General features: G+C 54.8%; 5 protein-coding genes across 10 annotated transcripts; 2 read left to right on the top strand and 3 right to left on the bottom strand.

The window, feature by feature from the left end:
• Positions 1 to 14,328: 14,328 nt before the first annotated feature.
• On the bottom strand, positions 14,329 to 19,021 carry LSM7 (LSM7 homolog, U6 small nuclear RNA and mRNA degradation associated; the record flags this gene model as incomplete). Its single annotated transcript, XM_082623692.1, has 4 exons — positions 14,329 to 14,577; positions 16,033 to 16,104; positions 18,646 to 18,736; positions 18,857 to 19,021. 4 exons carry the CDS (start codon positions 19,019 to 19,021, stop codon positions 14,435 to 14,437), a joined length of 471 nt encoding a protein of 156 aa, XP_082479818.1. The 3' UTR covers positions 14,329 to 14,434.
• Positions 18,970 to 34,599, top strand: SPPL2B (signal peptide peptidase like 2B). Of its 4 annotated transcripts, none has more exons than XM_082623691.1 (15): positions 18,970 to 19,082; positions 24,222 to 24,341; positions 25,100 to 25,282; positions 25,767 to 25,856; positions 26,451 to 26,590; positions 27,120 to 27,262; positions 27,469 to 27,565; positions 28,371 to 28,487; positions 30,211 to 30,292; positions 31,008 to 31,082; positions 31,156 to 31,218; positions 31,304 to 31,403; positions 31,764 to 31,841; positions 33,271 to 33,431; positions 34,208 to 34,599. In XM_082623691.1, exons 1-15 carry the CDS (start codon positions 19,020 to 19,022, stop codon positions 34,463 to 34,465), a joined length of 1,770 nt encoding a protein of 589 aa, XP_082479817.1. In that variant the 5' UTR covers positions 18,970 to 19,019; the 3' UTR covers positions 34,466 to 34,599. The 4 variants fall into 4 exon arrangements, with proteins under 4 accessions (XP_082479817.1, XP_082479814.1, XP_082479816.1 ...); XM_082623688.1 differs by having other exon boundaries at positions 27,120 to 27,295; positions 34,211 to 34,599; XM_082623690.1 differs by having other exon boundaries at positions 27,120 to 27,295.
• Positions 34,600 to 64,925: 30,326 nt separating this feature from the next.
• On the top strand, positions 64,926 to 97,688 carry TMPRSS9 (transmembrane serine protease 9; the record flags this gene model as incomplete). Its single annotated transcript, XM_082620776.1, has 18 exons — positions 64,926 to 65,067; positions 67,878 to 68,005; positions 71,569 to 71,636; positions 71,749 to 71,924; positions 72,715 to 72,756; positions 74,606 to 74,719; positions 76,238 to 76,409; positions 81,795 to 82,069; positions 83,735 to 83,871; positions 84,868 to 85,186; positions 86,506 to 86,677; positions 87,123 to 87,394; positions 87,986 to 88,122; positions 90,678 to 91,071; positions 93,139 to 93,310; positions 93,985 to 94,250; positions 94,387 to 94,523; positions 95,000 to 97,688. 18 exons carry the CDS (start codon positions 64,926 to 64,928, stop codon positions 95,159 to 95,161), a joined length of 3,285 nt encoding a protein of 1,094 aa, XP_082476902.1. The 3' UTR covers positions 95,162 to 97,688.
• A 16,176-nt stretch (positions 97,689 to 113,864) lies between these two features.
• On the bottom strand, positions 113,865 to 115,059 carry TIMM13 (translocase of inner mitochondrial membrane 13). Its single transcript, XM_082621988.1, has 3 exons — positions 114,862 to 115,059; positions 114,710 to 114,778; positions 113,865 to 114,533 (listed from the first exon to the last, which is right to left on the bottom strand). The coding sequence occupies exons 1-3, from the start codon at positions 114,979 to 114,981 to the stop codon at positions 114,435 to 114,437; spliced, it is 288 nt and encodes a 95-aa protein (XP_082478114.1). The 5' UTR covers positions 114,982 to 115,059; the 3' UTR covers positions 113,865 to 114,434.
• Positions 115,060 to 115,506: 447 nt separating this feature from the next.
• On the bottom strand, positions 115,507 to 135,567 carry LMNB2 (lamin B2). Of its 3 annotated transcripts, XM_082623016.1 has the most exons (12): positions 135,271 to 135,567; positions 126,585 to 126,721; positions 122,124 to 122,280; positions 121,916 to 122,041; positions 120,959 to 121,129; positions 120,739 to 120,864; positions 120,393 to 120,613; positions 120,028 to 120,298; positions 119,842 to 119,949; positions 119,192 to 119,311; positions 118,898 to 119,011; positions 115,507 to 118,286 (listed from the first exon to the last, which is right to left on the bottom strand). In XM_082623016.1, exons 1-12 carry the CDS (start codon positions 135,550 to 135,552, stop codon positions 118,245 to 118,247), a joined length of 1,875 nt encoding a protein of 624 aa, XP_082479142.1. In that variant the 5' UTR covers positions 135,553 to 135,567; the 3' UTR covers positions 115,507 to 118,244. The 3 variants fall into 3 exon arrangements, with proteins under 3 accessions (XP_082479142.1, XP_082479141.1, XP_082479143.1); XM_082623015.1 differs by having other exon boundaries at positions 119,842 to 120,298; XM_082623017.1 differs by lacking the exon at positions 118,898 to 119,011.
• Positions 135,568 to 139,298: the final 3,731 nt, after the last annotated feature.

Below are 139,298 nucleotides of genomic sequence, written 5' to 3'. Positions count from 1 at the left end.
GCCCCACAGTGTCCCGACGTCACCCGTCCCCTGGCAGCTCCTCATTCACACCCCCAGCCGATCCATCACCAGGTGCTGTCAGCTCCACCTCCAAATATATCCCAGATCCACCTTGCTCTGCATCTCTGCCACCGCCAGGCTACCACCAACCCACTCCAAACCCTCCTCCTGTCAGCATGGGCTCCAGCTCACCCCCCCACCATTCAACAGACACCCTGCCTTCTTCAGGACTCAGTGTCCCTACCTTCAGAATGCACTGGGGTTGTGTGAGGTCCCTCAGCATTGCTGACTTCTGGGGCTGGATCATTCTCTGTGGGAGGCCATCCTGGGCACTGTGGGCTGTGGAGCAGCATCCCTGACCCCCACCCCATCGACGCCAGGAGCTCCCCCGTCGTGACAACCACAGACGTTCCCAGACATCGTCCACGTCCCCTGGAGGGGGGGGATCGCCCGGTGAGACACACTGTCGTACAGGATGCTGGGCGCAGAGCAGGCATCCAGTGGCTGCCCCAGGAGGGGACAGGCTGATTTATCAGCCTGTGTTATAGATGGGGAAGCAGAGGCCCAGAGAAGGGAAGTGACTTGCCCAGGGCCACACAGCAGGTGAGAAGCAGATGTAAGACTTGAATCCAGGACTCCACACCCTGTCTTCCCAGGGTTCTCCCAGGGTCGGGGAGATGGGTGGGAGCCCATCCTCGTGGGACCCTGACTTCCGCCAGCTCTGCAGACCCAGGAGCCTGCCCTGTGCCAGCCGGGCAGAACTGTGAGGCCCCGGGGCTGCCCTTGGCAGAGGGAGGCTCCCTGCCCCCATGCCATGGTCAGCGAGCACGCGGCTTGTGGCCACGGGTGGAGGAGGCCCTGGGGGCCAGCCTGGCCCTTCCTGGGCTGCGGGGACTGAGTCCCCATGTGACTGTTGATGTGGGAAAAACCCCTTGCCACGTGGACTGAGTGCTGTTCACGCCGAGCGCGGTGCAGACGAGACCCCCTGAACACCCAGGGCCACCCCCCCTCATTTTCCACACTGGGGAGCCAGAGCCTCGGGGCTGGTGGCCGAGAACCTTCCCATCTCTTCTCCCCAGCAAGGGGCAAATCCCACCGGGGCAGGGCTGCCCTGGCCACACTCCAGGACTCCCTCTGTCTCTCTGAACCCCAGTGGGCCAAGCGTGGGTGCTGGGGGCTCAGCAGCACCGGGTCCTTCCTCGGGGCATTTTTTTCCCATTTCAAGTGTCCAGTGTTTTTTTTTTTAGTACTTTCGCATATATGTGCAGCCATCACCTCTAATTCCAGAACATTCCATCACCTGCAGAAGAAGCCCTGTCCGCATGAGCACTCACCCCCTACCCCCTGCTCCAGCCTCTGAAAACCTACTCTCTGTGTCTGTGGATCTGCCTGTTCTGGATGTTTCCCATCCATGGAATCACACACTGTGTGGCCTTCGGCATCTAGCTTCTCTCACTGAGCATCGTGTCGAGTGGGCAAACAGGCAAGACATGCAAACACATCCGTGAAGCAGATCGTTTGGGAAAAGTGGGGGTCTGTTATCTGGTCTGATGCTTTGTCCAGCATGGCCGGGAAGGCCTGTCTGAGCTGAGTCATGAACGGCGGGCAGGAGTGAGCATGTGGAAGGCTGGGAAATGGTGTTCCGGGAAGGGATCCGCCGGGGCAAAGGCCCTGGGGTGGGAATAGGCTGGTGCTCGGAGGACAGAAAGGGGGGCTGCGGCTGGAGGCTCAGGGTGCGTCTGAGTTTGGATCTGGGGGGTCGGGGTTGGCAAGGGTGGAACCACGCAGGGCTCTGAACCCACAGTGAGGTGCTGGGACTTGATTCTGAGAGTGCAGGGGAGTCATGGGGGGATTTGGGGCAGGAGCAGGACGTATCTGAGCTGGAGTCTGAAGATGCGTCTGGCTGTGTGTGTTCTGGCCCTGTCACCCCACATCATCGGAGGCTGGAAACTTGTGTCTCCTGCCTGAACAGCACTGTCCCAAGGGCGGGGACCACGTTAGTCCTCTTTCTACCCACCATCACCAACATGCACAGAGCTGGGTGCTCAGAGGGCCCAAGAATATCCAACGAATGAAGCAGAGAATCAGCGAAATCCCGCGCCAGGACGAGCTCTTCGGGGTCCCCGTCGGAGCCCGCCCCCGACCGCCTTGGAAGAGACTTTTAAGGCCCTCAGCCTCAGCTTTCTCTTCTGCAAAAGGGACTCATGTGACTAACAGCCGCCTCCCGGGGCTGACGGAGTGGCAGGTGAGAAGTCAGAGAGAAGATACTTTATAACCTGGGCGCCTTCAGAAAAGTCTCCACTGGGTGCCGGCTGGGGTCGGGCGCCCCGAGTCCTAGGCCTTGTTCTGCTCTCGGCCAAGTCCTCACCTCATCTGTTCATTCATTTATTCATTCATTCAACAAGCACTGAATGGGCACCTTCTGTGTGCCAGGCACTGCTCTTTGAGGGAAGCAGCTTTGAGCAATATGGACGGAATCCCTGCCACTCATCCACGGGTGATACAGAAGGAGTAAAATAGAGGCCACGTGTGGACAGGGCTACGGAGAGAAAGAATGGGGAAGGTGGGGGTCTGTGGTCAGCAGAACAACGCCCCCATCCAAAGCTGCCTGAGCGCGACCTGATCCCTGGAACCTGCGAGTGTTACTTTATGTGGCAAAGGGGGATGAAATTAAGGATGCTGAACAGTTCACCCTGAGATGGGGATGACCCTGGATTCCCCGGGGAGCCCACTGTCATCCCCGGGTCCTTATAAGAGGGAGGCGGGAGGGTCAGAGGCAGAGAGAGACGGGAGATGCTGCGCTGCTGGCTGTGAGGATGCAGGACGGGGCGTGAGCCAGGGATGCGGCGCCTCTAGAAGCTGGAAAAGGCGGGAACCGCTGCTCCCCTGGAGCCTCCGGAAGGACCAGCGCTGCCCACGCCTGGATTCAGCCCCGTGAGACCCCAGTCGGACTCCTGACCCCAGGACTGTCAGAGAATCAATGTGTGTGGTTTCAGCACTAGGTTTGTAGTGGTTTGTGGCAGTAACCTCAGAAGACTCACTCAGGGTCTTTGTAGATTTGAAGAGGAGGTGGGTGGAGGCCTCCCCAGAGCTGTGCGCTTGCTCTGCGGGCTGGAAGGTGGAGGGGGCCGAGCTCCCCGCAGGGTCTGCCATCAGCCTCATCTGCAGTGCAGGGACCTACCCCGGGGGAGGAGCCTGAAATCTGTCCGTCCAGGCAGGACCTGGGAAATGGAGACCCCTCCTCCCCTTCGCCCCAAGCTGTCCTTTACCCAAATTTACCAGGAAGTTCTTAAGCCGACGGGGCTGGGGTTGCCGGGGCCCCTCCCCTGGAGCAGAGGCAGCCCAGCCCCAGGGGTCCTGGCCAGGTAGCTAGCTCCCTCCTTCCCTCCTGGCCAGGGCCCCTCCCCCTCCCATCCCTTCTATCTTGAGCCAGCTTTTGCCCCCGACAGGCCACCTGGGACTCATCCTCCCGACCCCTCTCAGGCTGGGGGATGCTGAACACTCCCTTGAGCAAGGCTGAGCCAGGCCCCTCCTGCAGGCAGCAGCTGAACCCACCAGGAGGGCGGGGGCCGGGGGGGGGATAGATGGTTGCAGCCAGCCCCTCTGTCCCCGGGGCCACAACTGGGGCCAGAGGGAGCAAGGGCAGTGCGGCTGGCAGGTCCTCAAAGCGTTCCCTATTCAAGCGGCTAGACCTACTTGGGAGGTGGGGCCCAGCCACAAGCAGCGCCCGGCCCTCTGAGGCCTGCTTTTGGGGACGCGCTGCCGACCCCCTCAGGACTGGTGCATCCTTCGTCCTAGATCCGGGCCCTCCAGGGACTTTGATCCATGACAATTCATTAAGTTCTAATTAGCCTCCAGCTGCCGTTAGTCCCTGTTAAACCTTCGGGGGGCTGGGGGCCTCCCGACCCACTTTCCTTGCCAGCCTGTGCAGGGGGGCTGTAGACCGCCCTCTGCAGGTGAGGCCTCTAGATCTGGAACCACGTTTCGAATGCCCACTGTATAGCACGGCCGCTCAGCCAGTAGCCCAGCCGAGCCCCGAGGGGGGAGAATAACGAAACCCACTTGGAGAAAAGGAGACTGAGGGTCAGAGTGGTCCCCAGCTCGCCTGGCAGCACTCAGCTTGAGAGTCAACATTTGAACCTGGGTTTGATGCCAGCTCCCTTCCACTGAATCCCAGAGCCCTTCTGGAGGGTGGATGGACGGCCCTCTTAAGAGGCCCAGGATTGACATGGGGTGGTGGGTGGCTCGCCCGGGCCCACCCAGGACAAGCTTTGCTTGGAGAGTTCTCCAAGAGGCTCCCTACCTGGTGACTAGGTGGTGACTCAGGGGAGCCCCAGAATGACAGCATTGTGGGAAGAGAAATCAAGTTGATGCCTAAGATCTGCTTTGTAATTCCCACTCAGCAAGGCACCTTCGGATCCCAGGCATCATGCGGGGGTGGCTAGGAGCAGCCACCTCCATTCTACAGATGAGCACACTGAGGCCGAGCAGGTGCAAGGCAGAGCTGCTGGGGTACCAGTGAGGATGATCATGGCTGCCCCACGGTCACAGAGCATCTGTCTCATGGCAGCCCCATGCTGGGGGTGCAATGCACCTCCATTTATTACATCCCATGTTGATGTCCATCTCAAAACTGGAGCTTAGAGAGGGGCTGTCCTTTGCCGGAAGTCACCAGCTGGGACGGGGAACAGAGAAGCAGGCTGAGGACAGCTGACTTTAGCCCTACTGAGCCCTCGTCCCATGGTTGGGCATCCCCTTCCCATCTCCCCACACCATCCAGGTAGAGCGGAGGAGCTGCATCTGCGGGGTAAGCCTATGGGGTGGGCCCACGGGGTCTTCCAGCTCAGATTCTGTCTCAGATGGCTGCCACTCCAGCTCAGTGGGGAATGGAGCAAGGCAGTATGCCCGCAGCCCGACGGACCCAGACCTCTCCCTGCTTGTCTGCACCTGGTTTCCACCAGTCTCATCCACAGAGACCCTGTGTCCTCCACCTCTGGGCACTCACACGCCATAGCCTTCCCAGCCTCCACACCTCCTCCAGGGAGCCCTCCTGGGTTGCTCCAGGTTTCAGAGCCCTGCTGTCCCTGAAAGTTCCCCCATCGAGCCCCAGATGGTCCCTCTGCTGCTGCCATACTGCAGCAGACACCCCCTTCCCATGCCCCCACCAGCAACCATCTCTGTACAAACATGGATTCACCAGGCACTGCTTGTTAAAAATGCAGGTTCTGGGGCACAAACCCCAGAAGTTCTGATTCCTCAGAGCTGGGGGGCCGGGGGGCCTGTGTTGTCAGTGCCTGGGGCGCATGTTGAAAAAACCAGTCATAAGACGGTCTCAAAAATAAGGACCGGGTCCTTTCCTGCACCCAGATCAAGCAAGGCATAAGGTACTGTCCCCCCCCCCAACTTGTTGAATGGGGCTCAGTGGCCTCCCAGGCTTGGCCCCAGAGGCCCTGGGGGCACCCATGCCCAACCTCACGGGATGGAGAGAAGCTCCCCCGACCCCATCCTTGCTGCTGCTTGGACACAGGCCCTCATTGCAGGGGGCTCGGCTCTGTGCTCCCAAATCCCTCCCACCGGGCTGAGCTGTCCCCAGCCCCAGGGATGCAGCAGGTCCTGGTGTGGACCCCAAACGCTTCCTTCTCCTTCCTGGCAGCTCAGCACCCCCTAGGCTGGACCAGACCCCGCTGGAGGGGAGGGCAGGAAGGCTTGGGGCTGACGCTACCATCCTGACCGTCGTCCACCCCCAGACCCAGCCAGTCCCCCTTCCTTCCCCTCATGGAAGGGGGTGCATCCCCCCAGGCATACCCACTGCCCCAGAGAGAAGCCCACCTGCCTCCCTGCTCCTCGGCGCCCCAGGGGAGGAACAGGGGGACCCCAGCATGGGGAGTGGCCCCCCAAAGTTTCCAGGGGAGCGCTGGGGGCCTGGCGGGGAGCAATGAGCCCGGGAGGGGCGCTCAGTGAGAGTGGTCCCCGGGCGAGGGTGGGGGCTCGGAGGGGCGGGCTGCGGAGCGCAGGCGCAGCGGGGTCTCGGGGTCCGGCGCGGCCACTCACCTGGGCGGCTCCGCCGCGGACAGGGCGCGGGCTGCGGCGCGGGGGCCGCCCGGAGCCGACAAGAGCAGCCGCCACCTCCCGGGTGCACCGTGCGCGCCGCCGCCGGCGCGTGCCCGCCGTCGTCCTCCACGGCGCGCGGTGCGGGGGCGCGTGGGACTGCGCTCGGACGTGCGCGCGGCCCGTCGGCTGGGGTGCGCGGTGACCCGACCGCAGGCAGGTGTGCGGGGCTGCGGGGCGCGAGGACACGTGCGCGCAGGTGCCGGGACTTGGCGCCAGGGCGGCGGGCGGGGGAAGGGCAGGGCGTCCAGGACCCGGGAGCGCCTGCGGCTCGGTGCGCACCCGAGACGGTGGCGCGAGTGAAGGCCACCCCTGTGGCCATGGCTTTGGTGGGCCTGCAGAGGCTGCGGTGCAGGGAACGCAGGGCTCCCCATCTGTGACCCTCTGGGATCTGGCCTCTCCTCGCTGACCCCACTCCAGGCCTCCGACCCCTGGCACCTGGATACCTGCCCCAGCCTCTTCCGATCCGGCCAGCGCTTCAGGCCCATTCCTCACGTGGGCCCCAGAGGATGCTTAACCACTGGCCTCTAGAAACAACTACGGTTCCCTGTTGCCCTCAGATTCATGTCTAAACTCGGTGTGTGTTTCTGGATCTTCCCTACCCATGCCTTCCTCCCGCCGGCTGCCTCACTCCTTCCCAGTGAGGCCCCCTTGCCCCTTTTCAAACATGCCAGGCTCCTGCCAGTCTCAGGGCCTTGGCCTTCGCTGTTCCCTCTGCCTGGAATGCCTTCCCCTGCATCCTTTGTTGGCCAGTTTGTAATCGCTTATTTATGCTGCAGCTCAATGCTGTGCTCAATGGATGTTTGTGGAAAGAATGACCCTTTTACTTTTACTGTGGTGGTGTGGGGAGCCGTGGGCACCCCCAAGCTTGGCAACCTCAAGTTAGGAGGGAGGCCTGCCTCATCTGATGAAAGGCGTCTTGTTGGAGCAGATGTCCTAGAATCACTAAAAGTTGGGGTGAAGTGTCCCTACCCTGACTCCCAGGTTGGGATATTGTGCAAGCCAGGGCAGAAATGGAATCAAGAGTGGAGTGTCCTGTCCCCCCAGGACAGAGCCTGCCCAGCATCGGCCCTGTTTAGGGAGCTCACACTGTGGAGTCCAGTGTGGGAGGCAGGACATTACTGCAGTGTGGGAGGTGCAGGGGCAGAGGATGGGGTGGGGGCACCCTCCCCCCCCCACCGTCATGCTAATACAGGATTAATTAGCGAGATTACTGAGCACTTACTATATGCTGGGCTCCATCCTAAACACCACGGGCCCTCTTGTGCTTGCTGCAGGGTCATGGTTACAGGCGGACACTTATTATTCCCATTTTACAGATAAGCAAGTCGAGGCTCAGAGATACCATTTGTCCAAGAGAGGGGCTCAAGGTGGGCCTGGCTGCCCAGGGGGCTAGGCGTGTAACCTCGCATGATCCCACCCCCACCAGCCTTCCCTGCCCGCTGCGCCCTCCCAGCCGCCTCCATGGTGGTCTGGCATCAGCTCAGCCACCTGTGATTCGAGCAGGCTCCGTTCCCAGACTGTCGTGTTGGCCCGAGGCCCGGAAACCGCATCCCAGGAGGCCGTAGTCCAGGTCCCCATGGGACAAGGGGGCAGATCCCTTTCCTGGCCAGCAGAGTTCCAGGAGGAGGATGTGGGCTCCCCTCCCTCGTGGTTCCCCATCCCCACGGACAGCCCAGAGCCCGCATAGAGGAGTCACTGCTGCAGAGGCTGTGTGACCTCAGGGCAGTTGCTTCCCAGCTCTGAGCTTCTGTCTCCCTCTGTAAAATGAGGCTCTGATACCTGCCACCCAGGGCTCTAGGACAGCAAGCACGTTCCTACTGTGTGCCAGCAGGTCTGTGTACCAGGTCAAGTGCTGGGCCGGAGGGAGGAGACGTGGCAGGTGGGAGAGGGCTCGCCATGGGCCTGGGGGAGCAGACTTGTGACATTATCACAAAAGGGGGTGGTGGAAAACTCAGCAGATGATACCCGGTACCCAACCTAGGCTGGGGGTCAGAGACACTTTTCCAAGGAGAGGGTGCTTGAGATGAGTCCTGCAGGGAGAAGGGGGTAACCAATGCGGTGGTCAGGGTTCGAACCTACTTCCTGCCTGTGGAACTGTGGGAGACTCCCCTGCAGCCTCAGTTTCCACATCTGTAAAAGGGGGACCCAAACAGTACCGTCTTCTAGGGCTGCAGAGACCCCACTCAATGATGGAGGGGGACATCATTGTCCTCAGTGTCCACAGGGGGACACCAGGGTGCTCAGTGGCTCTGCCCAGCTTGCATTCATTGCTCCGGAAGGAAGCCTGGCTGAAGGGCAGGATGAGGTCTCAGACACTGCCTGCCTCAGGACCTTTGAACAGCTGTCCCCTCTGCCTGCAGCGCCTGCCCCCAGCCATCAGCCTGGCTCACCCCTTCCTGATTCATGGCTCCACCCTTTGCCTCCTTCTGTCCCCTCTCTGCCTCCTAGGCACTCTCTCCAGTTAAGACACTGTGTAATTTACTGATTTAGCCTGTTTATCGTGGGCCCTGCCTTCTTCTCGGCCGCAGCTCCAGCAGACACAGTAGGCGTCCAGTAAGTACTGGTTGAATGAACCAATAGTCCAGTGACATTAAGGGCTGTAGGTTTTGCCCCCAGAGGTGGAGGTTCTGGGGGTCTGAGTAGGGAAGCATCTACCGCTGCCTGAAACCACTGTCTTGTCTTCTCTCTGTCCATGGTCAGCATCAACCTGCTGTCTGTGCCAAGGGGGAGCCCAGGAGCACATAGTAGGTCCTCAGCAACCGGCTAGAATGTACACCTTGTCATTGCTGTTCTGTTGCATTTAGCAAGGGGAGAGAGGTGGGCTCAGCAGCTGGGCGGCCTCTCCCGGCCCAGCATCCCCAGTGGGATGCTGCCGTGGGGGCCGAGGGGGACGTGGGAAGGGGATGCGGCCAGGGGTTCCAGCCTCCCAGGTGGTGGGGCAGCAGAACCTGGTCGCCAAGGTTACGACCACCTGTGATGGGGATGTTGCCGTGGAGACAGACCCCTGGGAGGAGAGGGTGGCTGCAGATGGGGGAGCTGTGGCAGGGGCAGGGGGCCTGGAGGTGGCTGCCAGCCCAGGGTACTTCCCTAACCCCCGTGTGTCCCTCTGGGTGGGAGTGTCGCGGGGCCATGGCTCTCCCCGTCCTGCGTCCTCGTGCCTGGGAAAGCCAGCAGGAACCCTTAGGCGGCAGTAATTATTTCTAAAATTAAAAGCTCTTCTCTCCTTCCTTCTCTGGCGAGATGTGCAGGCCTGGCTGTCGGGGCCAGGGGAGGGAGGGGTCACAGGGCCTGGGAGCCTCAGGTGTGGCTTCGGACAAGTGGCTTTCCTTCTGTAACGGGAGAAGAGTCCTGGATTTCTGGCAGGCCAGAGAGCAGAGGGATTGAGGCCTTGGGCTCCAGGCCCCTGGGGCTATGCCGGGTCCCCTCAGGGTGACCTTGACTAATGACCTAACCTCTCTGAGCCCCAGGAACCTCATCTGTAATGTGGGCATCATAGCAACCAGTCCCTCGAGGTTGTTGGGAGGATGACACAGGCCTGTATGATTCACAAGTCTGTCTGCCCGATCCACGGTAAACAGCCTTGAGTGGTTGGTTAGCTGAGGTTATTTACTGAGTCAGCATTTTCCTGGGCTGTGCATGGGGATGCTGGTCCCCAAATGCGGCTCCCGCCACAAAAAGGGACCCAAAGCCAGACTGCAAGGCAAACATCACAGGACAAGCTCTGAGGGCCCCAGAGGGTGGGAGAGGCCTGCCGGCAGAGGGCCCAGTGTGGGCAAAGCCCGCAGGGCTGCCCAGATGTGGTGTTGGGGCCTCTGCAGCCATTCTGTGTGGTCAGGTGGGGGCCTCGAACTGACACTAGCCTCTTGTGCAAGGCAGGCCCTAGTCGGCAACTCGCAGGGTCCCAAGTAAGTGTAGGTCCCTGGTACGATTGTAAGAAGCAGCACCCTCAGGGCCTCCCTATGTGCACCCCATGGAGCTTACCAAAACCCCGCTCTCTTTTGGTTAAATTGACAAATTGACCAATCTGGCCTCAGCCCGGGGATCCCACAGTGCTCCACCCTTGGGGCAGGTGCCATTTTGATCCAGCTGAGGGGTGCTGGGGCCTGAATCACAGCAAGTATTTTCAGCAGGTAATTGTAATTCAGCAAGTAAACCTTGCAGCAGCAAGCAGCTTCAGATTTTGCAAATAGGGCCCATCTTAGTTCTTCTTTCCCAACACTTACCATTGATTTTGTTTTCCTGTCCTATGTCACTGTTCAGGCTCTCAAGTACAATGCCCAAGGTGACCGTGGGTGTCCTTGCCTTGCTCCTGGTCTTAGGGGGAAAGCATGCGTTTTTTCACCATTGACGGTGACGTTAGCTGTCAGTTTTTTCACAGATGGCCTTTATCAGGTTGAGGAAATTCCCTTCTATTTCTAGTTGCCACGATTTTAACCTGAATGGGTGTCGAATTTTGTCAGATGCCTCTTCTGCAGCTACGACATGGTCATGGGTTTTTTTCTCTTTATTTTGTCAATGTGGTGAATCACATAGATGGATTTTCCAGTGTTAAACCAACCTTGCATTCCTGGCCATGACCACTTGGTTGTCACAATGTGCAATCCTTTGGATCCAATCTGGTGATGTTTTGTGAGGGGTCCTTGCATCTGTATTCGTGAGGGATATTGGTCTGTGGTTTTCTTTTTCTGCAACGTTTTTGACAGATTTTGCTTACACTGCCCTCATATAACAGGTGGGGAATATTCCTTCCTCCTCTGATGTCCGAGGTTGGATTTGTATTATTTGTCCCTTAAAAGCTTCGGGATAGGTTCTGAAGTAGAGTTGTCAGTACTTGCTGATGGATGGGATGCATGAGGGGGGAGGGTCAAGGGTGACCCCAAGGTTTGGGGCCTGGGCAAGCGGGGGACTTGTGGGGATGGATCCTGGGATGAGGAAAGCTGGGGAGGTGGCAGGCGGAAGGGGGAGCATCAGCTTGGGGCACATTAATTTGGGGTTCCTCTAAGACACGCAGTGGGTGTGGATCTGGTGCTTTGGGGGAGACAGAGGGGGCGCAGAGGTGGGGAAAAGGAACTCAGAAATTAGTGACAGGGTGGGGCCCAAAGGCATATCCGCCTGGATCCCAGGCTCCTGGTCAGCCCCCTCAGCCAGGGATGTTGTTTTCTCTCTGGGCTCTTCATTCCTGGGTGAGTCCTGACCCCTGCAGGCTCCAGTCAGCATGGCTTGGGGAAGGGACGGGGTGGGTCAAGGAGCTGACCTGGGCCCTGAACACAGGCAGAGAGCATGAAAAGACATGCGCTTTTCACCAGGGGACATTTATTGCACATATTACACATCAGAGCCAAGAAGCTCCCGGTCTGATGGAATGGATGGGGCCGGGCAGGGGAGGGGGGCAGGCACTATTCCTGCAGACAGTGAGGGCTGCAGGTGGGCTTGGAGCTGGGGAGGAAGCGAGAAGCAGGAGGGTCAGACCCCCGGGGCGTCGCAATCCAACAGCCCCAGGGATCCAAGACCCCTCCCCCTCCCCCCCACCCCATTTGCAAAGTCAACAAAAGATTCTTCCTTTTACATCCATGTCCACGTCTGAGTCCAGGCGGAACTGGATTCCTCTCCTGCCTCACTGGCCAGCCATGGGGGGCTGCAGGGCTCTGCGGCATCACTGGTGCTCCAGGGTGGAGATGAGGGCTCCCCAGGTCTGTGGGTGGCAGGACCGGACCTGGTCGTGAGAACGGGGGAAGCTATTCCCTCCCAGCTCCTGGGGCCAGGTGGGCAGGCGGTTCCTTCCCGTTTGCTTCCCACCCACCTAGCTTTGGGTCTCAGTTTCTCACCCACGAGACAGCCTTCAGAGCACAGGAGGGATGTGGGTGCAGCCCACCCCCTGGGTTAGGATCCCGGCTGTGGGACCCAGTACACATTGCTCAGCCTCTCTGAGCCTTAGCTTCCTCATCTGTGAATGGGGATAAGGAAAGGGTTTGGGGTGGGGGGCTGAGTGAACCAGAAGGTGTACACATGGCCGCCTCTGTACACAAGCCTTTGTTCCAAGAGAACAAAGGTAGGAGCCGCAGGGCTTCTTGGCAAACTAAGCTCTGAATGCCACAACGTCACTCCTGCCGTATTCTTACCATTAAACCAAGTCCCCAGATTCCAAGGGGTGGAGAAACAGACTCCCCCTCCTGTGAGGGAAGCTGCAGGGAATTAGTGGCTGCACAAAGAGATCTACCTACCTCTCTGTGAAAAGTTGCTTTGTATTGATATTTGGCTGGAGGAACCCGAGTTTCTCCAGCAGATCCCCCAGTGATGGGCAGCTAGGTTATTTACGGTCTTTTACAAATGAGGTCATAGTGACTCTCTAGGGTGGATACGGTTCAGTGGAACAAGCTCATCTTATCCCCCTTTCTGGGGAGTTCTGCCTGAGCCCCCAGGAGGTCAGGGTCTCCCTCTCTTGGGCCCCCGGAGCATCTTGTTCTCAGCCTCAGACTTGAACACAAAGATCTGTGCTCTTAACCAACTCCCCATCCAACAGCAGCCCAGTGCCCGGCCACAGAGTGGCTACTGGATGACTTTTCCTGAGCTTAAGAGAGAAGGAATGGGACCTCAGAGAGGTTGGGACACTTACTCTCAGCCACACAGCAAGTGGTGGAAGGAGATTGGGGCCCCAGACTTTGTGGTCACAGAGAACTTTTGCGCTCATTGGCTGGGAGGTGAGGGGTGGGTGGAGAGTGGTCTGAAGCCTTTGAGGGCTGTTATGATGGAGCAGAGAGGCTCCCGAGACAAGCCTTGCTTTCTGTGCAACCTAAGCTGGGAGCTGGAAAGCCAGGTGTCCTTGTCCTTCTGTCCTGGCCCCTGGCTGCCCCGGGGCTCTAACGAGGTCTGATTAGCCTCCAGGCCTCACTGCTCCCTCACCCCACCTCACCCTACCCCGGGGTCCGGACCCCTGGGCCTTCTGACCCCGAGATCTGGGTCTCAGCCTTTGTGTCTCAGCATCAGATAGGGCAGGCTGGGTGTGTGGAGAGAACAGAGGCGCCGGTGCCCAGGTTCTCGGTCCCTCCACCGTGTGTCCCCCCTGCCGGAGTCGCGGTCCCCCGGCTGTTGAATGGGCACGGGAATTGCCCCCAAGAGCAGGACGCATCGGGTTGGATGTTGGCAGTTTGGGTGCGCCCAAGTTCTCTGTCACAGCCTTCCCTGGGGCTGTGACCCCAGCTAGCCCAGGGTCACAGCCTTCCCTGGGGCTGTGACCCCAGCTAGCCCAGGCCCCCCCGCTGCCCAGCTGCTGGGGCTGAGGCCTCTGATGAGGGAGCGGGATGAGGCAGGGCCGCCAGCTGGCAGGGAAGTGGGGCGGGAGGGATGAGCGCAGGGCTTGGCTATGCGGCCCCACGACTAATCCCCGGCAGCAGGGCCACAGCAGAGCTCAGATCCCCGTGATAAGCCAGCTGCTTTCAGTTTATCTGGTGGCAATGATGGACAGGTAGCGTGGGGGCCATCCAGCCGGGTCCCCTTGTGCGGTGGGTTCCTGTGTGTCGCCAGCTGTTGGCAGAGGGGCCCTGGTCTACAGTTCCCACCAGGACAACTCCCACTCACTCCCGGCCCCACTCGTCCTCACATGCACAGCGCTCCTGAGTGACAAATAGCAGACACGAGCCTGCTCTTAGCAGAGAGTGCCGCAGAGGTAGGGTCCTAATGAGGACACTGGGTTTAGGAAATGGGGCCAGGAGAAAGCCCTGCTTCCTGAGGATGGGCATGGGGACATTCATGACCATGGCCCCTGGAGTCGCCAGCTGAGGGGCAGGGGTGGGCGCTTCCTGAGTTGAGGCGGGAAGCAGGTTGGGCTAGGAGGTCGTGGGACCGGGCGGACAGCAAGGCTCCATCCAGTTTGTTCTTTGTGAGGTCACGGCTGTGCGGGGATGTGACAAAGAAGGACATGGCTTTGGGGGAACCACTCGGGCCGGCGTACAGAGGCACTGAAGTGACAGGGCCTGCCGCTGAGAAGGCTGGCTGGGGGGTCTGCATGCGCTGTGGCCCCAGGGGGGGCTCTGCAAAGGCTCCGGCCTCCACGTCCCGTGCCCTCACCTGGAGTGTGCACGCTCAGTCACCTCCGAGCCCCCCAGCCCTGGGCCTGGACCCCAGACGGCGCACAAACTCTGCTGGATGGACCGCATCCCTGGGGCCCAGGTCTTGTCAGAACACCAAGGCTGAAAGCCAGAGTCCAGGGCTCCTGGACACTTGAGGTTTGCAATTTTATAAAGAAAACAAAAACATAAGCTATACAAAAAGGAAAGTTCCGTTCCTATGGGTGGCCCGAGTCCTGGAGGAGGGGCGGCCCCGGCCGCTAGGCGTCTTGCTGCTGGATGAAGGGGTTGGGGATGGCCTCCATGCCGTCCTGCGGGCAGATGAGCACCACGGAGGTGCCCCTGCACACCACCAGGCCCAGCTGCCGGGTGTCCTCCGTGAGCTTGTACTGGTCATCAGGGTCTGCGGAAGAAGAGGGGCGGCAGTGAGGCGGCGTGGGCTCAGAGGCCCAGGGGGGTGGGGAGGACAGGCCAAGGGCCCCACTCCCAAGCCAGCTGGCAGCCTCTCCCCGAGACGGACCACGAGGCTCAGGAAGAGCTCTGGAAACAGCCGCGTGCAGCCTGTCCTCCTTCTACAATGAGGACACAGCCTGGGGGACAGCGGAGACCGAGTTCTCAGATGGGCGGCAGAGAAAAACCCCATCTGCAGAATCTTGAAGCCCTGTGGGGCCACCATTCACCCCCGTGCCAACGGGCTGTTCACAGTGGGGCGAGGGGCCCAGGGAAGTGACGGCACGCCGAGGAAAGCTCTCCTGAGGTCACGGCGGCGAGGCCTCCATTACTGTTACTGCACGATGGCGGGCTGGGGAGGCCCGACTTGGGGTGCGGCTCCCCACTCCCAGACCCCGCAGGATGACAGCTGTCCAAGCCTGCCCCTCCCCTCCCGGAACCGTGTGCATGCGTCAGGGCGTCTGTCCCAGGGCTGTTCTGGGGGTGAGAACAGGGCGCAGACTCAGCCAAGGAGTGAGCCAGGGCCCAGGTGGGAGCGGCCTCTGACGCAGGAACAGCAGCCATGCCTCCAGGGCTGCTCCGCCCGGGCCCCGTCTAAGCGCAAGGCACACCCCAGCTCCCTTGGTTTTCCCTACAGCCCCACGAGGTGAGGCTGTCCTTTTCCAGAAAGTCATCTGCCCAAGGAGGCCAGGCCAGGATCCCAGCGGGGGAGACTCTGGGCAGACTCAGTGGGAAGAGGGAAGACGAGGGCAGAACAAGAGGCCCCATGGGGTCGCTCCCCAACAAAGAGGGCCTCTCCCTGGGGGCCCTTTGACACTTCTGTGCAGCTCCATTAACTCTTCACCAGACTAACGTGTGTCTCAACATCAACAGTCCCCAGAAAAGACACCCCTTCTCTCCTAGGCCTTGCGGTCCCCTTCATGCTACGGTCAGGCTGAGCTGAAGAACTTCCTGGCTGATGGGCAAGGGTTGGCCTGACCACCATGCAAAGGGCCTGGGGACCTGGGGGAACAAGGAATAAGGGAGAGGGGGCCCTCTGTCAGCAGCCGGGGGTTAACACACAGGGACAGCAGGAGATAAGGGGGCAGGACGAGCCGCAGGGCAGCCGGCTTTCTCACGGCGGGCGCAGCATCTTTCCAGCCCCTCTGGGCACGCCTCAGCCCCAGCGGGTGCTCAGTGCTGGTGAGGAGTGGATCCGGAAAATACTCCACTTCCACTTCATACCAAGTCCTGAGACGATGGTCTACTGAGCCTCGCCAGGACAGCGGGAGATCCAACACATGTGTCAGCCACGTGATCCACAAGGCACCACGTTCACACAGCCGTTGGGTGGCAGCGGAGCAGCTTTGGAACAAACAGTAAGGAGGGCCCAGCGAGGACGCCTCCGAGCCCCATGGGCTGCACTCACCTCTCATGTACTCGATGGTGCCATCCAGCACGAGATTGAGCAGCGGGTCAAACCCTTTCAGGATTCCACTGGCTTGTCGGAACCACCGAGAAGAGAAGAGAGACAGACAGGCATTAAGATCAACAGTCATCCTGGGCAGATGCGAGCTGTGCCCGGGTGTCAGCACGTGAGATTAGGGTGCCCCCGCCGGTGAGGGGTCTCCCCAGCCGGATGCAGGTGTGGGAGCAGCCTCTCCAGGGACAGGACAGATGGGAGACCATGGGGGAAGCAAGGGAAGGGCTCCCAGACAGGGAGCAGTGACAGCGGACCCCAAAACCATCGCCACCACGATACAGTCAGCAAAATCCGCCTGCGCCTGTTTTGTAAACAGTTTAACTGGCACCTGGCCATGCTCATTTGTGAAATGTCGCCTGTGGCTGCTTTCCTGCTGCAATGGCAGAGTGGAGTAGCCGCGACAAGAGACCGTCTGGCCGGCACAGCTGCAAATATTTCCTGTGTGGTGTCCTAAAGAACAGGTCCACCAGCCCTGCCTGAGGGCGACGCCCTGGCCCTCTTCCTCTCCTGCTCACCCTCCCCTGCAGAACAAAGACTATGAAGGCACCCACCTAACGGGGTTACGGAGAGTGACAAATCCAGTAACACATCCAGGCACTTGGCCCCAGCCGGGCAGCGAGCCTGCACCCGCAGGTCTGCCCTCCTCACCAGGACGGGGGTGCAGCAGGCGGGCAGGATGCTCAGAGCCAGCGTTCCCCCCCCCCAACAGTGTGGGACGGGACCCACGATGGGACGTCAGTCTGCACTCAGGCTGCGACAGACACACTGCTTCATGGATCTCATTAACGTCCATGAGTCGGTGGACTTTCAGTGCATCTAAAGAGAGGCTATGCCGGGCAGGCCTGACCTGATAGGTGAGCCGTTAAAGGGATGGGCCCTTTCTGAAAAAAGAAATTTCAAAAATGAGATTTTCCTGTTGGTCTTGAAGACGTGAAGTGCAGTGCTGTGGACAGAGTCTGCGGCAGGGGCGGTGAGCAGCCTCTAGGAGCCCAGGGGGTCCCTGGCCAACTCTTGGCAGAAAATGGGGACCCCAGGCTTGGAAGAGGACCCTGGGCCTGAGATGACAGGCTCTCAGACACACTCCTTTACTGCAACCTTGTCAGAGACCTGAGCCTGAGGCACCCAGAGTCTGGAACCACAGGCGCTGTGAGATAAAAACGTATGTTGTTTAAGCGTAGAAAACGAACACTAGCGCCTTGAGAAGCAAGAGCCCCATCTCTTCATACATCCCAGAGCCAACACGGTGCCAAGTGTTTGTTAAGATTCCGATCCTCGGGGGCTTCCCTGGTGGCGCAGTGGTTGAGAGTCCGCCTGCCAATGCAGGGGACATGGGTTTGAGCCCTGGTCTGGGAAGATGCCACATGCCACGGAGCAACTAAGCCTGTGTGGCACAGCTACTGAGCCTGTGCTCAAGAGCCCACGAGCCATAACTACTGAGCCCTCGTGCCACAACTACTGAAGCCAGCGCGCCTAGAGCCCGTGCTCCACAACGAGAAGCCACCGCGATGAGAAGCCCATGCACCGCAACGAAGAGCAGCCCCTGCAGCTAGAGAAAGCCCGTGCGCAGCAACGAAGACCCAATGCCGCCAAAAAATAAACAAATAAATAAATAAATTTAATTAAAAAAAAAGAAAAACACGTTACCTGCTTTAAACTTTAATCTCAGTGCCACTACTGAAGTAGGTGGAGTTAATAACCTCTGACAAGTGAGGAGACTGAGGCTCAAAGAGGGTAGCAACTTGCCCAAAGTCCCACAACCAGTGAGCTGGGGCTGTGCCATGAGCAGCGGTCCCCGCATAACCCTGCAGCATCATTCCTGCCGTCTTCGCATCAGACTCTAACAGCAAATTCAGAGTTAAAGCCTCACAATAACAACATAAAGCCGCAAACTGTGACAGGTGCTACCAGGAACTTATAACAACAGGGGCCTGAACTGGGGTGGAGGCGTGGGGGTCAGGGAAAGCTTCCCAGAGCAGTCGAGAGCTCCCTGCAGTACTCAGGTATAAAACGTTCATCCCGTTACCCTGGAACAACCGTGAACAAGGAGACGAGATTTGTTTTAAACAAACCCTTAAGGCAGCTTGGTGGAAACTGACCATAGGGCCGTGGTTCGCAACTGGGGCAATTCTGCCGCCCAGGGGACACTAGGCCATGTCTGGGACGTCACGACTAGGCGGCTCCTGGCACCGAGTGGGTGGGAGCAGGACGGCCCCCAACGGAGAAAAATGCGGCCCCAACGTGAGCAGCGCCGAGCCTGAGAAACCCTCAGGTGCAGGACGACCCGTGAGGAGCTGGGACAGCCGCCTGAGTGAGGCAGGACCCACAGGAAGCAGAGCCGTGAATCCCAGCCACTGTAGCTTCCGGTGAGGTTGGGGACCCTTTGCGTGCCTCAGTTTCCCCACCTGCAAAAGGGGCATAACCATTCCTACCTGCCGGCGCCGTCAGGCCAGCACGAGTTGTCCAAGCCTAGCGCTTAAAGCGCAGCCCAGGCATCCGTTATCGGTACCGCCGCCCGTTACTCCTCGTGGACCGTGGAGGGGGCGGGAGGAGGGGCCTCACCTTCTCGGCCTCCCTGGAACTTCACTCGGATCGTCTTGTCGATGTACTTGGACAGGTCCAAGATGCTCTCCTTCTTTTTCTTCTCTTTGTCCTGCAGGGGAAACAGAGCTCTGTGAGGCGGGGAGCGCGGCCGGACTCCGCCCCGCCAGCCCCGCCAGCCCATCCAACCCCGACAGCGGCGCCAACCCCGCCAGCCGCGCCGCGCGCTCACCGCCATCTTGCCCGGCCGCGTCGCTGTGCGCAGGAGCCGCCGCCGCGCCCGTTGTACCCTGCCCCGCGCGCATGCGCTGCGGGCGCAAGGCGCCTGTGCGGCGCGGTGCGCCGGGGCGTTGCTGGGAAACATCTGGCGACGCCTGAGGCTGGGACCGGGCGACATGGCGGCGGCGGCGGCGGCGCTGGCGCGGCTCGCGGCGGCCTTCCTCCTCCTCGCGGCCCAGGTGAGGGCGGCGCTGACCCCGCCGGCCTCGCCGGCCGCGGTGCCCCGGCCCCTCGCCCCCCACCCCGGCCCCGCGCAGGATCCCGCCCGGCCCGGCCTGGGGCCAGTTTAGGGGATCCGCGCCCCGCGCGCGGGCGGCCCGCTGGCCCGGGGCTCGGTCGTGACCTTGCCCGGCCCGTCTCCCTTCCCCGCCTGGAAGTCCTTCTCAGCCACAGCGTCACCCGCTCCCGCCTCGGCCCCTGCTGGTCTGTCTCGGGGTCTCCCACCGCCGCCGGGGACGCCCCTCTCTGGCTCCGTGGCCTTGGCCGGGGGGCTACCCCTCTCTGAGCCTCAGTTTCCCCTTGAGTGCCATACTACTCCCTTTCCCCGTGGTTGTGGTAAACTGTCGAGCGCGGCACCCAGTGTCTGGTAGTGTCGGGAAGCGGCCAGGAGCCCAACCCTGGAGTGGGGTCGAATCGCCGCCCCATCTTTTGCTCCCGTGACCTTGGCAAGGGAGTTTCCCGCTTTGAGCGTCCGTTACTCGTCTGCAAAAGGAAGATAAGTATACAGTGCAGAGTCAGCAAAACGATGTAGGGGAACACGAGCGCGCAGCATGCTACTTGTTTGTCACTAAACCTTCAGGGTCTCCAGTGCTAGCGGCTGGGGGGGGGGCGACCAGGAAATGGCTGATGTACGTTGTCATAAGCGCATCTTTTATTTCCAAATCCTCCCTCTCCCCGCCAGGTTCCACAGGTCAGGAAATACCCGCCCCTCAACAGCCCTACAAACTGGGCCGTTAACCTTGACCCTTCTGCTCCAGTGCCCCCACCTCTGCTCCAGGCGGTTGGCGTTCTCCCGTGGCTACTTTTGTCCAGTTCATTCTCAACACTGCAGGAGTGATCCCTTTCAAAGTGTGTCTTGTGGGCTTCCCTGGTGGCGCAGTTGTTGAGAGTCCGCCTGCCAATGCAGGGGACACGGGTTCGTGCCCTGGTCCGGGAGGATCCCACATGCCGTGGAGCGGCTGGGCCCGTGAGCCATGGCCGCTGAGCCTGTGCGTCCGGAGCCTGTGCTCCACAACAGGAGAGGCCACAAGAGTGAGAGGCCTGCGTACCGCAAAAAAAAAAAAAAAAAAAAAAAAAAAAAAAGTGTGTCTTCTGTCCAGATGCGAGCCTTCTGGTGGCTTCCTGGCACATTTAGGAGGCCTTTGTGATCTGGCTGTCAGGAAGCTTCGCGTTCTCTCCAGCTCTAGTGTCTTGAAGGCACTCTGCTCGCTGGTCTCTGTTTCCCTGAATTCCCCGGTTATGCTTCTGGTCTCAGCTTAGCTGTCCCTCCCTCCCAGAAGCTCTCTGGGACGCCCCCTCCCCAGCTGCTTTGCCAGCCCCCTGTACTTCCCCCAGCCCTGTTCACTCATCTTCCCCAGCAGTCTGAGCATTTGGAGGCAGGGACTTTAACTCTCCAGATATTTCAAATGAGGGCCAAGCAATGGGACGCAGTTGTTCTAGGAATGCTTTTCAGAAGCAGAGGTGCCTGAGGGGCGATCTGAAGGATGAGTGGGCGTTTGCTAGGTCAAGAAGGTAGAGAAGGTTGTTGCAGGTGATGGGAGCAGGGCCGGAGGTGTGAGAGCTGATGATTTTTTTTTAAATAATAGATTTATTTATTTTAATTCTTATTGGGGTATAGTTGATTTACAATGTTGTGTTAGTTTCAGGCGTACAGCAAAGTGAATCTGTTATACATACATATATTCATTCTTTTTTAGATTCTTTTCCCATATAGGTCATTACAGAGTATTCAGAAGAATTCCCTGAGTATACAGTAGGTCCTTATTACTTATCTATTTTATATATAGTAGTGTGTATGTGTCAATCCCAGTCTTTCAATTTATCCCTCCCCCTTACCCCTCGAGAGCTGATGATTTACTTGGAGATGGTTAGGGTCCACTACAGCTGGCGTGTAGGATAATCCAATGGTTACACCTGAGGAAGGTGTCATCCCAGTGGAGGCCCTTCAGGTGCCCTTGCAGGGAAGGCCATGGAGGGAGCAGCAGTGGGAGTGGCTCCAGGCGTTGGGGGTAAAGGGCAGGCTGAACGTGTGGCTTCTCCGAGCTGGAGTCCAGGGGAGCAGACTGGGCTGGTCGGAGCTGGGTGCTGGGACATTTGGACTTTATTCCCAGCTGGCTGAGGATTTGGAACTTTACCCTGAGCGTGGGGAGCCAAGTAGAGTGTAGAAGCGAGCGGGAGAGCACCTGGGCCAGCCCTTCCCAGGACAGAACCCTGCGTGTGGTTCTTCATGGCGCCCTGGTAAGGCCAGCTCTCCACGGGGCGGGAGGCTGATTGCTCACAGCTCGAAACTCATTCCCTACCATTCTGTGACCCTGCCCAGTTGCTGTAAGTTGTGCACATAACAGCCCATGTGGGGCCTGTTACTCGGCAGATCTGAACACAGTGGCGTTCTCCCTGCCTGCCCCCTCCTCCTGCCCCTTCACCCCTCCCACTTTCCTCCACCTAAGCTTCCCAGGTCCTAATTAGCCCCTTCTAGAATTCACCAAGTCTTAGGAAGACTGCTCCCCGTCTGGACCCCTTAGCTTCTTTCAGAGTCCCCTGACATGGATGCTTTCACCGTCATCTTGAAGCATAGTTTCCCTAGGAGTTCCTGAGCTCGATATGATTGTGGCGCATCGGGAGATGGCCTGTCCTCGGTAGCCCCAGCTGTTTCTCATCCTCCAAACTGGGATGGGCCGTGCTGGAAAGTGGGGGGACACTCACAGCCCTGGGCCCTTTGGAGGAACTCCTCCTAGCCCTTTAACTCCCCGGGGAGGAGACAGTGTTCACGGCGAGACTGTGTTCTCGGGTGTTTGATACAAGCCCAGGCTTATTTCTTAACAGAAAGCCAGTTGTGCACGTGGTGAGGGGAGAGCTGTGAAGTGCGCCCTTGTGCTTCTCGGCGACTTTTTAAAAACAAATGCTTCTAGTCGTTCCCATTTTATACAACCGACAGTTTTCACCAGCAACTCGGATCCCATAGACCAGGGGTCAGCAAACATTTTCCAAAGGGCCAGACAGTATTTGTGGCTTTTCAGGCCACATGGCCTCTGTTGTAACTCCCCGGCTCTGCAGAGAGCAGCATAGGCCCTACCCTACGTTCAGCAACCAGGCAGACATGTTATGATAAAACTTTACTGACAAACACAGAAGGTGGGCCGGATTCGGCCTGGGGGTTGAGGGATCACAGAACCCCTGCAGTGGCCCAAGGTGGGGGCAGGGCAGGGCTGACCTGGGGTGGGGGCCCAGGGCTGGGCACTGTACTTGGGGGCAGCCTGGTGGGGAGAACCCGGAAGAGGGGGCTCCATGTCCTACCTCTGGTTGAGGGAACGAGGTTGGCCAGGCAGGGGCGGGTGGGGAGGATACCACGCTTCCCTCCCTTGAGCGCTGGTGGCAGTGCCCATGTGCCCTGCAAACACAGCCTCACTGAGCATACCCAGCAGCCCATTTGGCTGTCGGCACCTCACTCCAGGCGACAAACCAAAGCGCTGGGCAGGGGCAGTGGGGGCCCCGGTTTCTCTCCACGCCGCCAGCAGATGTGGGCCTGTGGGGAGAAGCTCCCGGAGCGGCTGGGCCCCGTTACGCATTCACAGAGGGCCTGGCCTTCTGAGCTGGTTTGTGCCCCAGGCCTGCTGTCGGGGCCAAGGCCCCTCGGGACCCCAGCTGAGTCGGAGCACCACCGCCTGTAACTTGAGAAGGCCAGATGGGGGTGGGGGTCTGTCCCTGCACAGACAGGCTACTGCCTGTTGTCACCAAGGGGTGCAGTCTCTGTCTCGGCCTCCGGGCGGTACAGAGGGACAGCCCTGGGAGCCGGAGTGTGCAGAGTTGGGGTCCACTTGGACCCCTCCAGCTCCAAGAAGCCAAGGGGCTGGGGTGGGCCCAGGCCCCTGTGGGCATGGCATGGCCAGGCTCCCTGCTCAAGGCCCTCTCTGGGACCCCTCCTCCCTCGCAGGTCCCACAGCCCCGGGGAGCAGCCCAGACCTGGGCCAGACAGCATGAGACCCGCTGGGGCTGAGGTCCTCGCGGGGGCTCCGTAGCTGAGCCCGGCCTATAGGAGGAAGCAGCCCCGTCAGGGACGCAGCGGTCCAGGCGGGAGAGGGACGAGCAGGCAGGGGGGACACTCATGTGCGGTACTGGTTTCTCATGTAGATAAAGCCGCTCCCAGGCCCTGGCCACCCCGCTGCCCTCAGCGGAGGGGCTGGAGTTCCAAGGACTCTGGGCCTGCCCCTCTACCCCACTCTGAATTCACACTGGGAGCAAAGGCCCCGATGGCCCGTGTGCCCAGCCCGCCCTGTCCTCCGCAGTCAGCCAGCTGCCCTCGACCTTGCTCCATGTCAGAGCGGGCGGGGTCCATGTGGACTCTGTGGGACCCTCCACGAGCAACCTGCTGCCTGGCGGGCCTGGGCAGGAGGAACTGGAGGCCTTGTCGCCCTCCTGGGAGTAGTGGGCCAGGAAGCCGGGCACTTCTGCTGCCCGTGCCCATCGGGAGCGCTGCTCTACTTGCTCGGGACGTGCTGGGGAGGAGGTTCTGTCAGCTGCCTGGGCCCTGCTGGGGTCGTGGTGACGCCATCTGTCATGAAGACCCCCTACCCAGAGCAGCCCTGCCTCTCGCACTGTCCACGTCTTGCCGCGCGTCCGAGCAGGGAAGGCCAAGGTTCTGACCCAGGGGTTCCCACCGGCCTGTGGCCCAGCAGGTGCTGGTCACGTGACCTGGCCTCCACCGCCCCCTTTCTGCCCTGAGCCTGCTGGCCTCGCTGGGTGGGGGCCTGTCGGCTGTTTTCCCGGGAGCCCGTCGGGGAGCCTGGAACCTGCTGGGGCACCGCTGACTCTCCCCGTCCCCTTCTTGCCTTATGGCAGTGGCGTGGGGCTCTTGTTCTCGCTGTAGTCCCAGGAGGACTCCCCCGCTCCTGCCACTGGAGCCACAGGGAGGGGACCTGACATGGCCACTGTCAGTGCCCAGGTCTCCCTGAGGAGGCTCAGCCCTGCCCTCCTCATCGTGTCCCCCCTCTAAGATGTGACAGTTGTACCCCACCTGTGCTGTCGGAGCGAGGGACCATCCAAGCCAGGTCGTGCTGTGGGCCGGCCTCATGTCGGCTCTCTGACCGATGCCCCCTGTCCAGGTGGCCTGTGAGTACGGCATGGTGCACGTGGTGTCCGAGACTGGGGGCCCCAAAGGCAAAGACTACTGCATCCTCTACAACCCGCAGTGGGCCCACCTGCCGCTCGACCTCAGCAAAGCAGTGAGTACTGGCCAGCGCGGGCGCCCCCTCCCGACGCAGGGTCTTGTCTGTCTTGCTTGCCGCCCTCCCTCCACTCCTCCCCTGGGTCTCCCGAGGGCCTCTGGAGGACGGGTCTTGCGGAGAGCCATTGAGGACGGAGGAAGGGCCTCTGCTGGGAAACGGAGGTGGGATGTGTCCCCAGAGGAGCTCCCCAAACTCTCGGGGCCCGGGTTTCCTCGGTCATGAATAAAAGATGTCAGGGCGCTGCCGAGGGCCAGCCCCTGGCGGGGACGCCGGCCAGGCTCCCCCCACCACCCGTCCGTGCTGGGCTGGGGCGGCTGGTGAGAGGAGTGACGGGAGGGGCCGTGCCCGGCCCCATCTTTGGGGTAGCCCGGACGGTCTGCTCCCTGCTCTGGCCTCACTCCTCCCAGAGGGACTCAGGGTGCCCAGTGCCTGGCTTGGCGGGTGGAACGAAGGCCAGCACTCCCGCCCGCGCTTTGTGCTGTTTGTGACGGGCTCGAGAGAGGCGGGGAGGGTTCCTGAGCACACGCCGCCCTGTACCCCTCCCGTCTGCCTTGTGCTCAGGGTGGGTGTGCGCACACGCTTGTGCACGTGCGTGTGTGTGCGCGCGTGTGTGCGGGGCTGAGACCCTGTGGGCTTGAGGTGAGGCTGCGTAGGGGTGGTGGTCGCTGCAGTGGCCTCCGCCGACCTGTCTCCCCGAGGACGCTGTGTGCCCCGGCTCCCCTGGAGCGGCTCACGTGAAGGCCACCCTCCTGCAGTCTCTTCTGCAGGTGCGGGACTGGACGACCTCCGTGCTCTGCTCTCCAGCCGACCTGCCTGCCAAAGGCTTCAGTAACCAGATCCCCCTGGTGGCGCGGGGGAACTGCACCTTCTACGAGAAAGTGCGGCTGGCCCAGGGCAGCGGGGCGCGTGGGCTGCTCATCATCAGCAAGGAGACGCTGGTGCGGCCGCCAGGCCCCTCCTGGGCAGCTGGGGGCCCTGGGGGGCAGGGTCGGGCCAGGGTAGACGAAGAGTCTGGTTTCCTACCTGTGGCCTTGGAGGGGCCCTGTCCCAGGGTGGTGCTGGGGTCCGACAAGGCCTGGGGTGGAGCTCTGGGCCTGCCACCTGAGGAGCGGGTGGCATGGGCCGCGTGCCACCCTCTCCCTCAGGCCCTTCAGGGCTGACCGGTGTCACCCAAGCCCAGGGTTGAGAGGGGAGGGGAGCTTGCCCTCCCCCAGAGGGAGGGGCCGAGCCCGCAGGCCTGCCCTCAAGGCGGTGTGGCCCTCCCACCTGGCCCCCGAGGACCCCGACATACACGCAGGACTCCTCCGCCCCCTCGGGGAGAGCTGGCACTGCGGGCCGCACCGTCAGGAGCGCTTGGCGGCCTGCCCCGCCCTGGGTGGGCCTTGCTAAGCCGTCCAGCCGCCCTCTCCCCGCCTCCCCCAGGTCCCCCCAGGAGGCAACAAGACGCAGTACGACGAGATCGGCATACCTGTGGCCCTGCTCAGCTACAAAGACATGCTGGACATTTTCGAGGTAGGCTCGTCCCCAATCCTGTCTGCAGCTGGGCCCAGGGCCTGAGGACACGGTGTGCCCGCAGTGCTGTGAACGTCAGGAATGGAGACCCCAGCCCTCCCCTATGCCAGAGACCCTGAGCGTCCCCCCCTGCTCGGGCCTGCCCGGCCCCTCGCCCGGCCCGGCCCTGTCTGACCAGAGACCGGTGCGTCGTTGATTTGGGGAGCTGGGTCTGGAGCAGGCGAGCTGCAGCACACAGTGACACGGGGATGGCCAGGTTCCCCCCTGCAGGCTTCGCGTCTCCCCCAAGGGACCCACCGTCCGTCTCTGGGCCGCTTCCCAGGCCACGTCCCCCCTCGTTCACTCATGCGTGTCTGGGGGCAGGGTCTGTGTTCCTGCACGCGCGCGGCCATGTCGCCCTGCCCTGTGTGAATCTCGTCCCGGCAGAGCCCCCCTCTCTGGGGTCAGGAGTAGCGGGTGAGGGCGTGGGGTGAGGCAGGATCTCCCGGCCCCTGGCTCCTCGAGCGGGCCAGCCTCGGCCCTCTGGGTGGTGAGGGCACGGGTGGGCACGGGTGGGCCCCCCCGACCTTAGCTCTCTTGTGTTCCCTGAGGCAGACGTTCGGCCGGGTGGTACGGGCGGCGCTGTTCGCCCCCAAGGAGCCCATGCTGGACTACAACATGGTCATCATCTTCCTCATGGCTGTGGGCACCGTTGCCCTCGGAGGCTACTGGGCCGGGAGCCGGGACGTGAGGAAGTGAGTGGCCTGCGCGTGTGCATGCGTCCCGGATGGGCAGCCCTAATGCTGGGCAAGTAACCACGAGAGTCCGCACGCCCAGAGAGCCTTCTGGAAAACAGCTGCTATAAACACCCGGGAGACCTGTTGAAAGCCCCGAGGGCCCTGCTCCCCATGATTCTGTCCTGCCCTCAGGGTTCCCGGCCCGGGCCCAGCCCGGCAGGGACATCCACGGGAGAGCTCGCCCCAGCTGCCCAGGGAAGGGCGGTGGTGGGGTTGGTGCAGGGCCAGGGTCCAGGGTGGCCCCCATGCGGACACCACAGCTTGGCCCTGGGGACCGGAGCCCCACCTCAGCAGGACTGGCTCCGTCGGGGGGGACCCCAAGTACACATGGTGGGCAGGGACGGGGGACTGGCCGACGGGGCAGGTGATGGTGGTCACCTCTGGGCAAGCTGTCCCTCAGCCTGTCCTTCCCCATCTCTGTGGTCCTTGGCTCCCGGGAGCGGTGCCGGCCGGTAGGGTGTCCCCCAGACCGTTCTCGTCTTTCAAGGAGGTACATGAAACACAAGCGGGATGACGGGCCCGAGAAGCACGAGGACGAGGCCGTGGACGTGACGCCCGTCATGATCTGCGTGTTTGTGGTCATGTGCTGCTCCACGCTGGTGCTGCTTTACCACTTCTACGACCAGCTCGGTGGGTCCCCGTCGCCGGCTCTCAGGGCGTCGGGTGAGGGGGGAGTCCAGGGGCCGTGTGGTGGGCGGTGGCTGGAGGCCCTTGTTGCTGGCTCACCAGGAGGGGCCTGGGGCTACCCCTTCCTTCCCATGGGGCGGTCACCCTGCCAGGGAGTGAGGCACAGAGCCCTCCTTCAGGCTCCCCTTACCGCCCGCCCCGCCCTGCAGTCTACGTCATCATTGGCATCTTCTGCCTGGCCTCCTCCACGGGCCTGTACAGCTGCCTGTCACCGCTCCTCCAGAGGCTGCCGTTCTGCAGATGCAGGTGAGCCCCCGGGCGACCCCCACCTGCTCACGGGGGTCTCCCTCTGCTGCCATGTGGCCTGTCCGCCCCCACCTCCCGTTACCCGGCCCCCGGAGGCTCCACAGCTTTGCTGAGCCCTCGGTCAGTCTGGCACGGTGCAGGCGTTACAGCAGGCGCCCACTCCGTGCTGGCTGGGGGCTCACGGCCCCACCTCCAGCCCCTGGGTGGGCCTCCCTCCCCCGGCCTCCCGTCCTGGGTCAGGGCCCATGGGACCCCTCGGGGTACACCGCTGGGGGCAGCAGGCGGGCAGTGCTGCTGATCCAGGCTCCGAAGGTTCCCTGCGGTCAGGGGTCTGGTCTGGTTCTTGTGGGGCAGGTGGGAAACAGAAGGGTTTAGATGAGGTCCGATGGGGGTCAGGAAGCTTGGTTCAGGGGGGTTGGGGGAGGGCCTGGAGCAGGGCGGGCTGTGCGAGAGGGGTCACAGCACCCGACAGAGGGCTCCTGCGGGTGGGGTCGGCTTAGCGACTGGCTGAGGTCTGCTTCCCCCACGGCCCTGCCCCTGCCCGCTCTGCCCTGCCCTGCCCTTGGGAGCCTCCCTTCTAGAAATAAAAGGTGAGGGATGGTGAGTTTAACAGATAAGGTAAAGGAGAGGAAGGGGCAGGGCCAGGGGTGGCCCTTGGGAGCAGAGCCCGGCGGACAGCAGGAGGACAGACGGGGAGGCCGCGGGCTTTTGGGCAGGAGTTGAGCTGACCCTCCGGGTGCTGGGCAGAGGCGGGGCTGTGAGGGTCAGAGGCCGCTGACCTCCCCACCCGCCTGCCCGCCCTCAGGGTCCCCGACAACAGCCTGCCCTACTTCCACAAGCGCCCTCAGGTCCGCACGCTGCTCCTGGCGCTGCTGTGCGTGGCCGTCAGTGTGGTGTGGGGTGTCTTCCGGAACGAGGACCAGTGAGTGCAGCCCTGGAGGCCCTGCTGGGGGTGGGTGCAGCTGTCCTCGGGTGCTCTGACCTTCCTGCGACTCCCCGAGCCCTCCGCTCGGGGCGCCTGGAGCCGGGCCAGCTCCCGGTTATGAAAGGCTCTCCTGTCAGTGCTCTGGACGCAGTGGCTGCACGCCGTCCAGGCCTGGCCCTGGCTGCCCTGTGGCTTGTCCGGTGCCCCGGGATCTGCGATCGCAATCTGGGCGTGAGATGCCGCCGGCACTGCTGCCCGGGCGCCGAGCCGTGTGCTCCGGGGCAGCCTGGACGTGGCCTGGCGCCGCTCGGCCGCCGCTCCGTTGTGGTGCCCGCCTGCCTGCTTAGCTAGCTCTGCTTCTCCCAACACCCACCCCCCGGGGGGCCTCCCCCGCAAGGCAGCGTGCCACCGCCTGCCGTCACTGACACCATCTGGCACTTTCTCTGAGCTTCTCCCGGGGCAGTTAAACGCTCTTGGCTGTGCTGCTGTTTGGAGCTACAACAGATTTAACTGGCAGAAGGAAAGCGTGAAAATATTTTGAGTCCTTTGTACACAAAGAGAATAAGGACGCTCACGGTTAAATCCAAGCCAGAAGGCTCGCTCCTTCGCATAAAAGTAGAACAGGCCACGGTTTCTGCCATGTCTGGGCGCCCACGTGGCCTCGGTGAACCTTCCCTGCTCTCACCAGCACCCTGGCCCAGAGAGGTTCTCATCCTGCGCTCAGATGAAGCTCTGATGAGTCTTGAGGGGCAGGGAGGATGGGGCCGGCTGTGGGGCCGTTTCCCAGCTGGGAGCCTCATCACATGCGGCTTCATCACACAGCTTTGACTTCCCAATTCGGAAGTGGCCCCAGCAAGGGTGGCGCCCTGCTTCCCAGGACTCCAGATGATGTCCTCAGGGCCCCAAGCCCCTATTTCCCCAGAGACTGTGTGGCATTTGGCTGGGTGGGTACAAGTTTTGCTTTTCTGAATTGCTTAAAAGATTTTTTTTTATTTTTTGAGGTACGCGGGCCTCTCACTGTTGTGGCCTCTCCCGTTGCAGAGCACAGGCTCCAGACACGCAGGCTCAGTGGCCATGGCTCACAGGCCCAGCCGCTCCGCGGCATGTGGGATCTTCCCGGACAGGGGCATGAACCCGCGTCCCCTGCATCGGCAGGCAGACTCTCAACCACTGTGCCACCAGGGAAGCCCTTAAAAGATATTTTTGAGGGACTTCCCTGGTGGTCCAGTGGTTAGGACTCCACGCTCTCACTGCTGAGGGCCCGGGTTCCATTTCTAGTAGGGGAGCTCGGATCCCACAAGCCCCGCGGCACGGCCAGAAAAAAAAAAAATTTTTTTTTTTTTTTTTAAGAAATTTGAATCCGCTGGATGCATGGCCCCCCCTCGCCCTGCACCCCCTGCCCCGGGCTGTGATCTGGGTGGGAGAGCCGCTGCTGCAGAGGGACAGACGCCCTGACACGTGCCCGCCTTTCTCTGGCTGTGGCGTCAGGGTTGGGGGGTCGGTTTACCTCCTGCTCCTACTGGCCGTTGCTGCCCCTCCTGTCCCCCCATGGGCCTCAGGACATTGGCCGCTGCCTTTGTCTGCATAAGGGTCTCTGCGGTTCGTCTGGGCGCTGGGCAGCTTGGACTTGGCGGCTGAGGCTTCCAGGGCTGGGGTGGGGCCCGGCAGGCGGAGGTTCTTGGTGGACACCCCGCCTGAGGGTGGCTGCGCTGCCTTCCAGGTGGGCTTGGATCCTTCAGGATGCGCTGGGCATTGCCTTCTGCCTCTACACCTTGAAAACCATCCGCCTCCCCACGTTCAAGGTGAGGGCCCCTCGTGGTGGCAGGGGCGCTCTGCGGACGAGGGGACGGGGTCTCTTGGGGTCAGCCCCGTGCCCGCCAGCCACGCAGCCCTGCCCAGGGCCTTCCACTCTGAGCCTGGCCCTGTGTGGGCTGTGTGGTCTTGGCTCATCCGTCCCTCTGGCCACCCTCTTGGGGACAGGGCTTAAGGATCAGTGCAGAGTTGTCTCCCGGCATGGCGGCAGCGTCTGTGACCGCTGGCCGAGGGGACACCCGGGCGGGCGCGCGCAGCAGGGCTGCCTCCTTGCTGGTGAGGTGAACAGAGGAGGGAAAACCAGATGAAACCAAGGGGGCAGAAGCACAGTGCTCGGGACCCTGGGCCAAGGCCCGACCCTAGCAGGAGGAACCTAGAAACACACAGGCAAACGTGAAGCCGGGCGTCACCTGCCCAGACCTGCAGCTGGCCGGTCGCAGCTGTGTCTCTCTTCAGCGTCCCATCAGAAAGTCGCCCTCCCTGAGCCTCCGGCCTGACATTACCTCCAGGGCACTGAAGGTCAGGCTGCCTGTGCTGAGCTGAGACTTTCTCCTAAAGTCTTTGTCCCCACAGGGAGACTCTGAGCCGGGAGAGGCAGGGACACGCCCTGGAGGGTCTGTGCATCTGGGACCCCGGGCGGGGCGGGGTGGAGGGCAGGGCCGGTGGAGGTCCCCGAGCACAGCCCCCAGGACGCCCCGTTCCCAGGCCTGCACGCTGCTGCTGCTGGTGCTGTTCATCTATGACGTCTTCTTCGTGTTCATCACGCCCTTCCTGACCAAGGTGGGCTCTGGGTTCCGCCCCCCCCCCGCCCTGGCCCCCACGTTCCCGTCTGACGCAGTCCGCCTTCTCTTAGAGTGGGAACAGCATCATGGTGGAGGTGGCAACCGGGCCGTCGGACTCGGCCACACACGAGAAGGTACGTGGTGCCCGCGGCCGAGGTGCTGAGCGGGCGGAGCGAGCGCGCGCTGGCGGGTCCTGGACACGCTGTCCTTTCCCCCCAGCTGCCCATGGTGCTCAAGGTGCCCAGACTCAACGCCTCGCCGCTGGCCCTGTGTGACCGGCCCTTCTCCCTCCTGGGCTTCGGGGACATCCTGGTCCCAGGTACTGGGGCCGGGCTTGGGTGGCCCGGGTGCCCTTGGGGGTGTCAGGCCACAGGGGCTGGTGGGCAGAGGCAGAGCTGAGCCAGTGGGGCCTGGGGGGCAGGGAGGCGGTCCCCCGGAGGTGCTGTCCCAGCCGCATTGCCCCCAGGGTCCCCCTCTGGGCCCCTCCCCACACCAGGCAGCCTCTGAGCTGGGGTTTGCGCTCGCCGGAGGTCTGGTTACCTGCCAGGAGTCGAGGGTGGTGCCGGGCCAGCTCCCTCCTGAGCCGGGAGGAACGCACGGTGCCCGGTCCCTCCGGGGAAACCCCCGGTGCCTGGCTGGGGCTGCGGCCCGGCCTCTGCCCACGGCCTCTCCCCCGCAGGGCTGCTCGTGGCCTACTGCCACCGCTTCGACATCCAGGTGCAGTCCTCCAGGGTCTACTTCGTGGCCTGCACCATCGGTAAGCCCGCTGCCCCGGGGGCTCGGCCATGCCCCGTCCTCCGCCGCGGGGTGGTAGGGGACAGGCCTGCGCCCACGTCACAGGCCTCCTTGTCACTTTCCACGGTGGTCGTTGTTTCTCTTTTCTTTGGTCTTCTTTGTCTTCATCTTTTTTCCTTTGTCTTCTGTTTGTTTCCTTTGTTACTAAAGCCATTTACACCAAAGGGATGTTTTCTCATTTTCTGTTGAGTCCAATCATTTCTAAAAATGTCCAAACCAGTTCTCTTGTCCTGCTGGGTCAGCTCTTCAGGACGAGCAGGGGTGCAGAGCGCACAGGCCTCACCAGCTGACACAGGTGAGGGGAGGCCCCGCCATGGCCCCCAGCAGTGCCAGGCGGACGCAGGCCAGCCTTCCCGGCGTACTTTGGGCCGTTGCCGTCCGCCCCTTCCCACCGGGTTCCTGAAGGTCCAGACACGTGCTCCCCGCCCCTGCCCCCTGGGTTCACACTCCATGATTAGCTCGTCCAGATGCGCCTGCAGAGCTTTTCTCCGTGTGAACCACAGTTTGTCAAATTGTCCTCTAGTTCCCGTCACTGAAACCCTGTAGTTGGCTCGGTTGAATCACTTCTTTAGGACCGGTGGCTAGTCCACAGCCAATAAGCGGGAACTCTCCCTGCACAAGCCTATCGCTTGGAAACCTGGAGGTAAGGAGCAGGGCAGGCAGCCCAAGCAGACGCAGGTGCTGGAGACGGGGCTCGTTGCCTCGGAGGGGATGTGCCAGTAAACGGTGTCTTTCTTTGTAACTCTTCACCTGGGAGTAATTGCACGTGTTCGGCTGCAAGGTTAATACAGTGAGCCCCGCGCCGCTGCGCTCAGGCCGACCCCTCTAACTCCCCCTCGTGTGTGCTGTGTTGTATGTCCGTCCCTGTGCTCTACGTGCGCGGGGGTCTTTATACGTTGGACTCACACATCCCTAAATAACACACGCTATTTTATGCTGAATGGTGAGCAGGAAGTGTGGACGCTTCTCACCGCTCAGTGCTTTCATGCGGTCACAACTCAGTTATGAAAGGTGTGATTTCCTAATTCTGTACCTACGTTACTTCAGTTCAAATTACTTTTCTAACTAGAGGCTTACAAAAATGAGACACTGGGGCACGTCTGCAGCTCCTCCAGCCACTCCCGGGACTCCAGGCCTTCCCATAGCGGCTGCCCACTTCCTCTCCCCAGTCTAGCGGCTGGGACCTCGCTCCCTCCTCTTTCCCTGCTGACCCCGGGCGTGCACTCTCGCCTGCCAGCATCCGGGAAGATGTGGGTGGGGAGGACCCGCTGGCCTGGCCCGTGGGTCACAGCCACGGCCCTGGCACGAGCTCTGCGTCTCCTGCCCCTGTGAGCAGTGGGTGGTGAGCCTGGGACTGGCCAGGGTAACATGCTGCCTGTCTCCTTCCGCAGCCTACGGCATCGGTCTCCTGGTGACGTTCATGGCGCTGGCCCTCATGCAGCGCGGCCAGCCTGCCCTCCTCTACCTGGTGCCCTGCACGCTCGTCACCAGCTGCGCCCTGGCGCTCTGGCGCAGGGAGCTGGGCATGTTCTGGACGGGCAGCGGCTTTACGGTGAATACCAGTTTGCTATGAATGTCTGCGAGAAATAATAGCCTAATAAGCCCTAACTAGAGTTAAAGTTGAGTAAGACCTCCTAGCGTTACAACTAAACTCCCAGCCCGCGTCCCGTCTGTGGAAGGTTTTGCTTTGGGTGTGGCGCTCCTGTGGCTGCAGGGCGGGGAGGGGTACGCGTGCTAATGGTGTGGCTCAGGGTGACGCTGCTGCCCCGCTGCCCCGCTGCTAACCCATTTGGTTGGATTGGTTGGACTTGGGGTTCCAGCTACTTCTGTCGCAGGCAGGGGGCGGGCCGGGCCTTGTTCTTGTCTGAAACTGAAGAGGCCACTCCCCGTGCAGCGCAGGGTGACCGCTGTATCCCCGCAACTCAAGGGCGTTCCGGGCCTGCGGGGTCTCTAGTGGGCCCTGTTAGGAAACCCGTCCTGCCCTGATGGGGGCTCTGAGCACTTCCGGCGTGTGTGTAACTTGTTCGCATAGATGTGAACACGCTGTGCACGTGGTGTGGCTGTTGTGACCTGGTGAGTCGGGAAGGCTTCCTGGGCTCAGTGCCCACCGTCCCCAAAGGTCTCCCTCCTGGCAGGCGTTGGCTTTGCTGCAGAGCGGGTGGATTGGTTCTGGAAGGTTCCGGAGGGAGAGCAAGCCAGAGAAGGCAGGGCGGGGCCCTCCTGGGGCCCTGATGCGGTGCTGGTGCCGGCTGGCGAGCGCGGCTCCTTCCTGGGCCCGGAGCCCCCACGCGGCTCCGCCAACCCGGGCCTCTTTCCTCCCTCCCCAAGAAGGACCTACCTCAGTCGCCGTGGGCGCCCGCCTCCGCCGACGGCCCGCAGCCCAAGGCGGACTCCGCCGACGGCCCGCAGCCCCCGGCGGACTCCGACGCCGCCCCCTCCCGGCAGCCTCCCGGCCAAGAAGCGGCCCCGTCCCCTCCGCCCGCGGAGCAGCCCCTGGAGCCGTCCGCGCCCGAGGAGAGCGAGGCCGGCGCGCCCCCCCAGGAGCCCGAGAGTCCGGCCGGCCTCGCCTCCGGCCCCTCGGCCTAGGGGAGGGCGCAGACTCGGCCCCCGCACCCCGGGACTGGACCCACGCGGCCCTCAACTTGGTGCTCTGGTCTGGCCGATGCGCACGTCCTGCTCCAGCCCGGCCACACCCCGGACCCCAGCGCTGCCCCGAGCTCGCGTGGCCGTCAAGCCCCCGGCCGGCTGAGGCCAAACCCGCGCGAGCCCCGCTTCCGGCGGCGGTGGTGCCCCGGGGAGGGCGGAGCTGTCACCTCCGCCGGTGGCCGTGGACACGCCCAGTTTGGTGCTTACCCTGCTGCTGCTTCCCTTCGGGTCCGGGCCAGGAGAGGGAGGGGCCCTGGCTCCTGGTGGAGGGGCGCCTTTGCCCAGCAGGGCCCCCAGGGGTTTGGACTGGACCCCGCCGCGGCTTTGGGGGCCCGCGGTGAGCGCCGAGCCCTGCGCCCGGCCCTTCCATCGCCCGGAAGCGCCCAGCACCTGTGCTCCAGCTCCTCCATGTTTGAATAAACGGCCACAACTTTTTGAAATTCTGGTAGTGTCGCCTCTTGGGGTGCGAGCCCTTCGGACTGCCCCTCTCGGGGGCGGGGCTGGTGCCAGGCCGGTGGCCCCATCTTGCCTTTCAGCTCAGAAGAACTCGGCCCCCACCCTCGCCACAGGCACCCGCACGCTCTCAGCACCCCATCCAGTGCACGCACCTCGGCCTCCAACTCCAGCACGGGGGACGGGGAGCTTCTGGAATGTGGGAGGATATTCTGGAACTGGCGTTATGTTTTCTACCTCACGAACAGGGTTCTCTGAACCTCACGACGGAGATGCCGCCGGCCCCCGTGTCACCGCCTGGCGACAGAGCCGGCGCCCGGAAAGGCACCCGGGGCTGCTGCTCGCCAGGGCCCTGGCCCGCTCCTCCCCGTCCACGCCGCACGCCGGCTCCGCGTCCCTCCGCCGCTGCTGCGCTGCACACAGCAGGCGGGGGCCGACCACGGTCCGTTCCAAACAATACCAGCGCCAGCCAGACTCACCGCCTCTCAGCCACGCCTCTCGAGGAAGAAACGATGTTTATTCCTCAAAAAACCAGAAGACGTCTTCCACCTGTTTCTGTGTGTTTCTCAAAAGAACAGGCGATCCGGTGGGAGGGCGGGGCTGGAGCAGCTGGACCTGCCCAGCCCCACGGGAGCCCCTGGCCTTAGAGGCCGGGACCAGGACGCAGCCACGGGGCAGCCTGGAGGGGAGGCCCAAGCGGACCCCCGCCCTCCCTCTACGGACTGCGCCTTCCTCTAAGCCATTTTGTATGTCGGTAAAGAGCGCGGAACCTCTCTTTTTTCTGTTTCGGAGGTTTGACAAACGTCAAGGAATTCAAAGGCGGATGTTAGTTCCTGAAGTTTCAGTTTGCAGTTTTTGCCTTGCTTCTGTTTGAATCTTATAATTAAACACAGCTTTTGATACTTACGGCCGGGTCTTTGCCTTTTCTGTGGTGCAGCGAGCTGGGGGTGGGGGGCGGGGCTCGGGGGCGTTGTGGGGAAGCCCTCGTTGGGGGGGCCGGGCTGGGCCCTGGTGGCCTTCAGCCTGCAGGAATTCCTGTGTGGATGGAGGTTTCTGGAGCAAACCCGCAGCCTGTGGCCACTGGTGCCGCCCAAGTGGGGTTTCAGCTTTGCCGCCTGTGGCTACTTGTCTTTACTCGTGCGGGGTCCTCGTGAGGGGAGGGGAGGGTAGCGGAGCCTGCTGTTGCCTGCGTTTGGATACTGTCAGCTTGTCTGTGATGATCTAAGAACCACGGAGGGAGTCACCTGTAGCAGGGCCTGCGGACTTTTTGTAAAGAGCCAGACGGTCAATGTTTGGGCCTTTTTGGGCCACATGGTCATTGTCACAACCGGTCAACCCAGCTGTGTAGCCAGAGGCATCAGACAACGTGTAAGCAGACAGGCGTGACTGTGGCCAAAAACTTGGTGGACGCCAAAATGTGCGTTGGTGTCATTTTCACAGGTCACAAAATACTCTCATTTACAACTATTCAAAAACGTAAAGCCCTTGCTTAGCAAGCAGCTGAGCAAAGACAGGTGGCGGCCCCAGCAATCAGACCCCGGCCTGCAGGAGCACAGGTGGTGAGGATTTCAGGCCGTGTGTGGGGCGGGGGCCCGTGTGCTGGCGTGTTTCAGCTTTACACACAGAGAAGTCGAGTCTCTGGGGCCAGCGCCTCCAGGCTCACGCCAGGCTGTGCTACTCGCCACGTCACCATCAGCGTCTTGTGTTTGAGCTACAAAGAGAACCAATGCTGTGAGCACAGTGATTTTCTTTCACTAAGTAGACCAGATCTTATGCATTTCTCATTCATTCACCTGCTCATTCACTCACTGGTTCATTGCATGCCTGCTGTGTGCCAGGCGTCCGCTCAGGCCTGGGATGCCTGTGTGAGTCTGGGAAGGCAGCCTATCTGAGGGTCAGCACGGGAGAGGCCCCCAGCTCTGTCTTGGGGGGCAGGTGGCAGGGAAGGTTGCTTGGAGGGGGTGACTGTCCAGCCCGAGGGACACTGGGGGGCTGCTGCTTTGGGCACCGGTGGGGAGGTGAGAGGAGGTTAGGAGCTTGGCCGGAGAGGGTTATCACCCTCAGGTGTTCTGGAGTTCTAGAAAGCCCTTTGGCTGGCCTGGGGGAGGGAGGACGGTGGCCCCCAGGAGCACGGGCTTAACGAATATTGTTAGTGATTGTGACCACGTACCACGCTAAAGTAAGTTGTCAGGAATGGGCACCCGGGGCCAGGTATGTGGGAGCTCTCAGTACTGTTTTCACAACTTTTCCATAAGCCTGAAACTGTTCAAAAATTTAAAGTTCATTTAATAAACTACCGTAGTTATTCGCATGCACACTCCTCCCACAAGCTGTCTCCCGCCCTGAGCATCTGCTCCTCCGGTCCCGGGCACCCCTCCCCTGCCCTGTGTCCCAGGTCACCTGCCCACGTGGGCTCACCTGCCCAGGTCATGCCCTCCACCTGGACCTCACCGGCCTCCCGCAGCTTCCAGAAAGCCGGAGGGTCCAGAACCGATCTCCCCACGTGGCTCCCGCGGCACCGCCCGCCCACTCCCCTCCCTCTGCTGATGGGACCCACCTGGGCTCCTGACCAGGTGCGCAGGGCGACCCACACCCAGTTGTCTTTTCAGAGCCTCTGGGAGCTGGGAGCGGCCCGGATGGGTCCCAGGTGCGCAGGGGAAGGGGTGCAGTGGGGGGGGGCGGGCAGGGGAAGCTGGCGAAGGCGGTGCTGTCCGGGTGCGAGGGAGGGCGCCGCCCCCAGCCCCGGTTGATGCCCGGGTGGGGAGGAGGGCGGCTCCCCCACCCGGTGCCGCCCCCAGCCCCGCCCCATCCCTGAGCTTCTTGGAGTCCGGGTCTTTTGCGGAGCGAGCCGGGCCGCGGTGCAGCCTCGGGTCGTTTGCGGAGCGAGCCGGGACGCGGTGCAGCCTCGGGAGGAGCGCGGTGAGTCCGGGGTCCCCCGAAATGAGATGGCAGCCCTCTCCCCGCGCCTCGGTTCGCCCGGCCCATGCGGGGAACGCGTCGGACTGTGTAGACGCCCTCGGGGAGTGTGACTGAGGCCGGGCCGTGTAGACACGGCCGGGCACCCTGCGTTTTTCGGCGCCCTCGGGCTCCCCAACCCTGACGGCCGCTTTCCCGCCTTCCCACCCCTTAACTCGGCTAAGCCCGCGGTGGGGCTGGGCCGGCAGGAAACGGCGCGCAGAGCCGGCGAGAAGGTCTCCAGGGATCTGGTGAGGGGCCCCTTGCTTTCCTCCCTGTGGCTTCTCTCAGCCAATCCCTTGCTAGTGAGTAAAAACACGACAAGGATTTGGGGGGTAACAGTTTGGGGAGGGTGTGGTCACAAGGCCTGAAGCTGGGCTGGGGGTCGTATGGGGGAGGGACCGTAGAGTCAGCTGCCGGCGGCAGGTGTGGCGTGTGTGCGTGATTGTGCCTCTGATGGATTGTGTGAGATTGGTTACAGGCGCGGGGTTGCGTATGGCTGTGTGGGGTGGTGTCATTGCCTCTGTGTGTGCTGTGTGTCTGTGTAACTAGTGTGTGACCACGTGTGCGTGATTGCGCTGTGAGATCACGTATGATTTTGTGTGTGGTTGTGTGTGTGGACGCCCCTTCCCTGTTTCCTCGCCTGGGAAGTGGGGACGGAAGACCCTGGGAGCCCCCAGGACGTGGTGGGTAGCCCTCCTGTCCCTCCAAACCGCACGTCAGGTGTTGCCCCTGATCTGCCCGCGGTGACGGACTGGAGGGGGGACCCCGCAGCCCTCCACCCCCAGGAGATCTGCGTGCTGTTCAGCGTGTGCACTTGACAGGATTCTGAATGTTTAGGGTGTAAAGTGTGGAGCCGGGAGAGTCTTGGAACAGAAGCAAGCCAGGTAACCTTTGATTAAGTCTGGGCACAAGCTGCGCTCGGAGAAAGGTCCGCTCGGGGTACCATGGCTGTCGGTGACAGGGCAGAAGCGCTGGGAGGGACCCGAGGCCGCGTACGGTGAGTGTGTCCTTCCTGGAGGAGGACACGAAGGTCTGGGCGCCTCCTTCCAGTTTCTGCAGTCGAGGAAGGAGAAAGAAACCGGCAGGGCGAGCGTGTGGGTCTGTGGCCGGCACGTGGGGAGCTGGGACCTGAACCGGGGCGTGGACGCTGACCTCCGTCGTCCCTTTCGCCGCTCGCCATCTGTCTTCCTGCCCTGGGGCAGGGTTTCGAGCTCTTGGTCACTGTCCCTTGGACTCACCTGCCTTACCTGGACCACAGGGGCCTGGGGGAGCCGTTCCTGAATTCTAAGAACTCTGTGTGGAAGAGGGAGGAAGGCGGAGGGGGGAGGGGGAGGGAGACAGAGAGACAAACAGTGAGACAAAGGGAGATAAAGAGAGAGAGAGACAGAGACAGAGGAGATAGTCTCTCCAAGCCTCAGTGTCCTCATCTGTAAAGTGGGGATCATCATCCCGGCCCCCTCCCCATGGGATGTTGGGAGGTCTGAACTAATTGACTTGAGGCTGTGAGCCCCACACAGATTTTAGGCATGAACTTTCTGCTCGTGGCTGCTCGTGTTTTGGGCATAAGCACATCCCATCCACATAAAAGTGAGAACGGGGAAACAGCTGTCCCCAGTTATTTGAAAATGTGCGGCTCTAAAAGTAAGGCAGAGGGTCACATATTCTGGGTCTCTGGCTCACGTCGGCATCAGGCTTTGCCATTTTCCCCGCTTTACCTCTATTAATTAAGAAAAGTGATTTCAGAATAATTGTCATTGCAAGGGTGGTGCAGGGGATCCCTGTACACCCTTCACCCAGCGTCTCCTAGTGTTCAAACCTTGTGCCACCGTAGATCAAAACTAAGAAACTGACATTAAAATGAACATAAACAGGGACTCCCTGGTGGCGCAGTGGTTGAGAGTCCGCCTGCCGATGCAGGGGATACGGGTTCGTGCCCCGGTCTGGGAGGATCCCATATGCCGCGGAGCGGCTGGGCCTGTGAGCCATGGCCGCTGGGCCTGCGCATCCGGAGCCTGTGCTCCGCAACGGGAGAGGCCACAACAGTGAGAGGCCCACATACCGCAAAAAAGAAAAAAAAAAAAAAAAAAGAACATAAACACTCGCAGCCTACTTTGCCTGGATTTCCCCAGTTTTTCCACTAATGCCTTTTCTGTTCAGGGATCCAACCTGAGATGCCCCACTGCATTGAGACCCTGTATGAATTTTTAAAAATTAATTAATTAATTTAGTTTTGGCTGCATTGGGTCTTCGTTGTTTTGTGCGGACTTTTTCTAGTTGCGGCGACCGGGGGCTACTCTTCGTTGTGGTGTGCAGGCTTCTCATTGCAGTGGCTTCTCTTGTTGCAGAGCACGGGCTCTAGGCACGCGGGCTTCGGTAGTTGTGGCACGCGGGCTCAGTAGCTGTGGCTCACGGACTGTGGAGTGCAGGCTCCGTAGTTGTGGCACACGGGCTTAGTTGCTCCGCAGCATGTGGGATCTTCCCGGACCAGGGCTCGAACCTGTGTCTCCTGCATTGGCAGGTGGATTCTTAACCACCGTGCCACCAGGGAAGCCCCCCTGTATTAATTTTAACTATACAAGTCATAAGTGATTGGAAGTTTCTTTTTTTAATCTACGTGTCTTTATCCGTTTTCCTGGGTATCGCTCGTGTTTATCAGCTTCTGGCCTCAACTGCACACCCCCCTCCCTCCAGGATCTCTGACTCCCTTTTCCTCTGTGCACGTTAAAAAGCTACAAAAACACGAGATATCATCACCGCAAATAGTTCTCTCACAAACACCTCTTCCTATGAAAACCTAACAAAAAGTCCACAGACAAAAAGGAAAAAAAAAAAAAAGGCCAAGCTTATTAAATTTCCTAAAGGCTTGCTGAGTGATTGATTTCATGGAGTTGGGGCAATGGGGGAGGGGAGGTTTCCTGGCTGGATCTGAGCCTGAGAAGTAGGATAGGGAGAAACAGGAGAGGGTGTAGTGTAGACAAGAGATGCCTGTTCCATAGACCAGCGTTGGCTACCATGGAAGCAAAGAAGCGGAGACATACAGGATGGAAAACGGTGATTGTCTTGGATGAGTGGCAAGAGAAAAACTTATACAGAGAGATGGGCAAAGAGTTGAGAGTGAGGAGGGGAAGAAATGTAGGAGCCAGGAGCAGAGCTGGGCTGAAGTTTGGGATTTTATTAAAGTTGATAGTTGACTCTGTTTGGAAAAAAGTGATCCAAAGTGCTGTATTTCCCCTTGGAGAGGCTGAACCACTGTTTGAACCGACTAGATAAAATCGGCCCTTAAAGGCAAGTGGAAGGAACTTCCCTGGTGGTCCAGTGGTAAAGAATCTGCCTTGCAATGCAGGGGACGTGGGTTCAATCCCTGGTCAGGGAACTAAGATCCCACATGCCGCGGGGCAACTGAGCCCGCCCACCACAACTACTGAGCTCGCACACCTCAACTACAGCCCACATGCCACAAACTACAGAGCACACGCACCCTGGAGCCTGTGTGCCACAACTAGAGAAGACAAAGCCCGCCACCACAACTAGAGAGAAGCCCGTGCGCCACAACGAAGAGCCTGCATGCCTCAACAGAGATTGCACGTGCCTCAACTAAGACCTGACGCAGCCAAAAAATATATAAAGTAAAAGTTAAAAAAAAAAAGACAAGTGGAAGATTCACGGTGGGCACTTGGTGGGCTGCAGGAGAGAATAAAGAGAAGGGATCAGGATGGACCACTGAGAATAGAGGGTGTGGTTCCTGGGAGGGAAAATGGGAAGCCAGACAGAAAGGTCCTGGGGCCTGGAGTCTTGTGTATTGGTTAGCAGTTGCTGCGTAACAAATTATCCCCAAAGTTAGCAGTTTCAGACAAATATTTATTATGCCAGTTTCTCTGAGTGAGAATTTGGGAGTGATCTGTTGGGGGGCGTGGTTCTGGCTGAGGGTCCCTCATAAGGCTTGCCTCACCTGAGGGCCCGATGGGGGCAGGAGTTGCAGCTTCCAGGAGGCCCCCTCACGTGGCTCCTCCTCACGTGGACCTCCCAGGCGCTGCTTGAGGCTCCTCACTACATGGCAGCCAGCCCCGCAAAGAGCAGGCGAGGGAAACCTCTGTGCCTTTTATGACCTACTCAGGAGTCTCACGCCATTTCTTCTGGTACTTTCTATTCATTAGGAGTAAATCAAGTCCAGCCCACACTCTAAGGAAGGAAACTTAGGCTCCACCAAAGAGAAAAGTGGCAAGAAATTTGTGGACCTCCTTTAAAACCACCACATCCCGTGACCTTGGGCAAGTGACCCTGCTCCTGTGTGCCTCTGTTTCCTCTTCCATCAGAATGCAGCTGGTCTTGTAGGAGGGTTGTGGCCATAAAGTAGGTAATGCATGTAAATATTGTTTAGTGCAATTCCTGCCACATAGAACATGCTTGTTGACTTATTTTTACTGAAGGCATTTTTTTCCCCCAGTACATTTCCATTCTCTTGAGGAACAATGTACCAGCTGGAGTGATCAAACCAGAACTCCCAGGAACTGTGGGGTCAGGGTGCAGAGTAAGATGACTTGCTTTCTCCATACATATTAGGCTGTACTTGTTCTCTCCCTGGTTCCCTTTCCAGTGCTTAGCCACTTCTCCTAAAGGGACTCGAGGGGACTCCAGGCTCTGCACCTTGGCAGAAACCATCTTACCTTATACCCCCATGAGTGCAGCTGGCACAATTCAGGAGAAAACCAGCAAAGCAGGGGATGCAGTGGGGGAAGTGGAGGTGACAGCCATGAGGGTATAGGCAAGCTCATCAGGCAGAGGGCACAGCAGGTGCAAAGGCCCTGAGGCAGGCCCATCATGTCTGTGTATGGCTGGAGCAGAGGGAGGGAGCTAAGGACAGACAGCAAAGAGTGGGTGAGACCAGGTCACTTGGGGCTTTTGCCCTGAACGAGAGCCAGGCAGAGGTCCGAGCAGAGGTGGACGTGGCCTGGGTCAGGTTTCAGCTGGCTCTCTGAGGCTGCCGTGTCGGTGGCAGCAGCTGGCCCTATGATAAGGCCTGGGAGATCTCTGCTTAGCCCAGGGTAGAGATAGTGCAGGTGGTCCAATCCTAGGTGCATTTCAAAGGAGGATCTGACAGCATTTTCAGGCCGATTGGATGGGGACTGTGAGAAAGACATCAGGATGACCCTGGGGCTTTGGGGTCTGAGTGATCATAAAAGTGGAGCTTCCATCTGAGATGGGGAAAACTATGGGAGGAACAGATATTCTAGGGGCTGAGAAGGGCTGACAGTTTGGCATGTGTCAGATCTGAGAAGTTTGTCAGTCATTGGATTGTGGTAACAAATTGCCACCAGTTTGGTGGCTTGAAACGGCTCATGTTTATTATCTCCTGTTCTCTGTGGGTCAGGAGTCTGGGTGTGGCTTAGCCAGGTCCTCTGCCCAGGGTCTCACAAGGCTGTGATCAGAAGGCTGGCTGGGCTGTATTCTTATCTGAAAGATGGGCTGGGGAAGGATCCAATTCCAAACTCGTGCAGGTTGCTGGCAGATGACCAGGGGCCCAGCTGGTGGGCACCCTCAGCTCCTAGAGGCATTCACAGTTCCTTCCCATACAGCCTCTTCCAGCAAGCCAACATATTCACCAGGCCAGCCAGGAGGGTTTTTTGTCTTGTTTTGTTTTGTTTTTTTGGCCACATGGCACGGCATTCAGAACTTCCCTGACCAAGGATCGAACCTGTGCCCCCTGTATTGGGAGCACACAGTCTTAACCACTGGACCACCAGGGAAGTCCACCAGGAGGGTTTTAAGTCTGCTAAGATGGGGTCCTACAAGATGTAATTTAGTCATGACAGTGACAACACATCACTTCTGCCATATCCTACTGCCTTTTTTTTTTTTTTTTTTTTTGGCCATGTGGCTTATGGGATCTTAGTTCCCCAACCAGGGATAGAACCCAGGCCATGGCAGTGAAAGCACAATGTCCTAACCACTGGACCACCAGGGAATTCCCCATATCCTACTGCTTAGAAACAGAGTCCTGACCACAGTCAAGGGGAGGTGATTACACAGGGGTGTGAGCACCAGGAGGTGGGGGGGTCATTGGGGGGGTCACCTTAGGTCACCCAGAAGGAGGTTCCAGAAGCCAACCTGAGTTGGGCATTCAGAAGATAAGTCTGGCCTGGAGCTTGGAGGCATCAGGGGTGTTATTAAAACCACAGACCGGATGGGATCACAGGGGCCAGGCTCATATCTGCAGGTGGTCTGTGAAAATGTTTATTTAGCCTTCAAGTGGTCCACTTTTTGTTGTTGTTGGCTGTGCCACAGGGCATGTGGGATCTTAGTTCCCCGACCAGGGATTGAACCCACGCCCCCTGCAGTGGAAGCGCAGAGTCTTAACCACCGGACTGCCTGGGAAGTCCCTCTTTTGATTTTTAAAATGACAGCTGTATTGAGATATAATTCATATCTCATAAAATTCACCCATATAAACCAATTCAGTGGTTTTTGATATATTCACAGCTATATGCAACCATCACCACAATCAATTTTAGAGCATTTTATTGATTTTTTTTTTTAATTTATGAAGTGGTCTACTTTTTAAACCTAAAAACTTTTTTTAAAAAATAAAGGAAACTAGGGGCTTCCCTGGTGGCGCAGTGGTTGAGAGTCCGCCTGCCGATGCAGGGGACACGGGTTCGTGCCCTGGTCCGGGAAGATCCCACATGCCACGGAGCAGCTGGGCCCGTGAGCCATGGCCGCTGAGCCTGCATGTCCGGAGCCTGTGCTCCGCAACGGGAGAGGCCACAACAGTGAGAGGCCTGCATACCACAAAAAAATAAATAAATAAAAAGAAAAATAAATAAATAAAAATAAAAAAAGGAAACTTAGTCGCTGACATGCACAAACAGAAGACAGACAAGAGAGTGGAACTAAGAAAATGGTGAGAAAGCCCAACAGTCTATTCAATCATGACTGTCCTCTAGGGCCCATACTAACGGGAGGCCAGCAGGACACTCCCCTTGGGCACAGAATTTCAGGGGACGCCAAAACCCTCAAGATCAAGGGAAATGATATTGTAGTGCAGTACTGGACATGCCAAGTGAATGCAGAGGAATCCTCAAGCAAAGTATCAAGATTTGAAGCAAAGATGGCACCCAAAGGGCTGCGATCAGGAGGAGGAGAAATAGATGAGTTCAGCAAGTGCAGGGTGGGACCCCGGCTTTATGTAAAATGTCGATATTTGGTTGGTCATGGATTTTTTGGCGTTAATTTTGATTTTTTAAAAAATGTTGCAGAAAATACTATTGATCTTGGTTTTTTGTTTGTTTTTTATTGTAGTATAGTTGATTTACAATGTTGTGTTAGTTTCTGCTGTTCAGCAAAGTGAATCAATTATACATATACATATATCCCCTCTTTTTAAGATTCTTTTCCCATATAGGCTATTACAGAGTATTGAGAAGAGTTCCCTGTGTTATACAGTAGGTCCTTATTAGTTATCTATTGTATATATAGTAGTGTGTATGTGTCAATCCCAGTCTTTCAATTTATCCCTCCCCCGCCACCATTGATCTTGTTGAAGGAGGTGCTTGGTGTCCCCTGAGGCCAGTGTCTTGTCACCCCGCCCCCTACTTGGCCTGGCATCCTCCCTGGAGGCCCTGCACCTGAGGTTCCCTCTCTTTGGAAACAGACTCTGGCAGGCATTCGGGTGGCATTGAGGACACGCTGGCTTTACACCGAGCCTCTCCGTGGCACGTCAGGAGGCTGAAAACAGACACTGTTCCTGCCTCATTCACTATTATGGCTCAGGTCTCAGGGTCCCCTGGCTGAGCCCTTCCTTGGGACCCCCCAAATGGCTCCAGACCCTCTCTGACACGTGAAAACAGAGGGGGAATAGGGTGACCAGATGTCCGGATTTCCAGGTTAAAGTTGGAAGAGTCCCAGGCGACCTGGGTTGTTGGTCACCCCATATGGGGGTGACTTGCTCAGTGTCACCCCATCACTGCCTAGTTGGGACGAGAGTCAGGTCATGAGATGACAGTGGGGGATGTTATGGGGGAGGGGATGCTGATGCAGCCATGGGCTCAGCTGGAGACCTCAGAGCTGACCCTTCACAGTCTGGTTCTGCAGTCTCTGTGCTGTGGTCATATGTTCTACAGCCCTTTTCTTTTCTTTTTTCTATTTTATTTTTTAAACTTTTTATTTTATATTGGAGTATAGTTGATTAACAACGTTGTGTTAGTTTCAGGTGTACAGCAAAGTGATTCAGTTATACTTATGCATGTATCTATTCTTTTTCAAATTCTTTTCCCATTTAGCTTGTTACATAATATTGAGCAGAGTTCCCTGTGCTATACAGTAGGTCCTTGTGGGTTATCCATTTTATTTATTTTTTTAAAAAAACATTTTTCTTTTTTTAATGAAATCAATATTGCTTCTTTGTAAATTTATTTATTTATTTATTTATGGCTGCGTTGGGTCTTCGTTGCTGCGTGCAGGATTTTTCTAGTTGCAGTGAGCGGGTCTACTGTTCGTTGTGGTGCATGGGCTTCTCATTGCGGAGCACAGGCTCTAGGTGTGCGGGCTTCAGTAGTTGTGGCACGTGGGCTCAGTAGTTGTGGCTCGCGGGCTCTAGAGCTCAGGCTCAGTAGTTGTGGTGCATGGGCTTAGTTGCTCCGTGGCCTGTGGGATCTTCCTGGACCAGGGCTCGAACCCATGTCCCCTGCATTGGCAGGTGGATTCTTAATTCACTGTGCCACCGGGGAAGTCCCCATTTTAAATATAGCAGTGTGTACATGTCAATCCCCAACTCCCTAACTATCCCTTCCCCCCAACCCTTCCCCCCAGCCCTTTCCTTTTCCGTCCCTGTATCTGGGCCCGCACTTCAGATCTTAGAGCCCATGCGGATCCTTCTGGAAGCTTTCACGGGTCATTCCCGTAACCAGGGACAGCATCTCCCGCCTCCTCCTTTCTCTTGCTTTACTGCTGCACAGTCATTCTTCAGATCTGCCTGGGGTGTTCTCACGTATCTCTCAAGCTGAGGCGGTAACTTATCCTCCGACACTGCTTTTAGAAAAATAAATTAGTCCTCAACCTGTCAAGGGTGCTCTCTCAGCCCAAGGTCTCCGTGTGGAGCCAGCAATCGCCTCTTCTGTTTTCTCTGATTTCTCTTATCTTCCCTCCTTCTACTCTGCTTTTGTATTCCACCCCCGATCTTTGCAAATAATAAAAATAAAGCAAATTCTAGAAGATATTTTGCCATCTGAGATTAGGGGTGTGTAGGATCTTCTTGAATCTTCCATCCCTTTGCCTCTCTCTTCAGGAAAACACCCACTGGCCCGAGCCGGCCTGTCTCCATTACATCTGAGTGAACGGGGAGCGATACATCCAAACAGGCAGGTTTGTGTTTTGGTCTACCCAACACCAAATAATTTGTCTGAGCTGACTTTTTTTTTTTTTTTTTTTTTTCGGTACGCGGGCCTCTCACTGTGTGGCCTCTCCCGTTGCGGAGCACAGGCTCCGGATGTGCAGGCTCAGTGGCCATGGCTCACGGGCCCAGCCGCTCCGCGGCATGTGGGATCCTCCCGGACTGGGGCACGAACCCGTGTCCCCTGCATCGGCAGGCGGACTCCCAACTACTGCGCCACCAGGGAAGCCCTGAGCTGACTATTTTTTAAAAAACCCTAAATGGACTTCACAGGGACTTCCCTGGTGGTCCAGTGGCTAAGACTCTGCACTCCCAATTCAGGGGGCCCAGGTTCGATCCCTGGTCAGGGAACTAGATCCCACGGGCTACAACTAAGACCTGGCACAGCCAAATAAGTAAATAAATATTTAAAAATAAATAAATGGACTTTACATCTTGCTGAGAAGTTTATTTCAATCTAGGAATAGGGGTGTTTGGGGAAAGTTGGGTTTCAAATGGACTTTACATTATGACTGAAGACGGATAATTAGCAGGGGATCAATCCAACCTTCTGCTTTTTGTGCCTCAACATTAGATGGAAGATAAAGCAACCCAGAGACGTTGCTACTTGGAGGGTTTTGGCCCACTTCTTGCAAAGCTAATAAGCACACTCCCGTTTCTCCTTTGGTAGAAGTGTCAGCTTTTCACTCAAGAAACAAACACGTTTTCTGCACCAACTGTCTGCAAAGACTTTGCAGGGAGATGAGGGTAAGGGACAGGTGTGGAAGGCCCTTCTCTGTCCTTAGGAGTGTATGAGAGTCTGGAAGTTTCTCTAAACCAGGTGCATCCCTGTGGTACTTTATAATCACTTTCCCAGCTAGGGGGTCTGCTGCCTCCATGGCACCAGTTTTCTACTTGTGTGAAGTCATTTTACCAGCACCAAACGTTCCTCTTTCTTGTGTCCACAGTCACAAGGAGAGACACAAACTTCCACCCTGTCCACTCTGTGCTGATGTCTCTCAACAATTATTTTATGGAGGTAAAATGTGTGTCACATAAAATGCACCATCTTAACCATTTTTAAGTGCGTGGTTCGGTGGCATTAAGCACATACACATTGTTGTACAACCATCCCCACCATCCATCTCCAGAACTTTCTCATCTTCCCAAACTGAAGCTCTGTCCCCATGAAACAGACTCCCCAGCCCCTCCCCCAGCCCCTGGCCCCCACCATCTACTTCCTCTCTCAGTGGATCCAACTCCTCCAGGACCTCCTGTGAGTGGGATCAGACAGCACGTGTCTGGCTTCTCTCACTGAACATCACATCTTCAAGGTTCATCCACGGTGTAGTGAGTGTCAGAATTTCTTTGGGAGCAGAATAAACATGGAGTGACTGGTGTTGGGAGTGGGTGATGGTGAATGATGAGGCTGGGGAGGGAAGTCAGGGCTGAGATTTTGAATTTGGTGCTAAGGGCAGTGAGTAGCTACTGACAGCAGGGGAGTTGCACGATCATATTTGTATAGACCACGGTCTCCCCCCGAGCACTGCTGATATGGGGCCCAGATCATTCTCTCTGGGGGGCCACCCCGAGCACGGTGTGGTGATGGAGCAGCATCCCTGCCCCCACCCCCTTGATGCCAGGAGCCCCCAGTCGTGACCACCACGGATGTCTCCAGACATCACCCAGTGTCCCCTGGGGGCAGGATCAGCCCAGATGAGACCCCCTGGTCTAGGCACATCTCTCCAGTTGTCTGAAAAATGGCCAGGTGGCGGCAAGCCTGGGGTTAGCAAGACCACTACAAGCCCAGGGAAGGAGGGCAGGTTGTGAGAGCGGGAATGGCTGGGTGGGGCCCCGGGACAGGAGGAAGGAGGTGGAACAGCCAGATTTGAAGGTGACCAGCAAGGAAGAGAAGAAGGATGAAGAAGTGACAGGAGACCCCAGAGGCTGGTCTAGGGTATCGGGGTTGGGAGAGGTGGTACCCGAGAGCTCAGGAGAAGGGAGGTAAGAGGCTTGTCAGGGGAAGGACACCCCATCCCGGGGACATGTTGAGCTTCAGGGGGAGACATCCAGGTGTCCATTCCTGCCTGAAGCTCCAGAGAGACATGAGCTGGAAACTTCTGTTTGGGGGTTGTCAGTGGATAAATGATCCTTGCTGACTTGGGTTCTCCTTGGGAGGCAGAAGGGCTTTTGCACGGACTGTGGTGTGGATGCCACTTACAAATAGCTTGACAAGCTTTATTTTATTTATTTATTTATTTTGTGGCTACTTGCATTGTCCCATCAAGATTTTGCCCCCAAAGGAGGCCAGTATTGAGAACACGAAGACCTCAGGTGAGGCTCCTCTGTCTCCAGGGCCCCTTTTCGGACTTGGAAGGTGCGCTTAGGAGGGAGGTCCTCTCCTGACCACCGGCTGTGCATGGATCTGCCCAGGCCTCATGGGAATGGGCGTCCCCGTGTGTGGGGAGGTGATGCCATCTAGAATTTGGAGAAGCCTGAGGTCATGTTGATTGAGCACTCTCTTTTTTACAATGGTGGAAGAGGTGGTGAAGGGCTGTAGTGTCCTTGTAGAAGTTGCTGCTCCCTGCTTTGGTTTGTCCAAGAGCCATAAATCTTGATTCCTAAGAGAGAGAACCCCAACTTGAACCAGTTCAAGCAAAGGTTGGCTCCAGTGCCTGGGCAGTCCAGAGGAAGACCTGGCCCCAGGCAGGGCTGGGTTACTCTATCTTGTCCCCTGAGGTCCTTCCCTGGCTGTGCCCCCTCCATCTATCCAGGCTCTTCCTTCCAGATTGACCTCAGCCCTCCTTCCTGTTAGGGGCCAAGATGGCAGCCAGTGGCCCCAAGCCTAGCCATGACAGCTTAGGAGCCCCACTGGGAAGAAGGCTGCTCCCTCCCTCCTATTATTAGTTAAGCCCTATGAAGTTGATCATATCCTATTGTTTTTGGCCTACCAAAATGGCAATTTTATACTGCTGAAATTCAAGGAAGAAATTTGGTTGGCCTACTTCAGTCATGCAATCCTTTGGACCAATCACTGATGGGGATGAAGGAGTGGGTACTGTGATTGGCAGGCCTGGGTCCAGTGTGGACCAATCACTGATGGGGTTGGAGGGGTGGGTACTGTGATTGGCAGGCCTGGGTCCAGTGTGAACGAATCACTGATGGGGGTGGAGGGGTGGGTACTGTGATTGGCAGGCCTGGGTCCAGTGTGGACCAGTCATCAATAGGGATGGAGGGGTGATTACTGTGATTGGCAGGGCTAGGGGCCAGATGGGTGGGGCATCATGACTGGGGCATCTTTTCTTCCCCCAAAGAAAGGGGAGCATCGGTTCCCACCTTTTCCAGCTTCTAGAGGCGCCGCATCCCTGGCTCATGGCCCCTCCTGCATCCTCACAGCCAGCAGCACAGCATCTGCCGTCTCTCTCGGCCTCTGACCCTCCCGCCTCCCTCTTATAAGGACCCTGGGATGACGCTGGGCCCCCCCGGGGAATCCAGGGTCCTCCCCATCTCAGGGGCCTCAACTTAACCCCACCTGCAAAGTCCCCTCTGCCCCATGACATATCCACAGGTCCCAGGACCAGGACGGGGACGTCTTCAGGGGATGTTATCTTGCCTGTCACAGTGTCCAAGCAAAATACCATTTCTGTGGAAGGACCTGGAGACACTGTCAGATGTTTTGGACCAAACGGTCACTGCCTTTTCTGAGCTTTGCTTGGTTCCAAGGCAGATTTTGGAGCCTGATTTTTATCTGCACTCTACCAGGCTTGCCAACAGCTGGGTGAGGTTTCTGTGCCCTTCGAGGAGGCCGAGTTGGGGTCGGGCTGGGTCACAGATGCACTGGCGCGCATCCAGCCCAGGGTTTGCTGGACTCGGAGGTGGGGCGGGGCTGGCCCTGAGGGTGGCCTGGCCTCTCCTGAGCTTCCTTGTTTGTTCACAGATACTTGCTCTTGGCCTCCATATTCTGGATGTTTCTGTCTGTGACCAGTTTTCCCTTCTCACATCTCTGCTTCTGGCATGTCAGTTCCTCTCCCTCTTAATTCCTTTCTATCTATTTTTATTGGGGTAAGTTATACATAACATGAAATTCACCATTTAACCATTTTTAAGTGCACAGCTCAGTGGCATTAAGTACATTCACACTGTTTGGCAACCATCCCCACCATCATCTCCAGAACTTTCTCATCTTCCCAAACTGAAACTCTGTCCCCAGAAAACACTTGACTCCCCAGCCCCTCCCCCAGCCCCTGGCCCCACCATCTACTTCCTGTCTCTATGACTCCTCCAGGACCTCCTGTGAGTGGGATCACACAGTATTTGTCCTTCTGTGTCTGGCTTCTCTCACTGAGCATCATGTCCTCAAGGTGCGTCCACATTGTATCAAGTGTCAGAACATCCTTCCTTTTTAAGGCTGAATAATATTCCACTGTATGGATGGACCACATTGTGTTTATCCATCATCCATCAGTGGACCCTTGGGTTGCTTCTACCTTTGGCCATTGTGAATACGCTGCTGTGAACATGGGTGGGCAGATAGCTGTTTGAGACCCTGCTTTCCTTTCTTTTGGGTGTATGTGTACCCAGGAGAGGAATTGCTTTAGTGTATGGTGGTTCTATGCTTAATTTTTTGAGGAATGTCCAGACTGCTTCCCAGTCAGCTGCACCATTTTGCATTCCCAGCACCAGTGCACGAGGGGTCTGATTTCCTCACATCCTCATCAACCTTGCTTTTTTCTAGTTTTTGATGACAGCCATCCTAGGGGGCGTGAACTCTGTCTTTTTAACTCTTTTCCTTCGAGAGGCTGGCAGGGCCCACTACAAGATCAGAGGTCACAGTCTCCACGCAGGACTGTCCTCGATTCTGAGATCAATTGCAAGTTCAGGGATGTTCTGGGTGAACTGTGTCCCCCCTGCTGTCCTAACCCACAGCAACTCAGAAAGCGGCCTTATTTGGAAATAGGGTCTTTGCAAATGTAATCAAGTTAGAGTGAGGTCATTTGGGTGGGCTTTAAGCCATATGCTGTCCTTATAAAAAGGGGACATTTGGGTTGTTTCCACAGCCTGGCTATTGTAAATAGTGCTGCTATGAACACTGGGGTGCATGTGTCTTTTTTTTTTTTTAATTAATTTATTTTATTTTTGGCTGAGTTCAGTCATTGTTGCCGTGTGCGGGCTTTCTCTAGTTGCAGCAAGCGGGGGCCACTCTTCGTTGCGGTGTGCGGGCTTCTCACTGCGGTGGCTTCTCTTGTTGCAGAGCACAGGCTCTAGGCGTGCGGGCTCAGTAGTTGTGGCACGTGGGCTCAGTAGTTACGGTTCACGGGCTCTAGAGTGCAGGCTCAGTAGTTGTGGCACAGGGGCTTAGCTGCTCCATGGCATGTGGGATCTTCCCGGACCAGGGCTCGAACCCGTGTCCCCTGCATTGGCAGGCAGATTCTTAACCACTGCGCCACCAGAGAAGCACCACATGACTCTTTTTGAATTATGGTTTTCTCTGGGTATATGCCCAGTAGTGTGATTGCTGGGTCATATGGTAGTTCTATTTAAACCTTAATTGCCAAGTAGAAATAGAGACACAGACGTAGAGAACAAACGTATGGATACCAAGGGGGAAAGGGGTCGGGGGGAGGAATTGGGAGACTGGGATTGACATATATACACTATTGATACTATGTATAAAGTAGACAACTGATGGGAACATACTGTATAGCATAGGGAGCTCTACTTAATGCACTGTAGTGTCCTAAATGGAGGGGATATGTGTATATGCACGGGTGATTCATTTTGCTGTGCAGTAGAAGCTAACACAACATTGTAAAGCAACTGCACTCCAATAAAAATTAATTTTAAAAAGCGGACATTTGGACATAGACACACACAGGGAGAATGCAATGTGAAGATGGAAGCAGAGGTGGGGGTGATGCTGCTATAAGCTAAGGGACATCAAAGATCACCAGCGACCCCCTGAAGCCAGGGGAGAGCCTGAGACAGATTCTCCCTTGTGGTTTCAGAGGGAGCTAGCCTGGCTGACATGCTGACCTCTGACTCTTGGCTTCCAGAACCGGGAGATGACAAGTGTCTGTTATATAAGGCAGTGGTCCCCAACCTTTTTGGCACCAGGGACCTGTTTCGTGGAAGACAATTTTTTCATGGACGGTGGTGGCAGAGGGATGGTTCCGGCGGTAATGTGAGCAATGGGGGGTGGCAGATGAAGCTTCCCTCGCTCGCCCGCTGCTCACCTCCTGCTGTGTGGCCCGGTTCCTAACAGGCCACGGACCGGTACCAGTCCACAGCCCAGGGGTTGGGGAACCCTTGATATAAGGCACCCCGCTTTGTGGTGCTTTGTCATGGCTGCCCCAGGAAACTGATAATGGGGGTGGTTCCCAAAACCACCCTGCGGTTTGACAATTCACTAGAAAAACTCAGAAATCACTAAGAGCTGTCATAGTCATTGTTATGGTTTAAGATTAACTGTAACAGTTAGAGGGGTTAAGATCATTGATTAAGGTCAATCAAAGGGAGAGACTCACGGGGCTAGTCCAGCTGTCTGAGTCCCTTCAGGCTGCTATCACAGAATACCCAGACTGGGTGGCTTATATACAACAGACGTTTATTTCTCAGAGTTCTGGAGGCTGGGAATCCAAGATCAAGGCACTGGCAAGGCCGGTGTCTGGTGAGGCCCTGCTTCCTGGTTTGTAGGTGGCTGCCCCCTGCTGTATCCTCACACGGCAGAAGGGTCCAGGGGGCTCTCTGGTGTGTGGGGGGGTCCCTTTATAAGGGCACTAACCCCATTCATGAGAGCCCCACCCTTATGACCTAATCACCTCCCAAAGACCCCACCTCCAAACACCATCACATGGGAGGTTAGGGTTTCAACATAAGAATTGGGGGAGGACACAAACATTAGTCCGCAGAATCAGGAGAATCACCAAACATGAAGTGATGCTGTCCTCTCCCCGTGCACTCAGGATGCATTATTCTCCTGGCATTGATGTGTGATAACACACATGGATTATTGCTAGTCAGGGCAGATCCCCCAAGCTACGGGGTGCAGAGATTTCACTGGGCATAACTGATTCATTGACTGTCCATGTGGTTGACCTCAGCCTCCCAGAGATCACGTCCCAGAACCAGAGGCAAAGGCCAAAGGTTTTTTGTTTGTTCGTTTTTGTTGTTGTACTTTTTGTTTTTAGAATGTTCTTCCTATTTTATTTTTTACCTCCCATTGTTTTGTCATTAAGTCGTAGAATATGAGGAAATGTCATAGAAAATAGGGCATGGGTTATGTAGCTCATTAGGAAACCCACAAGAACCTTCTGATGACTTAACAATCCAGTTCGCTTACAGGGCAATTTTATTGGCAAAGGCCAAAGTTTTGACTACACATCCCCATAAGGAGATATCTCTACCCCCCTTGAATTCCTACCCCTTTCTCTTCCTGATGGATTTGCCTTCTCAGACACTTCTTAAGGAAAAACTAAGAGAAGAGAAAGCAGGTATGATGGCCCATGCGTACTCCCGGGACCACTTGTGCAAAGATGGGGTTTTGCTTGGGACAGAAAAACCCAAAACATGGCCTTCTCTGCTGGGGATGCCAGGATCCTGGCAGCTGACCTCAGTGCAGTGAATGCTGTTGGGGGGCCGAACCTAGAGATTTGTGCTTTCCACAGAGGGTCGAGACCCCAGTGACTGCAACATTGAAATCAATGCCTGTCTAGATGTCCGACTCGATGTAACATGGATGGTGATTACCACGTCTTTGCCTGTAATGGCTGCTTTGACTGCATCCAGGATTTTTAAAATATTTATTTATTTATTTGGCTGTATCAGGTCTTAGTTGTGGCATGTGGTATCTTCATTGCCGCATGCAGGATCTTCATTGCAGTATACGGGATCTTTTAGTTGCGGCATGCAGGATCTCTAGTTGTGGCATGTGAACTCTAAGTTGCAGCATCTGGGATCTAGTTCCCTGATCAGCGATTGAATCCAGGTCCCCTGCACTGGGAATGTGGAGTCTTAGCCACCGGACCACCAGGGAAGTTCCTGCATCCAGGATTTTGACGTGAAGCATGTTCACTATCATTCAGTTCTAAATATTTTTATTAATTTAGCTATAATTTCTTCTTGGAATTATTAATTCACTAGAAGTGATTTTAGATTTTCAGTCATAATTTTCTTGTTATTTGTAGACATCTCATTTAATTACACTGTGGTGAGAGAAGTGGTCTGAGAGAGTTTTTGGGTTTTGTTGAGACTTGCTTTGTGGCTACTGTATGATTAACTTTTGCAAATATTCCATGTGTGCCTGAAAAAGGTAAGTTTGTTCTCTAATGCCATGAATATATATTTCCATTAAACAAGATTGTCTGGTGTCTAGCTTGCTATTTGGTACATATGAGGTTAGAATTTTTATCTCTTCCATTTTGTGACTTTCACTGTTTACAAGAGACCACTTAAAACACCTGATAGCTTAAAAAAAAAAGTCTAACCTGACAAATTCTGTCTTTTACCTTGTAAATTTAGTACATTTGCTCTTTTTCTTTATTTTCCTCCCTTTTTCTTTTATATCTTTTTCACTGTACTTTTTTGGAAGTCATCCATTTTAGTTCTATTATTAAAGTTACCCTTAAAATGTTATCATGAATGCTTCATTTAACAGATTTGGAATTTGTCAATAGTCTCCCCTGAAACTTAATGTCTTTTTAAAATATTTATTTATGGGCCTCCCTGGTGGCGCAGTGGTTGAGAGTCTGCCTGCCGATGCAGGGGATACGGGTTCGTGCCCCGGTCTGGGAGGATCCCATATGCCGCGGAGCGGCTGGGCCCGTGAGCCATGGCCGCTGGGCCTGCACATCCGGAGCCTGTGCTCCGCAACGGGGGAGGCCACAACAGTGAGAGGCCCGCATACCGCAAAAAAAAAAAAAAAAAAAAAAAAAAAAAAAAAAAAATATTTATTTATTTATTTTTGGCTGCGTTGGGTCTTTGTTGCTGTGCGCGGGTTTTCTCTAGTTGCAGTGAGCGGGGGCTACTCTTCATTGTGGTGCACAGGCTTCTCATTGTGGTGGCTTCTCTTGTTGTGGGGCACAGGCTCTAGGTGCTTGGGCTTCAGTAGTTGTGGCACGTGGGCTCGGTAGTTGTGGCTCAGTAGTTGTGGCACACGGGCTTAGTTGCCCTGCAGCATGTGGGATCTTACTGGGCCAGGGATCGAACCCATGTCCCCTGCATTGGCAGGCAGATTCTTAACCACTGCGCTACCAGGGAAGTTTCTGAACCTTAATGCCTTTTGACTGCAATCATCCCCTCTGTCTTGTGTGCTAGTTCAACCTTGGTTTTTATACATCCCTAATTGGTCATTATTACTAATTTATACACGTAATGCTTATTTAGGTGTTCCCACATGTTCACCAGTTTCTGGGCTCACAGTGCTTCCTGCTTTTTACATCTTTTCTGTAAATTCAATTTTATTCTCCCCCAGATACATCCTTTAGTAGCTTTTCCAGTGAAGGTCTATTAGTGGTTAAGTTTCTAAGTCTTTTCCTAGAAATGTCTATATTACATCCTCTTCCTTGACTAAATGGGTTTAGACATATAATTGGGGTTTTTTTTGTTTTTTTGTGAGTGTTTTTTTTTTTTGTGGTACACGGGCTTCTCACTGTTGTGGCCTCTCCCGTTGCGGAGCACAGGCTCCGGAGGCACAGGCTCAGCGGCCATGGCTCACGGGCCCAGCCGCTCCGTGGCATGTGGGATCCTCCCGGACCAGGGCATGAACCCGCATCCCCTGCATCGACGGGTGGACCCTCAACCACTGCGCCACCAGGGAAGCCCCACTCTTTTTATTTTTTAAATATTTATCCATTTATTTATTTATTTGGCTGTGCCGGGTCTTAGTTCTGGCATGCAGGATCTTCAGTTGCAGCATGTGGGCTCTTAGTTATGGCATGCGGGAGCATGGAATCTTAATCACCAGACCACCAGGGAAGTCCCAAGAAATCTGCAATCACTCTGAATCGGCCTTCCTTTATAGATAACCTGTCTTTACTTTCTGGTTACTTCTATAATTTTCTCTTTGTTTTTATTCTGTAGATCATGGTGCTTTTCAAATCTGAGGATGCATGTCTTTCAACAACTCTAGAAAATTCTCAACTAGTTTCTCTTATAATATTTCCTCTCTTCCCTTTGTCTAGTCTCTCATTCTGGAACCCCTGTGAGATATACAGTGGGGCCTTCCATTTTTTCTGTGCCCCGTGTCTGTTAACCTCTGTCACAGGTTTTCCATCTTTTTACTTCTCTTTGCTGCATTCTGGGTAACATATCTATCTTCTGAATCATTTTTTTTTTAATTGATCTGTATCTGTTGCTTAACCCATCTACTGAGAATTTAATCCTAATGACTATAGTTTTCATTGCTAGAACTTCCATTTTTTTAAAAGTTATACCCATTTTTTCATGAGATCATTTGTCATATTTTCAATTATTTTATGTCTGAACGAATTTTAAGCATACTTGTTTTATAATCTCAGATAGTTTCACTTTCTGAATGTCTTCAGTGTCTAGTACTGCCTTCTTGTGTCTGCTGATTCTTCCTGATGGTAGTTTTTTCTCTCGTGTGTTTTGCAATTTTGAGGTTGGGAGCTTATCCTTAGCATGCTTTTATCTGTGGGAATCCTGCAGAATCTGAGATGAGGGTGTGTCTCTCTTGAAAGGTTTTGTTTTACTTTGTTTTTCTGTCCTCCACCCATTGGGTTTGACTGCTTACAAACAGAGGAGTAACTGGGTTTTCCTGGTGAAAGGTTAGTCTGGCTCTAGTGAAGATATTAAAGTGGAGGGTCCAAGTCATTGTAATAATTCAGATTTGAGGTGGTGACAACTTGCACTAGGCAGTGTGGATAAAGACAAACGATGGATCCTAGACCAAGGGTCACCACATTATGGCTCACAGGTTAACTCCAGCCCATTGCCTGTTTATGGAAACATAGCCATACCCATTTGTTTACATGTGCCTGGTACAGCTTTCATGACATAATAGTAGGGTTGAGTAGTTACAACATAGACTGTGGGACTACAAAGCTGAAAATATTTACTCTCTGGCCCTTTGCAGAAAAAGTTTAATGACCCCCATTCTAGAGAAATTCAGGATATAAAATCTGCAGGACTTGGTGACGGACAAGGTATGATGGGGGTAATTACATTCATCCCTCAGTATCTGAGGGGGATTGGTTCCAGAACCCGCCATGGATACCAAAACCCACAGATGCTTAAGTCCCTTATATAAAATGACTTAGCATTTGCATATAACCTATGCAATCCTCTTATATACTTGAAATCATCTGTAGATGACTTATAATACCTAGTACAATGTAAATGCTGTGTAAATATTGTAGATACAATGTAAAGGCTATGTAAATAGTTGTTGGCATGTGGCAAATTCAAGTTTTGCTTTTTGGAACTTTCTGGGATTTTTTTCCTGAATATTTTCTATCAACTGTTAGTTGAAGTTGTGGGTAAAGAACCCGTGGATATGGAGGGTCGACTGTAAGTGAGAATTCAGGGCTTGGGCAACTGTGTGGATGAGAGAAGGTTTGGAGAAAGAAAATTAGTTTAATTTTGGACAGGTTGTGTTTAGGTGTTGTCTGTGAGGTGACAACTGACTCTATTTGCCTGGAATTGAGGGGTTTCCTGAGATGTGGGACTTTTGTGACTAAAACAGAGAAATCCCGGGAAAACTGAGACAGTTGGTCACTGTAGGTGTCGGCAGGATATCTAGAGAGAGAGAGTGTCAAGATGGGAGTTGTAAATGCTTTCTTAATTTGCTTGAAACTAAACAGCTCCCCGTTGCTGAGAGCAGCCCTGGGCCGACAGCCAGCAATGAAATGGGACCTCAGCCTTAACATCACAAGGAAGCAAATTCCAGCAACAACAGGGAGCTCAGAAGTGGATCCTTCCCCAGTTGAGCCTCTGGATGAGAATGAAGCCCAGCTCACACTTTTTTTTTTTTTTTTTGCTGTGCTGCACGGCTTGTGGGATCTTAGTTCCCTGACCAGGGATTGAATCCAGGCCATGGCAGTGAAAGCGCTGAGTGCTAACCACTGGACAACCAGGGAACTCCCCCAGCTAACACCTTGATTGCAGCTGAGTGAGACCCAGAGCAGAGGACCCCTAAAACATGCCAGAATCCTGATCTGCAGAAACCATGAGATAATGACTGTGCATTGTTTTAAGCAGCTGTGTCTTGGTGATCTGTTACATGGCAGTAGTTGACGGGCACACTTCCTCTAAGATGGCCCTTACTTGCTCCCTCCTACCACAGGGCTTTTACATATTTTGTTCTTACTACGTGGACATCTGTTGCTTCCACTGGGCACTTACTGGATTCCTATTTATCCTTTAGAACTCAGATAACTCATCCCTCCGTCAGGAAGACTTCCCTGGCCCCCTGTCTAGATCAAAGCTTCCTTTTTACAGAGACTCAAAGCCCCATGGATGCATCTCTCCTTTCCAGCCTTTATTGTAGCTGCAATTCTAATTTACTTGGGCCTCTGTCACTAAGATTTACACTCTATGAGCTGAGAATCACATCTGTCTCATTCAGGGCTGGGTACCCAGCACAGAGCAGCCAAGCCTGGCCCTTTGTAAATATCGGATTGATGGAAACAATGAATGGAGCTTCTATATTCAATGCTAAATAGCAGTAGGCCCCTTCTGTGCCCTAATGACAGTGATGACAAGACAATTTAGAGAACACAGGAATCCTTAGAAAACCCACGGGGTGGGGGTGGTGGCAGGATCGTCTGGGGTTGAATGAACATAGTGTGTGTGTTTGTAGCGGGTGCTGTCAATGAGCTCATACACTACATTTGAGTTTCCAGCCCTAATCACAGAAGTGAATCTTGGTGTCTTTGTCCCTAAAACATTTCATCAAGTGATTCTTAGAGATTCTCTGCCTCCTCGGAAGGCAATTTAGCTCAAGTGTAAGAATAAAGGGGTAAGTGTTGTACAGCCTCGCCCCCCCCACCCCTGCACAGCTCCCCTTTTTCGCTGACTCTGGATGGTGGCAGTGAGGCACAGAGTGGCTATTCCCAGCAGAGACCTGTTACCTTGATAGGATAGGACATTCTGGCTGGGCCCCAGGTATAACAATAAGCATACAGCACGTTCAGATAAATTTGAATTTCAGGCAAACAACACATACTTTTCTTTTTCTTAGTACAAGTATGTCCCAAATTTTGCACAAGACATATTAGCAACTGTATGAGTCATGGTTCTCCAGAGAAATAGAACCAATAGAATGGAGAGAGAGACGCACACAGACAGACAGTGAGACAGGAATTGGCTTACAGTCATGGGAGCTGGCAACTCTGAAATCTGCAGGGCAGGCTGGAGACCCAGGGAAAAGTTGCAGCTCACGTTCAAAGGCTGTCTGGAGGCAGAATTCTCTCTTTTTGTGGGGGCAACCTTTGTCTTTTCTCTTAAGGCCTTCAACGGACTAGATATGGCCCACCCACACTACAGAGGCTTATCTGCTTTAGTCAACTCAACTAATTAAATGTTCATTACATCTTCACAGCAACATCTAGAATCATGTTTGACCAGAAATCAGCACCATGGCCTAGCCCCATGGACACACAAAATCAACCATCACAGGGTTGTTTATGTCTTGTCAATCTGAAATTCAAGTTTGACTGTATTTTTTTTTATAACTGGATGACCACAACAAAAGCAACAATGATTGCAATTACCAAACACGAAACACACTCAGACTGTGTCGTAATATTGACGTTCAGTCCAGCAATCCTCCACTGTAACAGCTCCTTTACTTTGCAGTGAAAATTGATTGGTATATTTTTTGCCTCTGAGTCCTTGTGGGATTTTTTTTTTAATTCAAACAGAAAGTCACAAAAATTATAATCATCCTCATCAGTTCACTCAGTCCCATGTAATTAATTTTTTTTCATCTTGATCTTTTGTTAGCACTTTTATGAATTCACCCGTTTTCCATTAGAGTTCTGGAAATGCTTATTCATTCGGTTCCGCAGTATAGTCAGTTACCAGAAGATGTGACTGTATTTTATCCGACACCCAGGCCTGCTGTTCATCTGTACGGGCCTCAAGAACAGCTTTACTCCCTCCAGAGAAGCACCTGGCTGAGTGGGCACCTTCGTGGAGCCCTGTCAAGGGAAATGGAATGGGATTGTCCCTCCACTTCCTTCTCTGTGGTGTTCAAATGGGGAAGAGTGTGTCAGAGGCCAGGTATGAATCATTCTCCGCCCACGCTGGACCAGCATCCCGGGGAGAGCAGAGGCAGAGGGGAGGTAATGAGATCCACCTCTGCAGAGACGTAAAGGTGATTCATCCCCTCTGGAGAAAAAAGCTTCTCTGCAGGCTGAGAACGTGCTGGGTTTGGAGTAAAGGTCTGTTCAGGTCTCATGAATGGAAGAGAATTATCCAGCAGGGGGCTGGGGATGGCTTAACACATTCAAGGCTCTTTTAGTAGCAAGTAGCAGAAATCAACAGCCTTAAGTGAATTTGTTGGCTCTTGACCCAGAGAAGTTTCAGAGGCAAAAGTGCCAGAGCTCAGCCTGCTTCTTGGAACTGAGATCCTGAGATCCTGGATCCTGGAGAGGAAAAATCAACCAGACGGCAGGCATTGCATTCTGCCCATTTGACAGAGGAGGAAGCTGGATGCCAGAATTGTTAGATCACACAGCTATTCTTACCCTGCATCCTCCTTAATAAGAGATTAAAAAAAAAAAAAAGAGTTAACTGTTACGACGGAGAATCAGCATAATGCTCAAAATTTTCAGACTCATAAAAACGAACCCAACAGTTGACTTTCAAATAGCATTTAATGGGTGAAGTGGCATTGTATTTACTTTCTATGCCACAAAACAATATCACCACACACTTAGTGGCTTAAATCAACACACATCTATTACCTCTTGGTGTCTGTGGGTCAGTAGTCTGGGCACGGCTTCGCTGGGTCTGCTGCTCAGGGTCTCCCACAAGACAGCCATCAAGGTGTCAGTCGAGGCTGCCGTCTCATCCAAAGTCTCAACTAGAGAAGGATCCACTTCCCAGCTCACAGGGTTGTGGACAGAATTCAGTGCCTTGTGGTTGCAGGACTGAGGGCCTCAGGTCATGGCCGCCATCTTGGATTCTGTCTGCCATGGTGTTCCTTCCATCTCTCAGGGGCTGACGAGCTCTAGGTTGTGCCTAGTGGGCCAGTTTACCGCGGTACAGTATTTTGTGGGCCACCCTGGGGTGAATCCACCACCCCAAAGAGAGTGAACCACCAGCAGAAGGAGAAGGCTTCTCTGCCAGCACCTGCATTGTGACACCAGGGCAAACTCTGACATTCATATTTGCAAATCCTCTTCTGCATCAAAGCATTAGTGATGACTCATCAGCTGGGGGTGGCCTTATGCAAGATGGGCAGATGTGTCTCAAGGGCCAGAGAGTAAATATGCTCAGCTTTTCAGGCCAGATCAGTCTCTGTCTTGACCACCCAACTGCACCATTGCATCACGAAGGCAGCCAAAGATAATATATACCTCTGGGCTTCTCAGACTCAGCACCACTGATATCTTGGGCTGGATCTTTCTCTGGGGCCATCCTGAGCACTGTGGGTGTGGAGCAGCATCCCCGGTCCCCACCCATCAAATGCCAAGGGCACCCCCAGTCGCGGTAACCCAAAATGTCTCCAGACATCACCATGTGTCACTACTGGGGGCAAAATTGCTCCCAGTTAGGAACCACTGATGTCATCAAATGGACATATCTGTGTTTCAATAAAACTTTATTTATAAAAACAAGGTGTGAAGCCAGCCAACCCTGTACTAGACATTTACCTTTAAGATGAGGTCAGGACTTCCCTGGTGGTGCAGTGGTTAAGAATCTGCCTGCCAATTCCAGGGGCACGGGTCCAAGCCCTGGTCAGGGAAGATCCCACATGCCTCAGAGCAACTAAGCCCATGAGCCACAGCTACTGAGCCTGCTCTCTAGAGCCCACGAGCCACAACTAGTGAGCCCCCGCGCCACAACTACTGAACCCCAAGCACCTAGAACCCATGCTCTGCAACAAGAGAAGCCACTGCAGTGAGAAGCCCACTCTCACTGCAGCTAGAGAAAGCCTGTGTGCAGCAATGAAGACCCAACGCAGCCAAAATAAATAAATAAATAAATAAATAAAAATAATAAAGATCAAGTTGAGATCTGACCAAAAAAAATGAAAGATGAGGTCAGTACGCCCTGGGACTGTGTTGTCAACCACAATGCATTTAGAAAACGGTCTGATTGTGTTCTGTCAACTGACTGGGCACACCTGGGAAACCAAAACCCAATGCAGGTGACTATTCCACAAGCTGTATTCGTTCAACAAATATCTGAGTGTCTTGTGAGTCTTTTGTGATGAGGATTTTCCAGGGGGATGGATGGCTGTGGAATCTCAGGGAAGAGCTGGTTGCAGAGAGGATACTCCCTGGATGTGACAGAGGGCAGTCTGTAGCTGGGGGTGGAAGAGGTCAAGAGGGCTTCCTGAAGGAGGAGACATTCACCCAGACCAAGAGTGGAGGGGCTGCTTCAGACACCCCATGAGCAGAGATGGAGGGGTGGACGGTGGGGTCTGGAGGGGGGGTCTACCAGACAACCCCCACTTCACCCCAGTCTCACCATGAGAGAAACATGAGACAGACCCCCAAAGAGGGACATTCCGCAAAATATCAAGACTACCCAGGGCATCACAAAGTCTGAGAAACCATCATAGCCCAGAGAGGTCACAAGGACATATGATGACTGTCGCATGGGATCCTGGATGGGGTCCTGGGACAGAAAAGGAAATTAGGGGGAAGCTGAGGAAATCTGAATACACTGTGGACTTTGGTTAGTAATAGTGTATCAATATTGGTTCGTTAAGGGACTTCCCTGGTAGTCCAGTGGTTAAGACTCCAAGCTTCCACTGCAGGGGGCCGTGGGTTCGATCTCTGGTCAGGGAACTAAGATCCTGCATGCCATGCAGCCAAAAAAAAAAAAATTGGTTACTTAATTGTGACACAGGTACCAGACTTTATATTAGGGACGCTGGGTGTGAGGTATGTGGGGACTTTGTGCAATTATCTCAGTCACCTCAAGCTGCCAGAACAAATATCATAGACGGGGCAGCTTAAACAACAGACATTTTTTCTCTCCCACTTCTGGAGGCTGGAGATCCAAGATCAAGGTGTCGGCGGTGTTGGTTTCTGGTGGGAGCTCCCTTCCTGGCTTGCAGACGGCTGCTTCCAGAAGGAACACAGCCTTCTATTATCTAGACCTCTGGCCTCCAGAACCGTAAGATAATAAGTCTGTGTTCCTTTAAGCCACTGGTTTGTCATTTGTTATAGCAACTGCAGGAAACTCATACATACTCTTCCCAGCAAGGGCCCCATGGGGATCCCGCGTGTGCCAGCCCAGCCAGCAATCATGTTGAATCCGTTTTTATGTTTTGCGTGGAGCCCCCGATGCCTAGGGCGCTGTTGATGGCTGTCACGTCTGCACAAGGAAGACCCTTGCTTAGGGAAAGAGAAACGCCCCCAGCTCTGACCTCCTTTTTCTGTCTGTTTTCTGCTGGCTTCCAGGTTGCCGTCCCCACGTCTGGGAGCCATGGAGCCCACCGCCGGTGACTTACAGCTAGTGCCCAGGGCAACCAAGGACATCCAGGCTACAGATGCCGCATGCTGCCGGGCAGCCCTCTCGGTCATGGTGGCCACCAGCATCGTCATGGTCACCCTGGGAGTCCTCGTGGGTGAGTGGCCACAGACTTGCATGGGTCTACACAGCAGGTAGCTTGCACTAAGACGCCTGGGAGTGGCTCAAAAGTGTCCCAGAGCAAAGGGCCAAGCATGCAGTACAGAGAGGCCACCCAACAGCAAGGCTATGGGACCAGGTGCTGAGTGTGGCTGCACTTAGTTCTGGGCTAGGTGGTGGGTGCCTGGGTGTCAAGGCAATACCTGCAAATTTCAGGTTTCCCACCAGTGGGATTCTTTATTTTTTTTAATACCATGTGTTTGATTTTGGGTTTTTAAAATATTTATTTATTTTTTATTTGGTTGCGCTGGGTCTTAGTTGCTTAATGAAGATTCACAACCAGGGTGAAATGGAGACCAGTAGGGAAATGAACTTTTAAAAAACCCTTGAGAGGGGCTTCCCTGATGGCGCAGTGGTTAAGAATCCACCTGCCAATGCAGGGAACATAGGTTCGAGCCCTGGCCCAGGAAGATCCCACATGCCGTGGAGCAGCTAAGCCTGTGCGCCACAACTACTGAAGCCCGCTTGCCTAGAGCCCATGCTCTGCAACAAGAGAAGCCACCGCAATGAGAAGCCCACACACTGCAACAAAGGGTAGCCCCCGCTTGCCGAAACTAGAGAAAGCCCGCACACAGCAACGAAGACCCAACGCAACCAAAAATAAAAATAAATAATAAATAAATTTATAAAAATAAAAACCTTGAGAAATTTGAAAAGTCCTCAAAAGTATAAGTGAGCAGTCGTTGACTTTCTCACCTCCCACAGTGAAAAGTGGCTCCCACTTCATATTTGCTTCTAATGTACGTACGTTCATATTATTTACAATGAAACATACGAAATGATGACCTGTGGTGAATGCTGTGAGGCTGCAGTTATACAAACACACAAAGGAAGGTCTTTTTATGTCAGTGGAATGGTCCACAGAGCCCTGCCGCCTGCATAGAATTCCAGGGCTGCCCCACACCTCGACGTGGTAGCCCTGAGCCCCAGCGCTGTTTAGACTGAGTCAGCTTAAATTAAATAACAGGTAAAATCCAGTTCCTCCGTCCCCACCAGCCACATTTCATGAGTAGCTCGTGGCTCCTGCAGGGGATGCTCAGATCTAGAACCTTCCATCATCAGGGGGAGTTCTGCTGGGAAGCCCTGCTCTGGACTGGGCTCCTTCTGAGATGAGCTTGCTAGTTCTGTGTGGGGATGTAAAGGTCACCTTTCATCCTTGACATGATGATGGTAACTGGCAGTTTGGGGGGAAAATGCTGTCATGTGGCAAAATAATAAGTTGGCGATCCAATGTGGGATATATATATATTTTAATATATTAAATATATATTTAAAATGTATTTTTAAAAATATATTTAAGATATATATTATATATTTAAATATATATATATTCGTGAATATCTGGACTAACTCGGAGCCTGGCACGGCTGACAGAGGCCCTCTAGTGGCTGTGGGGTGAAGTGCATGAAAATTGGGCTCTGTGGTCGTGGGGCGGGGGGGCGGGGGGGGAGGTGTCCGTGTCCGTGTGTCCTCACGCTAGGGAGAGACAGGGGACAGGGGACAGTTGCACACCTCCAGTCTAGAAGCACAGCTACATTTTGGGATAACAGGTAGATAAAATCTCCAGCAGGACCTCTGAAACTGAGGAAGGCTCTAAGAAGCACTTAAAATTTAAAAACAATTTTTAAATTACAATTCAAATTTGTCCCCTTCCCAGACAGCTCAAAGTTTTATTTGGAAGTATAAAATTTTACACGGGCCCTTGCTGGGCTGTTTCTCCAGTTGCCTGGGAGCCCATGGTTATTTCAGAGGGAAAGTGTGAGGCTTATTTGGGGCTCAGAACATAAGCACATGGGTCTACACAGCAGGGTTCTTGTTTTCTTTCTTTTTAGTTCCTTGCATGAGAAAACAAACCAATTTTAGAATTACTTTAGACTCTTCTATCTATTAAATAAATAAATATCTAAATATCGAGCTGGTTGAATATTCATTCAAATAAATAGAGCTGGGAGCCAGCTTTCACAGTGTAGGTGGCTGCTACTTCTATTTTTTAATTTAAAAAAAAATTTTTTTTTCTGGCCATACCACATGGATTGTGGGATCTTAGTTCCCTGACCGGGGATTGGACCCAGGCCCCAGCAGTGAAAGCGCTGAGTCCTAAACACTGGACCACCAGGGAACTCCCTACTTCTAGTCTTTTAATTTTGTGGTTATGATCATTTTTGACTGATGGACCCCTTTGCCAGTCTCACATATTTTCGACAGTTAGAAACACATGTCTTCATGTATCATGTAGGGTTGTGTTCTTTACAACATTTTATGACTGTTCTTCTTTGCTGTTGTGTACTTTTGACTGTTCTTCTTTGCTGTTGTGTACTTTTGACAACCGTTGGAAACTATTATTCAGAGGGTGGTGTCATGGGCCGGGGTTCGAGGGTCCTGGTACCCCTGGCTGTGCCCCTGGGGTATTTGGTGCCCATTCCCAGGGAGGAGGTGGGAATTGTCCCAAAGTCGAGGGAAGGTCTTCCTTCTGAGGCCATTTCAGCCATTTTTGGCTAGGATCCAGTCCTCCCCTTAAGGAAACCTGGGGATGCCTGGGGCTTTGTGTACCTGGGTGCCTTTGGGGGGTAATGGGTGAGAGCTGATAAGGGAGCACTGTTAATAATCACTGAACCCCTGGGAAGTCAGCCCACCCCCCGTTTGTTGGGGGTGACTGCCCCAGGGTGATGGGGGGGCCTTGGAGGCCGGCTTGGCTGAGCCCTGCCCCTGCAGGTGGGCGCTCTCACGGGGCCCTGGTCTTGTCCGCAGCCTCCCTCTCTACACAGGGTGTCAATGTGGAGCACACAGCCGAGCTGCGAGGGATCCGGTTTGCCCCCAGCTTGCGGCAGGAGACCTCAGACTATTACCGCACGCTGACGCCCACTCTGGAAACGCTGGTGAGGGTTCTGGGAGCCAGGGGGGGCCAAGTGGGAGGCCAGGGGCTCTGACTGAGGCAGCAGAGCAATGGGGGGCCCAGGCAGCCTCTGAGGTAGGGAGGGGGCCCCATGGGGTGAACAGGGCAGGGGCTGATGCATTCCAGAATGCAGGGGAGGGTAGCATTCGATGGGAACTGACTGCTGCAGGATCCATAGGCCATGTTGAAAGGTTGTAAACTGCATTTCGGTAGAGAAATCAGAACCCTCCTACGTAGCTGGTGGGAATATGAAAAGGGGCAGCCACTGTGGAAAACAGTCTGGCAGTTTCTCCAAAAGTTAAAAATGGAGTTACTGGGCTTCCCTGGTGGTGCAGTGGTTGAGAATCTGCCTGCTAATGCAGGGGACACGGGTTCGAGCCCTGGTCTGGGAGGATCCCACATGCCGCGGAGCAACTAGGCCCGTGAGCCACAACTACTGAGCCTGCGTGTCTGGAGCCTGTGCTCCGCAACAAGAGAGGCTGCGATAGTGAGAGGCCCGTGCACCACAATGAAGAGTGGCCCCCGCTTGCCACAACTAGAGAAAGCCCTCACACAGAAACGAAGACCCAACACAGCAAAAATAAATAAATTAATTAATAAACTCCTACCCCCAACATCTTAAAAAAAAAAAATGGAGTTACTATCTGACCCAGCAATTCCGCTCCTGGGTGTCTGCCCCAGAAAAACAAAACCGTGAGTCCACACAGAAACTTGTACACGAATGTTCACGGCAGCGCGATTCATAACAGCCCCAAAGTGAAAGCAACCCAAATGTCCATCAACAGATGATGGATAAACAGCTGTGGTCCCTCCACACACACGGGAGCATCACTCAGTCATGAAAAGGAAAGAAGCACTGACACTCGCTACAACGTGGACGGACCTTGAGAACATGATGCTCAGTGAGAGAAGCCAGACACAGAAGAACCCACAGTGTGTGATTCCATTGATGGGAAACGTCCAGAACAGGCAGATCCACAGACACAGAGAGTGGATTCCTCGTTGTCAGGGGCTGGGGAGAGGATGGGGGTGACTGCTGATGGGGATGGGGCTTCTTTTGGGGTCATGAGAATGTTTTAAAATTGTGATGAGGTTGTACAACTCTGTGAATATACTAAAACCCATCTAATTGTACACTTGTAAAAGGTGAGTTTTTAAGGTAGGTGACTTTTAAAACATTGTTTAAAATTTTATCCTAAGGGAAAGAGAAAGGTGACTAGGTAAGGATTCATTTTAAATGTGTGATAAGATGTTAGAGAAGCAGGGGGACAGTTAGGAGTCACCATCATCTAGACCAGGAGTCAGCAAACTTTCTCCGTAATAGGGCCAGATGGTCAATATTTTTGGCTTTTGGGGGCCAGAGAGTCTGTCTTGACTGCTGGGCCTTGTGTTGTAGCCTGAAAGCCGCCATAGATGACATGGATAAGTGGGCGTGGCCATGTGCCAATAAACCTCTATTTATGGACACTGAAATTTGCATTTCATACCATTTTCATGCACCATGAAATATTTTTCTTTTGTTTTTTTTACATTTAAAAATGCAAAAACCATTCTTGTCCATGATCTGTGCAAAAACAGGCAATGATTCTAATTCAGCACATGGGCCGTATTGCTAATCTCAATCCCTTATCTTAAAGCAGCATTGTCCAGTAGAAATGTAACAGAAGCCCCATGTAATTTAACATTTTCTGGTAGCCACTTTTTAAAAAAAAAAGTAAGAAGAAACAGGTAAGATTATTTTTAATAATACATTTTATTTAACCCAGAATATCCAAAATGTTATCATTTCAACATGTCATCAACCTATATAAAGCAGGTATTAATGAGATATTTCACATTCTTTCCTTTGTATTGAGGCTTCCAAACCTGGTGTGTCTTTTTTTTTTTTTAAGTTTATTTATTTTTTGGCTGCGTTGTATCTTCGTTGCTGCAAGCGGGCTTTCTCTAGTTGCGTTGTGCAGGCTTCTCATTGCGGTGGCTTCTCGTTGCAGAGCACGGGCTCTAGGCGCTCAGGCTTCAGTAGCTGTTGAACCCATGTCCCCTGCACTGGCAGGTGGATTCTTAACCACTGTGTCACCAGGGAAGTCCCCCAAACCTGGTGTGTCTTTTACACTCACATCTCAGGGTGGATACTGAGCTTCCACTGGGAAAACTCCATCCATACTTAGAATTTGTAACATTTACAGACCCAAGATGCTCCAAATATACTTAAGAATTTTCCAGTGACTGAATCAAGTATCCGTTTTGAAATTGAAGCGTGAATTAATTAAAATTGAACAAAATGTGAAAATCAGTTCCTCTGTGGCACCAGCCACATTTCAAATGCTCAGTTTCTACATGTGGCCAGCGGCTGCCATATGGGGCAAGGCAGGTGTAGAACATTTTGGAAATTTGTGGAACGTTCTAAGGACAGTGCAGGTCTGGGTGTGGGCAGTGGGGATGTGGACTCAGAGGGTGCGGTTCAGAGAAGCAAATTGGATTAAGGGTGTTTTAGACGAGCGAATGAACAGGCGTGACCGTGCATCCCGTGTGTTTAGGGAGTGAGGATGGTGACCATAGGAGTTAGCACCTAAGCAGGACATTCTGCCAGGGGACAGGGACGCTGTCAGTGACTACACTGGGAGAGCAGATAAACGGGGTTACGTGGTCACCCTACTTGTGGGTGACATGAGCTGCCGAGGGGAGAAATGTGGGCCCTTTGGTGCCCAAACCGAGACAATCCTAGGAGACGCGGACAGTGGTCACCCTAACAGCACATGAAGGACAAGGACCTTCCTGATAGCGTCTGCTTGCACAAAGTGGGCTCAGCCACAGAATTTTTTTTTTAATGTAAAATTCACATAACATAAAATTATCCTTTTCTTTATTATTTTTTTTCTTTTGGCCATGCTGTGTAGCTTGTGGGATCTTAATTTCTCAACCTGGGATTGAACCTGGGCCCCCGGCAGTGAAAGCACCGAGTCCTAACCACTGGACTGCCAGGGAATTCCCTAAAATTATCCACTTTTAAAGTGACTGATTCAGTGGCATTTAGTACATTCACAGAGCTGTGCAACCATCACCTCTAATTCCAGAACCTTCCATCACCCGAAAAGGAAACCCCACCCTCATCAGCAGTCACCCCCTTCCCTTCTCCCGCAGCCCCTGACAACCACGCAGCCACTCTCTGTGTCTGTGGATCGGCCTGTTCTGGATGTTTCCCACCAATGGAATCACACACCGTGTGTCCTTCTGTGTCTGGCTTCACTCACTGGGTGTCGTGTTCTCAGGGTCCGTCCACGCTGTAGTGAGTGTCAGGGCTTCACCCCTTTTCATGGCCGAGTGATGCTCCCGGGTGTGGAGGGACCACGTGGGGTTTTTCCATCATCTGTTGGTGGAGCTATATTTTCATAGGCACGACTTCGAGATGCCTGTCCTGTCTCTTAGTTCTGTGAGTTGGCCGCACACGTGGAGTTGAAGAGGAGATGCTTTTCCATTCCCTTCCCAGCTCTCCCGCCAGGGAGTCTCCGCAGGGTCTCACATTTGCTACGGTTGTTTCCGTTGTAGTTTGTCAGCAGCTTTCGGGAGACAGAGTTGGAGGCCAGCTGTGTGGGCTGCACGGTGCTCAGTTACTGGTGAGTTGGGGCCTCCTTGGAGGTGGAGGAAGCTTGGTGGTTGCCCGAGAGATTGCAGAAGATTCCAGCCGAGAGGCGCCCTCCCTCTCAAGGGCCAGTGTCCTCCCCGCAGGGAGGGCAACGCCAGCATCCTGGTGCGTTTTCGGCTGCACTTTATGCAGCCGGCCCTGCGGACACCGAGCCCGGGCCTGGAGGAGGAGCTGCTGCAGCGGGGACTCCGAGAGAGGCTACAGGGCCGCGGCATCCCCCTGGCCCCCTATGGCACCATCGTGTCTGCCCAGCTCACAGGTGAGTGGCCCCAGAGACAGGGCAACGTTGGGAGGGGCTGGAGGGACATGCTGGGGAAGGGGAGCTGACTGAAAGTTGCATTAAACTTGAGGTTTTCCGTAATCGCCCCTCTCGGTGACAAGGAAACATATACCCATTGCTTTACCCTCTATGGTCTAGACCAGGGGGCGGCAACCTATAAATATTTTCATCTTTGCCACCGACTGGGTCTCTGTCCAGATGGCTCAACTCAGCTATTATAGCACAAAAGCAGCAAAGACACTATATAAACAAATGGACACCACTGTGTATCAATAAAACTTTATTTACAAAAACAAGTGGTGGGCCGGATTTGGCTCCTGGCCCCTGGTATAGAAATAAGGGTAAATGTTATGCTCTAAAATTCTAAGATTGCTGTGCGTTGTGATTTGAGAGCCAGGCATGAGGTCAGACTGCTCAGATTTTAAAATTGTTGCCTTGACCTTGCCCTGCAGGACATTTACAGTCCCCTCTCCACCACTCCTGACACACTCAGTGAGTCTCAGTAACCTCGCCAGCACTAAGAGAGCTTTCTGCGGGGATGGAAATGTTTTGGGTCGGCGCCATCCACTCTGGCAGCCACCTGCCCCACGCGGCTGTTGAGCTCTTATCGTGAGGAATGGAATATTTCATCTGATTTCATCTTTGCTGATTTAAGTCAGAATTTAAGTGGATCCCAGGTGGACAGCGCAGACCACTGCTTTGCAATACGATGTCAAAGAACCTCAATGCTCGCTAAATGAGCTTATATCTCTTCTCCGTTTTGCTGCAGGAAGCCAGAAGGGGCTGCTGACAGAAAGAGACTTAAAATCAGGTATGTTTTGATGAATGGATAAAGAAGATGTGGTATATATATGTACAATGGGATACTACTCAGCCATAAAAAAGGATGAAATAATGCCATTTAAAGCAACATGGATGGACCTAGAGATTATCATACTTAAGTGAAGTAAGTCAGAAAAAGACAGATATCACTTATATGTGAAATCTAAAATATGACACGAACCTATCTACAAAACATAAACAGACTCATGGACATAGAGAATAGACTTGTGGTTGCCAAGGGGGAGGGGGGTGGGGGAGGGAAGGATTGGGAGTTTGGGATTAGCAGATACAAACTATTATACATAGGATGGATAAACAATGATGTCCTACTGTATAGCACAGGGAACTATATTCAGTATCCTGTGATAAACCATAATGGAAAAGAATATGAAAAAGAATGTATATCTCTGTGAGCAGACGATTTAAAAATGAGGCACTTTGAATTATTCAGAGCCAAGCATGATTAAGAGAAGGCATTATTGTTTTTGTTTTGTTTTTAAGTGATAGAAAGTTGTTATTAAAAGAAAAGACAAAAAACAGTTTGGGGGGAAAAAAAAGAAAAAAGAGTAGGTATCACCTGGAATCTCATTGCTTTTACTATTTTGGTGACTTTCCTCCCAGATGGCTCATGACACAACTACAGATACATTTATTTAGCTTTACATCAATGGTCCCCAACTAGGGGTGATCCTGCCTCCCCAGGGGACACAGGGTGATATCTGGGGACATCTGTGGTTGTCACGATGGGGGGTGCTCTTGGCATTCAGTGAGTGGGGCCTGGGTGCTTCTCAACATCCCACAGTGCCCAGGACGGCCCCCCCAGAGAATGGCCCCAAATGTGAACCTACGCTTCAGTGGCAAATTTTATGTTATGTGTACTTTATTACAATTTAAAAAATTAATTTCACCTATTTCTTACTTAAAAAAAATTTTTTTTTCTTTATTTATTTGGTTGCACCAGGTCTTAGTTGCAGCAGGCGGGCTCGTTAGTTGTGGCTTGCCGGCTCCTTAGTCGCGGCTTGCCAGCTCCTTAGTTGCGGCACGTGGGCTCCTTAATTGAGGCTCACTGGCTCCTTAGTTGTGGCTTGTGAACTCTTAGTTGTGGCATGCATGTGGGATCTAGTTCCCTGACCAGGGATTTAACCTGGGCCCCCTGCACTGGGAGCTCAGAGTCTTATCCACTGAGCCACCAGGGAAGTCCCCCTATTACTTTTTAAAAACAAGGCAGGACTTCCCTGGTGGTGCAGTGGTGAAGAATCCGCCTGCCAATGCAGGGGACACGGGTTCGATCCCTGGTCCAGGAAGATCCCACATTCTCTGCAGAGCAACTAAGCCCGTGTGCCACAACTACTGAGCCTGCGCTCTAGAGCCCGCGAGCCACAACTACTGAGCCTGCGTGCCACAACTACTGAAGCCCACGTGCCTAGAACCTGTGCTCTGCAACAAGAGAAGCCACCACAATGAGAAGCACACGCACCACAACAAAGATTAGCGCCCGCTCACTGCAACTAGAGAAAGCCTGCACGCAGCAAGGAAGACCTAACGCAGCCAAAAAATAAATTAATTAAAATAAATTAATAAATAAATAAAACGTGGCTGATAGAAATGTAAAAGTACATACATGGCACACATACACTTAGATTGCATAGCCCTGGCCCTGGTGCTGACTAGCATTCTCATGTGTTACATCTCTGTACTAATTCTGAGAAAATTATTTCAGAAACATTCAGAGAAAAGGAAGCAGAGAAGAGATGCCTTCCACGCTCTAGAGTTTCCGCGTGGAGAGCAGGCAGGAGAGATGGAGTGAGGTCAGGAATGCGGTTCTTGTCTGCCCTCAGGTCACTGTCCAGGGAATGCCTTTTCCTGCGGGAACAGCCAGTGTGTGACAAAGGTGAACCCGGAGTGTGATGACACAGCGGACTGCTCTGATGGCTCCGATGAGGCCCACTGTGGTCAGTCTGCCTGTCTGGCCTGTTTTCTGGGCTATGTCCCCTTTCCAGGTTCAAGTGCTGGTTCTCTGGCCCACTGTGCTCATCACACACAGACACATGGTCCTGGCATTCACTGAGCTGGGCAGAGAACGGGAGTGGGCACCTGTGATATGACAGGAAACGTGAGCAGCAAGCAGAGAAGGGAGACCTTGAGGTGTGTGGAGTGGAGAGCCTTGGGTGAGAAGGAGAAAAAAATCAGGTCAAACCGTGGGAAGCCTTGAATGCCAGGAACTGGGGGGGTCTGTCCTGTAGGTAGTGGGGAGTCACCAAAAGAATTTGAGCAAGGGAAAATTACAATTGAAATGCTGTAAGAGTAGTCAACATTTTTCTAGCAATGCTAGCCTGTGCAGTAAGGTGAGAACAGTGGTTTAAGTATTGGAAAGGAAGAAGGAAAACTATCATAATTTGAATTTGATTATCTAAATGAATCAATAAATTAACTAAAAGGATATCAGAAAAATAAGACAGTTCAACAATAAGGGGAAGATAAGATAAATACTAACATAAAAAAAGCTCTTGTTTCGCTTTATACAATTAATAACAGGTTAGAAGATATAATGGAAAGAATCATACTCTTGATTAATAGCAAAACAAAATAAAATAAACTTGTGTCCTGTATATAATAATAATTATATAGAATTACAAACCATTGCTGAAGGACATAAAAGCAGACTAAATAAACAGAGAGACACAGCATCCTATGAAAAGATGGACATATAAAGATTTTGAAACTTGCAGAATACATGGTGAGGGAGACATTCATAGCGTCTGGTACCTGGCTGTGGAGGATGATATAGAGGTTGATTGAAATTGGCAGGTGTGGTCGGGGGGTCCCCAAGACTCCTTCAGATTCAGTGATTCACGAGAAGGAGTCACAGAACTCAGTAAAGCTGTTATATGCGTAGTTATAGCTTATTACAGTGAAAGGATACAGATGAAAATCAGCAAAGCAAGAGGTGCAAAGTCCAGGAGAGACCAAGCTCAAGCAAGCTTCCAATTATCCTCTCCCAGTGGAGTCATGTGGACAGCGCTTAACTCATTCTCCCAGCATCATATGTGACAACACACTCAAAGTACTTCCAACCAGGGGAGCTCCCCCCAGGCTTGGTGTCCAGGGTTTGTGTTGGGGGTTGGTCACATAGGTATGTAGCATCCACATAGCTAACTTTAGGGTATGATTGTCCAAGAGCTGCTGAATCACAGGACCTCAGGCTGAGTGGATTAAACAACAGAAATGTATTCTCTCCCAGCTCTGGAGGCTAGAAGTCCGAGATCAAGGTGTCCATAGGGTCGGTTCCTTCTGAGGCCGTGAGGGAGGATCTGTTCCATGTGGTCTCCCAGCTTCTGGTGGTTTGCTGGCATCTTTGGCAGTCTTTGAACGCGGGGGCCATGGGGACAACAGACTGCAGACAGATGTGCCAGGAACGTGGCCACACTCCTGCCTTCTTGGGGTCCTGGATAGTGATCTCTGTCTTGCAGACTGTGGTTTGCAGCCTGGCTGGAGGACAGCCGGCAGGATTGTGGGCGGTGTGGAGGCGTCCCCAGGGGAGTTCCCTTGGCAAGTCAGCCTCCGAGAAAACAACGAACACTTCTGTGGGGCCGCCATCATTGGCGCCAGGTGGCTGGTGTCTGCTGCCCACTGCTTCAATGAGTGAGTGCACGTCCCCGAGGGCTCAGAGCCCACCCCACCCCTGTATCACACCTACCTTCCACTCTGGGAATGCCACCTTTCCTGGGTGTCTTCAGAGCCCCTTGGAACTTATTTCCTTCCTTCCTTCCTCCCTCCCTTCCTCCCTCGCTCCCTCCCTCCCTCCCTCCCTCCTTCCTTCCCTCTCCTTTTTAAAAACTATTTATTTATTTATTTGGCTGTGTCGGGTCTTAGTTGCGGCGCGTGGGAACTTTCGTTGCGGAGCGCGGGCTCTTCGTTGCGGCGTGCGGGCTCTCTAGTTGTGGCACGTGGGTTTAGTTGCCCCGTGGCATGTGGGATCTTAGTTCTCTGACTAGGGATTGAACCCATGTCCCCTGCATTGGAAGGCAGATTCTTAACCACTGGACCGCCAAGGAAGTCCCTCCCTCTCTTTTCTTTTTGTTAAATCTGAATGCATTAATTTTTTTTAATTGTGGCAAAATATATATAACATAAATTTACCATTTTTAAGTGCACAGCTCGGTGGCATTAGGCACACTCACACTGTTGGGCAACCATCCCCACCATCATCTCCAGAACTTTCTCATCCTCCCAAACTGAAACTCTATCCCTTTTAAACCCTGACTCCCCAGCCCCTCCCCCAGCCCCTGGCCACCACCATCTACTTCCTGTCTCTATGGATCTGACTCCCCCAGGGACCTCCTGTGAGTGGAATCAGACAGTACTTGTCCTTTTGTGACTGACATTTCACTTAACCTGTTTTCAAGGTTCATCCACGTTGTACCGTGTGTCACTGCTTCTTTCCCTTTCATGGCCAAATAATAATAGTCCAGTGTGTGGCTGGACATGTGTTTATTCATTCATCCGTTGACGGGCACTTGGGTTGTGTCCACCTTTTGGCTGTTGTGAATAATGCTGCTGTGAACATGGGTGTGCAAGTATCTGAGTCACAACTTTCAATTGCTTTGGGTATAAACTCAGAGGTGGAATTGCTGGGTCATATGGTGTTTACCCTTTTGAGGAAACACCATCCTGTTTTCCACAGTGGCTGCCCCATTTTCCATTCCCACCAGCAGTGCACAAGGGTTCCTATTTCTCCACATCCTTGAGAAGTTCCTTTGACATTTGTTGTAAAGCTGGTTTGGTGGTGCTGAGTTCTTTTAGCTTTTGCTTGTCTGTAAAGCTTTTGATCTCTCCATCAAATCTGAATGAGAGCCTTGCTGGGTAGAGTATTCTTGGTTGTAGGCTTTTCCCTTTTATCACTTTAAATACATCATGCCACTCCCTTCTGGCCTGCAGAGTTTCTGCTGAAAATTCAGCTGATAGTCTTACAGGAGTTCCCTTGTATGTTATCTGTTCCTTCTCCCTTGCTGCTTTTAATATTCTCTCTTTAATTTTTGTCTTTTTGATTATGATGTGTCTTGGTTTGTTACTATTTGGGTTAATCCCGTATGGGACCCTCTATACTTCCTGGACTTGGGTCACTGTTTCCTTTCCCAAGTTAGGGAGGTTTTCAGCTATTATCTCTTCAAATATTTTCTCAGGCCCTTTCTCTGTCTTCTCCTTCTAGGACCCCTATAATGTGAATATTAGCATGATTGATGTTGTCCTAGTGTCTGTTAAACTGTCCTCATTTCTTTTCATTCTTTTTTTCTTTTTTCTGTTTGGTGGCATTGATTTCCACTACTTTGTCTTCCAGCTCACTGATGTGTTCTTCTGCCTCATTTAGTCTCCTTTTGATTCCTTCTACTGTATGTTTCATTTCAGTTATTGTATTCTTCATCTCTGTTTGGTTGTTCTTTATATTTTCTCTTTGTTTAAAATGTCTAACTTCTTACTCTGTGCATCCATTCCTCTCCTGAGTTCTGTGATAATCTACGATCATTATTCTCAGGTAGGTTGCCTATCTCTACCTCACTTAGTTCTCCTTTTGGGGTTTTATCTTGTTCCTTTGTCTGGAACATGTCCCTCTGTCACCTCATTTTGTCTAAGTTGCTGTTTGTATTTTTATGTGTGTGGTAGGTTAGTTACGTTTCTCAACCTTGGAGAAGTGGCCTCTGTAGGACACGTCCTATGCATCCCGCGGTGCACTCCCCGCTCATCACCCAAACTGCATGCTCTAGGGGTTCCCTCTAAGAGGGCTGTGTGGGTCCTTCTGTTGTCACAGGCTGACTATGTGGGTAGTCTGGTAGGCTTGGTTGGCTGCCAGGCCCTGTCTTATGTGGATGCTGCTGGCTGCAGTTTAGCGGGGCTTGGTCACAAGATAGCCGGTTGTGGGATCCTAGGGGGCCTGGGGCTAGTGCTGGTTCACTGGTGGATGGAGTCAGGGTCCTGAAGACTCTGGGGCTCTTGCCCACCCACTGGCAGGTGAAGCCAGATCCTGGGGGTAGTGCCAGACTACTGGCAGGCAGAGCTGGTTCCTGGAGTCTGGCTGCAGTGCCCAGGGATCCCAGAGCTCATTTCAGAGCATTGTTGGTGGGGGGGGGGGCGGGTTTTCTTGCATCTGGTGTCCGCCCACTGGTGGGCGGAGCTGGGTCTTGGCCCTCTGGTGGGCAGGGCTGTGGGCTCAGGGGGGTCTAAGGCAGCCTGTCTGTTGATGGGTGGGGCTATGTCCCTGCCCAGTTAGTTGATTGGCCTGGGGCGTCCCAGCACTAGCGCCTGTGGGCTATTGGGTGGGGCCGGGTCTCCTCACTAAAGAGCCAAGATGGCGGCCGCCAAAATTACGTCCCCAGGGCGACCCATGGCCGCCCGCGCCTTGCCTCCCCAGGAGACCCTCCAAGGCCAGCAGGTAGGTTTGGTCCAGGCTTCAATCAGATGACTGCTTCTGCCCCAGGTCCCGGTGCACGTGGGATTCTCTGTGTGTCCTTTAGGAGTGAAGCCTCTATTTCCCCCAGTCCTGTGGGGCTCCTGCGGTTAGCTCTGCGGGCCTCCGAAGCCAAATGCTCTGGGGGACCCTCTTCCTGGTGCTGGACCCCCAGGCTGGGGAGCCTGACATGGGGCTCAGATCTCTCGCTCCTGTGGGAGAACCTCTGCAACATAATTCTTCTCCAGTTCGTGGGTCCCCCACCAGGGGGCATGGGATCTGATCATATCGTGAGTCCGCCGCCCTTCCTTCTCATCTTGTGGTTCCTTCTCTCTGTATTTAGTTGGAGAAGATCTTTTCTGGTAGGTTCCAGTCTTTTTCATCGATGGTGGTTCTGCAGGTAGTTGTGATTTGGATGTGCTCCTGAGAGGAGGTGAGCTCAGGGTCTTTCTACTCCGTCATCTTGGCCGATCTCCCAGTCTCTCCTCATCCTGGCCATTACTTGTTACTTTATTTTTTTTTTTTGGCGGTACGCGGGCCTCTCACTGTTGTGGCCTCTCCCGTTGCGGAGCACAGGCTCCGGACGCGCAGGCCCAGCAGCCATGGCTCACGGGCCCAGCTGCTCCGCGGCACGTGGGGTCCTCCCGGACCGGGGCACGAACCCAAGTCCCCTGCATCGACAGGCGGACTCTCAACCACTGCGCCACCAGGGAAGCCTTGTTTGTTTTTAATAATAGCCGTCCTAATGGGTGTGCAGTAATATCTCACTGTGGCTTTGATTTGCATTTCCCTAATGATTAGTGATGTTGAGCGTCTTTTCATGTGCTTATTGGCCATTTGTGTGACATTTGTGTGACATTGCTCCATCTTCTTTGGAGCAATGCCCAGTTTTGTTTGTTTGGCTGTGTTGTGTCTTCGTTGCTGCGTGCAGGCTTTCTCTAGTTGTGGCGAGCGGGGGCTACTCTTTGTTGCAGTGTGCAGGTTCTCACTGCAGTGGCTTCTCTTGTTACGGAGCACAAGTTCTAGGCGCGTGGCCTTCAGTAGTTGCAGCACGCGGGCTCAGTAGTTGCGGCACACAGGCCCTAGAGCACGCAGGCCCTAAAGCACACAGGCTTCAGTAGTTGTGGCACACGGGCTTCAGTAGTTGTGGCTCACAGGCTCTAGAGCACAGGCTCAGTAGTTGTGGCGCCCGGGCTTAGTTGCTCCGCGGCACATGGGATCTTCCCGGCCCAGGGCTCGAACCCCTGTCGCCTGCATTGGCAGGCAGATTCTTAACCACTGCGCCACCAGGGAAGTCCCTTTGCCCAATTTTGAATTGGGCTGTTTTTTGTTGTTGAGGATGGTCAGAATCTTTAACAATGAGAGTGGCCAATCAGAATGGAGCTCACCAAAGGTGGGAGAAGGTTCTGGAAGCCTCTGGCAGTGCCAGGCATTGCTATTTGGTTATTTCCATCTGAGGAGTCCTCGGGGACAGGACAGGGCAACAGGAAGCATGGGTTCCCCTGGGAAACCATTACCTACGAATTGCCCCAGGGTCACTAATGGAACAGCCTGCTGGGAATCCCAGGGAAAGCTGCCCCAGGAAGTGACGGTCTGGTGGACACAGGTCACATAAGCAATGACATTCAGGGCAAGAAGAGTTGCTTTTTTTATCGTTTTAAATTTTGTTTCTCTTAATATTTTTATTACAAATATATTTAAGTAGAAAAGATGAAAAAATAGGACAACAAACACCCATATGCCAGTATCTGATTTCAAAAGTTATTACTATTTCACTGTATTTGTTTTTTCTCCCACTCTCTCCATCTATCTGCATCTGTAATTATTCACACACACATTCATACATATATATCTTTGCCAAACCATTTGAAATTAAGTAGAAAACATCATGACACATTGCCTCCGAATCTCCCGCATGCATTTGTGCAAATAGACAAGAGTCTCTCACATACCCACATACCACTATAACACCCGTGAAAATTAAAAATAGCCACGCAATGTTATCTAGTAGCCAATCCATATTCAAGGCCTCACTCGCCTCACCCTAATCCCAGCCCTGTTGGATCCTGTCTTTGTTTAAAATAGTGATAATTCTTGCACCATGTTTTGAGTGTTTTTTGGGGTTGTTTTTTTTTGCGATCATTCTGATTTTTGACAATGTTGCATGAAAATATTATTCTTATTTGCTGCATTGGGTCTTCGTTGCTGCGCGCAGGCTTTCTCTAGTTGCGGCGAGCGGGGGCTACTCCTCATTGTGGTGCGCGGCTTCTCAACACGGTGGCTTCTCTTGTTGCAGAGCACGGGCTCTAGGCGTGCAGGCTTCAGTAGTTGTGGCGCACAGGTTTAGTTGCTCCGCGGCACGTGGGATCTTCCCGGCCCAGGGCTCGAACCCGTGTCCCCTGCATTGGCAGACGGATTCTTAACCACTGCGAAACCAGGGAAGTCCGAAAATATCATTATTAGTCTCGATGGCTGAGTTTTGAGGCGCCTCCTTAACAGTTGCCCACTGGGTGAGTGCCTTGCCCTCCTCACCCTCTGGCCCCATCCTTGGTGGGCCTCTGAGCGGGGGTTTGTCTGCTCTGCAGATTCCAAGACCCCACCGAGTGGGTGGCTTACGCGGGCAGCACCTACCTCAGCGGCTCGGAGGCCAGCACGGTGCGGGCCCGAGTGGCCCGGATCATCACGCACCCCTTCTACAACTCTGACACGGCCGACTTCGACGTGGCGGTGCTCGAGCTAGGTGGCCCCCTGACGTTCAGCAGGCACGTGCAGCCCGTGTGCCTCCCAGCCGCCGTGCACGTCTTCCCGCCCCGGAAGAAGTGTCTGATCTCGGGCTGGGGCTACCTCAAGGAGGATTTCCGTAAGCACCTACCGCCTGCAGCTTCTCCAGGCAGCCAGCAAAGCCCAACCCAGCAAGCAACACACAGTCCGGCCTCATTAGCCGCGGATTCTGTATTTGCGAATTCGCCTACTCGCTAAAATTAATTTGTCTCCCCAAGTGGATACTCGTGGGGGCAGAATCTGTGATTGTTCCCTGATGTGCAATTTGAGTCGTTCCCAGCTGAGGTGGAGCTGGGCAATGCCCTGCCTCTTGGTTCAGCTCAGACTGGAAACCAGTGTTCTTTTTGTGGTCTGTTTACTGCCACTTTTTTTTCTGCATTTTTGTGCTTTTTGTGGCAGGTTTCACAAAATCTAAACAGGCCCCAAGCGTAGAGCTGAAGTGCTGGCTAGCGTCCTAAGTGCAGGAGGGCTGGGATATGCCTTATGGGCAGAAAGTACGTGTGTTAGATGAGCTTCGTTCAGGCAAGAGTTAACAGCGCTGTGGGCTGTGAGCTCAGTGTTAACGAATCAACAATGTACGTTAAGTGAAGTGTCTTTAAGCAGAAACACGTACCATCATGAGGTTATGTACGTATGGATCGGCTGTAACCAGAGGCTCTCAGGAACCTGACCCCATGTATCCCCTGGAGCAGCGGGGCAGTGTTCACCGATTCAGTGTTTGGGTAATTTTATAGAACAGAACTGCCTCATATCGACTGTAACCTGATGGTGATAAATGCTGGGAAGGAAACCAGTAGGAAAAACGAGTTGGGGGCGGGGACAGCTTTAGGAAAGGGCCTGAGATGGTGACACTTCAGCTAAGACCAGGCTTCCTACTCCAGGGACTGGGCAGGAAGCAAATCAGACAGAAACCCCTGTTTACATGGAGCCCCCAGTCCAGACCAGCACCTCCCAATAAAACTTCCCTCAGTGGTGGACACAAACCACATCGGTACCATCCACAACGGGGGCCAGCAGCCCTATGACACGGGCTAGCGCTACCAAGAAACCGAGTTTTACATTTCACTTCATTGTAATGAATTTCCGTCTGCATTTAAATAGCCTCATGTGGCTACCATACCCAGACCATACCCAGACAGAACAATTCCAGGGGGCAGTAGATAATGAACAAGATAAGTGGCAAATGGTGATGTACAGAATGGAGAAAAATAAGGCAGGGGTTGAGGGGAGGGGACTGCAATTTAAAATAGGAGCTGAGAGGAGGAAAGCGGACAGATTCTGCAGGGACAAGCATTCTAGGCAGCCAGAACGGCATGTGCAAAGGGCCTGGGGTGCCAGGGTAGATGGTCCAAGCTTGGGTACTTGGATTGAGCTGGGCGGGTGTTTGGGGGGGGGAACACCCTGGAGTATTTGAGGAAAAGGCTACGTAATCTGATTTAATGTTTAGCCAAGATGGGGCTACAGCTGGGCTAAGAAAAGATTCCAGCAGGTAAGGGGGAGCTCGGGGCGGGCAGGTTTGGGGAGGGGAGGGGAGGAGCCTAGTCTTGGGGCGTTAACTTTGATGTCACTTAGCTGTCCAGGCTGAGAGGGTGGTCAGTGGGCATTGATGGACCTGGCTTATTTCTGACCTGGGGCTGCAGCAGCTCCACCGCAGCTGGGGAAACAGAAGCTCAGCCTCCTGGCTCGGGGTGGCTGCCAGGGTCCTGGAGTGCTCACCCTGCTTGTTTCTCCCCATGCTGGGCAGTCGTCAAGCCGGAGATGCTGCAGAAAGCCACCGTGGAGCTGCTGGACCAGGCCCTGTGCGCCAGCCTGTATGGCCACTCGCTCACCGACAGGATGCTGTGTGCCGGCTACCTGGATGGGAAGGTGGATTCCTGCCAGGTGAGCCCGGTGCCTGGGAAAGAAGCCAGAGGCGCCAGACGATGCCTTGCCAGCCCCTGAGGTGGCTGGGAAAGGCCCCCAGGTTCCCCACCCGAGGTTCCCCTCTCCCCGGAAGGGGGAGTCTTCTGTTGCTGGTCCACCACCAAGATTTCCTCTGCTTGGTTTGTCACATGGCTGTGGATTTCCTTTTTCTTTTTAGTTTATATCTTTGCTCTCCTTTCTAAGGCCTGGTGGGTGGGGAGCGGCTGCTACATGTGCTCAGGGTACCACATCAGTGCCAGAAGCTGGAGAAAACAGCGGGAAATAGTAAGAGCGAGCTTGTGTTTAAGGATGAAAGAGTCACGGTAAGCTGGGTGTGAGGAGAAGGCAAAGGATAGCAAGACAGGATGAGTGAAGGCAGATGCGGCCCTGCAGGAGGACGCTGCATGATGATTGGAGGTTCCTAAGCCACTGGTGACATTACCCAAGGTCTGCTGGGCTAAGGAGAGGAGGGGATATTGTTTATTTGGGTTGGGTTTTTGGGTTTTTTTGTTTGTTTGTTTGTTTGTTTGCGGTACGCGGGCCTCTCACCGCTGTGGCCTCTCCCATTGCGGAGCACAGGCTCCGGACGCGCAGGCCCAGCAGGCATGGCTCACAGGCCCAGCCGCTCCGTGGCATGTGGGATCCTCCCGGACCAGGGCACGAACCCGTGTCCCCTGCATCAGCAGGCGGACTCTCAACCACTGCGCCACCAGGGAAGCCCTGGGTTGGGTTTTTAACTGCCAGTGGTAGAACTGAAAGAGGTCTTAGAGATCTCATAGTCCAACTGTCCTATTTTATTTTTTTAGAAAAGGAGACTGAGGTTCCGAGATGTGTATCAGCCCACATGTGCTCTGTGAGTGCGTGGGGAGAAGGCCCCCAACCAGGGCTCCTTCTCTGACCATGTGGCTCTGGGATTGGGACTGGCTGCAGCCAGGGAGCCCCGACCCCTCCTGAGGGTGTGCCTTTGTCTCCCAGGGTGACTCGGGGGGCCCCCTGGTCTGCGAGGAGCCCTCCGGAAGGTTCTTCCTGGCTGGCATTGTGAGCTGGGGAATTGGCTGTGCAGAAGCCCGGCGTCCGGGGGTGTATGCCCGAGTGACCAGGCTGCGTGACTGGATCCTGGAGGCCATTGCCGCTGCGAGCAAGCCTCTGGCCCCCACGGCGGCTCCTGCCCCAGCCATCCCCAGCACCGCCTGGCCCACCAGCCCCCAGAACCCGGTGGTCAACACACCCACCAAACCCACGGTGGCCCCCAGCGCCGTGCCTCTCGACTCAGCCACTGCTTCTAAGCCACAAGGTACTTTCTGGGGAGACAGCAGAAGTGGGTGTCCGCTCCGTGCGGGGTTGGGTGGATTGGTACTGGCTTTCTGAAGCTCTCTGTGGGGAAGAGATGGGTGATCGATTAGTGATGTCTGTCAAATGCCCAGGCAAAGGCTAGTGGTCATGATTCACATTTACTGCCTGATAACACCTACTGCCGGCCTGGAGGAGGGTGTACTCAGAATATCCTGAAGGGTCAGCAAGAGGCCAGTGACCATGACGATGGGGCCAGGGTGGGAGAGCGACTGACCTGGGGTTACCGCAGACACAAGCACCCACACGAAGCACACAAATTCTCCACCTGTCTCGACTTTGTGGTTTCCGAGGACCCAGGTCCAGTCACTGCCCGGATCTGATACTGATCCACCTTTGTGGTCCCACAGACCTGCGAGGCTCAAAGCCAGTCGAAACTCTGCCTCTTTTTTAATTTTTTTAACACAAAAATCTCCTTTATTCTTGGTTGCTCCTACTCAATCATTTAACAATTCAAGATTTATACTGTAATTAATAATGTGAAATTCTGACAGACAGTGGTATACAAAGTGGTATACAAAGTGGTATACAAAGATGTGCCCCCCATCTTTATTAAATATTTAAAAAGAGTAGGAAGAATAGTAAAGTACACTCCCATTAGAAAGAATACATGATTTATGTTGAGTACATACCAGTTTTTCAAAGTACTGTGTACCTGGCCAAAGATATACTGCTAAAGACACACATACACAGGGGTACACACACATGCATACAATCAAATAAACATCACACAACACATAATATAGAAAAAGTTATATGTTACAAAAATTTTTTTTTGATATATTGTTTTTGCCTATGAAAGTGAATATCAAATTAACTTTTTTTCATTTTTTCCTGCTTATTTTATTATTTATTTTTAAAAAAATTTTTTATTGGAGTGTAGTTGTTTAATTCTGCCTCATTTAAAGTCACCTGCACCCACCCTGCCCCCAACCCCGTAACAACCCGACTCTGCCTTTGTCCATAGCTGCCTGGGCTGTGGCCTGTCTGCCGCGCTGACACTGGTGGGGACAGGGCTGCTGTGATTTTATCTTCTTTTTCACCCATATCCCCCCAGCTGGGCTGCGGTACTTGTACTTGCTTAAAACTTTAGGGCTCCTTTAAGCCTCGATTTCTTCATGTGTGTGACGGGATGATTGTGCCCTGGCCCAGCCAGAGCCGAGAGGCTGTGCCCTGTGTCCCGAGGCCCCTCTGGAACCAGGGTGGTACTGCCGCCCGCCGAGCGGGCTGAGATGCGCGAGCCCTCCTGTCTCGTCCCCGCAGAGTGCGGGGCCAGGCCGGCGCTGGAGAAGCCCACCCGGATCGTGGGCGGGTTTGGGGCCGCCTCCGGGGAGGTGCCCTGGCAGGTCAGCCTGAAGGAGGGTTCCCGGCACTTCTGTGGAGCCACCGTGGTGGGGGACCGCTGGCTGTTGTCTGCCGCCCACTGCTTCAACCAGTAAGGCCCCCTCGGCTCCCCCGTCATCACCGGGTCCCCCCACCATCAAATCCCCGTGCATGCAGGGACCACTTAGGCCCCAGCAGGTGGCCAGGGTCACGTCCAGCTGCGGGGGGGTTAGGGGGCGGATGGGGGGCAGCGTGAAGTAGGGGACTCTGGGGAGTGGCTTCCAGGAGGATCCTGTCGAGCTGTTCTGTGAGGGACACAGAGGGGCCGAGTTGGGGGGCAGGCTCCTCCCCGCCACTCAAGGGCAGGTGGCATTGACCTCTGATTGTCACAAAGCCGTGGGGGTCTCTCATGCCTTCTTGTCCCAGAAGGAAATGAGGCCCGGGGGGGCTCCCTGCCTTGCCCACGGTCTCGTGGTGCCCTCCCCGGGACCTGGGTCCCGCAGCTCTGCCCGGTGCCATGGGGGCAGCAGGGAGTCTGAGCGGTCCCTTCCCGGCAGCACAAAGGTGGAGCTGGTGCGGGCCCACCTGGGCACTGCGTCCCTCTCGGGCGTCGGCGGGAGCCCCGTGAAGATGGGGCTCAGGCGGGCGGTGCTGCACCCCCAGTACAATCCCAGCATCCTGGACTTCGACGTGGCCGTGCTGGAGCTGGCCAGGCCCCTGGTCTTCAACAAGTACGTGCAGCCTGTCTGCCTGCCCCTGGCCATCCAGAAGTTCCCCGTGGGCCGCAAGTGCGTGATCTCTGGATGGGGCAACACGCAGGAGGGAAACGGTGAGCCTCCGCCCCCCCACTCCCGCCTGGGGCTCTGGTCCCACACCGCCCGCAAACCACTCACCTCTCCACTAACTCAGGGTCGCAAACTAGGCCCGTGGGCCCAGTGCGGCTGCTTTTTATAGATGGTTTTATTGGCACGCAGCCACACCCACTCACTTACTGATAGCCCCGGGCAGCTTTCCTGCTACAAAAGCAGAGCTGAGTGGTCCCAACAGGCTGTCTGGCCTGTAAAGCAGAACATATTTACTCTGTGGCCCTTTATGGAAAAAGTTTGGGGACCCTTGTGTTATATACCCTTCACAGGCCCCCCCAAGAGTTAATGCTTCCTTTGAAACCTCAGAGTAGCCCCCTTGCAGGTCACCCAAGGTGCTAGGGAATCCACTCAGGGACAGTGGTGAGATTCTAGGGTGGGACCCGCCTCCTTCTCACTGTGTGACTTTACATCGCTGCAAGGCCGTGGGCCTCCGGGCCTTGGCCTGTAGGACGGGGATGGCACCTCCCTCTGGGGTTGTGGTCAGAGTGAAGCCGGCTACTGAACAGTGGTCCCTGTGTAAGTGGCCCTGGGGGGTGGTCTCCTTGTCCTGGCAGCCACCAAGCCTGACCTCCTGCAGCGGGCATCCGTGGGCATCATAGACCAGAAGGCATGCAGTGCCCTCTACAACTTCTCGCTCACGGACAGGATGATCTGTGCGGGGTTCCTGGAGGGCAAGGTTGACTCCTGCCAGGTGAGTCCAGGAGGGACCCGGTTTAGAGAGATCGTGATACGTCCAAACAGAAGATGAGGCGGCAGTTTCAAAGTATGTGGTAGATCCACACAAGATATCTACACAGATTCTAAAAGCTGCCTCGTGTATGTTAACTGAAGAAAAGCTAATCACACATGAGTATGTATATGACCACCCTGTCACACTTGACACGTGGTTGACCCATTTTTAAGGGGAAACAAATCAGCTCCAGAACATAAAAAGAAGCTAGCTGAACCATGCTATCAAGGCCAGAGAAAGACACAGATAAAGAAATTCAGGGAGTTCCCTGGTGGTCCAGTGGTTAGGCTTGGCGCTTTCACTGCCGTAGCCTGGGTTCAATCCCTGGTTGGGGAACTAAGATCCCACAAGCCGCGTGACATGGCAAAAAAAAAAAATAAGTAAAAAAATTAAAAAAAAGGAAATGCATAGGCCAGTCTTACTTAGAAGCATAGATGAAAAAACCCTTAATAAAATATTAGCAAATTCAAGCCAGCAGGGTATGTATTACAAGGGAAATACATCACAACCAAAGTGAGTTGATGTCATAGAAAGTTTGGCTCCACACAAGACTATCCATTAATGCTATTCATTGCATTAGTACACTGAAGGGGAGAAACAGGATCATTGTCAAAATCACAGAAAAAAAGCATCTGATAATTTTTAACAACCTCTTTAATTAAAAAATTAAAAAAATTCTAACCCTATGATAGACATATAATGGAAACCTACAGCAAACATCATGCTTTTAAATTTTTCTTTATTTTACTTAAGTATAGTTTACTTACAATGTTGTGTTAGTTTCTGGTGTACAGCAGTGATTCAGTTATACGTCTGTATGTATATAAATATATATATTCTTTTCCATTACAGTTTATTTCAAGATATTGAATATAGTTCCTTGCGCTATACAGTAAAGCCTTGTTGTTTATTTTATATATAGTAGTGTGTATCTGTTAATCCCAAATGCCTAATTTATCCCTCCCCCCTCCCCTTCCCCTTTGGCAACCACAGGTCTGTTCTCTATGTCTGTGAGTCTGTTTCTGTTTCACAAATAAGTTAATTTGTGTCATATTTTTGATTCTACAGATAAGTGATATCATATGGTATTTGTCGTTCTCTTTCTGACTTACTTTGCTTAGTACGGTAATCTCCAGGTCCATCCATGTTTTTGCACATGGTGTCATTTCGTCCTTTTTTATGGCTGAGTAGTATTCCATTGTATACATGTACCACATCCTCTATATCCATTCCTCTGTCGATGGACACTTAACGTTGCTTCCATGTCTTGGCTACTGTAAATAGTGCTGCTGTGAATGTTGGGGGCCATATATCTTTTTGAATTAAATTTTTTGTATTTTGCAGATATATGCCCAGGAGTGAGACTGATGGATCATATGGCAACTTTATTTTTAGCTTTTTTGGGGGGCTGCACCACACAGCATGCGGGATCTTAGTTCCCCGACCAGGGATCAAACCCGTGCCCCCTGTAGTGGAAGCATGGAGTCCTAACCATTGGACCGCCAGGGAAGTCGCTACTTTTAGTTTTTTAAGGAACCTCCACACTGTTCTCCACAGTGGCTGCACCAACTTACATTCCCACCAACGGTGTAGGAGGGTTCCCTTCTCTCCACACCCTCTCCAGCATTTGTTATTTGTAGACTTTTTAATGATGGCCATTCTGACCAGCATGAGGTGGTACCTCATTGTAGTTTCGATTTGCATTTCTGTAATAATTAGTGATGTTGAGCATCTTTTCATGTGCCTGTTGGCCATCTGTTTGTCTTCTTTGGAGAAATGTCTATTTAGGTCTTCTGCCCGTTTTTCAATTGGATTGTTTGTTTTTTTGTTATTGAGTTGTATGAGCTGTTTCTATATTTTGGAGATTAAGCCCTTGTCGGTTGCATCATTTCAAGTATTTTCTCCCATTCTGTAGGTTGTCTTTTTGTTTTTGTTTTTTTTATGGTTTCTTTTGCTGTGCAAGCTTTTAAGTTTGATTAGGTCCCATTTGTTTATTTTTGCTTTTATTTCTATTGCCTTGGGAGACTAACCTAAGAAAACATTGGCACGATTTATGTTAGAGAATGTTTTGCCTATGGTCTCTCCTAGGTGTTTTATGGTGTCACGGCTTACATTTAAGTCTTTAAGCCATTCTGAGTTTATTTTTGTGCATGGCATGAGGGTGTGTTCTAACTTCACTGATTTACATGCGGCTGTCCTGCTTTCCCAACACCACTTGCTGAAGAGACTGTCTTTTTCCCATTGTATATTCTTGCCCAGGAGAGTTTTCTTTAGGGTTTTCTGCTGTTTCCAATGCAAAAGTAAGAGCAGTCTTGGCTCAGAGAGAGGTGACTTGCTCAAGGTCACGCAAGGTCTCACAGCCCCACATGGGTGTGAGGCCCGTCCTTCTGAGGTCCTGTGCGTGTCCAGCTCTGCTGAGGAGTTTCTCCCACTCGTGGCAGCATGGGAGCGCCTGGCAGTGCTTCTGTGGAGAGGGTGCCAGTATGGTCAGCCGGCCCTCTGTCCTTCCTTTTCAGGGTGACTCTGGGGGACCCCTGGCCTGTGAGGAGACGCCTGGCGTGTTCTACCTGGCGGGGATTGTGAGCTGGGGCATCGGCTGTGCTCAGGCCAAGAAGCCAGGCGTGTACACCCGCATCACCCGGCTGAAGGGCTGGATCCTCGCCATCATGTCCTCCCACTCCCTCTCCACGCCCCCGCCGCCCACGAGGACGCCCACCAGCAGTCACCCTGCCAGGACGACGGCTGGCCTCATGGTCCTGGGGGTCGTGGCCAGCAGACCCACCCCCTGGGCCACCAGCAGGGTGACCAGCCAACCTGCCAACAGGACCACCACCGCCATGACCACCACCACTAGGGGACAGACGCCACTTCCACATGCCACGGAGACCACCGTGGGCTCCCAGCTACCAGGTACCCAGAGAAACGGAGTGACGTGGCTGGGTGGCGGGAGTCCTGTGTCAGTTGCTAGGGCTGCCGTCACAGCGTCCCAGTCTGGGGGGTGGAGATGGAGGTGTCGGCAGGGCTGGAACCCTCTGAGGCCTCTCTCCTCGGTGTGAGGACGGCCATCTTCTCCCCACATCCTCATGTGGTCTCCCCGCTGTGGGTGTCTGTGTCCTAATTTCCTCTTATTATACGGACACCAGTCATGCTGGTTTAGGGCCACCCGAACAACTTCATTTTACTTTAATTGTCTCTTTAAAGGCCCCATCTCCAAAAGTCCCATCCTGAGGTTCTGGGGGTCAGGGCTTCCACTTATGAATTTTGGAGGGGACACAAGTCAGACCATCGTAGGCCCCGACGGCAGGGACCCAGCACTGACAGGGCAGATGCACATGTAACGGCTGGTCCCACAGGCCTAAGGGCGGGGTACAACAGGGCAGTAACTGGCTGACAGATGTGACAGAGAACATGGCCCTGAGCTTGTGTCTGGGATGTGAGCTTGTGTCTGGGATGTGGAGTTCATTTTTATAAAATATTAATCAGAACCATATGAAACTGCCAGATTTCTGGGTCAAAAATAAAGCCCCATCAAATGTAGGCAATTTCCTACGGCTCAAATAGATGCCGTCCACAGTGTCCCAGGCACCAAGCAAAGAATGGGGCCCGGCTTCTGTTCCGCGCCCTTCATTGCCCCCCACATTCACACAGAGGCTGGCCCAGTCAACCCAAGTCCCCAGACACAGACCTGCACCCACAAAGTCAGGGTTATGGGCTCGCTGCAGCAAGGCAGCGCACACCAAAGAACCAAGGGGTGGCTCACCAAACAGAGGGAGAGGCAGGCGCTGTGGGATCCAGGGCAGAAGGGGTGGAGGGGATGCTGAGGAAGCAGAGTTTGACCGGCTCAGAGAAAAGCAGACCACGTGCCAGGAGTCTGCACATGGTGCCTCTCCGGGGACCACAAGAAAGTCGAGTCCAGAGACCCCTCAGCTGAGGTGCTGGACTGGGCTGGAAATCAGGGCAGAGTCTCTGTGACTGAGATCCTCCAGGCTCAAGGGGACCTCGCTGCCCCTGCCCATCCAGCAGGGATGCTCAGAGGAGGCGGCGTGTTGATACTTTACGGCTGCAGCGTGTCCTTGGGAGAAATACTGGTTCTTGTTAACTCTGCAGCCGGCTGTCTCTGGGTCGGGCCTCCAGCCTGGTGATTCTTCCTTTTCCAGTAGCTACAGTTCTCAACGTGGGGGCCAGGAGGTGGAGGAGGGTTCCTGACATGGCACATATTGTTCCGTGCCTTCCCCGACCATGGAGGGCAGGGGAGGCGGCTGGCTGGTGGGAGACAGGGCTGGGGAGGGGGCACTGGCTGTAGAGCTGGAAAACAGCCTGTGGGAATTATCAGATGTGTACCTGAGCGCCCCCCCACCGGGTGCTGACGGCGGTCCCTGCAGCACTCCTCGGAGCTACTCATTTGGTCTTCCTACTCTTGTGTTCTGAGGGTGCACCCTGTGCTGCAGGTGGGGGAGGGTGTCTGTCACAGGACGGAGGGACTACCCTGGGAAGGACACTGGGTCACTAGACCCAGGTAAAGAGCCCCTGACAGGGCATCCCGGAAGACCAGCCAGTGCAGGAGCTGGTGAGACCAGGCGGGGCCTCCTGGCAAGCAGCTGGGGTGTGCAAAGGCCCTGGGGCAGCAGGGAACTGGGCTCCTAGGGGACTGAAAGAGGCCTGGGAGGAGTGGGGAGCGACAGGGGATGCTGGCCTGGCCCCCAGGTGAGGCCCCAAGGCTGAGGTTACAGGAACCAAACTTAAATGCATTATCTGAGAAAAGCCCAGAAGAGGCTCGTTTGTAGGACCAAGCGCCAGGCCCAGGGTCCCTGGGGGAAGGCGTTTTCCCGAGGTGGGTCCCCCACCCCACTCCCTGCTCCCAGGTGCCGCTACCCGGGGCTGCGCGCAAGGGCGGAGCTGGGCGGTCTGCATGGAGGAGGTGTGGTCTGACCACCGACCCACGCCCGCCTCTTCGACCCACGCCCGCCTCTTCCGCAGACTGCGGCCTGGCGCCGACAGCAGCGCTGACCAGGATCGTGGGCGGCAGCGCCGCGGGCCGCGGGGAGTGGCCGTGGCAGGTGAGCCTGTGGCTACGGCGGCGGGAGCACCGCTGCGGGGCCGTGCTGGTGGCCGAGAGGTGGCTGCTGTCGGCAGCGCACTGCTTTGACGTGTGAGTCCCACCCGCCCCGAATGGCCGGTGTCTGGGACCCAATCGTAGACCGAAAACTCAGGGTGTGGCGCCTCCACGCCTTTGCCTGGAAAGCCCTTTCCCGACACCTGCTGCCCCAGGCCGTACCCTCCTCCGCACAGCCCTCCCCTGGCCACACAAGGCAGCGGGGCGAAGTCCAGTCCCCAACCCCCACCAAACGGGGCGGCCCCAGGCCGGGTCTCCGGGCCCGCAGGACACCTCCATCCCTAGCCATCCTGCTCGGACTGGCACCACCCTAAAGGTCACCCAGTGGGGAGTCCCCTTCCTGGCAGGGTGTGCAGTAGGAGGACCAGGCCAGGGGCCCTGCCCTCCACGGCGAAACCCAGCTCAGGATGCGCCTCGCGGTGCCGAGCTCAAAGCGGGTGGGCAGGCGGGAGAGCCGTAATATTTGGTGGAAATGGACACAGCTTGTAGTGTCACCTCAGTGCCTGGGGGCCAGCTGGGCGCGGGGCCCCCCCTCGTCCTCCTCGCTGTTCTAGGACAAAGGGACGACTCAACCGAGGTCAAGTGCCCCATCTGAGGTTCCCCAGCCGACCGCGGACGCAGCCCCCGCGGGGCAGGGTGCCGGGGAGCCCCGGGCGAGCAGCGCCGGGGTGCAGGGACCCGGGCGGACGCTTGTCCCCGACGTCCCGCAGCTACGGGGACCCCAAGCAGTGGGCGGCCTTCCTGGGCACGCCGTTCCTGAGCGGCGCCGAGGGGCAGCTGGAGCGCGTGGTGCGCATCCACAAGCACCCTTTCTACAACCTCTACACGCTGGACTACGACGTGGCGCTGCTGGAGCTGGCGGGGCCCGTGCGCCGCAGCCGCCTGGTGCGGCCCATCTGCCTGCCCGAGCCCGCGCCCCGGCCCCCCGACGGCGCGCGCTGCGTCATCACCGGCTGGGGCTCCGTGCGTGAGGGAGGTAGGCGCGGATGGGCCCCCCGCCCCCCGAGGGTTAAGGGTCCGGGGGCGTCGGGAAGGACCCCGCCTGCGCCCCCATCGGGAGTCCCAACGGGGCAGGGCGGGCGCGGGCCCACCAGGTCCCGTCTCGCCCGCAGGCTCGATGGCGCGGCAGCTGCAGAAGGCGGCCGTGCGCCTCCTCAGCGAGCAGACGTGCCGCCGCTTCTACCCGGTGCAGATCAGCAGCCGCATGCTGTGCGCGGGCTTCCCGCAGGGCGGGGTGGACAGCTGCTCGGTGAGCACACTGTGCAACTGGACCGGGGCTCGGCGGGCCAGGCCCCACCCTGCGGTGTGCTTCCTCGGTTAGATCAAACAGGGCACCTTTTGGGTCTCCGAGTTTCCACTGGACAACCACTTCGTGGACACCCCTAAGAAGCCGGCGTTCCCCCCACCGCACCCTCCCCTGCCCCTCAGAGGGTCAGGAGCAGGCCGGGCAGAGGCTGTGGCCTGAGGCCCGGTTCTGCTCCTGGACCGCCAGGCGGGTGCCCACCACTGTCTGCCAGGCGGATGAACGCTCACCCGAGCACTGAACCAATTTCCCAGATAATACGAGTGAGGCTCACAGGGGAAGCCACTAGCTGGGGTCACAGGGGGAGCCCAGGTGAGACTCCCGTGGTGGCCCAGGAGCACACAGATCAGGCCAGCCCACCCTTGGCTGCTGCCGGGGAGGTGCTGCCTGCTCTGAGTGCCTTTCCTCTCTCCTCTCCTCAGGGTGACGCTGGGGGACCCCTGGCCTGCAGGGAGCCCTCTGGCCGGTGGGTGCTAACTGGGGTCACCAGCTGGGGTTACGGCTGTGGGCGACCCCAGTTCCCGGGCGTCTACACCCGGGTGGCTGCTGTGAGAGGTTGGATCGGGCAGAACATCCAAGAGTGACCGCCACACGGCTGCCCAGGCCTGGGACCGGCAACGTGAAGGTGGCAGACCAGCCGGCCACCCTTCCAGAGGAGGGGGTCCAGGTGGCAGGCGGGGGGTGGAGGGGTTGTGGGTAACTGGGGTGCAATCTAACTGCATATTTTGTTCCAATAAACACAGCCCCTCGTCTGCACCCCGCTGGCTCAGCCCTCCGTGTCACAGAAACGACAACTGCCTGCCCCTCAGCCAGGGCCCAGAGGTGGGAGGAAAGATGGGGGCGGGGAGGCCTTCCCAGAGAGGGCCACCCCCAGCCTTGGGCAGCCTCACCTTCGAGGCTCCCTTTTATGTGACTGACGCTCCCTGTCACCTGGGAACCTAGGAGTGCTCAGGAAAGAAGGGGAGGGGGGCGCTGAGGCTCAGTCCCCACAGAGGCCCCTACAGGGGAGACGCACAGGGTTCTCTCCACCGCACTCAGCATCTATTTGTGTGACCCCAGGAGGTCACGGTTCAGAAGGGGTGTGGCCACAACTCCCAGGTCCAAAGCCGGATGCTATGCCCAGGGAATTAGGTTGATCGCCCCGAGCGTGTTGCCAGAGCTGCTCCAGGTCTTTGCTCAACTCTCCAGCTCCGGCCCTTAGGAGCATCCTTGCTCACGACCCTCCGACCCCCCCACCTTTAGCGGGAGTGAACACAATCTTTTTAAGTTAAAGGGTCCAGAGCTACACACACACACACAAAGAAAAAAACCAAATGGAACCACTGGGACCAAGATGGCGACAAATCTGACCTCCAACAGAATCAAGTCTCGTTATACGCTGATTTGACTACATTAGCATATTAAATGACACACCCACCGGCAGCCAGGACCAGGTATTAAGGATCAAAAACAGGATAAAAAGCGGGTGACCCCCCCACTCCCTCCAAAAAGTCCTGCCCCTCCCCCGCAGACTACTACATATGGGTCCCCATCATTAGCCTCACTCCTCCTCCCTTTAAAATTAAATCCCCCTCGCCAGGTGGGCGAGAAGTTCGTCTGTGAACTTAGCTCCCGCTTCTCCAGCCTTTGGCCACTGAATAAAACTTGTGCATCTCAGCTTCTGATTCCTATTCACCCACTACCGAACTCGAATGGAAAAAGGACCCCACCCCCACCCCGAGGCAGCCAGCCTTGGCCAGGCGAGCGGGGTCCATACGATTTAATGCGGCAACAAATTTTGGTGCCCAACGTGGAGCCCATTCCGTCCTGTAACTCAGGGCTGAACTCACTGACCCAGGGCTGACAAGGCCAGCTAAATAACTGGGCAGTGTGCCCCAATTCTGAACCTCTGGGCCAGTGAGGACTACTGAATTTAGTCTGAGATCTAAAAGCAGCCAAGGATCAAGTGGAGTGCTCCCCAGGTAAAGGCCCCCCGCGCAGCGTATCTACAGCAAGGACGCTTGCTACAGACTGGGGCAGTGCCCAGGGGACACCTGACACGGGGTGGGCGCTGACCCCGCTCCGGCCGAGGTTTGGCTGTGAGGGTTGGCAAGTGAAGGGAAAGGATCCTGGTCGTCTCGTGGGAGACAGACCTCAGTCTAGAGGACTGGACTGGGCAGTTGGTCATCTAAATAGAGCCAACCCCCTGGCAAGGGGAGAGGCAAGATCGCACAATTGGTTGCCCAGTTGGACTGGTTCCCAGCAAGGGGACGGGACTGAACAGGAAGCCCTCCAGAGGCCACGGCGTGGCAAGAACGCCTCCTTGTTTCATATGTGTGTGATGTGAGCCCTAGTCTCTGTTCTTGGCGCGGGGAAGCGTCAGGCTCTGATCCGTGTGGCCTCGCCTGTCCTAACGCTCTTGGAAGTAGACATGCCGCAACCATAGGTACAGGCTGAGCGCTTACAGGCCACTAGGGCGCTCACCACCAAACAGACTCTCGTGAAAGGGTGCGTTGGTCGTGGACCAGGGTAGGTGAGCACCAGGCCCACTGCCGACTGGAAGCACGCAGTAGAACGCTCAGCCCCACCCGCTGCAGAGTTCCCACCTCTAGGCTCTACTCGGAAACCCAAGAGCGCATCTTGTGTTGGTTCCTCTTGCCCTAACTGGCCATCCCGGGCAGGCTCCACGTCTCTCTCAGGCAGGTCTCTCCCCGCTACCCTCCATCGCAGGTCCCTAGGGATCCCTTCTCTGAGACACAAACCCTTTAAAAATCTTGCTTTGCCAGATTTCAGGAAAACCACTTTGCCTGGCTGGGGAAGGAAGAGGACCTCCACGTTGTCCAAAGGCCTTGGGTCCTTGTAGCTGAGAGTAGAGAAAATTGGATACATACCAGATGGGCATTCGGCCTCCCTGCCTGGTTACCTGTCACCGAGCAGGGACAGGCCCTCTTTGAACAGACCTCCTTGCCTGCCAGGGGGGCCCTGCGGGCAATTCGCCTGATTGGAGAGAGAACCCTTATCTCCTACTCCGCCTTCACCCTATCTCCAGAGACCGGTGGCTGAAAGCACCCACCTACACTGAGTATCTCCTACAGCCCCACAATGGGTCTGGGAATGTCAAGTCGCTGAATTAAAAGGGGGCTTTATAACCAAGGCCCTCTCAGACAGCGCCTCCCCTTCCAGCCCCTATGCAGACTGGTTCAGGTTTCAGTTAGAGCACCAAGACCTCTTGGTGTGGGATCCATACTCTTATCAACCCTGGAACTCCCTTCTCCCCACAGCACTTTTCAGAATGCAAATAGTGGACTTCCCTGGTGGCGCAGTGGTTAAGAATCCGCCTGCCAAGGCAGGGGACACGGGTTCAATCCCTGGTCCGGGGGGATCCCACATGCCGCGGAGCAACTAAACCCGTGCACCACAACTACCGAGCCTGCGCTCTAGAGCCCGTGAGCCACAACTACTGAGCCCATGTGCCATAACTACTGAAGCCCGTGCACGTAGAGCCCGTGCTCTGCAACAAGAGAAGCCACTGCAATAAGCCCACTCACCGCAACTAGAGAAAGCCCAGGCACAGCAACGAAGACCCAACACAACCAAAAAAAAAAAAAAAAAAAAAAAAAAAACCAAAATGCGAGGTTACTTCTAATCTCTCTCCAGGTATTGGAGTCTCAGCCTGAGGGTCCTCACATGACCTCCTCCCTCCACCAAGGGCAGCTACTCCCCTTCTGACAGTTCACCTGAGACTCCTGAGTCATCTACCCCTACCTCTCCTGGTTCCCTGATGCCTTCTACTCCCCCCAATCCACCCCCCACTACCTGCTGCCCCCTCCCCGACTCTCCCACCTCCATCTCTCCACAGCTCCCTCGGGGACCAGTCCACTGCACACCCGTAGCCGCGTTCAGTACCAGCCCTTTGGAATCAGTGGGCTATTCCCCCTTCAGGATGTCCCCAGAGGAGGGGGCAGTCTGATCATATGTACGTACCCTTGTCTTCCCAGATCTACATAACTGGAAGGATAGATCCAAGGGTTTGAAGGATACCCCGAGGGGGTCCTTAATTTAGTCCAGGGAATATTCACACCCACTTCCCCACTTGGCGGCTGTCCAAACCCTCCTGAACATCTTATTCTCCGGGGAAGAAAAGGCACCGATTATAACTAGTGCAAGGGAGGAAGCTGATGAGACCCATCAAAATAATGCAGGACAGGGCTTCCCTGGTGGCCCAGTGGTTGAGAGTCCGCCTGCCGATGCAGGGGACACGGGTTCGTGCCCCGGTCTGGGAAGATCCCACATGCTGCGGAGCGGCTGGGCCTGTGAGCCACGGCCGCTGAGCCTGTGCGTCCGGAGCCTGTGCTCCGCCACGGGAGAGGCCACAACAGTGAGAGGGCCGCGTACCGCAAAATAAATAAATAAATAAATAAAATAATAATAATAATGCAAGACACGCTCTACACCAGCCTGGAGTCCAAGCCGTTCCCAGCACGGACCCTGGGTGGGGCTGCCGAGAGGAAAACGGCCGGCAGCACCTCACGCGTTTCAGGGGTGTGACTGTGAAGGGCATTCATTTGGCGAAAAAGAAACCCATAAAGGGACTAGGGTTCAGGGATCATCCGGGGCAGAAGAGAGACCCCCCGGCTTTCCTGGAACGCCTCAGGAGTGCCGGCGTGTACACGGATGTGAGCCTGGGGTCAGGGGCAGGGCAGGCCGTTCTCAAGGCCCATTCCACTTCCCAGAGCGCCCAGACACGAGGAGAAAATGACAGAAGTTGGAGACAGGGCCCCCAGACCCACTTCCCAGGGCTGGAGCCAGCATTTCGGGACTTCAACGACCGGGATCTGCGGGCGGATGCCAAGGAAGACAGACGAGCAGAACCAACTGCCAGTATTCTGGCTTCCATGACTCAGGGTCAACCAGCCGGCCAGTGACGATGCTCCCCCTCTCCCCACCACCGAAGGGACCCTGTGGCATCGATGAGTCGCCAGGGTTTCGAAGACCACACCCACAGTGGAGAGCAGGGCTCAAAGCCAATCAGGGTGCACAGTGCCTGGAGCAGAGCCACTGGAAGGGGGCGCCCCAAAGGTCTCGGAAGGAAGCCAAGGGAACCACGGTGCCCCGGCCCACCCTCGCTGGTCCCACACATGGAAGAAGAGGAGGGCTGAAGGGGCCCAGGGGCTCCCTGAAGGAGCCTCGGCTGACCCTGACCGTCGGGGGTAGAACGGTTGACATTCTAGTCACACACGGGCTACCTACTCAGTCCTGAACACCCAACAAAGCAGGATGACCAAAGAAAACTGTACAAGGATGGGAGTGGAAGGGGAGTCACAGGAATGTAATTTTATAGAGCTCTTTTTTTTTTTTTTTTGCGGTACGCAGGCCTCTCACTGTTGTGGCCTCTCCCGTTGTGGAGCACAGGCTCCGGACACGCAGGCTCAGCAGCCATGGCTCAGGGACCCAGCCACTCCGCGACACGTGGGATCCTCCCAGACCGGGGCATGAACCCGTGTCCCCTGCATCGGCAGGCGGACTCTCAACCACTGCGCCACCAGGGAAGTCCAGAGCTCTTTTGAGTGTGGTTTGGAAGAGAGAATGTTATCTCACTTTTCTATGTCCCGGAACACCCAATTCCTCTAATAGGAAGAGACCAACTATACAGATTGGCAGCTACGCTTTATCTGAGACAAAAACCTTACCACTGAAACACCTAAGACCCCCTTCCGTTCTGGAGCCCTAGTGCGACTGCCCTCGGCCAAAAATAATGGCCCAGGGATATCCCTGGTGGCCCAGGGGGTAAGGCTCCACGCTCCAATGCAGGGGGCCTGGGTTCCATCCCTGGCCGAGGAACTAAGATCCCACGTGCCATGGGGCAACAAAGCCCCTGCGCTGCAACTACTGAGCCCATGCGCCACCATGAAAGATCCCGCGTGCCGCAAGGAGGATTCTGTGTGCCACAACTAAGACCCGGTGCAGCCAAATTAATTAATTAATTAAATATTTTTTTAAATGGCCCAATTATCCTTAAGGGGGTTAATCCCTCTGTAGGGTCCTGCAACACTGTGGGCAGAGCCAGGAGGGCACCGCCGGTCCTAATCAAGCTGCGACCCAGCCACAATCACCCAGAGCAACACCGCTTAAGCAAAGAAGCCCTGGTGGGCACAAAGCCCACTCAAGCAAGGGCTTCTCAGACCCTGCCAGTGCCCCGGCAACCCTTCTATTCTGCCAGTAAAGGAGCCGAATGGGAGATACCAGTTCAGGACCCCTGGGCCATAAATGAAGCTACGGAGGAGATTCACCCTGTGGTGCGAAAGCCGTGCACATTACTCTACCCTAAACCCTGAGAGGACCTGGTACTCTGTTAGACTAACAGATGCCTTCTTTGTGTGCCCCTAACCCGAAAATCTCATTAAGATTTTGCAATCGAAAGGCAGGAACCCCGAGAGCACGAGGAAACAACTCTGCTGGGTGGTTCTGCCCTGAAGATCGCGGTGAGTTAGAACAGGGAACTATACTTCAGCATGCAGACGACAATCCAATCACCAGCCCCACCAAAGAGCCTTCCGACTGTAACACAGCTAACGCCTTCAATCATCTGGCGGAGAGAGGACAGGACGTTTCAAAGGAAAAAGCCCAGCTCCCCCTCCAGCGGGTAGAACACTTAAGATTTATAGTAGAAAAGGGGCACAGGGCGCCATCTAAGGAGAGGAAGGGGCTGATGTGCCAGACGGCAGGCACCCCTAGTAAGGGAAAGCAGCTCCAGGGTTTCCTGGGGATGCTTGTATAGGGATTCCCAACTTTGGCTTAATTGCTAAGCCCTTGTGTGAACAATTAAAAGGGAAGAACCTTGACTTTTGGAATGGACCCCCAATTGTGACCGGGCACTCCTGGAACTGAAAAGCCGTCTCGTGAGAGCCAGCCCCGCCTTCCCCACCTGAGCCATCCCCTCCCTCCCCTCCATCTATATGTACATGAGAGAGGAGGAACTGCCCCGGGGAGCTTTCACAAAACTGGGACCTCTGACTTGGGGTCGTAGCTAAAGGGTGTCCCCCGTGCTTACGGGCTGGAGCTGGTAATTCTCAGCTCTTCAGAGAGGCTGACAAATTAACCTCTGGACAGGCCCTGCCCATCTGGTACTCCCACCACCTCCAGCCCCTCATAACCCTGCAAGTCCCAGCCGCACTTCTAGACAACACGTCCGTGACTGAGGCCCTGTAGTGTCCTCACCCTGCCCCCCTGCCACCTCAGCCAGGCTCCAGATTCACCCGTGGTCGTGAGAAAGCTATGGAACAGGGTTACCCCCGTCGGCCTGACCTGAAGAGCTCCCCTAAAGAGAATGCAGACTCAGAGTGGCTCTCCCACGGGAGGAGCTTTATGAAAGACGGGACACGAAAGGCAGGGCATGGTGGCCCAGGTGGTTTCCGTCGCTCAAGGGGTGCAGGCTAAAGCTCTGCCCTCTGGCCGTTCTGCTCAGAGGCCCCGTTAACTGCCCGGATTAACTGTCCTAATCGGGGCACTAGAGCCGGGGAAAGGAAAGCTGGCAATACCTACACGCTCATGGGGCCATGTGGAGGGGGAGGGGAACGCGGACCTCAGGGAACAAAGAGATTAAGAATGAGAGAGAAATGATGTAGCTGCTGGAGACTACACTCCTGCCTGCGGAAGCAGCAGGCATCCACCGCAGAAGCCATCAAAGGAGAGAAGCAGAAAAAAAAAAAAAAAAAAGAGAAGCAGGAATTGTAAGAGGAAATAAGAGGGCAGACAGGGCAGTTAAACAAGCAGCAGAGGGTGGGGAAAGAGTTCCGAGGCCGCTCCTGCTGGGTCCCCCAGACGCTAACTCCCATCCACCCGCCAAAAAAAAGGGAAAAGGCTTTGGGATGGGGCTATCTTAAAAGCCCAGAATAGGGCTTCCCTGGTGGAGCAGTGGTTGAGAGTCCGCCTGCCGATGCAGGGGACGCGGGTTCGTGCCCCGGTCCGGGAAGATCCCACATGCCATGGCCGCTGAGCCTGGGCATCCGGAGCCTGGGCGTCCGGAGCCTGTGCTCCGCAACGGGAGAGGCCACAACAGTGAGTCCCGCGTACCGCCGAGGAAAAAAAAAAAGCCCAGGATGCCCAGGGTGACAGTTCCTACGGTCGGCTTCTGCACTGCAGGTCACCAGGGAAGCTGGCCCGAGCACACGTTATGGGCAGGAGGCCTGTATCAATGGCTCATCAAGTCCATGACTACCCCCAATCTCCGCCATCTCCTTAAACAGGGGGATGAAGCGTGCCCTATCTGCCTCCGGAATAAGCCCAACATTTACACCCGCCACTGGGGTCAAGGCAGCAACTACCACCCAATATGAAGGCACATGTCCAGGTCAAGACTGGCAAGCTGATTTTATAGTAATGCCCCAGGCACAAGGAAATTTCAGATTTCTGCCGGCTGTGACTGCCACCTTCTCCGACTGGATGGAGGCGTTTCCCACCTGAACCAAGACTGCCTTAGAGGTCTCCTAGGCCCTGCTCAAGGAAATAATCCCTCGGTTTGGGCTCCCCAAGTCCATCCAGAGTGACAGTGGGCCCGCCTTTGTTTCCCAAATTACTAAGGGACTCTCTAGAGCTCTAGGAATTACATGGGGTTTATACTCCACTTGGACACCACCATCCTCAGGAAAAGTAGAACAAATCAAACCCTCAAAAGAAACTTAGAGATGAGGGGAAGATGGCGGAAGAGTAAGACACGGAGATCACCTTCCTCCCCACAGATACACCAGAAATACATCTACAGGTGGAACATCTCCTACAGAACACCTACTGAACGCTGGCAGAAGACCTCAGACCTCCCAAAAGGCAAGAAACTCCCCACGTACCTGGGTGGGGCAAAAGAAAAAAGAATAAACAGACAAAAGGATAGGGACGGGACCTGCACCAGTGGGAGGGAGCCGTGAAGGAGGAAAGGTTTCCACACACTAGGAGCCCCCTTCGCGGGCGGAGACTGCAGGTAGAGGAGAGGGGAGCTTCGGAGCCGCGGAGGAGAGCGCAGCCACAGGGGTGCGGAGGGCAAAGCGAGGATCGGTGCCGACCGGCACTCACCAGCCAGAGAGGCTTGTCTGCTCACCCGCTGGGGCGGGCGGGGCTGGGAGCTGAGGCTCGGGCTTCGGTCGGAGCGCAGGGAGAGGACTGGGGTTGGCGGCGTGAACACAGCCTGAAGGGGCTAGTGCGCCACGGCTGGCCGGAAGCGAGTCCGGGAAAAAGTCTGGAGCTGCCAAAGAGGCAAGAGACTTTTTCTTCTCTCTGTGTTTCATGGTGCGCGAGGAGAGGGGATTAAGAGCGCTGCTTAAAGGAGCTCCAGAGACAGGCGCGAGTCACGGCTGAAAGCGCGGACCCCAGAGACAGGCGTGGGACGCTGGGACTGCTGCTGCCGCCGCCAAGAGGCCTGTGTTCAAGCGCAGGTCACTATCCACACCTCCCTTCCGGGAGCCTGTGCAGTCCACCACTGCCGGGGTCCCGGGATCCAGGGACAGCTTCCCCGGGAGAGCGGGAGAGCGCACGGCGCGCCTCGGGCTGGTGCAACTTCACAACGGCCCTCTGCCCAGCACGCTCGCCCCACCTCCGTGCCCCTCCCTCCCCACGGGCCTAAGTGAGCCAGAGTCCCCCAAGCAGCTGCTCCTTTAACTCCGTCCTGTCTGAGCGAAGAACAGACGCCCTCCGGCGACCTACACGCAGAGGCGGGGCCAAATCCAAAGCTGAGCCCCGGGAGCTGTGCGAACAAAGAAGAGAAAAGGAAATCTCTCCCAGCAGCCTCAGGAGCAGCGGATTAAATCTCCACAATCAACTTGATGTACTCTGCATCTGTGGAATACCTGAAGAGACAATGAATCATCCCAAATTGAGGAGGTGGACCATGAGAGCAAGATTTATGATTTTTTCCCCCTTTTCTTCTTTTTGTGACTGTGTATGTGTATGCTTCTGTGTGAGATTTTGTCTGTATAGCTTTGCTTCCACCATTTGTCCTAGGGTTCTATCCGCCCGTTTTTTTTTTTTCCTTAATAATTATTTTTTATTTTAATAACTTTATCTTATTTTACTTTATCTTCTCTTTTTTTCCTTCCTTCCCTTCCTTCCTTTCTTTCCTTCCTTCCTTCTTTCTACTTCTACTAATTTTTTCTTTCTACTTTTTCTCCCTTTTATTCTGAGCTGTGTGGATGAAAGGCTCTTGGTGCTGCAGCCAGGAGTCAGCGCTGTGCCTCTGAGGTGGGAGAGCCAACTTCAGGACACTGTCCACAAGAGACCTCCCAGCTCCATGTAATATCAAACAGCAAAAATCTCCCAGAGATCTCCATCTCAACACCAGCACCCAGCTTCACTCAACGACCAGCAAGCTACAGTGCTGGACACCCTATGCCAAACAACTAGCAAGACAGGAACACAACGCCACCCATTAGCAGAGAGGATGCCTAAAATCATAATAGGTCCACAGACACCCCAAAACACACCACAAGACGTGGACCTGCCCACCAGAAAGACAAGATCCAGCCTCATCCACCAGAACACAGGCACTAGTCCCCTCCACCAGGAAGCCTACACAACCCACTGAACCAACCTTAGCCACTGGGGACAGACACCAAAAACAATGGAAACAACAAACCTGCAGCCTGCAAAAAGGAGACTCCAAACACACTAAGTTAAGCAAAATGAGAAGACAGAAAAAAACACAGCAGATGAGCAAGATAAAAACCCACCAGACCTAACAAATGAAGAGAAAATAGGCAGTCTACCTGAAAAAGAATTCAGAATAAAGATAGTAAAGAAGATCCAAAATCTTGGAAATAGAATAGACAAAATTCAAGAAACATTTAACAAGGACCTAGAAAAACTAAAGATGAAACAAGCAACAACGAACAACACAATAAATGAAAATTTATTAAAAATACTCTAGATGGGATCAATGGCAGAATAACTGAGGCAGAAGAACGGATAAGTGACCTGGAAGATAAAATAGTGGAAATAACTACTGCAGAGCAGAATAAAGAAAAAAGAATGAAAAGAACTGAGGACAGTCTCAGAGACCTCTGGGACAACATTAAATGCACCAACATTCGAATTATAGGGGTTCCAGAAGAAGAAGAGAAAAAGAAAGGGACTGAGAAGATATTTGAAGAGATTATAGTTGAAAACATCCCTAATATGGGAAAGGAAAGAGTTAATCAAGTCCAGGAAGCACAGAGAGTCCCACACAGGATAAATCCAAGGAGAAACATGCCAAGACACATATTAATCGAACTGTCAAAAATTAAATACAAAGAAAACATATTAAAAGCAGCAAGGGAAAAACAACAAATAACACACAAGGGAATCCCCAAAACGTTAACAGCTGATCTTTCAGCAGAAACTCTGCAAGCCAGAAGGGAGTGGCAGGACATATTTAAAGTGATGAAGGAGAAAAACCTGCAACCAAGATTACTCTATCCAGCAAGGATCTCATTCAGATTTGATGGAGAAATTAAAACCTTTACAGACAAGCAAAAGCTGAGAGTTCAGCACCACCAAACCAGCTTTACAACAAATGCTAAAGGAACTTCTCTAGGTAAGAAACACAAGAGAAGGAAAAGACCTACAATAACAAACCCAAAACAATTAAGAAAATGGGAATAGGAACATACATATCGATAATTACCTTAAGTGTAAATGGACTAAATGCTCCCACCAAAAGACACAGATTGTCTGAATGGATACAAAAACAAGACCCATATATATGCTGTCTACAAGAAACCACTTCAGACCTAGAGACACATACAGACTGAAAGTAAGGGGATGGAAAAAGATACTCCATGCAAATGGAAACCAAAAGAAAGCTGGAGTAGCAATTTTCATATCAGATAAAATAGACTTTAAAATAAAGACTATTAGAAGAGACAAAGAAGGACACTACATAATGATCAAGGGATCATTCCAAGAAGAAGATATAACAATTGTAAATACTTATGCACCCAACATAGCAGCACCTCAATACATAAGGCAAATGCTAACAGCCATAAAAGGAGAAATCGACAGTAACACACTCATAGTAGGGGACTTTAACACCCCACTTTCACCAATGGACAGATCATCCAAAATGAAAATAAATAAGGAAACACAAGCTTTAAATGATACATTAAACAAGACGGACTCAATTGATATTTATAGGACATTCCATCCAAAAACAACAGAATACACATTTTTCTCAAGTGCTCATGGAACATTCTCCAGGATAGATCATATCTTGGGTCATAAATCAAGCCTTGGTAAATTTAAGAAAATTGAAATTGTATCAAGTATCTTTTCCAACCACAACGCTATGAGACTAGATATCAATTACAGGAAAAGATCTGTAAAAAACACAAACACGTGGAGGCTAAACAATACACTACTTAATAACGAAGTGATCACTGAAGAAATCAAAGAGGAAATTAAAAAAATACCTAGAAACAAATGACAATGGAGACACGACGACCCAAAACCTATGGGATGCAGCAAAAGCAGTTCTAAGAGGGAAGTTTATAGCAATACAATCCTACCTTAAGGAACAGGAAACATCTCGAATAAACAACCTAACCTTGCACCTAAAGCAATTAGAGAAAGAACAAAAAACCCCCAAAGTTAGCAGAAGGAAAGAAATCATAAAAATCAGATCAGAAATAAATGAAAAAGAAATGAAGGAAACGATAGCAAAAATCAATAAAACTAAAAGCTGGTTCTTTGAGAAGATAAAATTGATAAACCATTAGCCAGACTCATCAAGAAAAAAAGGGAGAAGACTCAAATCAATAGAATTAGAAATGAAAAAGGAGAAGTAACAACTGACACTGCAGAAATACAAAAGATCATGAGAGATTACTACAAGCAACTCTATGCCAATAAAATGGACAACCTGGAAGAAATGGACAAATCCTTAGAAATGCACAACCTGCCAAGACTGAATCAGGAAGAAATAGAAAATAGGAACAGACCAATCACAAGCACTGAAATTGAAACTGTGATAAAAAATCTTCCAACAAACAAAAGCCCAGGACCAGATGGCTTCACAGGCGAATTCTACCAAACATTTAGAGAAGAGCTAACACCTATCCTTCCCAAACTCTTCCAAAATATAGCAGAGGTAGGAACACTCCCAAACACATTCTATGAGGCCACCATCACCCTGATACCAAAACCAGACAAGGATGTCACAAAGAAAGGAAACTACAGGGCAATATCACTGATGAACATAGATGCAAAAATCCTCAACAAAATACTAGCAAACAGAATCCAACAACACATTAAAAGGATCATACACCATGATCAAGTGGGGTTTATTCCAGGAATGCAAGGATTCTTCAATATATGCAAATCAATCAACGTGATACACCATATTAACAAACTGAAGAAGAAAAACCATATGATCATCTCAATAGATGCAGAGAAAGCTATCGACAAAATTCAACACCCATTTATGATAAAAACCCTGCAGAAAGTAGGCATAGAGGGAACTTTCCTCAACATAATAAAGGCCATACATGACAAACCCACAGCCAACATTGTCCTCAGTGGTGAAAAACTGAAAGCATTTCCACTGAGATCAGGAACAAGACAAGGTTGCCCACTCTCACCACTCTTATTCAACATAGTTTTGGAAGTTTTAGCCACAGCAATCAGAGAAGAAAAGGAAATAAAAGGAGTCCAAATCGGAAAAGAAGAAGTAAAGCTGTCACTGTTTGCAGATGACATGATACTATACATACAGAATCCTAAAGATGCTACCAGAAAACTACTAGAGCTAATCAATGAATTTGGTAAAGTAGCAGGATACAAAATTAATGCACAGAAATCTCTGGCATTCCTATACACTAATGATGAAAAATCTGAAAGTGAAATCAAGAAAACACTCCCATTTACCATTGCAACAAAAAGAATAAAATATCTAGGAATAAACCTACCCAAGGAGACAAAAGACTTGTATGCAGAAAATTATAAGACACTGATGAAAGAAATTAAAGATGATACAAATAGATGGAGAGATATACCATGTTCTTGGATTGGAAGAATCAACATTGTGAAAATGACTCTACTATCCAAAGCAATCTACAGATTCAATGCAATCCCTATCAAACTACCAATGGCATTTTCCACAGAACCAGAACAAAAAATTTCACAATTTGTATGGAAACACAAAAGACCCCGAATAGCCAAAGCAATCTTGAGAACGAAAAATGGAGCTGGAGGAATCAGGCTTCCTGACTTCAGACTATACTACAAAACTACAATAATCAAAAGTATGGTACTGGCACAAAAACAGAAAGATAGATCAATGGAACAGGATAGAAAGCCCAGAGATAAACCCACACACATATGGTCACCTTATCTTTGATAAAGGAGGCAGGAATGTACAGTGGAGAAAGGACAGCCTCTTCAGTAAGTGGTGCTGGAAAAACTGGACAGGTACATGTCAAAGTATGAGATTAGATCACTCCCTAACACCATACACAAAAATAAGCTCAAAATGGATTAAAGACCTAAATGTAGGGCCATAAACTATCAAACTCTTAGAGGAAAACATAGGCAGAACACTCTATGACATAAATCACAGCAAGATCCTTTTTGACCCACCTCCCAGAGAAATGGAAATAAAAACAAAAACACATGGGACCTAATGAAACTTCAAAGCTTTTGCACAGCAAAGGAAACCATAAACAAGACCAAAAGACAACCCTCAGAATGGGAGAAAATATTTGCAAATGAAGCAACTGACAAAGGATTAATCTCCAAAATTTATAAGCAGCTCATGCAGCTCAATAACAAAAAAACAAACAACCCAATCCAAAAATGGGCAGAAGACCTAAACAGACATTTCTCCAAAGAAGATATACAGACTGCCAACACATAAAGAACGCTCAACATCATTAATCATTAGAGAAATGCAAATCAAAACTACAATGAGATATCATCTCACACCAGTCAGAATGGCCATCATCAAAACATCTAGGGCCTCCCTGGTGGCGCAGTGGTTGAGAGTCCGCCTGCCGATGCAGGGGATACGGGTTCGTGCCCCGGTCTGGGGGGATCCCATATGCCGCGGAGCGGCTGGGCCCGTGAGCCATGGCCGCTGGGCCTGCGCGTCCGGAGCCTGTGCTCCGCGGCGGGAGAGGCCACAACAGTGAGAGGCCCGCATACCGCAAAAAGAAAAAAAAAAAAAAAATCTAGAAACAAATGCTGGAGAGGGTGTGGAGAAGAGGGAACACTCTTGCACTGCTGGTGGGAATGTGAATTGGTACAGCCACTATGGAGAACAGTATGGAGGTTCCTTAAAAACCTACAAATAGAACTACCATATGACCTAGCAATCCCACTACTGGGCATATACCCTGAGAAAACCATAATTCAAAAAGAGTCATGTACCACAATGTTCATTGCAGCTCTATTTACAATAGCCCAGAGATGGAAACAACCTAAGTGTCCATCATCGGATGAATGGATAGATATGGCACATATATACAGTGAAATATTACTCGGCTATAAAAAGAAACGAAATTGAGCTATTTGTAATGAGGTGGATAGACCTAGAGTCTGTCATACAGAGTGAAGTAACTCAGAAAGACAAAGACAAATACCGTATGCTAACATATATATATAGAATTTAAGAAAACAAAATGTCATGAAGAACCTAGGGGTAAGACAGGAATAAAGACACAGACCTACTAGAGAATGAACTTGAGGATATGTGGAGGGGGAAGGGTAAGCCATGACAAAGTGAGAGAGTGGCATGGACATATATACACTACCAAACGTAAAAAAGATAGCTAGTGGGAAGCAGCCGCATAGCACAGGGAGATCAGCTCGGTGCTTTGTGACCACCTAGAGGGGTGGGATAGGGAGGGTGGGAGGGAGGGAGACACCAGAGGGAAGAGATATGGGAACATATGTATAACTGATTCACTTTGTTATAAAGCAGAAACTAACACACTATTGTAAAGCAATTATACTCCAATAAAAAATTTAAAAAAAAAGGAACTTAGAGAAACTAGGTCCAGACACTTATCAACCCTGGATGTCCCTTCTCCCCACAGCACCTTTCAGAATGCAAATAGCGGACTTCCCTGGTGGCGCAGTGGTTAAGAACCCGCCTGCCAATGCAGGGGACACGGGTTTGAGCCCCGGTCAGGGAAGATGCCACATGCCGCGGAGCAACTAAGCCCATGCGCCACAACTACTGAGCCCGCGCTCTAGAGCCCAAGAGCCACAACTACTGAGCCCACGTGCCACAACTACTGAAGCCTACACGCCTGGAGCCCGTGCTCTGCAACAAGAGAAGCCACTGCAATGAGAAGCCCGCACACCGCAACGAAGAGCAGCCCCCGCTCGCCAGAACTAGAGAAAGCCTGCACGCAGCAACGAAGACCCAACTCAGCCCCAAATAAATAAATTTATAAAATTATTTAAAAAAAAAAAGAATGCAAAGAGACCTCAAAGGAAAGCTCAGGTTGAGTCCATATGAGCTCATGTACCGGAGGCCCATTCCTGAAGGACCTGGCTCCAAGACCAACCTGAGGGATTTGGAGCGACTGAAATATGCCTTATAGAAAGGGGAAATAAGCAAAGCTTTACACGCCTACAGGGATCCGGAACTGCCTTCCCTTTCTGACATCACTTTCCATCCTTTCTCCCCTGGGGATTGGGTTTATTTGAGAACCCAGAAGGCTGGAAAACCACAAGACCAGTTAGACCCCAAGTAGACAGGACCTTAGCTAGTAATCTTGACCACTCAGACTGCCTGACAATTACACGGCACAGCCCCGTGGACCCACCATACCAGAGTGAAGGCAGCACCCATACCTGAGGAAGGAGTTACTGAGCCCCCCACTCCATACACCTGTGAACCTGTTATAGCCCTTAAGTTACCTTTCAAAAGGAAGAACTTACTGATAGATAAGTAATGTGGTGAACAGGCTTAGCAGTTGGCTAAGCCTGTCCCTTGTAACTGTCCACGTGAAATGAGAGCTTAACGCAATAGTACATTTCTCGGGGATTACAGCCGGTGGACAGACTCTATCCCAGTGCTGGTCTGTCACCCCCACCCACAAAGTGATGCCCGTGGATTAAAGGTGTTACATTTTACCCCTAAGAATGACAGCCTCACCCTCACCTTGGCTAACGGACCTGCTACATCTACCCCTCTTGAACGCAGCTTTCCTGCTTGGATCTCATCCCTGAAATTAACATCTCCAGCAAATACAAAGCACTCACTCTAAAGTGCGGTCTTGCTGCCACTGCCCATGTCAGCAGCCCCTACCAAAGGGAGAAACTTGCAGTAATACCCTGGGGCTGCTCCGGACTCTGAGCACTGCTTCTTCCACTGCCCCATAATTTAAATGCCCCGGGATTGACTCCTATGGAAATCTCACCCACTGGTGCCCTCTGCGCCCACTCAACGAATACACACAGGGACCAGACAGGAGATGTGCTTATGGGGGAGGGAAGATGCCAGTTGTCTGGGGTTTAGTGTGGGGCCCTGCTGAGGCCTGGGGAAAAGCCACTAGTCAAGAACCCCCCAATGACCCCTGCTACGCAGGTGGGCCTCTCCCCTCACACTGCAAGGGAACCCCCTCTTGGGCTAGCCACTTAGGGAGGTGGTTCAATTCCTCAGAAGTGCACTAGGCATGCTCTCCCCCTGGGTACCTGGTTCCTTTGTGGCCCGAGAATAAACCAACTGCCCCATCAGAACAACCCCAACTCCTTCCCTTCTCTGGGGTGGGCTCTAGCTTCTCCTTGCTTAAATAATGCCCAATTTATGAAACAATGCACACTAGGCCAGCCAAGTTCTAGGAACCTAGGTATAACTATTCATAACATCAGTTTCACCCAGCCCTGAGATCAAAGGGCAATGGGACTCATTCGGGCAGGAGCAGGGATAGCTCTCCGACTGGTGGCCCCCTGGGGAGGTCACACATACCATGAAATCACTCTACAAGATCTCACACCGGGGGGGCTTCCCTGGTGGCACAGTGGTTAAGAATCCACCTACCAATGCAGGGGACACGGGTTCGAGCCCTGGTCCGGGAAGATCCCACATGCCGCGGAGCAACTAAGCCCGTGCGCCACAACTACTGAGCCCGTGCGCCACAACTACTGAAGTCCGTGCACCTAGAGCCCGTGCTCCACAAGAGAAGCCACCAAGATGAGAAGCCTGCTCACTGCAACGAAGACCCAACTCAGCTAAAAATAAATTAATTAATTAAAAAAAAAAAGATCTCACGCCGATCCTTGAAAATTCGTCTGAAAACACAGAGGTTGCCTTATAAGGGCCCCGTACTTCTCTAGACTCACTAGCAAACGTTGTTCTCGACAATAGGCTAGCCCTTGACTATCTCCTGGCTGAACAAAGGGAAATCTACGCAGTTGTTGTTTTTTGGGGGTTTTTTTTGTTTTTTTTTGCGGTACGCGGGTCTCTCACTGTTGTGGCCTCTCCCGTTGCGGAGCACAGGCTCCAGACGCGCAGGCTCAGCGACCATGGCTCACGGGCCCAGCTGCTCCACGGCATGTGGGATCTTCCCGGACTGGGGCACGAACCCGTGTCCCCTGCATCGGCAGGCGGACTCTTCAACCACTGCGCCACCAGGGAAGCCCCAAGTCTACGCAGTTTTGAATGAAATCTGCCGCATGTACGTTGATAACTCTGGTCAGACTGAGATCAACATAAAAGAGATCTATGAACAAGCTCAGTGGTTACATAGATGTAACACACAAGTTCAAGAACCAAGCTCCATCTGGGATATGGTCACGCAGAGCCCCCGCAGCTGAACTGGTTTCTTCCACTGATTGGCCCACTAACTGCTATCATCCTCCGGCTCACTTTCGGGCCTTGTCTCCTTGACTGCCTTGTCAACTTCGTTAGTAAATGGCTTGAAACCATCAAACTTCAGATGATACTAACACACGGATACAAGCAACTGGGACTGCGTCCTGGTGACAAACTTATTTTAGGTTAGTCAGGGAACAGTTCTGTTCCTCTAATCCAGAAAAAAACTACACCCACGTTCAGCAAAAAGCAGCTTCAGAAATCAAACCTTCGCCCTTCAGCGCCCCCTCAAGAATGAGGAGCAGTTACAAGGGAAGGGGGAATTTTGTTGCCAGACCTAAGCCAGGTCTTTGCTCAAAACCTGCCACCCTCCCCGCCATACCTTCAGCAGGAGTGAACATAAATCTGTAAGTTAAAGGGTCCAGAGATAAGAGACGACGCTACACGCACAAAGAAAAAACCAAGTGGAACCAGCTGGGACCAAGATGGCGGCAAATCCAACCTCCAACAGACCCTGAACCTCATTATGTGTTGATTTTACTATATTAACATATTAAATGACACACCTACCAGAGGCCAGTACATACATTAAAGACCAAAACAGGATAAAAACGGTGTCCCCAACTCCCTCAAAAAAGCCTTTCCCCTTCCCCCGTAGACTAATGCGTGTACCTCCCAATCATTAACCTCACTCCTCCCTTTAAAATTAAAAACCCCCTCGCCAGGTGGGTGAGAAGTTCAGCTGTGAACTTAGCTCCCGCTGTTCCATTTATTCGACCACTGAATAATACTCGTGCTGTGTCAACTCTGCTGCGGCCCCAGCAAGATCCACAGGACTTAATTCGGTAACCGGCGCACAAGGGGAGGTGGCACCGGGGCCAGGGGTCTCCCAAGACCCAAGCTACACCCACTAACACGTGTGCATGTAGGCGGAGGGGCCGGGAAGAGTCCCAATTGTCCCAGCACCAATCTTGTTCTCATAAACTTCTGGCAGGCAGTACGCACAGGCTGGCCCCTGCCTCACAAACAGCATTTACGGAAATGGGTCCGGGGCTGGGGCAAGGCTGGGGGGGTGGCCTGCTGGCGCGTCGCGGTCACATGTTGGCTCGTTCCCGCTGCAGCCGCGAGTTATAGGCACGGGACACGGTGTTCCAGGCGTCCATGTAGCGGTCCATACACATGGCGATGCACTTCTAGGGACGGGGAGGGCGCACGGCTCAGGTCTGGACCGCGGCCAGCGCCCCCACCCCCCGGCAGCGGACTGCGCACGCGCCGCGGCCCCACCGCGTCGCCCCGTTAGTCCGCGTGCATGCGCAGAGGCCTCCCCGCCGGGTCCGGGCCCGCGACCCCGCCGGCCCCCCGCGTTTACCTGCTCCGAATTGTCCAGGGAGCCCCCCGGCTTCCCGATGCACTTCCGGAAGCACTTGTCCGTCATCCTCTGTGGGGACACGCGAGCCCTCAGTTGCGACGCCGGCCCCCGGCGGACCCCGCCACCCTCGGCCCCCCGCCCCCGCCCCGGACCTGCAGCAGCTCTTGCGCGTTGGCCACGGCGATCTGCACTTTCACCTGCTCCATGATAAGCCCGGGATCCAGCTTCCCGCCGCCGGAGCTCCCGAAATCCGAGCCGAAGCCACCCTCCATGGCTCCGCAAAGTCAACCGGACGGTGGCCGCGTGCGCCCACCCGCACACACGCCGGAAGTCGGACACCGCAGGGCCCCACGGGAAATGGAATCCGAGCGGGCTGGGGGCGGCACTACAGCTCCAATAGGGCCGCGCGGGGCCTCCCGCGCATGCGCAGACAAGAGCGGTCCAGAGTCGGTTTCCCGTGAAGGACTCCGGGGAGAAGGGAGGGACACGGGGCCAGAGGCCCGCCCCTCCGCGCTCAAGCTCCGCCCCCCCAAGGGTCCCTCCGCACTTGCGCACGGGGCGGTGGGCGCGTCTACACTGCGCCTTGGGCTGTGGGGCGGGGTGTTAAACCAGGGCGTCACGTGACCAAAAGCACTGCGGAGTGTCAGTGGAATCAAGTGGGAAAAGAATGCAGACGAGGAAAAAAAAAATGCAGAAAACTAGGGGGCCGCGGGGTCAGAGGGTAGGATCCTAAGACGCCCACTTCACTAGGGGCTGGGGCTCCTGATTCAGCAGCCTGGCGTGGGAGTAGACTCAGGGAGAATTTAAAACCAAAATGTTTATTGGAGTGTTGTATAAAAAAGTTTCCAGTCATAAAACGTGTATTACAAATCATCGGAGAAAACAAAAGACCACACGTTTGGCATGCATCGTAAAAATCACCAACAGATCTCTGAAACGTGTCTAAACAGCCGAGTTCTTGAAACCGAGCCCACTAGCGTGTAGTGCTGATGATCCCTTTCGGGCTCAGAATTAAGACCTTTCCAGTAGCTTTAATGTTCTTGAGGAATGTCAGTCCCAGCTCGGATATGCTGATATAAATAGAACTGCTGGGTAGACGGTGTGGGGAAAAAGGAGCCCAAGTCTGAACTTGGCTGTTGTGGAAACAGCTGAGCGCCCAGACCGCGGGGGGGGAGCGGGGGGGGGGAGGCATTGGTGTCTCCCAGGGGTTGGTTCCTGCCGGCCACATCCCCGCAGGCCGTCCCTCCCCAGGGCTGGCAAGAGTGGGTTTTCCCCAGAAGGGTGCTCCTCATCACATGACAGGGGCTTAGAAAAAAAGAATCGCTTCTGCATCATTTTAAGTGGCTTAATGTTAAGTATGTTTAAGGACAAATGCAAATTCGATTTCCCAGGCCCTGGCTGACATTGTAACATTGGACTCCGTGCTTTCAAATACTTGATTACCAATGACGGTCACCAGCCTCCAGCCACAAGTGGCCACCAGTCCAGTGCACCCTCCCCCCACCAGCCAAGGGCATCCCAGTGCCTGTCTGGGCCACTTCCAGGCTCCACCCAAGATCTCAAGCAGGCAAGAAAATTCATCTGCTGGGAACAACCCCTACCAGTGAGCCTGGGGGCTCTGCAGACACTAGGGCAGCCCTTGGGCTGTTTTTCCGGACCTCTGGGCCTGCAGGGAGGGTGGGGCCCTCTCCCTTCCTTCCTGTCCTCCAGCCCAGCCTGCAAAACTGCTTCAGCAATTCAGACCCCAAATTCCAGGACAGACCTTTGATCCCCAGAGACTCCCAAAATACCTTGAAGGATGTAGCCAGTGCAGTTCCCACTTGCTTGAGGGCCACCTAGCCCCCCTCTCCCAGAATCTCATCAGGCTCCCCAGACCCTCACGGCTCCCTCAGCTCCTGCTACGTCTGGGAGAAGGAAGACAGCCTGTGACCTCACAGGTCTGCAAGCACTCCTGGGCAAGTGCACACTGGGGGGCAGGGGGGCGCATTGCCAGGGTAGGAAACGCTTTCCAGGGGCTCCCCCATCCCCGAGGAGCTGTTCCGGTGAGAGATGCCTCCCTCCACAGGGGAAACACAGCCCGCAGTCCAGGGACTCAGGTGGCCATGGAAAGATGCTCGGACTTAAAGCCAGAGTCTGTAGGGGATTCTAAACTCAGCAGCAGCTTAGTTTTGTCGGCCACTGGCACCTTCCCGGCCTGGGGCTCAGGCCTCGGGCTCTTGTCGCCATGATCGATTCCCAGGGAAAGGAGGCAGGCGGGCTGCTCCATGGCTCAGTATTGCGTCTTTTAAGACTTGAGCTGCGCTTTCTGAAAGAAGTTTGCCGTCTGGGGCCTCAGAGTCCACAGAGACAGGCCCCCCAATGCCACCCCCTCTGGGGACTGTCCTGGTGACCCTGGCATACGTGAGCCCCTGAGGTGGGATGCCGGCAATGTGTGTACTGACCGATGTAAAAAAATAAATATCCGTTAAAAAAATAACTTCTGTGTATCTACGTGGCAGAGGCGTCGAAGGTAAGCTGATGCAGGGAGGAGCCCTCCAGGCAGCCAGAAGCTGGACCGTGACATGGAGCCATCCCGTAGGGGTCAACTGGCCCTGGCAGGTCTGTCTCAGAAACACCATTTCAGCAAGAAGTTACAGAGGAAGCCGGGATATTAGTATATGCCCAAGAATACACGTGAGTCAGCGTGCCCCATGCACAAGGCACAGAGTCAGAGAATGGGGAGTCCAGCGTCTCGCCCTGAAGTCACCCTCCTCCGACGGGAGGGTGGGAAGCAGTGGTTACAGGTGAACTTCGTGCTGGAGCCCAAGGCATTTGTTTCTGAGTTTGTCACACCTGTCCCCTCAAGGCTTACCTGAGGACAAGTCTTAGAACGGATCCCCGTAAGGTGAGGAACTCAACTGCAGAAAGCCCCAGAAACGTGAGGCTCCAGCAGCCAGAGAGGGAGCCAGGAGGCCGACCCCACACACCCCAATTCCTGAGAGCAGAGCAGAAACTGTGACAAACCCCGAAGCCCAGGCCTTGACGGTAAAAGCCTGCGATTCCCTCGTTCCGGTGCTCGGTTGGCTGAGCCACCAAAACTCCACAGGGTGCCCCTTCCCCCCACCAGGTCAGAACCTGGATTCTGAATCTGGTTTTTTTAAAAGCTTAATAAAACAAACGACTATTGGATTCCTACGCGCAGTTCCGCTCTGTCCACCTCAGGCCTCCTCTCCCGCCCTGACCCCAGGCTGCAGCTGAGACCAAAGCGGTGGACGGGTCCCCTGGACTCCCAGCCCAAAGACCACTAGCCACTCGGCTCCTGGGCCCCAAACTCAACCGGAAGGTGAGAACGGGGCACTTAACACTCTGGACAGTGGTGATGAAGGGCCCAGGGAAACCCAGCGACAGGAAAGCTCAGCAGAAACCCACCCCCACGCTCTGGCAGTTTGCTTAAAAACTCTCTAGAAAATGTACCAAGGACTAAAGAAGCCAATGATATAAAAATAGTTTTCAGTAGCCCTGGATAAAGAAAGACGTGTGATGAGGCATGTTCGGTTCACATGACGCGGCAGCCTCGAGAGGTGGTCCTCGGGTCCCCCTGCAAGGAAGGACGGCACCAGTGAGGAGGCCAGGAAGGTAGCTGGTGGCCCCCAGCCCCCTCCAGGAGGGGCTGAACCGGGGCAGGGCCTGAGCCACCCTGAGAAGCTCAGCTCCCGGTAAGATGACCCCAGCCTCAATGGTCCCTGTTCCAGAACCCTCCATGTCTCCCTCATCTCTGTTCTGAGCTACAGAACACGGTACAATTGTTTCAGACCCCGAAGAGTCTTGCACTTATGTCTCATTCAGTGTGGTTCCTTGGCTCCCCACCTTCCCCCCAAAGCCATTATTAAACCACTAGCACCCCACTCTGGAGGAAACGTGGTAACAGGGGATTCACTGAGAACCCTCAGGGCTGCACCAGAGTCACTTTGAGATGCAATAGGCTTTGAACACCCCACTCCCAGGGTGCCCGGGCCAGTACCCTGAGGTCCACACAACAAGCAAGCCCAGGAGGCGAGGGCAGCTGGCTCCACGGCCTGCCTCTGGCTGTGAGCTCTGCGGCCTGGCCGAGCCAGGGCGAGACCTAGGTGGTGCCCAGGGCAGCCGCGTAAACAGGGCCCACAGGCGTGTGCACGTGCGTGTGTGCATGTGCCGCCTGGGAGCCTCTACCTGCTGATGGAAAAGATCCTCCTCTCCAAACTCGGCCGCCTCGTCCTCACCCTCCTCCCCGTCCTCGGCCTCCCGCACCACTGAGGACTGCTTCACGGTTCTCATGGCCACTTCCTATGCAAGACGACACAGCAGCTGCAGACAGCCACCCCAGGTGCTGGGGGCCCAGCCCACAGGCGAGGTGGTCAGGATGCTCGGATGCCCAGATCAGGCCCAGGCTGCGCTCACTTGCCCTGCTGGCCAAGTCCCCACCCCAGGAGGGACCCCAGGACCGAGGCAGAGGGAGGTGCTCACCTCCCCGTCAGCATTGACCAGGATGGTCCGGAAGCTCTCGCCCGTGCCCCAGCTGTTCTGGCTCTTCCACACGAGCGTGGACGGGGGGCTGTGAGCCACCCCTGCACCGGCTGCCCATACCTGGGGACACAGGAGGGCCTCACAGTTAATGTCAGCTCCGGTCCCAGTGGCATGTACCACCAGCCGGCCCTCTGTCACAGGCTCCCTCGATGCCCTGGGCGTTTAATCCTTCTGGCCCTACTGGGTCCTGGCTAAGGATGACAGTCACCAGGGTATGGAGGAAGAGACTGAGGTTCACAGTGACCAGGGCTCTCATCTTGGCAAATGGGCCAGGCTGGAATCGGAAGCCCTAGAGTCCATGCCTGTTGGCTGTCATGTGTCTCGCCAGTGCCTGGACAGACAGCCCAGACAGCCTGGACTCAGCCCCACCTCCACCATGGACCCCCAGCACATCACTTAGGCCTTCCCAAGGGCTCCAGGGAAGCCCGGATGAAGAAACACTGGCACACAGGTGATCCGTGACAGCAGGCAGCTGTTCTCAGCGCCGGAGCTCCATTCCTGTAATGCTCTCCCCCCGCACCCCGGTCCCCCCACCCCATCCCAGTCACACCTCACATCCTCCTGCCCGCTCCCTCTCCGCAGCCACCTACCGTGACCGTCTGGCCGGCCCGCAGCACATACTTGGGCGTGAACTTGTAGGCGATCTCCTCCCCTTCTAGGATCTGCCTCTTGATCCTCCAGTTGCCCAGAGACTGATCCTGGCAAACGGGACGGGCGTTGGCCCACGACTCCGAGAAGACCCAGCGGGCTCCCCACGGGTTGGGTGGGGGCCTCACCTTGTCCGAGCTGTTCTTCAGCTGCACGAACTTGCCCTCCAGGTCTATCTCCTCGATGCTGATGCTGCCCGAGGCCGAGGCCTGCTGGGCCAGGCGGAAGCTGCTGCCCGAGCTGGTGCCGCTGGAGCCTGTGCCCGGCGGCTCCTCCACCTCCAGCCTCTTCCGCTTGCTGCGGCCCAGGCGCCCGGACACGGACATGCTGCTGCCGCTACTGCTCGATGTGGCCCGCGAGATGGTGATGCGCGACGACGGGCTGGGGGACAGCTTCAGCCTGGGGGCGGGGCCGCGGGGTGCCTGGTGACTCAACCCGCCCGGCCCGGGACAGCATGCTCACCCCACCCCCGCCCCCGCCGCGCCGCGCCCACCTCTCCTCCTCGCCCTCCAGGAGCTTGCGGTAGGCGCTGATCTCCATGTCCAGGGCCAGCTTGACGTCCAGCAGCTCCTGGTACTCGGCCAGCTGCTGCTGCATCACGTCCCGCATCTCCGTCATCTCCCGCTCCTTGGCGTCCAGCATCTTCCGGAACTTGTCCCGCTCCCCGGCCACGGTCTCCTCCAGCTCCCGGATCCGGTCCTCGGCCTCGTTCGCCTGGGGCGGGGTCCGCGCGCGTCACGGAGGAAGCCCGGCCACCTCTGGGCCTCTTCCCCGCACCGACGGCGGCGGGAGGGACGGGACGGGGCCTGAGGAGGGGTCAGGGGGCTCTGGCGAGTCACCTGCTTCTGGAGGCCGGAGAGCTGGTAGCTGAGGGACTCAACCCGCATGCGGGCCTCCTTCAACTCCTCCCGAGCGGCGCTGGCGGCCTTGTCGTTCTGGTCAGAGCTCAGCTTGGCGTTGTCCAGCTGCGGTGACACGGGACTGCGTGAGAGCCCGCGCGGGGCTGGGTGGGGCTGGGCTGGGCGCGGAGCTGGGCGGGGCAGGGCAGCACACGCGCACCTTGGCCTGGTAGGTCTGCTCCAGCTCCAGGCGGTACAGCCGCACTTGCTCGTCGTGCTGCGCCCGCAGCTCCTCCAGTGCCTGGCCCATCTTGAAGTCATACTCCTGCTGCCGGCTGCTGTCCACCTCCACCAGGCGCCGCTCGTGTCGCCGTCGCGTCTCCCGAACCTCCTGGGGACACAGCCGCACGCTCACCGCCCCGGCCTGCTCACCAGCATCCCCGACCCACCAGGGGCTGGACCGAGGACACGAAACTGTGCCAACCGTGACCCTCTGGGGAGGGGCCAGGTCGCCTGTTCACACCCCACAGCACAATTCACAACCACTGAAGAGCGGGCCGCCCAGCGTCTCCCAGCTGACGTCCGATCAACACACGGGTCCCTCCACACACGGGAGCATCACTCAGCCATGAAAAGGGGTGAGCCCTGACACTCGCTACAACGTGGATGGACCCTGAGAACACAAGAGAAGTGAGAGAAGCCAGACACAGGACACGCAGCGTGTGATTCCACTGATGGGAAACGTCCAGAACAGGCAGATCCACAGACACAGAGAGTGGGTTCGTGGTTGTCAGGGGCTGGGGAGGGGGATGCGGTGACTGCCTATGGGGACGGGGCTTCTACTGGGGTGATGGAATGTTCTGGAATTAGATAGAGGTGATGGCGGGGGACGGTCTGCAGGGGGCTGAATTGCGGCCCCCCAAAAAGTGTGCCCATGTCCTGGTCCCCAGAACCTGCGAGTGTGACCTTCCTGGACAAAGGGTCTTTGCAGATGTAATTAAGGGTCTCAAGAACATCCTGGATCATCCGGGTGGCCCTAAATCCGAGGACAAGTGTCCTTGGAAGACACAGATGAGCAGGGGAGAGACAGAGAGAGACGGCCACGTGACGACAGAGGCGGGCATCAGGGTGGCGCGGGAAGGAGGGAGCATCCTGGTTCCGCCGGGCGGGGCCCCACCTCCTCAAAGACGTCCTTGCGGAAGGCCAGCTCCTCCTGCAGGCTCTGGCAGCGGTTCTCCAGGTCCACACGCATCAGCGTCTCCTTCTCCAGCTGCTTTTTGGCCACCGCGTGCCCATCTTCCGCCTGGAGACGTGGGACAAGCAGCTGGTGACGCTGTCTGCCTCAGCAGGCGGTCCTCGGGGATCTGCAGCCCACCCACAGCTACCTTGGCCAGCTGGGCCCTCAGCTCCACCACGTCGTTCTCCAGGGTTCGCTTGTCGCTGAGAGCGGCGGCCAGCTCCGCCTCACTCTGGTGGAACATGGACTCCAGGTCCTTGACGCGGCCCTGGGCCACCGTCAGCTCGCCCTCCCTCTTCTTTGCGCTGCAAGTCAGGGGCACAAGTTAGCAGGCAGCCCCGATGCCCAAGGCCAACTTCACGTGGGCCTCTGGGCCCCGGGCCCCGACCTAGCATCCCTCTCAGTAGCAGAGCCTCACCTCTTGGCACCAAAGGTGCCCCATCTTCAAACCCACTCTGTACCAGGGGGACCCCGCCGGCCGCTCAAAATAACCCTCAAGACGTGGGTTCTCATGTCCTTTTCCAAGACTTTTGGGCACAGGAAGGGTTATTTAGAGGAGAACTCTGATTTTTTTTTAATGTATTATTTATTTAATTTTTTTTTGGCCACACCATGCGGCTTGCAGGATCTTAGTTCCCTGACCAGGGATCGAACCCGCACCCTTGACAGTGAAAGTGCTGAGTCCTAACCACCGGACCACCAGGGAATTCCCTGTGTATAATTTATTAAAGTAACAAATTAAAACCTCGGCCTCTGAAAAGTCGATCTCATTTGTAAATTTAAGCTATTTCAGGCGGGCTTGCCCAGCTTCTAACAGACAATTATCTCCAACATGAAATATTTAAGATGCCAAATAGATTTTTCTAACACACAACTCTTAAAAAAGGGGGAACACTTCTGAACGCTGCTCTAAATCTCCTTGGGGTTGACAGCTTGCTTGCCCACTTCCCCAAAGAACTGAAACTGCCCGGCAGCAGTGGGGACACCCAGGGTCTCTCCCGGTGGGCACTGCAGGAGGTGAAGCAGCAGCCCTGGCAGCCCACCCCCTTCCCTGGTCCTGACAACCACAGATGTCCCCAAGACAATGCCCGGTGTCCCCTGGGGGCAGGACCACCCTGGGTGACAACCACTGGGAACACCACACCAGTTCAACGGGACGGGGCATGAAGTCCGGTGACTCCATCCTCCAGGCTGACCCCGTCCTCACAGGAGCTCCGTGCAGGTGTTGCACCAACGGCCTCTATGAGGGTCTGGGGGCCTTGCAGCCCACATTCCTGAGCTTAAGCCACACAGTCCTGGTTCTTCCACTCACGGCGGGGGGCTGCAAACAACACATCCCTGGAGGGTTTGGGGAAACTAGAACCCTTTGACACATCATTCCTGAGGACCAGCTTCGTGGAAAGACCGTCCTCACACTAGAGATACATCTGCCAACACCCCTGTCCTCATGGAGAACTTTCTCATGGGTGCAACGTGCTGCCCTCAGCCGTGACCGGGTGCGTTGGGAGGCTGGATGAAGCGGGAGGGGAGGGGTGTGTGCGGGGCGGGAGCTGCTGGGCGTGGCCCTTGAGCCGGAGCCGTGAAGCCAGGGGCTGGGCCTTGTCTTTGGCAGGATCGGGGCGTCGGGCAGAGCAGAGTGCAGAGGACTGGGGTGAGGCGTGCGGGCAGGTCAAGGTCAGCCGTGAGGCGAGGGCGACAGCAGCAGAGGGATCAGGAAGCGTGACAGATTTCTAGATATCTTCACCCCATTCTAGGGCTCTGCAGAACGACACAGAATGGTCCGGAAAGCAGGGATGCCAGCAGCCCTCACTGGCTTAAGTGCCTGCTTCTTAACAGCTTCACAGCGCGAAAGCAGATTCCTGCCCTGGAGCCCTAATTCCTGGAGGGTCAGGCGGGAGCCCCCCGCCTGTCAGTCCTCCACTCGACCACCTGCGTTTCCATCATCACAGGGTTTTCACGATATATTCGGTAGGAAAAGAAAAGCACTGCTGTAACCTGTCAGGAGGTTCACCTTGCTTGCTGTCACATGCCACCCACACCTGTCTGTGAGGGCTCTGAGCCGAAGAGCAGGAAGCAAGGCTGTTGGGTGAAGCACCTGCAGATGTGAGTGCCCACAGCCTGGGAAGCTTTCCTCCCAGAGCAGGGGCCAAAGTAAAAGCCACCAGCCCGGGTGCCCGACGGCGGGCACAGCTGCTACCCGAAGCTGTCGCAGGAGCCTGGAACACGGCCGAGGGGCTGGGATGGCATCACGACACAGGTGCCATCGATGACCAGGCTCAAGGTCAGGAAAGCCTTGTGTTGTCTGATGGCGTCCACCTTGAGTTTAAATTTAAAAAGGTGGAAAAGAAGTATACCAGATCGGCCTCGGAGATTCTGTCTGGGTGGAGGCTCATGGAGACTTTCATTTTTCTCTTTAAATTAAATGCATTATCTGCTTTCTCGCCAGGGAGTATCTATGACTCTGATAAGCAGAAAGACACGTGACCTCTCGACCCAGACGAGGAGCAACACGCAGGTTAAAGGTGTCTGGGAGGTTCCAGGCCTGAGAGGGGCTGGGGGAATTCCAGAATTCTCCTAATCTTCTCCAAGAAGCTCAAGTCCCTTTTTAATTAAAAAATGTGGGCTTGGGCTTCCCTGGTGGCGCAGTGGTTGAGAGTCCACCTGCCGATGCAGGGGACGCGGGTTCGTGCCCCGGACTGGGAAGATCCCACATGCCGCGGAGCGGCTGGGCCCGTGAGCCATGGCTGCTGGGCCTGCGCGTCCGGAGCCTGTGCTCCGCAACGGGAGAGGCCACAGCAGTGAGAGGCCTGTGTACCACAAAAGAAAAAAAAAAAAAAAAGTGGGCTTCCCTGGTGGCGCAGTGGTTAAGAGTCTGTCTGCCGATGCAGGGGACACGGGTTCATGCCCCGGTCCGGGAAGATCCCACATGCCGCGGAGTGGCTGGGCCCATGAGCCATGGCCGCTGAGCCTGCGCGTCCGGAGCCTGTGCTCCGCAACGGGAGAGGCCTCAATAGTGAGAGGCACGCGTACCACAAAAAAAAAAAAAATAATAATAATAAATTAGGAATTCCCTAGTGGTCCAGTGGTTAGGACTCCGCACTTTCACTGCTGAGGGCGTGGGTTGAATCCTCAGTCGGGGAACCAAAATCCCACAAGCCGGGAGGTGTAGCCAAAAGGGGGAAAAAAAAAGTAATAAATTGATGGGATATCCAGTTTACCTGGCTGTTTTAAAAGTGTACAGATTAAAAAAAAAAAAAGTGTACAGATTGCCTTTGCTGCTCATCAAAGACCAGGTGACTATACTGTGTGGGTCTGTCTCTGGGCTCTCTGTTCTGTTCCACGGAGGAACCAGAAACACATCACTGAGTGACAGAAGACAGTCTGAGAAGGCGACACACAGTGATCCTAACTCCAGGGCATTCTGGAAAAGGCAGAGCTATGTGGGGACAGTAAAAGGATCCTTGGGGGAAAAAAAAGGATCCTTGGTTTCCAGGGGTTGGGGGGAGGCATGAGTCAGTGGAGCACAGGGGATTTTCAGGGCAGTGAAACTACTCTGTGTGATACTGTGACGGTGGACGCGTGTCAGCGTACGTTTGTCCAAACCCAGAGACAGCAGGACACCAACGGAGAACCCCTATGTCAGCTACAGCCTTCAGCCAAGAAGAATGTACTAATATTGGCTCTTCAGTCGTAACAATGCGGCACACCCACTACTGCAAGGTGGTCGCCATCGGGGACCCTGGAGGGGGGTCTGGGCAAACCTGTACTTTCCACTCATTTTCCTGTAAACCTAAAACTCCTCAAAAACAAACAAAAAAAATCTATTAATGATAATTTAAAAGTCTACTAATCAGAAAAAAATGAAAAAGAACCCTGCAAACGTGAAGGTGGCAGTCAGCTGCCGCTGGGACTATGAACAGGGACTCAGGAGCCCGGGTCCAGGCCTCAGTCCTGGTCCCTGCCACGCCGAGGGACCATGGATGACTCCTCCCCACACCTCATCCTCGGCTTCCCCTGTAATCGGAGTTGATGCCAGCCAGGACCTGCTGGGGTCGCCGTCAGCAGGGAGGAGATCTGGTGTCCCTCACAGAGTCCTTTATCTAAACATTCCACGAGTTTACATCACTTTATTCCTTCTGCTACCATCACCACCAGCACCGCCTTGTCCTCCAAATTTCCTGAGCCTTTTACTCGGGAGCAGGTGGGAGACGGTGCTCAAGAACGGGAAGAGAAGGTCACCCGCCGCCCCCGGCTTCCCCGGCTGGGCTCTGTGACCTGGGGCACCCCTTCTCTGGGGAAGGGAAGGGGCACAGGGCTACCAGCTACCAGGGATTCAGTCCCAGGAGAGCTGCTGGGTTTTAACTCTTCCTGGGGCCAAATTATATTGAGGGATAAAGGCTCTAGACGGGGCGCCCAGAGGGCCAGGCCACAGAGGCCGCCCCCACCCACCCAGCGGCCCCCAGAACCCACATGGCCCGCTCCCAGGAGGGCTGCCCGAGCCGGGGGCCCTGCTCAGACGGGAGCCGCCACCTTGCACAGGGCGACAACCCCTGCCCCGGCCCCCCGTGCACCCCGGAATCAGGCGACATCGCGCCGGCTGCAGCCCCACCTCTTGTTGGCCTCCTCCAGGTCGGCCCTCAGCTTCCCAATTTCGATCTGCAGCCGGGCCCGGTCTCGGGCCGTCTCGTCCAGCACCCGGCGGGCATCAGCCAGCTCCGCCTCATACAGCGTCTTGATGCCGCTCACCTGGGGGGGACAGCCAGGCCAAGGTGAAGCCCACCCTTCCCCACCAACACGGCTCCCGCTCACCCCGACACTGCCCCACCAGCCCTGGGCCACCCCAGCCTGTCTAGGTCACTGGCCCCCATCACTGGCCGCTGCTAGGTCGCACCTGCCAGCTGGGCACACACCTCAGGTCTCCCATCAGCCTCCCTGCCCGACCTGCCCCACGCCGAGGGGCAGGGCCGTGAGCGTGTTTACAAATATCTGGAACCAACAGGACAGTGAGACACCACCTCCCCCCACGAGGATGGCTACCGTGGAAAGGACAGTCGATAACAAGTGCTGGTGAGGACAGGGAGGAATCGGCACCTCCATGCATGGCTAGGGGATTAAAACAGTACAGCCACCACGGAAGACAGTCTGGCATTTCCTCAGGTGGACAAACAGAGCAACCACCAACCCAGCAATTCCACCCCCAGGCATCTACCCGGGAGAAATAACACACACCTTACACAAGACCCATGCATGCATGGGTTCACAGCCCCATCACTCCTAATGGCCCCAAAGTGGAAACAACCCAAATGCCCATCAGCAGATGACAGATAAACAGAATGTGGTCCCTCCACACATGGGAGAATCACTCAGCTGTGAAAAAGGGTGACGCCCTGACACTCGCTCCAATGTGGACAGACCTTGAGAACACGATGCTCAGTGAGAGAAGCCAGACACAGAAGGACACACAGTGTGTGATTCCATCGACGGGAAACATCCAGAACAGGCAAATCCACAGGGACAGAGTGGGTTAATGTCAAGGGACTGGAGGAGGGTGAGGGGGTGACCACTAATGGGGACGGGGCTTCTTTTTTTTTTTTTTAGTGCAATTCTGAGGTTTTTTTGTTTTTTGTTTTTTGGGTTTTTTTTGTTTGCGGTACGCGGGCCTCTCACTGTTGTGGCCTCTCCCGTTGCGGAGCACAGGCTCTGGACGCGCAGGCTCAGCGGCCGTGGCTCACGGGCCCAGCCGCTCCGCGGCATGGGGGATCTTCCCAGACCAGGGCACAAACCCGTGTCCCCTGCATCGGCAGGCAGACTCTCAACCACTGTGCCACCAGGGAATACCATGCAATTCTGTTTTGTTGGGGTTTTTTTGAGATACAGTTCATGTACGATATTATATAAGTTACAGGTATACAACACAGTGATTTGCAATTTTTAAGGGTTATACTCTATTCATAGTTACCAAAAAATATTGACTATACTCCCTGTGTTGTACAATATATCCTGGTAGCTTATTTACTTCATACATAATGGTCTGTTCCTCTTAATCCCCTACCCTATCTTGCCTCTCCCCAAGAAGGGGTTTCCTTTGGCGAGATGGCTGCACAGCTCTAAATATATTAACCACTCCTGAACTTAGAGCAGAGTTTAACTGGGGGAACTGCATGAGACGGGAATTATACCTCAATAAAGTAGTTAAAACACTTTCGGGGGCTGACACAGAAGGCAGACAGAGGGTGACAAGGCAGCTGGCTTTGAAAGTGGCACCATTTGCCACAAAACTACAGCAGAGCAGTGAGTGTCTGTGCCAGGGGTCGGAGGTCAGCTTAAGGCCTGGGAGGGTCACTCCCCTCCCTTGCACAGGAAAGGCCCCTGAGCTGACGAGGCTCAGGGGAGCTGCCAAGGGCCTGCCACTTGGTTGGGTGACCACCATCCCCGTTTGCCTGGGACCGAGGGGATTCTAGGATGTGGGATTTTTGAGGGTTCAAACCGGAATGTCCCAGGCAGATCAGAACAAATCCAGAAGAGGTGGGATTTAACAGCCAGTCTGACCTCAGACTCCCACCCTCTCCAGCTAGCGCCTGGCTCTCCCAACTCAATCCAGCACTCCTCGTCATTTCATCCCACAGGTAGGGGGGGTATGGGCTCTTAGCCCCATTTCACAAATGGGGAAACTGAGGCACGGGACAGCACACTGCCCTCTCCTGACCTGTCAAGGTACAGGGCAGAGCAGTCCACTGGGGGCAATTCTGAGAGGGGGACACGCAGGGGATGTGTCTCTGCCCTCTCTCCCCGCCCATCCAGTCACCTTCCAGAACTTTCCTAACCCCAGTGGAGGGCCTGGCACCTAGGCAGGGATCTCAGACAAGATCTCCGGCCCCACAGGCTGGGTTCCTACTGGGGCCCTGTCTCTCCAGCCTCCCCATGGCACGAGGGGTGCAGATGGACCAACACGACAGGAAATCAAGGCGAGATCAAAACAGAAACTGTTGGGGCTCAGGGGGCAGGAAACCCAGCACGAGATCCTGCACATACGCCTGATGCTTATCCACAGTGGACATCAGCAATAATTTCAACTTTTAAAATATCCCATTAAGATACCACTCATGGGGACTTTCCTGGTGGTCCAGTGGTTAGGACTCTGCGCTTCTACTGCAGCGGGTGTGGGTTCGACCCCTGGTCGGGGAAGTTCCATGTACCACGCGGGGCAGCCAAAAAAAAAAAAAAGTTACCACTCACGCCCCTAACCCGCCTGCCCATGAGAAAACACCAGATGAACCCCAATGGGGACACTCCTGTCCCCACCTCACAGCTGCCCAGGGCCCCCAGGAACCAGGAAAGGTGGGGAACCAGCACAGTCCACAGGGGCCCAGGAGACGGGAGACCTGGATATCACAGGGGTCCTGAGGGGTCCTGGGGCAGAGAGGATGGTGGCTCAGCTCAGGAGACCTGAGCAAAGCTAAAGTGATGCAGCACTGTCAGAGAGCGAGCTGTGAGACACGCTGACGTGAGGTGCTGATGGGGACCCAGTAACGCCCTCAACCTTTGTCTGTACACCTAACACTGACCCAAGAAGTAAGCTCAAGGGGCTTCCCTGGTGGCGCAGTGGTGAGGAATCTGCCTGCCAATGCAGGGGACACAGGTTCGAGCCCTGGTCTGGGAAGATCCCACATGCCGCGAAGCAACTAAGCCAGCGAGCCACAACTACTGAGCCTGCGCATCTGGAGCCTGTGCTCTGCAACGGGAGAGGCCACGACAGTGAGAAGCCCACGCACCGCAATGAGGAGTGGCCCCTGCTCGCCGCAACTGGAGAAAGCCCTCGCACAGAAATGGAGACCCAACACAGACAAATAAATAAATAAATAAAAATTAAAAAAAAAAAAAAAGAAGTAAGCTCGAGCAATTCAAAATACATCGTGCATTCATCTCCGTGAGCGAGAATGTGGGCGTCCCACTAGACTCCGTGCCCAAGGCGAGGGCCTCACTTGTCTTAGGCCATCTTGGGTGACTCTCGGGGGTCTTGTTAAAGAGCAGGCAGACCTCAGGGACACAGAGGGTCCCGTTCCAGACCCCTGCAATAAAGCGAGTATCATAATAAAGCGAGTCATACGAATTGTTTGGTTTCCCAGTACATATAAAAGTTATAGACAAGGGGACTTCCCTGGTGGCGCAGTGGTTAAGACTCTGTGCTCCCAATGCAGGGGGCCCAGGTTTGATCCCTGGTCAGGGAACCAGATCCCACATTCATGCTGCAACTAAGAGTTCACGTGCCACAACTAAGGAGCCTGCCTGCCACAACTAAGGAGCCAGCGAGCCGCAACTAAGGAGCCTGCCTGCTGCAACTAAGACCCGGCACAACCAAATAAATAAATAAAATAAATAAATAAATATTTTTTAAAAAAGTTATGCCCAGGGAATTCCCTGGTGGTTCAGTGGTTAGGACTCCGCACTTTCACTGCCAAGGGCATGGGTTTGATCCCTGGGAACGGATCTTTATCCCACAAGCCGCATGGCTCAGCTAAAAAAAAAAGTATGCTCACACTACCCTGTAGTCTATTGACTGTACAGTAGCCTTGTGGCAAAAAAAACAATGCACAGCTCTTATTTTAAAATACTCTATTAGTACTTCCCTAGTGGCGCAGTGGATAAGAATCCGCCTGCCAATGCAGGGACATGGGTTTGATCCCTGGGCCGGGAAGATCCCACATGCCGCGGAGCAACTATGCCTGTGAGCCACAACTACTGAAGCCCGCGTGCCTAGAGCCCGTGCTCTGCAACAAGAGAAGCCACTGCAGCGAGAAGCCCACACTGCAGCGAAGAGTAGCCCCTGCTCGCTGCAACTAGAGAAAGCCTGTGAGCAGCAACGAAGACCCAACACAGCCAAATATATATATAAATAAAAAAATTTTTAATTAAAAAAAATAAAAATACTTTATTGCTAAAAAATGCTGTCACCTGAGCCTCAGCAAGTTGTAATCTATTTGCAATAGTAACATCAAAGGTCACTAATCACAGATCACCATAACAAATAACACAAATGAAGAAACTGGAAACAGACTTACTCAAGGCAGGGTTGCCACAGACCTTCAATTTGTAAAAATGCAGTGTCTGTGCAGCGCAATGACCCGAGATGTGTCTGTGCTCGGTTCTCACAGCGTTTTGGGCGTGTGTGCACATGTGCACACCCATCTATGTGTCTTAGCAAGGCAATCCTCTACAGCCAGGACTGCAAACTCAGGCCCAGGCGCCAAAATTCCAGCCCACCACCTGTTTTTGTCCAGCCTGTGGGACTAAAAGGGTTTTTATATTTTCAAATTGGCTGGGTGAAAAAAAAAAAAAAAGAAACAAACAAAAAGGTATCTCGTGACACAGGCACCCATATGAAGTGCACATTTCAGTGTGTATAAATAAAGCTTTATTGTCAGGCAATCTGCACATTCCTCCATGTACTGTCCAGGGCAGCTTCCTCACCACAACGGCCGGGCTGAGTGCTCAAGCCTGAAACCACCAGCCCACAAAAGCTGAGAACAACTCCAGCCCTTTCCAGAAAACACCTGCCGAACCCAATCGACAGCACTGGGACGATGGAGAAAATTCTATCTAGAGGAGGACACACAGATGGCCAATGTCACAAAGGCTCTTTCAGACCAGTGAACGGGGGTTCTCCGGGCAGGCCTGTGCCTCCCTGCACTGTGACACTTGGGACAGTCCTGTGGGAATCCCCGGGCACAGCCTGGGCCTTTAGTTCTGTCTTTTACGGCCGGTGCTGCACAATCGCCGAGCTTGAGGAAATGCCAACAAATGTGCTGCCGTGGAGGAGCAGGGCTCACGTCACCCGAGGTGGCCTTTTCCTGGGGTCCCAGACTTACCCTGTGAGGACCTGCCTGCGTCCCTGGGGGACAAAACTGCCCTGGGATTGAGAACCACAGCCAAACACTGGCCCTCCCCAAACTCCCAGAGCCCAGCTCAGCTCTTGCTCCCGGGGTCCACCTGGGGAGCACCCCCCGACCCCCGCAGCAATGGGACACCTGGGCAGCAAGGGGGAAGAAAGCGAAGCCCAGAGGAACTCAACATCTGGTTGGGGAGGCTCCCCGGAGAACCCCCCTCCCTCCCTGGCCCACTCTTGCCCCCTCAGCACCCATGATCCTTCTCAAACTGAAATCTGGCCAGCCCCCAGCCTCCCAGAAACCCTCCAGTGACATCTGCACGTGGCATTCGCCCCAGTACTGCTCACCCGGCCAGAAGATGCATCATCTGACTTCCGATGGGAAAGGCTAGAGTCTACAAGTAGCCAGCCCAGGCTTGTGGATGGGAATCTGACTTTTGACCTTACGCCCCTGGACCCTTCAGATTGATTACAAGCACACAGTGTGCTCACAACATTTTAAACTGCATCATCACAGGATTCTTTAAGTGGCTTCTCAGCCGTGACACTAATGGCATTTGGGACCAGATCATCCTCTGTGGGGGACTCTCCTGGGCCCTGCGGGGTGTGGAGTAGCATCCCTGGCCCCCCCCCAAGTGTGACAACCACAGATGTCCCCAGCCATCACCCAGTGTCCCCTGGGGGCAGATTCCTTCCAGGTGAGGAGCTGCTGAACAGGTAAAGTGCCCTCTGGGAAGCCTGACACACCACGCCCACCACGCCCCCCCACTCAGCCAGCCTGAGCCCTGGCGGCTCCCTGAACCTGCCTGGCCCGCCCATCAAGCCCCGCCCCTCCGTAGCCCTGGCCACTTGCAGGTCACTCCCTCCGCGCAGCCCACGTGACCACACCACCTCCTGCTCCAGTAGGTTACCGGCTCTCTCCACTGTCCAGCTGAGAGGGGCATTTGTCATCTCACCCCCAAGCTCTAGGACAGCAAGCTAGTGGGAACTCCCCACTCCCGCTGCAAACACACCTGTCACCTGGGTGGCCCCAGATCCTAAGCACAGCCCTGGAGGGTGCTCACCGTGGGGTCGGGCTCCCCTGCTCCCACCCAGCAGTCCTGCATCCCAACCAGCCTCGGCAGCTGCCCAGACACATCAAGTTCCCCAGGCCCAGCCCCTGCATGCGCTCTCGGGCACAACATCCATCCAGTGGGGGCCAGCACCCCACGTCCATCGGGCCCACTAGGCCGCCACCCCCAAAGGTCAGCACAGTGGTTCAGCCCGCAGGTGGGACAAGAGGCTGGGGGGAATGACCCCGGGCGCTGACCAGCCTGGCAGGGGGGACCTGGGCCTGCATCCCGAGGACATGCACGCACTGCCGAAGCAAGTGGCCACACTCTGGGTCGGGCCACTCCAGCCCCATTGTACAGACAACAAAACCAAGGCTCTGGGAGGCTGAGGGACCTGCCCAAGGTCACAGATTAAAAGCAGGGTTTGGATCCCGGGCCTTAATCCAATCTCAGGCAACCTAACACAGCACCACCAGCCACCAAGACTTCTACCTCCCTGAAGGCCCAAGCCACACTTTCTGGGCCCATCCCTATCCTAGGGACCATCAAACAGGGACAACAGAACCCACGGGATCCTTCATTTCATTGCTTTTATTCTACAAAACAAATGTGAACTCATTGTGGCCCCACAAACAAGCCCCCAAAGTAGGTATTTATTATTATTTCCAGGTTACAGAAGAGGCACTGAGCCCAGAGAGGTTAAGATCACAGAGGGTACGTGGCTCCCAGAAATGACCCCCCCCCACCTCCCCACCCCCCTGAAGCTCTCCTCCCAGAAGTCGGTCACTGGGCCCGTTCTCCGGAGTGGGAGGCCAAGGCTCAGAGCGCTAAGTGCCAGCTTCAGACCATGACTCTTGCATGGGGCCCACAGGGGAACCACATGGTGGGCATCTCTCCCCCTTATTCTGAGGGCCTGCCCTGGGGTTGGGGGGGGCGCTGGTGGGAGAAAAGGAGGGCACTAGGTTGGCAGCCAGTCCGGACACACCCCACCCAGGACCCCCAGACACCAGCCCTAACATCCCCTTAGGGGACAGGGCTTGTCCAGCCCCTTCTCCCTCAGTCTACAGCAAAACTTCCTGCTGGTTCCCCAAGAACTCATGCCTCCCCCTCCCCTCGCATCCCCCAGGACAGGGCAGGGGCTACCAGACTACCAGGTTCCTGCTCACCAGCCAAGGAGTCCCAGGGTCCAACTAAGGGCCTCCCAAATTTCCCATGGGACCTGCGAGACATCAGATTCCCCCCCTCTGACCCCCGCCCACCCCAGGCCCTGGTAAAAGACCGAACCTCCTGCCTAACCCCACCCCAATCACTGAACTCCCCAGGATTCACTACAGGACCCCTGCAAAGTTCAAAGGAGAACAGAGACCACTGACTCACCCCAGAGACACCCCCTGAGATCCCCACCCCTCCTCAGGGCCCACTCAGAGGGTCTGAGCCTCCCAGTCTCCCCAGAGACGCAAAAACCTCCCCCGTTTTCTCCTAGGACACCCGAACACCCAGACACATCCCCCAAGACTCCCCACAACTCCCTTAGGAGTGGGGTCCACCCTGGCTCACACCCCATCACTCAGGGGCCCCCTAGAGCTCCCCGAATCCCTTGGTGGGCAGAGCCTGCCCCATCTCCCCCCGCCCAGGAAGGACCCCCTTCACTTGCCCAGGCACAACACCCCCAAGGTCCCCTGGGGATCCCTCAGAGGAGGGGGCCTGCCCAGTCTGCACCCCTCACTCAGGCCAACCCCCCTCAGGGGACTGGTCAGCCCCAGACTCATGGGATCCGTGAAACACCCAGGAGACCCCCGGTGGGTGGGGACCTGCTCCAGGGTGCACCCTCACTCGGGGCCCCCCAGATACCCTGGGGACCCACCAGAGGACGGGACTCGCCCTAGTCTGCACGTTTCTCAGGGGATCACTCGGGGGGCGGGGCCGGCGCCAGTCTCCACCTCTCGTACGGGGAGGGAGGGTAGAAACCCCTGGGGAATCCCCTGTGAGCGTCCGTCCAGACCTCTACCCCTCACTCAGGCCCCCCGAACCTCCCCGGGGACTCTCAGAGGCAGAAGCCCGCCCCGGCGTGCACCCCTCACTCGAGGGACCCCGAGATCTCCCCGGACCCCTCGATGGGCGGGGCCGGAAACAGTCTCCACCTCTCGCACGGGAGGGGTCCCCGAAACCCGACGGGGACGCTCAGAGGCCGGGGCCCAACCAAGCGTGCGACCCTCGCCGGGGCCCCCGAAGCCCCCTGGGTACGCCTCGGTGGGCAGGGCCCTCCCCAGTCTCCCCCTCTCGCAGGGGCGTCCCCGAAGCCCCCGGGGACCTTGAGAGCCCGGCGCGCCCCAGCGGGAGCCCCCGGCGCCAGCTCCCACCTCGCGCGTGGTCACCTCCTCCCGCTCGGAAATCTTGAGCTGGAGCCGGTCGTTCTCCAGCTCGAGCGCACGGACGCGGTCGATGTAGTGCGCCAGGCGGTCATTGAGCTCGCGCAGCTCCTCCTTCTCCTGCAGCCGCGACAGGCGCGTGGGCGACAGCGGCGTGGCGGGCCCGCCCGCGCGGCCAGGCGGCGGCGTGGCCATGGCGGCGGCGGCGGCAGCAGCGGCGGCGGCTCGGGGTCCGCGCGGCTCGGAACGGCGGCCGCGGCTCGGCGGGCTCATTCAATCCGACCCGCCGACCAAGATGGCGCCCGCAGCCCGCCGCCGCCGCCGCCGCCGCGGGGCCGCCTGGAACTTGTAGTCCGGCCGGCGCCGCGCGCGGCACGCCGGGAGCTGTAGTCTCCCCGCTCAGTTTCCCGCGCTGTCCCAAAGCCAAACCGCCGGGCTCCAAATCCCAGCTGGGCCAATGCGTGACACCGGGTTTCTTTCCGGGATTCAGTTTTCCCTCTTGTATAACCTACCTACCTACCTCTTTGGAGATTCATTAAAATTAAAGGTGGGGGGCTTCCCTGGTGGCTCAGTGGTTGAGAGTCCGCCTGCCGATGCAGGGGACACGGGTTCGTGTCCCGGTCCAGGAAGATCCCACATGCCGCAGAGTGGCTGGGCCTGTGAGCCATGGCCGCTGAGCCTGCGCGTCCGGAGCCTGTGCTCCGCGGCGGGAGAGGCCACGGCAGTGAGAGGCTCGCGTACCGCAAAAAAAAAAAAGAAAAAAAAAATTAAAGGTGGTGTGGTGAAGGAACCTCAGAAATATGTTCAGTGATCTTACCGATATGTGGAGTTAAAAAAAAAAATCAAAAATACCCCAGCCTCATGTAGATACTGTCAAGTTGTCATCTGAAGAGGTTTACCAGTTTACACTTTTGCAACAATTGTCTGTTTTCCTGAATTGCTGTCAACCCTGAATCATCTTTTTATTTTTTTAATTTATTATTTATTTTATTTTATTTATTTTTGGCTGTGTTGGGTCTTCGTTGCTGTGCTGGGTTTCTCTAGTTGCGGCAAGCGGGGGCTACTCTTTGTTGCGGTGCGCAGGCTTTTCACTGCGGTGGCTTCTCTTGTGGAGTATAGGCTCTAGGTGCGCAGGCTTCAGTAGTTGTGGCTCGCGGGCTCAATAATTGTGGCTTGTGGGCTCTAGAGCGCAGGCTCAGTAGTTGTGGCGCACGGGCTTAGTTGCTCTGTGGCATGTAGGAGCTTCCCGGACCAGGGCTTGAACCCGTGTCCCCTGCATTGGCAGGCGGATTCTTAACCACTGCACCACCAGGGAAGGCCTGAATCATCTTTTAAATTATTTTATTTATTTGAATTTCTTTTTATGTCCATAAGCAAAGTTTTGCCATTTTCTTTTGTGTATATGTGTTTTTGTTTTTGTTTTTGTTTTTGTTTTGAGGTATAGTTGATTTACAATGTCCTGTTAGTTTCACGTGTACAGCCCAAGCTCATATGAATAGAGCCGTGGGTGTGGGGTATGAAGTGCGTCATAGGGGGTCAAAGAGTACACATTTCCAGTTATAAAATAAATATCATGGGGATGTAATGGGCAGCATGGTGACTGTAGTTAATAATACTATATTGCATATTTGAAAGTTGCTAAAAGAGTAGATCTTAAAAATTCTCATCATATGAGAAAAAACCCTGTAACTATTGTGGTGATGGATGTCACCTAGACTTATGGTGGTGATCGTTTCCCAGGATATACAAATATCGAATCATTAGTTTGTACACCTGAAACTAACATAATGTTATGTCAATTATACCTCCATTTTTTTTAAAAAATGTTCAGTGAAAGAAGGCAGACACAGGCCTCTCTTGCCTTCGAGATGGCCCACACTCCGCCTGTGGAGTGTGTTTCTCTCTAAATGGATCCACTTCTTACCTATCGCTTTGTCCCTCACTGAATTCTTTCTGTGACGAGACATCAAGAACCTGAGCTTCATTAAGTCCTGAGACCAGCACAAAACCCCCCACCAGATGGAAGATGTTCCAGAGAGAAGGTCACAGTTTGGTAACCTTGAGAAGCTCATCAAGGGACCACCTGAGCCCAGATTAATGGAGCACAGGCCCTTCACACACCCTAATCCTTATCAGCAGCCCCGCCTTGAACTATTGCTATAAAACTCCTCACCAAATCCCCCCAGGTTGGGACACACAGTTTTTGGCAGGTGCGAGCCCACTGTGTCCCCCTTTGCCTGGCAACGCAATAAAGCTATTATTTTCTACTTCACCCGAAAAAAAAAAAAAAGAAGCCAGACACAAAAGGTGACACAGTGTATGAGTCCACTCATATAAAATGCCTAGAAGAGGCAAAATGATACAGCAGGGTCTGTCCAACTCGGTGCTGTGGACATTTGGGCCCCATCACTCTGTGGGGGACCATCCTGTTCATTGTAGGATGTCAGATGGCATCGCTGGGCTCCCCCCACCCCAGCCACCTGATGCCAGCAGCACCACCACCCCCTCCGATCCAGACAACCAAAAATGTCCCCAGATGTTGCCACATGTCATCAAGGGGACAAAATCACCCTCAGTGGAGAACCACTTCCTTCCTCTAACCCTGAAACTTGCCCGCTGTTCTTTCTGCCCTGAGAACCGCGCCCCCCATACATCTCACCTCGGGGGACTTGGTGCAAACAGCCTTCCTCGGGGACCCCAGCAAATCACACACTGAGAACTTGGATTCCTTTACCTGCCCTCTGGGGTGTGGGGTGGGGCGGTCTCCCCGCTGCGCGCGGGCTTTCTCTAGTTGTGGCGAGCGGGGGCTACCCTTCGTTGCGGTGCGCGGGCTTCTCACTGCGGTGGCTTCTCTTGTTGCGGAGCACAGGCTCTAGGTGCGCGGGCTTCAGTAGTTGTGGCACGTGGGCTCAGTAGTTGTGGCACACAGGCTTAGTTGCTCCACGGCATCTTCCCGGACCAGGGCTCGAACCCGTGTCCCCTGAATTGGCAGGGGCATTCTTAACCACTGCGCCACCAGGGAAGCCCTTTTTTTTTTTTTCCTCCTGTCTTGATCCTGATACTTACTCACATTCCCCTCTTACCAGAAACAAAGCCCCCTGCCCTGCCCCAGCACCCAGGCAGGCACGAGTCCCTGGCTAGGCTGTGGCTAGCCTCTCAAAAACTAGCTCGTACTTGGGGACCGTATGTCGTCGGCTTTCCCTCATAACGGTAGGAACACCGAATGCAAAACACAGTTGGTACAACGTGAGGGCGTTTAAAGCAAAATAGGAATAAGTGATACTACAGGAGGCGGGGGCCCGAGGGGAGAAAAATGATGGAGGTTTGGGTTTGGGGGTGGCATGGGGTCACCTTTCCTCCCCTCCACCCCCAGACTTAGCTGCAACCCCCTCCCCATCACAGGTCCCGCTAACGATCGCCCCGGGCCACCCAGTAGCCTGCCATTCAAGGCCCTGCAGGGTCCCACAGGCCGCCCACCGAGCTGGCCCCTCTTGGCACGTGGGTGCCCCATCCGTCTCCAGGTCTTTGCCTGTGCTGTTCCCTCCGCCAGGAATGCTGTTCCCCGCGCCCCATCCTCCCCAACCCCCCTCTCCGCGGCTGCGCCCCTGCTCTCCGCGCTAACCTGTGCCCCGAGCCCTCCGCCCCCCACCAACCGCGGACCCCCCCCGGGGGCCGGACTCCAACTCCCAGAAAGCCCTGCGCTTCCCGTGGGTGCGGCAGGAGCTTCCACTCCCCTTGTTCAGTTTGGGAGGCGTTGGCAATTTTCAAATTTTGGCGCTGAACGGGCGGCGCGGCGACAGCTGCGGCCAGACCCCCTCCCCTCGCCGGAGCCCGAGGCCTGGGCACTCTGCGGGCTCCCCAGGCGCGACACGCGGCGGCGGCGGCGGGGGGTGGCGCTCGGCCCGTTTCCAGGACGGGAAACTGAGGCAGGGGGCGATCCGGGGACCTGTCCCGGGACCCCCAGCAGGGGCGGGACGAAGCGGGGTTCGAACCTGCGACCCTCTGATCCCAGGGCGCTA

The sequence above is a fragment of the Mesoplodon mirus genome (genome assembly GCF_964341445.2).
Source record: "Mesoplodon mirus genome assembly, chromosome: 5".
Taxonomy (NCBI): Eukaryota; Metazoa; Chordata; class Mammalia; order Artiodactyla; family Ziphiidae; genus Mesoplodon; species Mesoplodon mirus.
Note: the sequence above shows the minus strand (reverse complement) of the source record. Positions and strands in the feature narration are given on the sequence as shown.

What these genes read in the sequence shown, in the direction of transcription:
- SPPL2B (XM_082623690.1), top strand. Translation starts at nt 19,020, where the DNA reads ATGGCGGCGGCGGCGGCGGCGCTGGCGCGGCTCGCGGCGGCCTTCCTC. An exon ending in TCACGCCCTTCCTGACCAAG is followed by an intron (nt 31,083 to 31,155) that starts GTGGGCTCTGGG and finishes GCCTTCTCTTAG; the next exon opens with AGTGGGAACAGCATCATGGT. An exon ending in CGGGGACATCCTGGTCCCAG is followed by an intron (nt 31,404 to 31,763) that starts GTACTGGGGCCG and finishes TCTCCCCCGCAG; the next exon opens with GGCTGCTCGTGGCCTACTGC.
- TIMM13 (XM_082621988.1), bottom strand. Translation starts at nt 114,981, where the DNA reads ATGGAGGGTGGCTTCGGCTCGGATTTCGGGAGCTCCGGCGGCGGGAAG. An exon ending in ACGCGCAAGAGCTGCTGCAG is followed by an intron (nt 114,779 to 114,861) that starts GTCCGGGGCGGG and finishes GTGTCCCCACAG; the next exon opens with AGGATGACGGACAAGTGCTT. An exon ending in CCCTGGACAATTCGGAGCAG is followed by an intron (nt 114,534 to 114,709) that starts GTAAACGCGGGG and finishes CCCCGTCCCTAG; the next exon opens with AAGTGCATCGCCATGTGTAT.
- LMNB2 (XM_082623015.1), bottom strand. Translation starts at nt 135,552, where the DNA reads ATGAGCCCGCCGAGCCGCGGCCGCCGTTCCGAGCCGCGCGGACCCCGA. An exon ending in GGGCCGGCCAGACGGTCACG is followed by an intron (nt 119,312 to 119,841) that starts GTAGGTGGCTGC and finishes CTGTGTCCCCAG; the next exon opens with GTATGGGCAGCCGGTGCAGG. An exon ending in TGGTCAATGCTGACGGGGAG is followed by an intron (nt 119,012 to 119,191) that starts GTGAGCACCTCC and finishes CGTCTTGCATAG; the next exon opens with GAAGTGGCCATGAGAACCGT.